Below are 109,958 nucleotides of genomic sequence, written 5' to 3' on the forward strand. Positions count from 1 at the left end.
TTATTTTATTTTCTTTTTGAATAAACTTGTTATATTTTTTTTCTATACTAAGTCCGCACAATTTATTTGAGTGTTAACTTTTCGTAATCGTTAAATTCTGTCGTGCTTGTCGAATTTGTGAATTTCCTTGAAGCCTCGTATAAAATAATTATAACACCCTTTTCCATAGACCCTGCCCCTCTACCGTTAGGCGAGCTAGTCGGCCCGTGGCGAATAAGGCAAACGTTTGTCGCGTTCCTTTGGCGTTTAGCGAACTGATACGTGAAAGACCGTATCTGGCGTCCAATTTCGAGTTCTTGATACGGCCTTCGCTTCGCCGCGGCTCGCGCAAAACGCCCTTCATCCCTGTTCCTTCGAGCGCGAGTATCTCATTTCGTACTTGTGTTTTTGACGACGTTTTCGCTCCCTCACCTCCTCTCTAACACCCGAGGAGGAGTATAAAATAATTACGTCGCAAATCATATACGTACGTATATAGTATATGTATGTATACATCATAATAAAATCGAGTTGCGTGAATTATTCCTTTTGGAAGATATACAGGGTGTCAGGAAATTTTTCCAAGTCCCGAAGTGTGAAGGTAGATTGGCTCAAATTAAGAAGGAAGGTCCTATACTATTTTGCGATATTTGCAATAAATAACGAAAAATTAATTAAAGAAGATCGGCCAATGCGCGTGGCTAGAAATGCGTGGCGGTGAAGGCGATCTCACTGTAACATAATGACGGCGAGCGGCGAAGCGGTGTTTGGAGAGGGCAAAAGCCCTCACCGCGCGCCTACATATTCATCGCTCCTCCCCACGCGCATTGGCCGATCTTCTTTAATTAATTTTAATTATTGCAAATATCGCAAAATAGTATAGGACCTTCCTTCTTAATTTGAGCCAATCTACCTTCACACTTCGGGACTGCGAAAAATTTCCTGACATCCTGTATAGAAAAGCATGTAGCTCATATGATGATACAATCTGTTGTGAAATTGTGTTCAAGCATGCGATAAAAGACACACACGTCTATGTTATACTTTTATCTATACGCTCAAATGCGCTAAGATACGCGTGCGAGATGATAGAGCAGTAAAAATACACATGTTGTCCAATTTCAACATATTGAACACAATACAAAGTGTTCTTTCTAAGTTGCTCTATACATAAATCATACATAAATATTAGTATCGGTAATGACAGAACTAAAATTATCGATATTATCGATATTTTTGTCGATAATACTGAAAATTTTAGTTCCGTTTAGATGAGGCCGCTAACCCGTCGGAGTTCGGCCGCGGCTCCAGCATCCTCTTAACAGCATAGACACATCTTACATCTTCTCACTGTGTATAATAATAGCGATATTGTAACGTTTCCATCGAATTATTTTCTCCATCACTGTCCCTATCATCGATGTGCTGTTGTAAAAAGCATCTTGTAAAGCATTTTGTATGAACTTGATTTGGATGAATATAAAAAATTTTGCTGTTTAACATAGCACACTTATATATTTGAAAAGCAGAAGATACCATGCCAATATCGTAAAATTGGTAAATCCCTAACAATCTCTTCACACTCAAATGAAAGGAATTGTTATTCATAACAATGTTGAAGACGAAATCCATCCGTCCATCACGTAAGATTCAACAATTATCACGTACATCTATATCTAATGATATATTATTAAATTGTATTTTACAGTATTGGAGACAATTACTAGCGTTATTACACGGCATAGATACACGAATAGACGAATCAATATCGCGCGATTATTGCTTGTTCCATAAACTTTTATCTCTACCATTCTGTTAAATACTGTTGGAGAGGAGACATCTACTTTCCTACAATATTTCCTGAAAATTCCTATATTATTTTCATATGGAAATGCGGAAAATGAATCTGAACAATCAAAACGTCTAACATCGTTGATAAAATGAAGAAGACCATGGACATTGTAAGTATTGAATGTTAGATTATAAAGATATTTTCACATCTATAAATAAATTTTTGTAACGCAAGTTCTGCAAAGCTTAAGTGTTGTCTTGGCGATGAATTGGAGATTAAGACTCTTATTACAGCGTGTAAAAATAAAAAATGTTTGTACAATCGTTAATCTAATACACCGTACATTACAACTGGGCCTGTATAAAGTAAGAATTGACGAAATTCTGTCGCTTTTATTTGGAACATGTATCAAGAAATCTGGAACGTCTTGCAAAATCCGATGAACAATATTTTCTAAGATTATTCAGTTTTGTAGATATAATATGGATAGATTTTCCTGACAACTTCCATTGATCCATGCAGACAAGAGTTTTTTCATTACACCCAAGCATACAAAGTGTACTCAAAAAGAACTTGCAAAATCATACCTATTGGAAGCATTGATAATAGGTTTTTATCCTCTTTATGATGATCCTCGTTTAAACACCTGATATATTCTTCATTTGTGCGAAGAGAATGATTAGTACCATTGAAAACGTAACGAGCTTCGTGATATCCCAGAGACTTTACATTTGAAACAAGACTGGCAAGACACATGACTATGATGATTTAGAATAAAAGTTCGACCAGATGCATCAGCTATGAAACATTTTAATCGTATTTGTATTTTAATACCATGAAAATTAATACTTTTATTAGACATGATTTTTCTAACATCCGCAATGAATTTTTCCACAAAAATATTGGGATCGCATGCTTTGTGCAAATCTTTATAAACTCTAACTACTATTAGCTTTGCGTGTTTTATATTTGCAATTCTACATTGGATGGGCCAGATCTGAATGCTACCAGATTTATCTAAACTACATCCGTCTACATTGAAATCTAACTCCAATTGATTAATGGTGCAAAAGATTTGGAAATGTGTGTAAAATTTTGAATAATCTTTGTTTCCAGAAAATGAATATATTCTCCTGGTTCGATATGGTACAGGATAGCACGTATACGTGGTGTGAAAAGCCTGAGAAAAGCCTTAAGGCTGGGAATGTGACCAGGTCCCAAGGTGAAATAACCTGACAAAATGGTAACAGATCTGTGTAGGTTAAGGAGAGAATTGTTGCGACAGTTCGATCACTAAGATTGATCGAGGAGAAAATAGGGGGAGGAAGAGCGAGAGGAGAGAGGAGATGAGAGTCGGGAGCTGCTTCGTGGGGTGAAGAAGGAAAGGGCGATAATGGAGGAAAATCAGGCGAATGGTCGGGTTCCGTGTCGTACACGGGAGAGTAACTGGGAGCAAGAGTTCCAGGAGACAGATACGGGGAGTAATTGGGAGGAGAGGTTTGAGGGGGGAGATACGAGGAGTCTCGCGTATCTTCTTGGATGTTACTCAAGAAAATTCGGGTGATAGGAAGATTCGTGTTTAATTCGTTTAAGTCTAATGTAAAAGAAGGGTCAGCCGCAGCCCAAGCCAGTAGTCTGCGCGTTCGGCGATTGCGACGGTATCGGAGTCGCTTTGCCTTGGCTTTAGTGGATTTCCTCGAAGCGGGTTCTACTAGAGAAGCAATTGTAATAAGTAAAGAGAAGAAAAAGGAGGGAGGTCGTAAACAAAGAAAAGACTTATTATTTGTTTTAGAGAACGCGATTGCGGTTAGCGCTGGTGGTGGTTGTTGCTGGGCTCTTGGCGTCGAGGATGACAGGATACTTGCACTGTTAGTTGATGATCGAGAATGTATGCTCGGATCACGGAAACGCGTAATGATCACTGTATCTTTCTGTATTGATTTATTGGTTTTACTGATTGACTGACTCTGTCGACTTATTGACTCACTGCTTTTAAAGGTTTTCTAATAATGCTGATTGTGTTTTAGAAAAATAGTGACTGTGAGGTTGCCGAAAAAAATACTGAGTGACTGATTGTTTGAATAAATGATCAACTGATCAACTGATTAACTGGTTATCTGACAACTCAGAACTGACAACTGGTTAAGAATTAAGAATACTTAAGAATGCTGATTTGTTCGAAGTTCGCGCTTATATATCTGTTAGGAACGGGTTCCGGAAGGTCGGGACGATGAGGTGAGACGTAATCGACCCGAGTTCTCTGAGAATGTTTTATTTTACTACCTCTGTTAACGCGTGTGTCCGCGATAGTCGCCCACCATTTACTGGCTCCCTCCCGGCGCGACGCCAGTGCCCGCTATCCAGGCCCAGTAATGTGCGCGTGCCGGGGGCCGAACATGCCCTAACATCTCCCTCTCCATGAGACTAGTCTTCGGTGTATGACTTGACCTTCGGGTTCAATACAAGACTTCGGGGCTGAATCCTCGCGCGGGAAGGTCTAGCGGGAGTCTCTTCGATGATTGGAGGGCTATCTCCATCTTGGTTCGTGATGTCCTCACTTGGTTGAGGCGGTTGCTCCTCTGGCTGGTTGTCGATTGTGGGGTTCGGGTCCGGATTTGCCGAATCGTAAAGCATCCAGTCGTTCTCCGAGGATGTGCTCTGGGCTGTATTAGTACTACCTCCCTTCCAAATGTGGTTAATATGGCGTTCGAAGGTTCTACCATCGTCGAGACGGATTAGATAACGGGATTTTGATAGAATGCCCGTGATGTCACCTTGCTCGCGTTTGTCGTTATTGAGGGCGACGACGACTCTATCTCCTAGTCTGAGGCTTCGTTAGCGAGCACCATGGTGTTGGTCGAAATATGTTTGCATCTTCTGTGAGCTTTCTTTGACTTTGGTTGGCGAGGCCGTATGTATAGTTTCCGATTTCGGCGATAACTTGGAGAATTGGGTGATGATGCGTCTACCGAAAAATAGTTCTGGCGATCTACCCTCTGGGGCCGAAGAGCAAGGAGTATACCGGTAACTGTAGAGGAAATCTTGTAGTTCTTTCTTCTAGTTAGAGAGGATTTTTGGAAATGGCTCTCTTGATTGTGTCTACCATTCTCTACGCTTGGCCGTTAGATTGAGGATGATTTACGGCAGAAAGAAGGTGAATGATGTGTAAATCTTTACAGAATCTGGAAAAAGAGCTTGCTGTGAATTGTGTGCCATGATCGCTGACCAGTACTTCTGGCGGGCCGTATCTTGAGAATGTTTCACAGCATAATTCTATCGTACGGTTAGCCGAGATAGAGGGAGTGATAGCCACGTCAATAAATTTTGAGTATGCGTCGACAAATATAAGGAGCGGGATCCGTTAGCGCACGGTGCGATAGCGCACCAACCCGATAGCACACGAAAAATGAACACAATTCCCGATAGCCCACGTCCCGATAGCACACAAAGTAAATCGCGCACAATCCCGATAGCACACCAATGAGAAAGTATACGCACAGATTGCACCCCCGCCCCCCAGCTCGTTGCAAACTCATGTGGAACTTTGTGTGCTATCGGGACGTGGGCTATCGGGAATTGTGTTCATTTTTCGTGTGCTATCGGGTTGGTGCGCTATCGGGTTGGTGCGCTAACGGGACCCTCCCAAATATAAGTAGGTATTGACCATCAATTGGTCCAGCGAAGTCTAAATGTAGACGTTCCAGTGGCCTAGTGGCGATTGGCCACGGACTGATCGGCACTTTAACAGGTAGTTTGCGTGATAATGCGCAAGCATCACAGTGTCGGACTAGGTTTTCAATATCTTCTGAGATTTTTGGCCAGTAAATAAACTCACGTGCTAGTTGCTTCATTCTTCGGATACCTGGGTGGCCTAGATGGAGTGATGACAGTACCTTAGGTTGCAATTCGCGCGGAATTACTACTCGGTCGCCTAAGAGTAAGGTGTGGTCTACGATGGAGAGATTGTCTCGGCGTTTCTTGAAATGCTCCACGATAGCTGAAGTGGAGGAAGAGGTCCAGTTGTTTTTAATAGCTTCCGTAACTTCCTGCAGATCCGAGTCAGCTAAGGTTGCTGATTTTAGCTTTGAACGAAGATCTTTCCCAAATTGGTCAATAGAGTAATTCTTGATTTGTTGTAGTTCTGATTCTACGGTCCGGACGCATGCTACCTGAATTTCTTCGAGATTGTCTTGGCGCAACTTTTCGATTAGTCGTGATAAAGCATCTGCTTGGCCGAAATCTTGAGTGCGTATATACTCTATTTGGAAATCATATCCTATGAGTCGGATGGCCCATCTTTTTAAGCGAGCTGCTGCCGAAGGTTTAAGACCTTTACCTTTTGTATTCTCGGTTTGTAATAACGATACTAGGGGTTTATGGTCTGTTTGTAGGATGAATTTTCTTCCCCAAAGAATTTATGTAGGCGCTCGACTGCCGTCATCAGGGCTAATGCTTCCTTTTCTAGTTGAGAATAGTTACGTTGCGCGTCCGTGAGGCTCTGCGACATATGATAAACAGTACGCTCATTGCCGTTTGTATCTCGTTGCAAGAGAACACCCAATACCAGTGGAACAAGCGTCGGCTGCTACAACTAGTGTCTTCTTGGGGTCAAAGTGTTCTAGCAAGAGAGGACTGAGCATGATCTCTTTAATCTGATGTATAGCTGCATCGTGTTGAGGTTCCCAACTCCAAGATCTGTTTTTCTTTGTGAGATCTTCGAGAGGTTGTTTGATTTGATGCAGGTGTGGGATAAATTTTCCGTAGTGGTTTACCATCCCGAGCAGTGATTGTACTTCTGAAACGCATGACGGTCTTGGCATAGAAACGATTGCCCGTGCAGATTCTGGGTCTGCGGCGATGCCATTCTTGTTCACAATGAGGCCTAGATACTTGATTTCTTGGAGCGCGAATTGGCATTTCTCGGGCTTTAGTTTCCAGCCTTCGTCTTCCAATCGTTGTAGAGTTAGAAAGAGACGAGTGTCGTGTTCAGAGCGAGTTGCGCCCATGACGATTACATCGTCGATGTAGTCGTGGACTCCTTTTAGGCCGGAAAGTGTACGGTCCATGGCTTGTTCAAAGGTGGTTGGTGCCGTTTTGATGCCGAACGGGAGACGTTTAAATCTGAAAAGACCCTTGGGAGTGGTAATTGTAGTGATGTCTCGGTGATCCTCTGCGATCTCGATTTGCATGAAAGCTTCGCTAAGGTCGAGGATACCAAAGAAACTATTATTATTGAATTTTGATATAGTGTCGTTTACATTAGGTAAAGGATATGTATCGCTTCTTAAAGACTGGTTTACACCGGTTGAGTAGTCCGCACGCAAACGAATTTTCCCGTCGCGCTTTTTGACTATGATAAGGGAGCTCCAGTCTGACGAAGATACTTGTTCGATGATATCCTGAGCTTCTAGGCGTGAGAGTTCGTCTTCCAGTAGTTTTTCCATGGCATACGAGATTGGACGATATGAATCCTGTACTGGATAGGCGTTTTCGACCAGTTTGAATTTCGCTTGGAAATGTTTGTGCGAACCCAAGCCGGGCGTGAATAATTTCGGGAATTTGTTGATAATATTTTTGTGATAGTCCGACAATTGCATCTTAGTTGGTAAGGAGTTAACATTCTTTAGTGCGGCGCACTGTAGGACAGGCGAGGAATCTAATTTTCGACAATCGTTCAATGACATATTCCAGAGGTTAAGACGTCAATGGCGTTAAGGCCGAAAAGGTTAAGGTTGTTGCGCGAGACGACGTCGATGTAGATTTCTCCTCTACGACCGGCCGCCACGATTGAGCACTTAAACCTTCCTATGGTTTCAAGGGTGCTGCCGCCTGCATGTTCCACTGTCATTTTTGAGTTGAGGTTTGGAGAACCTAAACGTATCCAAGTGTCTTCTCCAATGGTAGTTACATCTGAACCGCTGTCGTACTGTAAATGTACTGTTTTATCTAGTATTGATGTGGGGATGTAAATGCGACGATGTTTATTAATCGAGTTTATCGATTGCGCTTTTAGATTGTCACATTTTACATTATCGGCCTTACCAGCCGAAAAATTGACTTCCTTATCGGCAGAGCGGCAAACTTTTGCAATATGGCCCTTCTTTGAACATTTGTAGCAGACTGCGTCTCTGAAAGTACAGTTTGAGCGTAAATGTATGCCGCCACACCCATTGCATTTATTAGGAGGGTGTTTCGTGTTTTTTTTTTATTTCATATATACCGCCATAATTGTTGAAGAAGAGGGATCGGACGGATTTTCTAACGTTTTTAGGTTAGCGGATATATTTTGATAGGCCTCGAGTTCTGCCGTAATCTCTTTCAGTGTAGCGCTCTGTTTTTTTCCACTGCGCGTAGGACTATCTTCTTCAGATCATCGTTTTCTTGGGAAAAACAGAAAGATTGTAGGAGCAAGAGAACTTTGAGATTATCGTCGGAGAGATTTGTCCGGTCGAAATTCGACGCGAGGCGGTTAATTCGATCGATGTGTTCTCTAATCGGAATAGAATTGTCGTACCTGTGGTTTAGGATTTCGATCCGGCGGCGAGTAATAGAAATTTTGTCTTGAAAGAGGTTTTTCAAGATCTCGATAATCTCCTTCTGCGATTTCTTCGTAGGGTCGTCCGGTGCGACGTGATCTACGAGCCTGTCGAATTCAAGTTGTCCAAGCTTGTCGAGGATCAGGAGGATCAGCGAGTTTGCATTTCCGTGGGAAGGTTCGCTGCTTCTGTTACTACCGTATATTCGAGTCGTTATAGCCATTTCGCGAATGGTCGCGTTTCGTCGCTGGTGCCGAAGCAGTATTTCTCTAGGCGGGAACTTAGTTGGTTATACAGATCCGAATGGTTTGATGTAGAAGTGCTGGGTGTCGTGCTTACGTTAGCCTCCTTTGATTGCTCTTTATGCAGTTGTAGCTTTAGGAGGCTGTTAATTGCTTCTGTGAGAGCTTGTATTTCTGCCGACATGATTGCGGGGCGGTGTTTCACGATTTGTGCGCGACACACTAATTTCGGAAAGAGGTTCGGAAACGCAGCGCCAATTGTTAGGAACGGGTTCCGGAAGGTCGGGGCGATGAGGTGAGACGTAATCGACCCGAGTTCTCTGAGAATGTTTTATTTTACTACCTCTGTTAACGCGTGTGTCCGCGATAGTCGCCCGCCATTTACTGGCTCCCTCCCGGCACGACGCCAGCGCCCGCTATCCAGGCCCAGTAATATGCGCGTGCCGGAGGCCGAACATGCCCTAACAATATCGTTTTTGGATTACCCTCTCCTAGAGTGAGGAGCTAGGGAAGTTAACGAATAGAAACTCTCATTAGATTTCCATCGTCTCTTCCCTGCCCTTTCTTATGCGCGTTTAGAACAAGTGTAACAAATCAGAATTTTATTACATTCGTTCGCGAATAGGAGAGCATCTTCCAAAACGGGGAGACCTAGGATTCTCAGTATCGGAGGTGGCAGTAATTTATGTCTTGCAGGATGCGTCTGCTAAAGACAAGGGATGACTTTTACTACCCCCTTGAAATTAAGGTAGGTACGTGTGTCGCGTCGCGACATCCGGTCACTCGCGTTTTCATGAATAGTTTCTTTTATTTTCTATAGCTTCTTTAGATTTTATGAGTTTTCAAGTGATCGGAAAATATCAAATTCGGCTGACTGGCTGACGCCTTGATTGTGACCGGATGCTACTCTTTATGATTTTATAGTCCGTTAATATCTAGTTATCGTTTTTGGAGCACTTATTGAGAATCCTATTCCAATTTAACTGACATTAACGATTTTTTGGAAGTCATGCACGTGTGCGCCAGTTATGGGAAAGAAAAGAATCGTGAAGTCCCTTGGATGTAACACATCACTGGCATCAGAATCGCAGAAGGAATCTCATCATCTTCTAAATTAATATCACGCCGTAATTGCAAGTATCAATAACATTTGAAGAAGAACTATTACATTCGGTAAGACTAGGAACATCTTGAATATTACGATTATTATTATTCGACTCTGCATTTTTACGTTTTAAATGAGATTGTAAACGTAAATTTATATTTTATCTAACTTTGTACATGCCCTACTTTATTGCCTTGCGGGCAACTCGTACAACGATTTTTGCGATATATTTGATTTTAAGTTTCATATTTATGTTTTCTCGGTGATATATCACACTACTACAAGCGACGTAGCCACTCTGCTTACAATTAGTATATATAATATATTATAATATATATATTCTAGAATATCAGACTTCTAATCCTCTTGAAATATTCTTCGCTATTGATATCACTTCGCTTATTACTGCACGAAACTGCAACGACTGAACTGAGAATAGTGGACTTTCACGCCACGTGCATAATAACGGTAAGACCAATCGCGGACTTGAACAACATGACTCAGTTTATCAGAGAATAATATTTTGGAGGTATAATGTTTCGCCATTTTTGTTGGCGGGAAAAACCAATCGAAAAAACAGCTATATAATAATGATTTTCGATTTGCAATGTAACGATGCACCCCTTGCACCCCTTTAAAAAGCATCGTTTTCCCGGCATGCGATCCACCGGAAGCTGCCGCCCGGTAGAACACCCGCCGGGCATAGGCAGGGGCGCGGTGCGCCCACCTTTTTTTTCAGACAAAGACACAAACGGCTTTAAGCCGTTAGGCTAAAATCAGCCGAACACCGCCGAGCGTAACCGATGTGGCCCGAGCCGCCGGCCGACGAAAACCCGTGTTCGGTGCACGCCGCGCGCCGACGCGGGCAATTAGCCGGTATAAAAAGGCCACATTTCGGCACCTAAGCACCCTTTTTCCGATTCCGCTCACGCAAGTGAAACGACTCCGAAACATAGACCGCTCCTAAGAAATAGCTAACACTCAAGATCCGGAGGTAGAGAGAACTCTTCCTCCATCGAGCACTCTCGATTCTTGATACGGCTCATTCCGTCTAATCACTCTCCGGTCGAAAGAAAGGACCAGAGCGAACTCCGGTTCGATCGAGGAATCTCGAAATCTCGGTCAGAATATCCAACCGCCTAACGCCGTTGCATAATAACCACGAGGTAGAGAGGAGAGCTACCTCGGACGAGACGTTCTCGTCGGCACGGCGTTCCTGGAAACATCCTATCTCGAACTAGGAATTGTCCGCACATTTCCGAGAACAACACGCTTACAATCCGCGTAAAAAACAGAGCTAGACCGATCGCCCAGACGCGCGACAAAAACGAGACACGCGCTGCGTCAAACGATCATTGACCGCGCTAAATTGTAAACACACGCGGTATACGAGCATTATAGCGTACGAGCCTGTTTCGAGATATATCGAAGCGTGGCTTAACTCTGCAACATCTCGCGTACAAACTCCGTTTGCAGGCGAACGAACAAACGAGTCTTTCGCACCCGCATATTATCGCGATAAACTTCATTACATTCACGCGACACAAGTACGCACACACACGCAACTCGCTGCGCTTACACGCATACATACCCGCCTTTTTTTTTTTTTTTTTTTTTGACGCAGGGGAAATCTCCAAGGAGATACCCAATGCCCGCGGGGACGAAACATTGGGTTATGTGGGTTTTAGGGGCGCTTAAGCCCCTACCGACATTGGGTCTCAATGACCCTTCGGGGACAAACTGTCCCCTGGGCAAAGCCGGGTGCCCTGGTACACTCTTAGCGAGTGATCCTCCCCGCCGGCCCTCCCGAGGGTTGGACCCTCGGTACTGTCACAGCGGATCGTAGGATCACCCGAGCCCCTCCACCACGACAAGGTGGTGTACCCCGGAGGGGATACATACCCGCCTGCGACGCGCCGCGTGTACACCCACGCTTGCGACTCGTTGCGCTCCCCGCAAACACACAACACACATACACACCCACACACTGTAACACGCAATAAACTTTCATTCTTTTCTTTATTCATACACGCTCTCGTTTATTTCCGACCGCCTACCGAATTCTGATCCCGACTCCGACTATTCGACGGCAAGTCGCGCGGAAGTTGTCCGTGACAGCAAAAATAAGTGTACGATAAAATTATTGCATGTTAAATATTCCTATGTGAAACGATATAAGTTGTTGCATAAAATATTCCTATTCTATTAAGTTACAATATATTTTGTAGCGCTTATGTTCAGGCGTGTTCGTATTTCGCTCGTGGAAGGATTCACAGAGGTTGCCGAGATTCTCGTAATTAATCGAGGCGATGTAAACAGAATAATTGGTTTATTATGTACACTATATACAGTTATCTTTGGATTGATTTTGGTGGCCCTTAGAAAGGCCGTTTTGTATGCGGAGTTATAGCCGCTCTCTATACGTTATATGCGGCCACGCTTTAGTGACTTTCAGGGACCCTAGACAGTTGTTCTTGGCGTCTAATTGGTCCGTCTGTGTGGCCGTGCTGTGACTGAGTGTTTCCAAATCGGAGTCGGATTGAGTGCTCTGCTCGACGGTGTGAACGGTGCCGACTTGTGTCCCCCTGTGGACACGGCTTAATGGGACCGTCTGTGAGGCTTGGTCTGTTCGTGAACACGGCGACGGCGGCAGCGGTGAGACTGCTACTGGAACGCTCCAAGGTCCAGTTGGTGAAGTGTATCTTCGAATTCGCACGTCCCAGACTTCGAGCAGGTACCGTGGTGGACGAGTAAATCTCGGTGATTCCAGGTCTATCTTCTCCAGTTTCCAGGGCAGAAGTTGGAACGAGACCTTCCTCTCTCCTGCTGACTGGTTGGTGCAGGGTGCCCTGGGCGCCTCTTTCCACGGTGATCTGACCGGCCCTGGTGATCGGAGCGTCGAGAGTGGCCGTGGAATATGACTCCTCCGCCGTGAAATGATGTGAGAGCGCGAAGCTCTACCACGATTAATTCCCGAGGAGGTATTATCTCCTCGTGCAAAAATCACAAGTCTTGGCTGTCGATATAGAGAGCTATGTTGCTGTGCTATTCTCAAGCCGTGACTCGGTGTTCTGTCGTCTCGTGCGGTATATAGCGAGGCTGCCGAATTCCACTTATGCGAAACGGTTTGCCCCTGCGGCCATCTGTCGGCTTGCCGCGTACCGAATCGCCTTAGGGATCGCACTGCCGTACGCGTAGCGCGCGTACGGCGTGCGGTTCAGTAGGCGCCGAATGTGTGGTGGATCGTAGCCGCCACATATTTAAATTACCAAATTTGTATATTATGTATATCACTTGTTATGAATGTTTAAAATATTGAAAAATAACAATCTATCGAGTTTAATTTTAATTATCAGAGAGTTCAATGAATCAGAATCGTTCATATCCGCATATGACATATTCGTATCATGTCAAGAACGTGAGAACGTGATTTGTGTGATTTTGAAAACTTATTGTAATTTTCAGCAAGAATATGCGAGCGACATTTTTCTTCGGACTGCATAGAAAGGAAGTGGACAAAGCGTAAATGTTAAAAAGAAGGGGATTTAGGATAAAACCTTGAGGGAAACCTTGCGGGAGAAAAAGGGTATCTGAAATATCTCCATTTATGCAGAAATACACTTTGCGAAGAGAAATAAGATTATATATGAACTAACATATCTTAGGAGGGAGACCTTATTCAATCAGATCGTTGAGGAGGAGTTTGGGAACAACATTATCGAAGGCTTCTTTAATGTCGAGGAATAAACCCGTCATGAATTGGCGGAGAGCAAAACCAGTGAAAATTTCAGTAGTTAGAATGCCAAGATTATCTTGGCAAGATTTCCTTTTTCTAAAACCAAACTGGGTGGAGGGAAGAAGATCATTAGATTCAATCCACCAATCTAAGAGGTTTAGAATCAATTTTTCAAGAGTTTTTAAAAGGTAAGATGTAAGAGAAATGGGTCTGAATTTACCGGGAACAGTTTTAGGTATAAGGAAAACTAGAGATTGAGACCAGGGGAAGAGACCTTCAAAAGGCCATTAAGAATAGAGTGAAAATCGAGATAAGGCGGAAGGAACGAAGAAATAATGTAATAATCGAATTGGTCTAAGCCAGGAGAGGATTTAATTTTAAGTTTTTTGATAATTGCCTTAAGTTCTTCTAAACTGAAAGGATTATTGAAGATCATACAGTTAGAATTTTTAGTCTTCAATGGTTGAAAAGGATGATCCTCAACCGAAGGAAAACAAATGTCGGACATAAGAGAAATTCCAGGAGGAATTTCGTAATTAGAATAAATTAGAGGAGAAAGCGGGTTGAGATGACGGTTTTTGAACGTATAATGAGGTTCCAAATATAAGCGATAGGAGTACGAGGAGAGAGAGATTGACAAAAATTCTTTCAATCTTTTTCTTTTTCAGTTTTAAAAGTTAGCAATCACTTCTGATCTCTTAAATTCAAGAAAATTGGTAAAAAATGGATTTCTTTTATAAGTAGAGGCTGCTTTTCTTCTGTTTTGAAGAGCTTCATTGGAAATCTCTACCAGGGAGCGGAGAGAGAAGTGAGACGATGTGTCTTGATAGGAATTTTAGAAGTCTGCCTGTTTTTTGGGAGATTGGATCTAAGAAAAGAAGTGAAAGGTCATATTTTTCGAACGCAGAAAGATTTGGATTAGATAGTTGAGATTAGAGATCCTAATAATTTGATTGAAGGGGTTTAATACAAACTTTCCTTTCTTGAGTAGAGAGTTTGATTTTATGAGAGAAGAAAGTTTTGGTGTTAAAGTGATAATTTAGGAACAGTAGTTAGAAAATGATCGCTAAAGAAATTGTCGGAGTAAGTAGAACTGTTGGCAATAGAAAGAAGAGAGGAGGAAACAAAGATAAGATCAATTACCGATTTGTTTTGACCAAGACGGGAAATAAAAGTTTGCGAACCATCATTGATGCAAGTGAAAGAAACTTCAAGAGAGGAATTGAGATCTGAACCGACCTTATCAGAAAAATCGTTACCCCACTTCGAGTGATGAGCATTAAAATTACCCAGTAAAATAGCTACTTTGAACGTGTTATAAAATCTAAACAACGAAGTCTATTGCTGATCAATGATGAATGATTGAGGAAATTTGTAGATGGAGAGGAGCAAAAAATGACCATCACCATAAGAAATAGAGATTCCTAAGGATTCGATTTTGGGATCAGGGATAAGATGTCCAAGGAAGGTAAAAGGAATGGATTTTCTGATGGCAATTAAAAGATCACCTTAATTTTGATTACCAGAGGCCTTCCTAAAGATATGGAAATCATGTAGGTTAAAATAAGAATCAGGTTTAAGCCAAGTTTCAGAAAGCGCGAAGATGTCATGATTGGAGGAAAGATCTTTAAGTGAGTCGATTTTATTAGATACTGATTGGCAATTCCACTGTAAAATCCGTAAATAAGATGAATCTGTTAAGATTCGATTGAGAGCATGAAGAAGAGTGATTCATGGCTGGGAATCAAGAATATTGGAGAGCAGAACGAAGAGCAAAGAGAATTGATTAAGGATTTTAAAAGCGTATGTTCTTGTACTCCAAGAGCTGAAATTAAAGGCATGAATTTATTAAAGAGAAAGTTGATGGAGAATAAAAATTACCTAAAAAAAGGTAAAAAAATCAAGGTTGTTATTGGAGGATGCAAAGGAAAAATGGAGGAGAAGTAGAGTTAGAAGGAGAGGGAGAAGGATAAAAATTGTTAGCGCCACTAGGAGACAAAGGACCTTTTGTTAGCAGGAACATAACCTATCCATATAATCCTAATCCTACCATTGGGAGAGATGAAGAGAGAGGGAGAGGGATTTTAGGAGAGGAAGAGTTTTTAATTTTGTTAGCTGAGGAAGTGGCTGAGGGGGGAGAAAACGGATAGGGAGGATGAAGACAAAGATGAATCAGAAATTGAATTGGAGCAATCAGCATTAATTGGGATGGAGTTATTATAAATAGAATTATTGAGATTAAGAGATCCCTCTAAAAAAACCTTACAAAGGTAAAAAAAAGTACGCCAAGTACATAAAAAAATATTCCATCTTGTATGCAACAGAACGTTTAATAAAAAAATATTGCTAAAAATAATTTATAAAAATTTTCCCTCAAAAAATATATATAATTTTCCTAAAAAGAAAATCAAAACTAAATATGAAATCAATAATTAACTAGCCAAGTACATTGAAGCAATTGATAGGATTTGTAATTTGAAATAAATTTATCACAAATTCTATCTTGCATTTATGTATTATAGATTCTCGACAAAATGAAAATGATTTTCAAAATAAGTTCAATACTTTGTATGATATATAAAAATACATTATTATGTGTGATCCAAATAAAGTTTTGTACAAAATATGAAATAGCACTAATATATTGCGGGTTTTATATTAGATTACAAATAGTAAGTCATGAAACTATTTAACACTTACTGCAATAACATCGACTGTATTAATCGCCAATTTTGAATTTAAAAGAGAGAAACTAATTGATTTGTTTTAAGATCATAAGTTTTACTAAGTAGACCTGGAATTAAAGGATTTAAGAAAAGCTACATACAAAAATTTTACCCGAGTTGTATTACAATTTACACATTTTTATTATTATGAAATATTTAATTTTGAAATTAATCATAAGCTTTGCCAAGTAAATTCGGAACTAAAAAAATTAAGAACAAACCGACTTACAAAAACTTGGCGTGCTCGGATCGTATTAATCTATAATTGAAATTAATTACATGTATATAATTCGCAAACTTTGTAAAATTATGTATATTTGTAAATTTGTAAAATTATGTGTATTATAATTTGACTCGATTATAGTGTATTATAATTTGACTCGTAAGTGTTAAATAGTATCATGACTTACTATTTGTAATCTAATATAAAACCCACAATATATTAGTACTATTTCATATTTTGTACAAATATTTATTTGGATCACACATAATAATGTATTTTTATATATCATACAAAGTATTGAACTTATTTTAAAAATGAAAAAAAATATAAATACACAAGTGGTTGTAAGATATAAATCAAATGTTAAAAATCAATAGGCAGAAAAAACCACAGTGCAAAGATAACAGTACGCAAAAACAAAAAATAATGACAACTAATAATGTCACAATCAAAATTATATTAAAAGAAGGACAAACGTTTCGATCCGGTTCTGGATCATTTTCAATGTCTCGCAGATTACAATAAGATAAGTATCAAACAAAAAAATCTCACAAAGGTGATGTCAAAATCAAGGAAGAACAGATGGTCATATCAATGTATTACAAAGAAGCGGGAAACGCAAAAATCGCAGAAAGAGTGTTGACATTATAAACCGCACGCAATATTATAAATTTACAAATAAAATTCGAAAATAAATCCCGCAATAACAACGGAATGATATGCCGCTCGTCTATGTTATAGAAGCGCAGAGAATGTGGTTGCAAAAAAGGTAAACAGGCAATCACGTGAAAGAAGCGTGTGTGCAATGAACCTCCTGCGTGATGTAGAGGAAAGGCTCAGATATGTGGTTCCAAATGTTAAATGGTAAAATCGAAAGTCCAGAAAAGAATAGCAATAATAAATATCCTGTAAAAATAAAACAAAGGCCGAGCTGTTGCGATGTGAGTGCGTGTTCGCACTCACATCGCAAAAAAACCGAGATCACACACAACACCAAGCAAGGAAAGATTAGCGTCAAAAAGCAAAAGAAGAATAAAAATAGCGCAAATAAAAGAATAAAATATAGTTACCTAACGGTAGAAAGTAATAAATAGGAAAGTCGGAAAAAAGCAAAAATACAGGAACTCGGAAAGAGCGAACTGACTTCGACGACATGTCTATGGTAACTGAGGCTGACGTGGCAATACGGAGGGATACAAAAACCGAAAGCGAAACGAACTCAAGACAATAACAGGAAGATTGCAACACTGGAAAGAGAATTTGAATACGATAGGTCTCTAAGGAAGAGAAAATTTATTAATAATTGGAAAATAAGATTTGTCAAGGAGATCCGTATCCGTCTGGACATTAATGCCATTTTTTTGACACGCAATATGCATCATTTCAGAAAATAATCTTCTTCTATAGGAAGGCTCTTCATCCAAAATCAAGACATTATTCCAATCAAACTCATGACCTGAAAGTCTGTGAGAAGAAATTACCGATAATGAGTCTGAGCGTGTATTAATATTGGCCTTGTGTTCTTTGATCCTCGTAATTAATTGTCTACCAGTTTGACCTACATAAGACGCTGAACAGTCATTGCATTCAATTTTGTAAACAAGGTTCAAATGACATAATTTAGGTAAAGGATCCTTATGCAATTTAATGAAATTATTTAATTTATTACGCACAGCAAAGGCTACTGATTTATCCAGACTATTGATGACAGGAAGGAATTTATCGGAAATGCCTGAAATATAGGGAATGATGAAAAAGGAATGTGAAGGGGAAGGGGGAGGGAGGAATTGGAAGGACAGCCGTTAGGAAAAGAGTTTTGAGAAATAAGCGTTCGTAATCTCCGGATGATAGAGTTGAAAATAAATTTAAAAGGATAACCGTTAGACAAAAGGATGTTAATAACCAACCTAACCAACAAAAAATTTTTTTCATGGTGTTGAGGATGAGATAGATAGAACACTCTGTCAGTTAAGCCAATGATAACTCCCCTCTTATGTGAGATCGGATGTTGAGAGGAAAAATTGAGGAATTTCCCTGAAAACGTAGGTTTACGATACCAGTCAAATTCAATAAAATTATTGTTAATGGTAATTGAAACATCCAAAAAATTAAGAGTATTCTCATCCGCAATTTCAATAGTAAACTGTAAACGTTTATGGAATGAATTAAACACATGGAGGATATTTTTACAGGAGGCGGAGGGAGCTGCTACTGCTATGTCATCCACATATAAAATAAGAAGGGAGATGTAACGAAAGACAGGAGATCGCTCTCTGCTCAAGATCCTGCATTACAATATCAGCTAATATTGGGGATAGGGGGGAGCCCATGGGGGTGCCAAAAACTTGCCTGTAAATAATGTCATTGAATTTAAAATATGTAGAATTTAGAACAAGATTAATCGCAAATATACATAGACATGTCGTCGAAGTCAGTTCGCTCTTTCCGAGTTCCTGTATTTTTGCTTTTTTCCGACTTTCCTATTTATTACTTTCTACCGTTAGGTAACTATATTTTATTCTTTTATTTGCGCTATTTTTATTCTTCTTTTGCTTTTTGACGCTAATCAATTCATCTTTCCTTTTACTTAGTGTTGTGTGTGATCTCGGTTTTTTTGCGATGTGAGTGCGTGTTGCTCCGTCTTAGTTTTATTTTTACAGGATATTTATTATTGCTATTCTTTTCTGGACTTTCGATTTTACAATTTAACATTTGGAGCCACATATCTGAGCCTTTCCTCTACATCACGCAGGAGGTTCATTGCACACGCTTCTTTCACGTGATTGCCTGTTTACCTTTTTTGCAACCACGTTCTCTGCGCTTCTATAACATAGGTGAGCGGCATGTCATTCCGTTGTTATTGCGAGATTTATTTTCTAATTTTATTTGTAAATTTATAATATTGCGTGCGGTTTATAATGTCACCACTCTTTCTGCGATTTTTGCGTTTCCCGCTTCTTTGTAATACATTGATATGACCATCTGTTCTTCCTTGATTTTGACATCACCTTTGTGAGATTTTTTTGTTTGATACTTATCTTATTGTAATCTGCGAGACATTGAAAATGATCCAGAACCGGATCGAAACGTTTGTCCTTCCTTTAATTTTGATTGTGACATTATTAGTTGTCATTATTTTTTGTTTTTTGCGTACTGTTATCTTTGCGCTGTGGTTTTTTCTGCCTATTGATTTTTAACATTTGATTTATTTTAAAAATATATTTCATTTTGTCGAGAATCTATAATGCATAAATGCAAGATAGAATTTGTGATAAATTTATTTCAAATTACAAATCCTATCAATTGCTTTAATGTACTTGGCTAGTTAATTATTGATTTCATATTTAGTTTTGATTTTCTTTTTAGGAAAATTATATATACTTTTTGAGGGAAAATTTTTATAAATTATTTTTAGCGATATTTTTTTATTAATCGTTTTGTTGCATACAAGGTGGAATATTTTTTACGTACTTCTTTACCTTTGTAAAGCTTTCTAGAGGGATTTCACACCTTTTTGTAAAATTTATATCTTTTCTGCAAAAAATATACATATATGCATTTTTAGCATTTCGAGGCCAATTACACTTTTGTATTACTAAATCATTTATTAATTGCCATTCGGTACTTTTAATACGTACAATGTTTGTGTAATGTCCATCGATTATATTCTTACCTTCATGAAAAATTCCACTAATAACTTTATACGTATTCGCACCAATACGTATTTTTTCCGTAGGTATTAAATTATTTTGTCCCTTTTAGTTCCTGTATATTATATTATTATATATTACAAGTCAAAATTATTATTGATTTAATTAAGTTTTTATCATTACATATTTACTACCCATACAGCACAGAAACTTTTCAGAATTATCTCAAAAATATTTCATGTAATAGATTGAAACATGTCATAAATATTGCAAAATGTTTCTGCAACAATTCTGAGACAGCTCAGGAATAGCAAAATGTTCGCGATTCTTGCACTTGAAACCTTATAGAAAAGTTGCTGAAAGGTTAAAATAATAAATCTGCAACCTTTATGAAATATTCCAAAAAGGTTACTGAATTGATTGAAACCTTTTTGAAGTATTGTTGAAAACTAATTAAAATAATTTTGAAAGTTTTTTGTAATATTGCAAACATATTACAAAACTCTTATTGAAATAAATTTAAAATATTTCAGAAATAATATTTAAATTTATTATATTCATTGCGCAAATATTAAAAAAATTACAATAAAAATTATATACAAAATATACCTAACGTTTTACGTTTTAATTTAGTATTTGCAATGTAATTAATATATATAATATGTACAATAAATGTAAACATGATTTCTGAAATATGTTTAATGAAAAGAATGCATATAATAGCTAAATCTAATAATATTCATATATTTTCTCTATTCATTTCTCTAGAAAGTGTAATGTTGATTATTTTGATAAAAAAAAATTATGCGACAAAGAGTTATCTTAATATTTTCCTCTTTTCTTCCAAGTAGTGTTGTTGAAAAGAGATGATTATATAGATATATAATTCTCATTGCGACCAACACTTGTATTTGGAAGAAAAGAAACAATATGCATAAGATAGCTCTTTGTTGCAGTTTTTTGTCAACTGATTAGCTTCTCATTAAAAGGTCGAATGTTATATCTCTAGGTATATATACATCAATTGATATAGGAATTGTAAATATATGTAATTTGTTCTTATAATAAAGTATTTTAGTTTTAGGATATAGAAGAAACATATAATAAGCAATAAACAATACATTTTTATAATTTGTAACGCGGTCGCCTTTCTCGACGCTCCGGATCGGCTCGTCGTTTAGTCAGGATTCGAGAGAAGGGGAGAATCAAGCTTGTGCGAACAATGCGGGAAACAATCTTTATTATTACGAATATTTACAGTATGTACAAGTAGTATGTTTGTGTGCGTGGTGTGTGTGTGTGTGTGTGTGTGTGTGTGTGTGTGTGTTGGTGCGGTTGAGCGTGTTCGTATCGTAGTGTGTCTGGAATTCTAGTTGTGATTAAATCTAGGCGGTAAGCTATGTACAAGGCAGAACGCAAGCGTGCGCGGACGATTAAAGCTAGGCGGGAAGCTATGTACAAGGCAGAACGCAAACGCGGGCGGAATATCGCAACGGTCGGTGGCGCAACTTAAACTACTGTACAAAGCGGAAGAGCTGAGTGTCACGTCAGCCCTGGAATCCGAAGACACCCGGTCGAATCGAGAGACACCTCGATAGTGGATCCGAGAAATACCTCGGTCAGGAAGTCGGAGACACCCGGTTGAATCGAGAGACACCTCGATAGCGGATCCGAGAAACACCTCGGTCAGGAAGTCGGAGACACCCGGCTGAATCGAGAGACACCTCGATAGCGGATCCGAGAAACACCTCGGTCAGGAAGCCGGAGACACCCGGCTGGATCGAGAGACACCTCGATAGCGGATCCGAGAAACATCTCGGTCAAGAAGCCGGAGACACCCGGCTGGATCGAGAGATACCTCGATAGCGGATCCAAGAAACACCTCGGTCAGGAAGCCGGAGACACCCGGCTGAATCGAGAGACACCTCGATGCGGACTGGTAGTGGATTCGAAAGACACCTCGATTTAATGATCTGGTCGGAGCGTTCGTTAGGATCGCAGGACGGGATCTGGTCTCGATGAGCCGGCTCGGCCGGCTTTTATACCCGGTCGGCTGCATTCCGATGTCCCCCTTCCAGGTAGCTGCCTAGGTAAGGCGAGTGCGTGTGAGAGAGGCAGCAAATGGTCGGGCGAAGTAGGGAGCGAGTATCCATGCGAGTGAGCGAGACAATAAGCGCCAGGCAATACGAGTGAGCGAGAAAACGAGCGTATGAATGAGATAGCAAGCGTACGAGTATGCGAGCGAGTGAGAAAGCGGTGAGGAGTGAGAGAAAAGGCAACAAGCATTAGAAATAAGAACAGATTATAATTATTTATTTGGCGTAGTTGCGGTGCCTTACTGCATCGTTACAAATTTTTATTATATTTTTATTTGAGTAGTATATTGTAGTATTTTAATATTATAGTTTAATAACTATAATAAGTTATATAAATATAAAATAAAAGTTATTTATTGTTCTAATAACTCAGTTCCAATAATTATTAAGCAAATTATAAACTTTCTAATTAAGCGAAAACTAAACTTTCTTATAACTATATTAATTCTAACTTTCTTCTCAAACACAAAATCAATTTTTTTCTAAATTCAAAAAATTAACTTTTTTCAACACAAAATAAACTTTTTTCTAAATTAAAAAAAGTCTTTTACTATATAAAATAAACATTATACAAAATAACATTTGAATTTCTATTTATATAATATTATTTGTTGTTCAGGTAACACATAACATAAACTTTTCGAACACAAAATAAAGTTTTTTCTAAATTAAAAAACAAAGTTAAAAACAAAACACTTATTCCGATGTTTGTTCTTTTTGTTTTCGTTGTAATCGTTCCCTGAATATATGTAACAATTAATTAGTACTTTAATATGTAAAATAAACAATCTCACTTCTCATTAATATTTACTTACTCATCTCTGTCATCTCGTAATTTGCCCTGGATGAATCATTTAGAGATTACTTCGATAATTTGTTTGTCATCCGTTTCGAACTTTGCATGGACACATTCTAAATAAACAAGGAAATTTATTTTATTAATATTGAGATTACCATGTTCAAAATTATATTATTGAAAATATGCATGTACTTACAATATACAATATAATTAAATAATTATTTCATTTATTTTAAAAACGAGAAACTAATAGTTTAAATATTAACTTACTTTTTATGCATTTGGTTAACAATAAATCTTTAAAAAGCTCTTTCTTCATTCTTTTCCCATTTCAGCAATATAGCGTTGAAAGATGATTACTAATAAAATTTTGGAGAATAACAATTATCATGTCATGATACGTTTTTCCACCTAACTGTCTCATAAAGTTAACCTGCATACAAATTAAAAATAATAGCCACATTATTAATTATATTAAATTTTAAACAAAGTAATTGTCTGGATTTTAATGAGAAAAAGAATAAAATTAATTGATGTAATAAATTAAAAGTATCTCAACGTATATTTAAAATTACATAATACGAAGACTTTTTGATATTGCATACGTAATCATTTTCGAGACTAACAATAGAAAGAACTAATATAATAAATTAATAATTAAACTTATAATTAATAATTTATAACAAATTTATTAAAAGTAGATACTGTAATTAATAGTAAGTAGTCAAGTATAGTATATGATTTTTCAGAATTATACTCTGTTTCAGCGTAGAATCTATTTTACTTCAAAACATACTTCTGAAAATGAACAAGTCCAAAAAAGTAACAATAAATATGTTTAAATATTAATTTCCTTCTAAATTGACGAATTTTAATTTCAATTAGTTTCCTTGATGAAAAACTGCACATTTTAACATAATATATTTAACATAATACAGTTTCTACAAAGATTAAAAGATTTCATTAAAAAATTCGTAAAAAGCGATTTTTAAGTTTATAAAAAGCGATTTTCAAGAAGATTCTGAAGAATCACTTTATTTGACTAACAACATTTCTTGCAACACTCAATAAAATTATATAATTAGTTCTTCGTATTCTTAGTCAATTTCAAAATAGTTACGTATATACTAACCAAAACATCATGTTTTTATTTTGTGTAATCTTAAATATTCGTTGACTTATATTATGGTGTGAACAGGCCAATAAATTTTCTTCGTCTAATGATTTATGATCTTACCGTTTTATTGAAGAAATTAACGTCTTGGAGTTGAAACTCTAAATTTTTCATATCATCAATGGTAGTCAAAGGCAAGCTTATAAAGTCATTCAAATCCACATATTCATTTTTTATGTCATTTATGCTCTGTAGCCTTTCTTCAAGTGTGATTAACCTTCCATCAATACGCTCTAATTTAGAATCTATTTTATTGCATTTACGCAATATTTCTTTCTTAAACTCTAAAATATTAATTATATTAATACAAATCAAAATCAATCAATACAATAAAATATAAAAATGACAATTTTGTATTATTAGTGATAAGGTTTTTTTATGTACATGCCCATATCGTTTGAAATTGTCGAATTACAAATGTCGAAATTCAATGTCCTTGATTCAATAGGTTTTTTCTTCTGCACAAATTCTGTATTATCAGAACAAATCACAGTAGTATTAAATGACAAAGATGATAACGAAACAGAGTTACAATTTTCTTTCTGTTGACGACTTGCTTTATTTGACAATGTCGAATATGTTCTATTTGGATTTTTTTCTTGGAAATAATCAGAAGATTTTTTCACAGAGAATGAAGCTGGCTTTTTTGGCGGTGGAGGTAGTGTTACGTCCGGTGGACTCCACGATTCTTTTCTTTCCTCGAAACGATTTCGTGGAAGAAAGAAATCAAGGATCGACTTGCATTCGGAATGCAAAGCGATTCTTCTTAGGAATAAAGATAGCGCTTAGAAGAACGCAACCTAACCCGCGGGTATCGCCATTAAAACTTTAACAAATCTAATACTGAGAATGGCCAGTCGAGATAGCGTTAACGAAACTCTAAATAAATTCGTGAATAATAAGATGAAAAGTTGTTATGAGAAATTCTAACTGTCCCGTATCTATTGGTACGGCTTTATGTTCGAAGCCTCTCTATCTAAAGAATTTTAAAATAAAGATCTGGTTCTCGGGAAGATTGTCAAAATCTAAACATACAGCAATATTCTTGAAATTGATAGTGCACGTGCGCTCGTTCGACAGGCCACCCTCAAGCGTTCTCCAAATCGCCAAATCATCAAGCGATAAGATAAGCTCACTCCCACTCTCTACTAGATGGAGCTAAATCTCGAGCCAAAGGGCTTAACCAATTAAAATCTGAAGAGACCCCTCTCCTCCTAAAAATCAAGCTCCTTGACTTTAGGAAGGGAATAATAGAAATTATTTTATTCGCCTAAAAAGATTCCCCACCATCCAGAAGGGAGGAGGAGTAAAAACCTTAAAACTCGCGAGCCGAAGACGCGGACACACACACACACACACACACACACACACACACACAGTTCATTTTTAAAAATATTACGCCAGCTCTTTCGTGCAGTGCAGAGTATTTTTCTAAATTCCGACGTCCAGTATCCATCAGTGAACGAACTCTCCCTGCTAAATTTCACGAATCATTTTCGATAAGCAAGTGAAGTGAGTGAGGTGAACACGATGGACCAACTGAGCATTCCATTCATCATCAACCAGCAACCATCCACCAGCGCTTCCAGCTCCGGCCGGATTAAATTTTTTTTTCAACACCTTTCAACGCTCACTATAATTAGTAAGTCCAATTTCACTTTAACCTCTTCCCCCTCTCGTGTTAGCCAACTGTCATTGGGAATGATCCTTGACCGATTATTCTCTAATCGATAGAAAATAAATTTCGACAATTTAATAATCGTCTCTTTCCTCTTCCTTATCATCTTCCTCATCTCTCCCTGTTCGTCTAGAATCTCCACAAGGCGGTTCACAAACGATTTCTCGTTTGTCTAGAATCTCCTCAAGGCGGTTCACGAATGATTTCTAATCCGGCTTAAATCTCCGAAGACTGATTCCCGATCGAACTCTCCTAAATTTGAAACTTTTCTTAAAAAGAACATTTGAAACTTACGTTATTTCCTTTCAAATTTTTTGTTCTCCTCTCTTAACTATCCCTTCACTTATATTACTTCATCATCAATAATCAACAATTAAGAACAGTTTAAATTTAAGGATATACACGGGCTACTATCCCGTCTAAGATTCAAGTATCTTTTCCCAATGACAACGGTAATATAGTTAACGGCAATTAGTTAGCGACACCTCTTAACGATATTTTAAACACCCACATTCACCGTCGAATTATTATTAGTGCCGGGCCACGGTAAACGCCGAGCGCAGTTGCGGCGCCGGAATCGTTGGAATAAGGCGCTCAAAAAGAAATTGACCAAGAGAACCATACCCCTTGTTGCGAACCAAACTCCGAATAATAGTATAGAAACAGAAAATTTAACGGACTCCCCATCTACGTCACACAACAACAGTAATAATAGTAGCAATAGAAATAATATTACCAATCATAGCAATAATAGTAACAATAGTAACAATATTAGCGATATTAGCAATAATAGCGACAATAGTAATAATAGTTTATGAAATCTCGACTTACTCGACACTCCCCCACCTCCTAGTTACTCTCCAGTCTCCTCTCCCGAACCCCCTCGTTCCCCCTCACCTCCTGTCCGGGAGCGTACCCCTCCCATACCTGTCATCACCCTTGATTCAGATCCTCCTTCCCCTTCCACCTCCTCAGAGTTTTCTGAATTCGGCGAGGCTCTGGAAGATTTTGCGAGAGATCTTCCCGACCTTCAAGAGGATTCCCACGACTTCGACTTCCCTCCCGATTCCCCGTCGCAACATCCTAACAATCCTGAAACTCCTGAACCTCCCCCTCCTCACCCTTTAAGTTATTTCTTATCTCAGTTTCCCCTCCTCGATTTCCCCATTCCCGAAGGATCTTTCCGCGTGGGTCCCGGTCCTGTGGACCACGAGGAGTTCCTTCGCTATCTAACTACTGCCCCCTCCGATACTATAATTCCTTGGTATCTCCCTGGCTCCCACCTTCCACTAGGAGTTCCTATCCAAGCTCTGTGGAAGAAATTCCTTCCGTCCACTATCCAATTTGAAAATCCTTGACCCTTTGTCTCCTCCCCCCCCTCTTTTTTCTTCCCCACCTATAATACACATGTTTAGATAGGAAATTTTAATATAAAAAGAAACAAATTTGTAATAATCTCCAGCCAGGATTAATTACTTAAGGTTAGATTTCCCACTTTTTATCCTGGCTGACGTCCTCCGAACCTATGTAACACCCGCGGAAATTCCCTCACATATACAATACAACACACATAAAATTTTCAACTATATCTTGTATTTTTAAGAAAGACTTTTATGTAACCCTGTAAATATGTTTCATATCGCTCAAACAACTGATTAATGAATAAATGGTAATTTACGATAAAATCTTCATTTAATTTTGCTACCCGTTCTCATTCCCTCAATCTCGAAATCCCGAAATCGCACAGGGTCCCGTCCCGAGTAAAAGAGATTCGATTCTCTTACCGAAAAGGGACCGACGAGCGTAATGACCTAGGACACTCACAGAGTTAAAGGGACCATTCTGGTCACTGACCTGTGCCAGGCCCCTGACAGTGCGCTCGACCCGATCTGTACACACCCCCGCAAAGTGTGTCACCGGGTAAGTAGGTTGCGTCCTTCCAGATGGCTCGATCTTTCGAGGGTCTGGACGTAACATACTGATAAATTTTGGGGGCTCGTCCGGGATTGAAATGTGCGATCTTGGAAACCGGAACTCGAAGTAAAGTCAATAAAGACGAAATAGAAGATCTTTATAAAATAGTATTAGAGCGATATAGTAAACCGAAAAATACTCGATCTATTTCTACTCCCTTACACACATCTACCCCTAAAGCGACATCTAAACAAGTCCAATTTATTGAGGAAAATTCTTCCAATTTAACTGAAAATACGCTAATTGCCGATTCGCCTGAGCCGTCTTCCAACGATTCCGAATCTACCGCCGCAAACGCTAGTATAAGTAAAATAGTTGATAGTAATAATTTTGAAAATTATCCTGAAAACCCTATAATCATGGCGCAACAAAATCCTTTCGCCACACTGAAATATGCGGTTGACGCTCTCCCCTTCTTCGATGGCAGCAACATTCCGCTTAACTATTTTATTGAGGGCTGCGAAGAAGCAAAATCGATGCTTCCTAAGGAAGCCGAACCGCAGTTTACTAAAATTTTAAGAACTCGAATAGTAGGCGAAGCACGCAGAACAATTCAAGACCAAGATTTTGATAAAGTATCACAACTAACTGCCTATTTAAAACGTATTTATGGGCCGGTAAAAACCGTCTATCAACTCCAAGGAGAACTAGGCTGTATTTATCAGAAAAATGACGAGGATGTAGTTACTTACGCTAACCGCGTCAAGATCCTAGGGAAACAGATATTAGAGGCGTATAGAGGACCCGGAAATACATTGCCGGACCAAACTACTAAGACATCGTTGGAAAAAGACATGAGTAAATGTTTTATAAGGGGACTTAAGCCCGAAATCGAACAAAGAATAGCGAGGGATTTAGATGTACAAGAAACGGTCGCCGACGCCTTAAGGATAGAAAGAGAACTGCGGGTAATGATAGACTTGCGACAGGGACAGAGCAGTAACTCAAACAGAACAAAAATATTAGCTACTAATCGATTGCGGGAAACATGCCAAATCTGCCTCAAAGAGGGGCATGTAACAAGCAATTATCACAAACAACAATTGTCGAAAACTCTCTCAATTTTCACTACAAAATCACCATCCGATCTAGGCATAGAAATATTAATATGTCAGATTTGTAAAAAACGAGGGCACAGTGCTGACAAATGTCGGTTTCGCGATCCTCAAGCTCGACAAACGATAAACGTAATACAGGAAAAAGCTGTCACCTGTCAATTATGTTCAAAACCAAGACATAATGCAAAAACCTGTCGACAAAATATTAATAGTCAACCCAATAAAGTCTCTGTAATCTGCCAGTGGTGTGATAAGCCAGGGCATTCCGCCAATAATTGCTGGAAGAAACAAAATGAACAGAGAAACCTCGAAAATAAACCGAGAATTACTTGCCAAACTTGCGACAAATTCGGACACACCTCTAAAGAATGTCGTTCTAAAATTAATCAACAAGCGACACCTAAGGACGATTTATTCTGTCGATATTGCAAAGACCGAGGTCATCTTCTCGATGATTGCCAATTACGTATCGCGAGTAACCCGACAAAAACAGTTACGTCACGTCCACGTCGAATCCACGTATTTTACGTGGCTTATGTGGATGCAGATTTATCCACGAATTTTCTACGTGGATACAACTTTCTTTTTTTATCATTACATCGAGATACTTTATTCTCGAAATATCAATGTAGATTCCATGTGGATATTTCTATTGAAATTATGATTGATCAATCAACATGTTTATATATTATATGAGATAAATATATTAATAATATATTGCTTTATAGAAAAAGGAAACATTGTATATATTGATTTTATCAATTAGAGACAGAGTGAGATTTTAAATTATATATATTTTATTACTATGCCAAAAATATAAATATTACAATGCTATTTCAACGCTTTGAATATGTTATTGAATATATTATAACGCTATAGAGTACAGCAGTGATATGTTACAATGTTTCAGAATGGGGCATTGGAAAACAAACACTCATATTTGTAACTATCCAATTATTTTCTGTGTCTTTTTTAGGAAAAGGTAGTAATACAACTTTTTTTTAATATCATTTAAACACCATCTATGTAAGGATCAAAGATTGTTAACAATATATATGTAAAGAGAATATACTCTCTTTAAATTAGCGCGCCTAGTATGCTCTGCACGCGCTTCTATGACACCTGTTAGATGTCTCGTCGAGTATAGAAGTAATCGACAGCGAGGTAGAGAGAAGGATAGGGAGATATAGACAGATAGAAGAATTATAAGAAAGGGCACGTGCTAGGATAAGTTATATGAAGATAATTAATTGTTACAAACAGTATAGTAGATTAAAGCAGGGTTGTGAAAGAGAGACGAATAATTGACCTTAATTGTCGTTTCTCTTATTTACAGGTAACTTGTAAATTTTGTACTTATAGTGTAAATAGTAATATCAGTTATAATATAAATCTCTTATTTACAGAGAAACTAATTTGGTTTATTTATTCCGACGATCATAACTTCTGATATAAAGAAACATTAGAAAACGACAACTTTCGTCACAAAATGAAATTAAAATTTGAGTTTAGAGCGGTGGCTTCCCCAAAGGATAGTAAAACTACAGTGGTAGCCATAACCTCAATTGTTACAGAACAAGGAGAAAAATATGCTATACCAGATGAACTCATCTATGCAGATTTTCATGAGGAATTAAAAAATACGGAGGCTTTCAAAAAGATAAGAGAGTCATTAGGAAAAAGGCATGACGAGTTGAAAATATGGATAACACTGTCAGAAAAATTGCAAAAAATATATTTGGATGATGAAGGAAATATCCAGTTTGGAGGAAAATATTTAAAACAAATATTTCAAGAGAATATTAAAGAACACTCAGACTTGACAAAGATACTGGAAAAATTAATTGAAAAATCAGAAAAGAAAGAAGAGAAAAAAAACTTAAAACATATTGTAGATAAATTTGTACTAGAAAAATTTAAGTATAAAACATCTAATGTTAGACAATGGTTAGACACATTTGAGAAAGAATGTGCAAGATTTAAAATAGAAAAAGATGAAACCAAAATCGAATTATTGAGATTATTTTTGGATGGGACGTGCCAAGACTGGTACACTTCTACAGTAATAAAAGGAGAGCATGAAAACGATTGGCATGGATGGAAACAGGTATTAATAGAAACCTTTTCAGGAAAAGGATGGAGTAGCAGAACATATGCTCATTATTTTAAGTACAAAGAAGGTTCACTAGTACAATATGCGATAAAGAAAGAACGACTTTTATTAGAAATAAATAAGGACATGGACGCTGATACAATGATAGATAGAATTGCATTTGGTTTGCCAGAATTTATTAGAGAGAAAATTGACAGGGATGAAATGAAAAATACAAAAGATGTAATTAATGAATTACAAAAGCTCGAAGGAATAACAGAAAAGAAAAAAATATTTAAAAAAGAAGGTAAACCAGAACACAAAGCTAGAAATGAAGAAAAAAAACCATGCAAGACATGTGAGGATATGGGTAAAGGTGTAAGATACCATTCAGAAGAGAAATGCTGGTTTAAGCTAGAAGAAAAAGAAAAACCCAAAGCTATAGGAAGCAATTCAGTAATAGAAGTAGATCTAAGTACAAAAAAACAAAAAAACGAATAGTCACACCATTGATCAAACTTAAGATGCTAGTTGAGAATAAGATAGAGATAATGGGAACATATGATCCAGGTTCTCAGGTCTCCTTAATAAACTCGAAGTGGATAAAGATAAGAGATAATAAAGAAGATGTAAACAAAATACTCTTAAAGTCTGTCAATGGTGTGAATCATACAAATGGATTGGTAAGAATAAGAATAAAAATATTTAATATAGAAAAAGAAGTAGACGTATACATAGTCGAAAGAGAAGATTTCGAAGATTTCATAATAGGATTAGATTTAATTCCCATGTTCAAGTTGAGGTTGAATGAAGATTTAGAAGTTTCTCAGAAAATAGAAAAAGAGATAGAAAAACCAAAGATAATTTTAAGTGAAATAAAGAGTGAAGCTATAAATTGTTCGGTTAATTTTAATGAACATGTGGAAACAGACGAATTCCAAACAAAGATAGAACATTTAAATAAAAATAAAAAGATTAAGATAGAAAAATTAATAGATAACAACAAATCAGTGTTTGCAAAAGACAAATACGATATTGGAACTGTTAATGAGTATGAAGCTAGAATTGATTTAATAGTGGAGAAACACTGCAGTAAAAGACCATATAGATGTAATATAAATGACAAAAAAGAAATAGAAAAACAAATAGCCAAACTACTAGAGAAGAATTTAATCGAAGAATCTTATAGTCCTTTTGCTGCACCTGTCACGCTAGCATATAAGAAAAACGAAGGAAAGACACGTATGTGCATAGACTTCAGAGACTTAAACAAAAACGTTGTTCCCCAAGCACAACCATTTCCTTTAATAGATGATATAATAATAAGAGCCAGAAACTGTAAATATTTCACGACTCTGGACATAAACTCAGCTTTTTGGTCAATACCATTAAGAATTGAAGATAGAAGAAAAACGGGATTTGTAACGCAAGATGGTCACTTTCAGTGGACATGTCTACCGTTTGGCTTAAAAACATCTCCAGCTATATTTCAACGAATTCTGAGTAACATACTGAGAAAACATGGACTAATCGAATTCTCAGTAAACTATATAGACGATATCCTAATTCACTCACCGACGTTTGAAGAACATCTAGATCACATTGAAAAAGTATTAGATGCAATAAAAAAAGAAGGATTTAGGTTAAAATTTAAGAAATGTACGTTTGCTGCTAGTTCAGTTAGATATTTAGGACATGTAATAGGAGAAAACACAGTTACACCATTAAAAGATAACATAACATCAATAAAAAATTTTCCATCTCCTACCACGCAAAAGCAGATCAGACAATTTCTGGGAAAAATAAACTTTTACCATGAATATATAGAAAAGAACTCAATATTATTAGATCCACTGCATCAACTATTAAGGAAGAATGTAAAATTTATATGGACAGAGGATTGCGAAAAAGCTTTCGGAAAGATAAAAGAAATGCTATGTGCCCAACCAGTGTTAGAGATATTCGACAAAGACCTTCCAATTAAAATATATACAGATGCATCACTTGAAGGCATAGGCGCAATATTAAAACAAACACAAGATGATGGAAAAGAAAAACCGGTGGCCTACTTCTCAAAGAAACTTAATGAAACACAAAAAAAAAAAAAGCAATATATCTTGAATGTTTAGCTATAAAAGAGGCAATAAAGTACTGGCAACACTGGTTGATAGGGAGATACTTCGAAATACACTCGGATCACAAACCACTAGAAAATATGAATATAAGAGCACGAACAGACGAAGAATTAGGCGATCTAACCCACTACCTATCTCAATACGATTTTAAAATTATATACATCCCAGGGAAAGATAATACAGAAGCGGACTGCTTAAGCAGAAACCCTGTGCTAGAATCAAATATAGAAGAAGAAGAAGACTTATTGAAAACGGTAAATCTTATTGAGATAGATGAAATAAAATTAGATCAGAGGAATAACACATTATTACAACATAAGAAAGAAAAATTAATAAAGAAGAATGGAATATATTATAAAAAAGTAAGAAAAAGAGAAAAAATCATATTATCTGAAAAGTTCAGTATTGAGTTAATTAAGAAAATACACAAGGAATGGTGTCACACAGGGATAACACAAACAAGAATGAAAGTAGACCCATATTATACTGCTAAAAATTTAATGGAGAATATAAAAAAAATATGTAAAGAATGTGACATTTGTATTAAGAATAAATCAAGAGGACAACACAAATTCGGCTCAATGTCACAATTAGGACCAGCAACTGAAGCTTTCGAAATTATGTCCATAGATACAATTGGAGGATTTGGAAGCACCAGATCGACAAAAAAATATATACATTTACTCGTCGATCATTTCACGAGATATGCGTTTATTTTAACATCAAAAACTCAAAACGCCAATGATTTTATAAAATTAGTCCAAACTGTGCTAGAAATAGAAAAGATCGGAACAATCTTAACGGATCAATACCCTGGAATAAATTCAAGAGAATTTAAAAATTATTTAAAAAAAAAAGAAGTGCAATTAATTTTTACTGCAATAAATGCACCATTTTCTAACGGTTTGAATGAAAGACTAAATCAGACGCTAGTAAACAAAATAAGATGTAAAATAAACGAAGAGGAGAAGAAGAGAGCATGGACATCGATAGCAAGAGAATGTGTGAACAAGTATAACAGACTAGAACATACAATCACAGGATTTACACCAGAATATCTATTACATGGCACAGACACCAGCAACATACCAGAAGAATTAAGAAGAAAGAAAAACGGAAAAGACTGGATAAAAGATAAGAAGTTAGCACTGGAACGAACACTGAGATCACACAAGTATAATAAAAGTATATTTGACAGAAATAGAAAACACCATGAATTCAACGTGGGAGATATGGTATTCATAGAGAATGGGAACAAACTCAATAGGAAAAAGCTAGAAGAACTAAGAATCGGACCATTCACAATAGAGAAAAAAATTTCAAACTCAATTTATAAAATAAAAACTGAAAAAAGAAATCAAAATACAAGTCTGTTCCATGTGACAAAATTGATTCCAATGTTAGAAGATGAGGATGATTGAAAATTTGTGCGATTTTCATCTCGAAGAGGGGTGATGTAAAGAGAATATACTCTCTTTAAATTAGCGCGCCTAGTATGCTCTGCACGCGCTTCTATGACACCTGTTAGATGTCTCGTCGAGTATAGAAGTAATCGACAGCGAGGTAGAGAGAAGGATAGGGAGATATAGACAGATAGAAGAATTATAAGAAAGGGCACGTGCTAGGATAAGTTATATGAAGATAATTAATTGTTACAAACAGTATAGTAGATTAAAGCAGGGTTGTGAAAGAGAGACGAATAATTGACCTTAATTGTCGTTTCTCTTATTTACAGGTAACTTGTAAATTTTGTACTTATAGTGTAAATAGTAATATCAGTTATAATATAAATCTCTTATTTACAGAGAAACTAATTTGGTTTATTTATTCCGACGATCATAACTTCTGATATAAAGAAACATTAGATATATATTTATACAACTAGAAGGAAACGGATAAGAAAAAAGATCTGATTTTTCTTTAAATTTTCTGCCAATCAAATAGGTTTCTTCACCCTTTATAATATTCTCTATTTTAATAACTTCATTAGCTTTTGTAAGACAATATGCATCAGCAGATTTTAAAGAGAATTTTTTATCTGACGTTCGAACTTTGTTATATTGCTCTCCTTGACAATTTAGAGTTGGAACCCTATGATGAGGTTGTTCAAATGATAATTCATTTCTAGAATAAGAAAGATGAAATGAAGAAATGGCTGCCTTTTCTATTACACGGCAAACTATTTGAGAAAGTGTTTTCCCTGGTGCATGTAGGAAATTCTTCATTTGTCCCAAAAAGCTCTCAAATTTAGAAACTGAGGACGAGGAGGGGGAGGCGCTATCTCCCCCTCCAACCCCCTCCGCCACAGTCACGGACTCCTCCAGTCAGGAGGAGCCTGCGTCGGAGGGCACCCGCGAGGGGGGCTATCATGGGGAGATAAGACTAAGGGGGAGGCATAGTATAGCCTCCCCCCATGACCCCCCCATCTGATTACCCCCTATATACGCGAGCAGAAAAAGGGATGGCGAGGAGGAGGGCAGGGGGATTAACCCCCCCTTCCCCTCCTCACAGCACCACAGCTCGGTGCTGGAAGATGCGAGGGAGCCACAGCTCCCTCAAGTCCGCATAAACGGAGTAGGAGTACAGGGGGGAGATTCAAACTCCCCCCCACTAGGAACGCACGGGGCCACCTTAGGGTGGCGCCCAAGTGCGATTCCCTCTAGGCCTGGTCGCCGAAGGCGGGGGCCCAAGGCGACCAGTAAATAGGCCTACGAGGAAGGTGGGTGGACGGCGTGGCCCCGTCTGCCCACAATGAGGAAGGAAAGCGGGGAGCGGCCAACAAAGCCCTCCCCGGGAAGGAGGCCCGGCAGTAGCACCCAAGTCTGCCGGGCCCTAAGCGCGGAGGGGAGACACAGTCGGGGATGCCGATGTAATGCAACGGCAGTTCCGGGTTCCCGCCTGCCCCTCCAACGCGCGGAAGGCCACCCCAGTGGTTTTAGCGGGTAAACTGGCGGGCCAACACTTGGCGCTGCCGGGAGTCCCGCATAACCCTCGCTCCTCCCCCGGGGACGAGGGTATGCATCAAGCATTTCCACTGGGTTACCAAAAAAAAAAAAAAAGGTATAACAGATGAAAAGATTCTAAAGGAAACTGTGTCACAGGTTTAAGCTGAAGTTTTGTAATCAAAGGACTTATTCCTTTGTGATACTCTTTGTGAATTTGTTCACAAACAGATTCGTCTGTTCGCAAAGATGCTTCCTGAAGAGGATATGTCATTCGAAACCATACACCTTTGACAGTACACCTATAAGATAAAATATTAATATTAAACAAAATATTCAAGACTATAAATTAATTTTAAAATTCATTAACAATTATTTTTTTCATATTTGCATTTTATATTTGCAAGAGCAAATAATTATAATACATTAATTATAATGTAAGAACAAATATTTATAATACATTATAATACATTAATTATAATGTAAGAACAAATATTTTTAATAATTTGAAAAAACAAAAATGAGCACGATATAAATATAAATGTTATTTTAAAAATTTATTTACATAAGTTTTTTAAAGTTTATGATTTTATTTATACACTGAATTATAGAAGAATACTACAAAAACTTTTGTGCGTGTGAATTCTAAAGGCGCGTTTAGAGAGTGACAGAAAAGCAGGAAACAGAAAAGCAGAAGACAATGAAACTCGTGCTGGTAGTAAACAGTGTGTAAGCAGTATATTAAAAAGGCAAAAAGTAGAAACTATGGTTACCAGCGCGAGTTCTGATTGGCTTTTACTTTTCTGCTTTCTGATGCTCTTGTGCCAAGGGCTGAAAATGTGCTCTTAGAGATATAATAATAAATACAGGGTCTGTCCCAAAAGTAATGAGACTGGTTCGATAAAAATCGATTTATTGAACATTTTTGCAAATACACTTAATTGTCTTCAAAATAGGCCCCTTGAGCATTGACACACCGCTTCCAGCGGTTCTGCCACTGTTCGAAGCATTTTTTAAAGTCCTCCACCGGAATGTCCTTTAAGACTCGTGTCACAGTCGCTTGAATCTCAGGAACGGACTCAAAACGTTGACCTTTCAGAACCCTCTTCATTTTTGGAAACAAAAAGAAGTGGTGACAGATCAGGGCTGTACGGGGGATGCGGCAGCGTTGCCACATTTTTCTTCGCCAGGAAATCCTTCATCAACAGCGCCGTGTGAGCAGGAGCGTTGTCGTGATGAAGCCGCCAGCGATCGACAATGTCCGGACGGGCTCGGGCGACTCTTTTCACCAACCGCTCGAGCACTGTTTTGTAGAAAATAGCGTTGACGGTCGTCTCGGCCGGTACAAATTCTTTATGCACAATTTCCTTTGAGGAAAAAAAGACAATGAGCATGGTTTTGATTTTTGACTTGCTCATTCGGGCCTTTTTCGGTCGAGGGGACTCTGTCGTGTGCCACTCAGAGCTTTGTCTCTTGCTCTCAGGATCGTACTGGAAAACCCAGGTTTCATCACCAGTGATCACAAAGTCCATCAAATCACTCTCACTTTCCACAGAATCACAAAGATCGTCACAAATTGTCACACGAAGGTTCTTTTGTTCCTCAGTCAACACTTTCGGAACCAATTTTGCACAAACTTTTCGCATGTGTAAATCCTCGGAAATGATTCGATGCACATCACTTTTCGGAAGTCCTACCTCATCAGCAATTAATCTCACACTTGCCCTTCTGTCAGAGTCCAGAACAGCCTTCACACGCTTCACATTTTCGTCAGTTTTTGATGTCGACGGCCGACCGGAGCGTTCCTCATCTTCCACGTGTTCCCGACCATCTTTGAACCTTTGACGCCTTGTGCCACCTAAAAACTTGAGCACGGGACAGAGTATCATCTCCGTAAGCATCTGTCAACATTTTGAATGTGTCCGTAGCGGATTTGTCGAGTTTGACGCAAAATTTGATGGCGTAACGTTGCTCCAAATTTCTCTGCATCTTGAATCGTGACGCGACACACTAACAGTCTTCAGCTCGAGATCCTGACCCTCCCAGAGCTCGGTGACGACTGAGCCAGGTCTCATTTTATTCCTAAGACTCCCCACCACCAATCCCACCCGGTTAGCGTGCGCTTCGGTGCGTTGGGGTGACTACAGAAAATCAGTCTCATTACTTTTGGGACAGATCCTGTATATATTATTTATATAATCACAGATAGAATAAATTATAAAAATGAAAACGATTGTTAACAATGAACTATTCATTATTTAATGAGCATAAATATACGCGAATATTTTTTTAGAATAATCCATTTTTAATAAACTTACCTCTCACAAGCAAATTTATGGCCATGTTGGTTGACACATTTTAGCCATGCTCTAGCAGGTGCATCAGCAATTATGTTCCTGATTTTTAATTTGTAACAGTTTTCATCAATGTTGAAACCATTCCTCATTTTTAAAGTTTCATTGATAAAATCTTCTAAGTAAGCATCAAGGTCTAATGGACATTTCGTTTCTCCGCACCATATAGCGATAATAAAAACTTCGTTTCTACTAGCTATACAGCCAGCAATAGGCCACAAACATCGCCGTATACTACCATAGGGCGAGAAACCACCAAAAAATACATCAATTTCAATTACACCAGACATTGTTTTCAAAATCTCTTTGGACAATACAGTTTTAAGGCCAGAGAGAATACCATAATACCAAAATTGTCCACCGTTTTCTAATTCTCTGATTAATAATAGTGTATTTCTTGGTGTCCTTAAAAGTGTTTGTGCACACATAGGAAAAGATTTGTGGTTATATTTCTTTAAAATTTTTAAAAGATGAGACAGTGCATTTAGTGTTACATTTCTTTTGACAGCCCATGCTCCAAGATCTTGAACTAATTTAAAATCAAGATTTCTAGATTCATCATGTAAAATTTTTTTAATATTTGCTTTTTCTTCGTATAGTGCACATGTACCGCTAGTAGAAACAGTAACATTATTGAAGGAAAAGTTACTTTGATTTTGAGATCCAAAACTGCTTTGAAATTCTTTATGGTTAAAAATCGAAACATTATCCATCTTGTATTTGCTTCCTTTTTCTTTAAATGTAGAACATATTTGTAAGGTATTTGTACTTTCTATATGAGAATGTGTTTCTTTATTGTCTTGTTGTATGATTTGAGCATAATTATTTCTGTGATCATGACCTGCAGAAATAAGAAATATAATTATATTTATATGTAAATAAGTTAACATAATTGTCAATATTAATAATATTAGAGGATCACAAATTATTAGAATATTTATGGGCATACCATTAAAATATTCATTATTGCTTATTAAATCATCATATAAAGTAATATCTATGTCATGATCTTCAACGTCTTCAGATTGGGATTGTTGCACATTACAATATTTTTTTTTTGAAATCATAATAAGCACTCTTTTCAGCAATATATTCAAAATATTCTTCTTGTGCTAAGATATTTAAAGTTTGATCAGATTTTCTCTTCAGCCTCTTCCACTCTGTATTCCATAACTTCTATAAATTACAACATGCAATATTAATATTGCGCATATAATAAGTATTTCCAATAAAAAGCACATATAGCTTTCAAACAATATATAATTAGTTAAATTATAAACAAACCTGATTAGACATTGAAACGGAGGAATTTCAGAAATATCGCATAAAGTATACACTTATATACACTTATATACACTATATACACTTATATACATACATATACATTATATACACTTATATACAAATAAAACTTGGGAAAATTATATTATGTTTGGTTTTAACGTTTTATTAACACTCAATTATTTTATAAGAAAAAAATAATTTGCACTTGTTTATCGTTATTCAAAATATATTATTATTTTGCAATTATTTCGTGTAGGTTGGTTGCGTCTAATCTTGAGCGTGCAAGTTTAGTTATCTGATGTCGTAATTTGTAGAGAGATTGGGCAGAGATGGCATAAACCCCCGTATTACACTATAGATTGCGAACTCGATTGTGGTTGGGATTAACCAATTAGAGCAAAGCAATTTGCCAACCGACTACTCTGATTGGTCAATTCTAATCGAGCCCGTAACCTATAGTGTAATACGGGCTTAATATAATCTAACTTAACCCTGAATTGTCTCTCTTAACAATGGGTATCGGTTAATTGCGTAGTAGTAGAGCCTTTTCTCTGTGCAGCTTTTCTAGTGCGATATTGTGCAATTTATATTGATCATAGCATAAGCTATATCCAAAATAATTGCTGTTAATAATTTTGTTTTTATAATTTTTATTATCTGTTAATATGAGTGCAATAAATGTACAAATAGCGGATAAGCCGGTAAGTTGATAAAGAGAAATGATTATATTTTAGAAGAAAGAGAGAGAAAGGAATAATTATATTTTATTGTAGTATGCTGTACTCGAATTACCTGTACATGATCAATTCGAGTCCAATATTTATGCAGTACCAGCCTGTACTGCGTGGTTAGAGAATATAACTATACAAATAAGTGTGAAAGATGACAAATAAGCCACATTTGCAGCTATATGCAAGTGGCCTCCTGATGAATCTAAATTAAGCGACTATTTAGAAAAAAAGAAGAAACCAACTGACACTTGGATCGTATTCAAAAATGTTAAAATTTTGAAGTTTTGCATTAAGTATTATATTTTGTATATATTATTATATTCAATGTTATGTGTGTGTCATAATTTTTATGAATAATCTGACTTTCTAAATAATCTGTTGGTTTTCTAAATAATCTGCTTTCTCTTTCTTTATCTTTTTTTCTTATTAATACATCACAAGCCACATTTGCAATTCTTTGTATACTTCTATCACTAACTTTGTAAAAATTCTTTCTCATATTTTTGATTCTTTAATTCTAGCTTAACGAAAATTTATGATGCTTCTTAATCAATTTAATGGTGTTAAATATAAAGCTTCTTTTGTTATAAATATTTAAAAAAACAGGTCTTTTACTATATGTAATACTCATATATTCAATTGCAAGACAATATGTTGGTTTATTTTTATCTTTAAAATCTTTCTTTTTGTCTTTAAAATACATTTCTCTACTTCCTTGCTTCATTGCATGTAAAGAATCTGTAAGACAAGCTAAAGAAGAAGTGGAAAAAGCTTTAAATATCTCAGATCTATCACAGTCTGATAAGGAGAAAAGTGGAAAACGTCAACGATTTGTTACACAAAGATATACTCCTCCTTTGAACCAAACATCACGACAAAAAAATTATATAAATGTTGATGATTCGGACAGTGATTTTGAGTTGACAGCACCAGTTGTAAGAAACTTGAAAATAAGAGGTTGGTTTTTATTTATTATATATTATATACATATTTTAATTTAATTAAATTTTATTAGATGTATTATCACTATCCATTTATAAATTTCAAATAATATATTTTAATTAAAATATAAAATACGATATATGCATATTTATGAAATTGCTTTTTGTAGAGACTGTATTGCAGTGTTTAAAACATTGATTCTTCGACTTTTCTTTAATATATTTGTTTAAATATGCTAATTTATTGTGTTGTATGTAATTCTTTTTATTTCTTACACTCAAAAAAAATATCATTTGTAATATTAATATTGTATCCATATACATGTGTCTATATGGGTTTCCTGTTGTATTCATTTGAGATTAACTGTCACAATGGTTGTCTGCAAGAATTGCTGAATTTGTTTTATTTTATGCGCAATCAAAAACACAGTTTCTAATAATATATAGTATATAAAATTATTATTTTTGACTTTTTATAATTTTTTTACTTTTTTAGCTAATAATAACAACATTAAGACGTTACAATTTAGTAATGAGGATAGTGACGGAAATTTCAGTGATAATTATGCAACACAAAGTAAGGCATTTATTTGGTTGTTGAACATTAGAGCAATGTTCACTCTGACTCCATATGTTAAATATCTTTTTTTTTAATATTGTACTTGCACTGTTAACAAATTTAATTACTTTGTTTTAGTTTTACCTATATTAGATAACTCTAATTCAAAGATAGAAATATCACAGATACTCGCAGGAGTAGTTGCAATAGTAAAAATCATATTACAACTAGATAGATACAATCGTAAAAATATAAAGCAAATATAATGCAATATAAAGCAAACGAAGATACTTATTTGTTTGTTGATTATATAAGATATCAATAATTATAATCATTCTAATCTATATGTCTTTTCAATATTATATTTGTATATATATATTGAATTAATAGTTTGCATTTTTAATAAATTTAATTGTTAAGGTTTTATAACTTTTTCAGCAATTTTGTTAACAAATAAGTATCTTACTTTGTGTTTCCTTTATATTCATATTACTATCACATCTAATTGTAACATGATTTTTACTATTGTATCTGCAACTATCCCTAAATGTCTGTGATATATTTCTGTCTTTGAATTACAGTTTTTTGATGTAGGTTATAAAATTAAAACGAAATAAATTTGTTAAGTGCAAGTAGATACTAATATTAAAAAAAAAGATATTTAACATGTGGAGTTAATTTATGTCATTTTTCATGCTGCCATTGTTTTTACTACACATGTATTAATTTTTACTTAGATGTCTCCTGCTTTTCTAAGTTCCATGAACCCCAAACATCAAATGCTATAAATCTAACTTATTCATCTATTGATGAAATTATTAAGGAGAGCTTAGGTCCTGTAGTCATAGAAAAAAGTCTACAAAAGAAGTATAAAAAGGATCAAGTGCAAAAGAATTTAAACACGAACAATCAGGGCAACGAACAATCAAGAAAACAAACAAAGGATAAAGCGAGTGAACATGAATGTGAAAATGAAGCCGACCAAAATTCTCATATATTTATACAAACGCAAGGTAAGATTACTTTTAGATGTTCTTATATAAATAATTATTTTATACAATTATATACAAAATTATATAGTATTATATACAATTATTTTTAAATAATTATTTTCTAAACAGTTCATATTATAATTATTGAAAAGCATTTTGTATTTATTCTGATTGTCTCACTTTTTTACAGATACATGCAAGTCACATGTAAACGATCTTCATAAAAAATCACCAGAATAATGGTAAGGTGCATTTTTGCAATATATTTGTTATCAGGAAACTTTTTCTTTTTTTATATTTAGTAATTGCCTTCCTATCTTCTCTTTATCCTCTATTTATTTCTATTTATCAACTCAAAACTCTAAGATCTTCTTCTATACAGGGTGAGCCATTTTAATTAACGCACGCAATTATTTCGGAAACAAAGCATTTTAGAGAAAAATGTTTCAGACAAAAGTTTTATGGTTTCGAGGGGGCCATAAGATGGTATCATTGGTTTGACCTTGAAGAGTTATTTGAAGGTCACATGAAGGTCACCTTCAATTTCTTAAATGGAACCTACTATTTGTCATTGCATATTCTTGTAGCTTATCTCGAGAGCTTTCCAAAACACTATAATTAAGTACCTTTTCGTTAAGTACTTTTTGAGTTATGAGGGTTGAAATAATTTCTTAATTTTACATAAACCGTAAAATATCTTGTAAAATATTCATTTTTCGATTATCTTATCTTAATACTTTTATGTACAAAATAATGAGAGGAATAAATTGGTGTAAAGAAAACACATAGTTGTTTTTAAGAAAAAATATGGAATTGTTAATTGCAAATTATATATTTTTTCTTCAAAACAACTATGTGTTTTCTTTACACCAGTTGATTCCTCTCATTATTTTGTACGTAAAAGTATTAAGGTAAGATAATCGAAAAATGAATATTTTACAAGATATTTTACGGTTTATGTAAAATTAAGAAATTATTTCAAGCCTCATAACTCAAAAAGTACTTAACGAAAATGTACTTAATTATAGTGTTTTGGAAAGATCTCGAGATAAGCTACAAGAATATGCAATGATAAATAGTAGGTTCCATTTAAAAAATTGAAGGTGACCTTCATGTGACCTTCAAATAACTCTTCAAGGTCAAACCAATGATACCATCTTATGGACCCCTCGAAACCATAAAACTTTTGTCTGAAACATTTTTCTCTAAAATGCTTTGTTTCCGAAATAATTGCGTGCGTTAATTAAAATGGCTCACCCTGTATATCTAACAAATCAATTTCTTTATTGAATTTTTACCAATAATTTTATCCTTTTAACATGAGATGGAGCTCAAATTATTGAATATCCTTTCATTACAATCACTCTTATTATCAATAATTTATTTTATTTATCTTTTACTTATTATTTATTAAAATCTGAGATAAAATTTTATTTAATAAATAATATATGTTGTAAGTTAATGAACTTGATTTTTAACGTTTATATTTTGAAAATATAGGAAAGAAATTTAAAATTTTTTATTAACTTTTTAAATTTAATTTATAATTTTTTACAAAATAGCCAATTTCAATGAAAGAACTATAATGGCTGCCATAAGTGATTTACGAAATCGCATTGATAAGCTTCATGTTACCATTATAAAAATTTATACTGCAACATGTCATCCTGAGGAAACATTCGAGAATTCTATTGGGATTCCAACTCTTCCATTGACTTCTATGGAGACATTTAACGAATGAGAAAATTTTTTATTGGATGAAGAGAAAAAATTAATAATGGTAAAATAATATATTTACCTCTTTTCTTATTATAAAAATTATAGAGTGGCCACCATTTGATATTATATATTTTTTTGTGTTATAGATTAGATTGTTAGTAGAACATGGCAGAGAAGATTTGAAAGGCTCTGTATACTGCCTTATGCGCAAGCTAATGACAAATAAAGTTGCAATAAATTTTAATTTAAAAGGAACAAATAGAGAAGGAGCAAAAATTCATAAAAAAAAATTCCTAAATACAATATCTTATAATCTTGTCATTGGTGAGATTTATATGATATATAATATATGATGTATAATATTAAAAGATAATTAGCAACATATTTTACACGTATAATATTCGTTTGTAATGCAATGAATCGAGCATGCATATTTTCGTATTATTAATATGTATATCAAATTCGCACGCGTACTGACTATATAAATTAATATCATATATATATTAATTTATATAGTCGAGTACGAATTTAATATTTATATAATCTAACATATATTTGCATTAGAATATTCAGTCAGTATAATATTTTTTTACTTGCAGCTGCTCTGAGAAGGCATTCACAGGAAAGAAAAGATAGGGGGCTTCACTTTTTATATAATAAAGAGATTGCGGACTCCCATATTGCAAACTGGTTAAAAGACGCAAAAAAGCGTCTTGAGAATGAAGAGAAGAAGAATAAGCAACCAGAGGAAGAATTGGACGATGAAAATGAAAATGAATAGAAAACTTGGACTACAAATTTGTTATATTCTTTTTTTTTATTATATGTTGTATATCGATATTATGTTGCATATGATATGATATTGTGATATATATGTTCCTATATTTTATATTATAGAATTTATAGTTTATATATATATATATATATATATATATATATATATTATATAGCTGTATAACAAATAATGTTTAAAATAAAGTTTTTTAATTTAAAATGAATATCACAAAATTTATTGGATTAAAAAATAAGACTTCATGTGGATATTACGAGGATATGTCTCGAAAGTTCGTGAAATTTTTACATGGATTCCACATTAAATTGATAATCGTATCCACGTGGATTCTAGTACCGTTCTTGAGCGGATTATCCACTCGAACATCCACGTGGATTCAACGATATTAATCCACATGGTAATAACGTGGATTTCACGTACTGTTTTTGTCGGGAACAACCGTCGCAAGGAAAATAGTCAGGGAAACTACAAGGGCCCCTCGACGTCGGATGTGCAGCAGGGGGCCGGGCAGACCTCACACCCGTCACAATTTCAAGCGGCCAAGTAGGAAGTAATAACATAAATATACAGCCTGTGACAGTAAATCTCAACAAGCAAAGCCTAGTGCCCACTGTCCGGGTTAACGTTAAAAATATGCCGACTTCCATAACTCTTATGTTAGATACAGGATCTGGACCTAATGTTATCAAAGAAAATTTCGCACCTGAGGGACTTAATATCAATTACGGTAATATATTAAAATTAAATGGTATAAACGATTATCCTGTTTACACCCTCGGTGAAATCGTATTAACTCTTTTTGAACTACCAGTCATCTTTCATATTGTATCTAACGATTTCCCAATTCCGCAATCTGGAATATTAGGCAATGAATTTTTTAAACAAACTTTTTCAAAAATAGATTATGCGGAGGAATGCCTGATTGCATCTGGAATTAACATACCTTTCTTTACGCCGGAGATGATCGTAGTGGCTCCACGATCTGAGTCATTATTTTATGTGAGGATAAAAAATCCAGAAATAAAAGTAGGATATATACCCAGATTAGAATTAACGCACGGAATTTATCTAGGGGACACCATTGTCGAAAATACATCCGGAAAAGCGTATTTAAACATCATAAGCACCCTAGACGAAGAAACGGAAGTGCAAGTTCCGATCTTGCGCTTAAAACCGTTAAATGAAGTGCTTGACGACCATGAATCTACATTGGAAGACCGAAACGACTTAGGAAAATCAGTCCGTATAGAGGAAGAAATTAAACATAAGGAATTTAACAAAATGACTGAGGAGCTCAATTACAAGGGCGAGATGGAAATTGGTCAAAAATAAAAATAAAAATGAAATTAGCATCAAGGAATCTCAAAACAAAACTAATAAAGAAATACTAAATCGAGAAAAAAATGAAATCAAGAATAAGAATAAAAATAAAATAAAAATAAAAAAGGAGAAAGAAGCAGAAATTGCAAGTTTCAAAAATGGAGCGGAATTTGAACATGAAAACTATCAACATAATCCTACTATTGATAGAATAAAGAATGAAAATAAAGAAGAGATATTAAACCAAAGGGAAAACAAAAAAGAAATTAAAAATAAAAACAACCATGAAGAAAAAAATAGGGAAATAAATTCAAAAATCCTAGAAGAGGCAAATTACCAGACCTCTCCAGGGGAAATTAATTCTAGGATTTCGGAGGAAAATTTCCAAACCTCGACAGAAAATCCTAGCTCCGTCAATTGTGAGGAGGGAAGTTACCAAACCTCGTTACACAATTCGACACCTTCTTATTTTAAAAAGGGGAGCAATTCCTTATCCCCCTAAGATATCGCATTCCCGGAATTTGAATTGTTTTCAAAAAATAACGATAATGAATGAGAAATTTCTCTAAAAAATCTCCTCAATAAAGTTCAAACGCTGACTCGAAAAAATAAAAAGTTAAAAATTAAAGGTCTCAAAAAACACAGACCGTCTTCAAAAATTTCCACGTCTTTGTTAAACAAATCTCAAGAGATCGTAAATAAATTTATGCAAAAATGTAAATCAAAACATGAAGGAAGTCAACAAATTAATGTTGCAACTTCTAAGTGTTTGGTGGTCACTGAAAGAAAAATGAAGGATCGACTCGTTGAAATAATAGAATCTCTACGATTAGAACATCTAAATGGAACGGAGAGAGACAACATAATAAAGTTAATAACGAATAGTCAGGATCGATTTCACATTCCCAGAGAAAAATTGACTGCGACAAACGTATTACTACATCAAATTCCGACCACAGACGACCATCCAATAAATACCCGACAGTATCGTTTCCCACAAATACACAAAGAAGAAATAAATAGACAGGTAGAAGAATTACTAGAAGGAGGAATCGTGAAACACTCACAATCACCTTACAATACGCCTATATGGATTGTGCCAAAAAAGGAAGATTCAAAGGGTAATAAACGATGAAGAATGGTCTTAGACTTTCACGCTTTAAATGAAAAAACTATAGGAGATGCATATCCTTTTCCGAATATCGTCGATATATTGGATCAATTAGGAGGAGCTCGTTATTTTTCAGTATGCGACTTAGCATCCGGTTTTCACCAAATAAAAATGGATTCTGCGGATAGTCATAAAACAGCATTTACAACGCCTTTTGGACATTATGAATTCGAGCGAATGCCTTTCGGTCTTAAAAACGCTCCAGCGACCTTTCAACGCCTGATGGATTTAGTGTTGACTGGATTACAAGGTGAAGAATTATTTGTTTATATGGATGATATCGTTATTTACGCATCTTCAATTGGAAGAACACGAAAGGAAATACAATGCATTAATTGAATGCCTTCGCGAGGCTAATCTAAAATTACAACCTGATAAATGTGAGTTTCTGAAATCTGAAGTAACATATCTAGGACATGTAATCAGCAGAGATGGAGTAAAACCGGATCCGAAAAAGTTAGAAGCAGTACAACACTTTCCAAGACCGAAAACGCCAAGAAATATTAAACAATTTTTTGGATTTGCCGGATATTATAGAAGATTTATACCAAACTTTTCTAAATTAGCGAAACCATTAACATTGTTATTAAAGAATGATGTACGATTCGAGTGGACGGCCACTCAAGAGGAGTCATTTGAAACTTTAAAACAAAAATTGTGTGAAGAACCAGTATTACAATATCCAGATTTCTCTAAACCATTTATTTTAACCACTGACGCTTCTGGCATAGCTGTAGGAGGAATCCTATCACAAGGACAAGTAAACAAAGATAGACCGATAGCTTATGCCTCACGAACTCTGACCGACAACGAATTAAAATACGATACCTACGAAAAAGAAGCACTTGCAATAGTATATTGCGTTAAGCATTTCCGACCATACTTGTACGGAAGAAAATTCACTTTAGTCACAGATCATAAACCACTAATGTGGTTTAAAAACGCTCAAGATGCAAATATGCGGATATTAAGATGGAGATTGAAATTGGCCGAATATGATTATGAAGTAGTATACAAGGCAGGAAAAACAAATGTAAATGCAGATGCATTATCCAGGAATCCCGCAAATATTGATGAATTTGATTGCAAAATTATAAGAAATAAAAAACTTTTAAACCCTGACAACCCCGAAGATGCACAAATAATATCTGAAATGTTAGAAGAACTTGAAGAAGACGAAGAAGAAGAAGAAAGCGACTATTTTCATTTGCATCTCTCCGATACCTCCGATACCTCCGAGCGAAGATAATGAAGAAATAATAACGGAAGATAATCCTGATTCGCTTCCATTTACTTTAGAAGAATTAAATGAACCGGTTGAGGCACAGCTAACAGAGAAGGCATTGATACATGATCCTCCTAAACAGAACAGAATATTAACAAGAAGTCAGACAGCTAAATTCAAAAATGATACCGAAAAAACTAATGAACGAAATGATCCTCCTGATAAAAATTATAAAACAATAAATGAATCAAGCACAGAAGAAGAAAAGAAGAAGGAAGAGGAAAGGGAAGAAGAAGAAGATACGGAAGAAGAAGATACGGAAGAAGATGACATTAATAAAAATCTAAAATCCAGGAAAATAAAACCCTTTATAATCAGAGATAAATTCTTAAAAAATAATATTGTCGACTCATGTGAATTACTATTTTTACGAAAAGACAACATTGCATATTTTGTTGATACTGAGGGAAATCCTCTGGATTCTGGATCTAAAAAATTATTTGAGCGAAACGAATTACCACATCTAAATTCTCTTGTCTTGGGTAAAGCTAACGCCATAAAATATAAGAACTATTACCACGTGGCACTGCCTCTCAGCGAAGGACAACGAGAAGGTCCTACAGTAACTCTCAACCAAATCGTTACAGTATTAAACGATTTATGGAATCTACTTGAAACATTGAAATTAGAAACACTCATCATAGCAAAGACTGATTACGTTAACAATGTCCTGTGGGATAATATTAAGATACAGCTTCGATTAATACTCCTCGACACACCCACTAAAATAATAATATGTAATGGATCAATTAAATATCCTCCTAAAGATTTACGCCCTGTTATAATCGGCGAGACGCACTGTCCACCAGCAGGAGGACATCGTGGCGTTACTAAAACATACCATAGAATAAAACATAATTATTATTGGGAAAATTTAAAATCCGACGTCCAAAAATATATACAACAATGTTTACAATGTCAATTAAAGAAATTAGTCCGAGTGAAAACTAAACAACCTATGATAATCACTGACACTCCAGGATCTGCCTTCGATAAAGTAGCAATGGATATCGTTGGTCCTTTACCAAAGACCGAGAGAGGCAACGAATATATATTAACGTTGCAAGATCAATTAACAAAATTTTGCATGGGAATACCATTGCCAAACCAGACATCTGAAACAATTGCAGAAGTATTCGTAGACCGTTTTGTTTGCGTACTTGGATCCCCCAAAGCTATATTAACAGATCAAGGCAGAAATTTTATTAGCGACCTAATGAAGAAAATAGCTAAATTATTTAAAATTCGTAAATTCCGTACTACCGCCTTTCATCCACAATCAAACGGATCTTTAGAAAGGTCACATCACGCGCTAGGAGAATATCTTAAACAATATGCTAATGAACAAAAGCAATGGGACCGATGGATAGGACTTGCAATGTTTAATTATAACACAAACGTGCATGAAGCTACAAAACACACTCCATACGAGTTAGTATTTGGAAAAATAGCAAGAGTTCCTTCAAGTGAACTTCCAGCATCCGAAGATAGATTAGCAAATTACGATGAATACCTGGTAGACCTTGTAACACAGCTACACAACATTCAAGGGAATGCAAGAGAAAATGTAATCAGCGCCAAGCATAGATCAAAGAAATATTATGACAGAAAAATCAATCCTCAAACCTTTAAACCTGGAGATCAGGTATTTTTACTAAAGGGCCCGAAACCGAGAAAATTCGGCGATCATTACACAGGCCCTCATGAAGTTTTAGAAATTTTAAATAAAAATAATGTAAGGATAAAAATAAAAAAGAACAGCCGAATAGTACATCCAAGTCGGTTACGAATTTCTTATATTAAACCTATTAATAAATCATCAAACCATCAAGAGGATAAACAATAATAATAATAATAATACTAATAATAATAATAATAATAATAAACCCTTACAAAAAGGGGAGGGGGAAAAAGAAGAAAAGAAAATATATATATATATATATATATATATACAGGGTGAGCCATTTTAATTAACGCACGCAATTATTTCGGAAACAAAGCATTTTAGAGAAAAATGTTTCAGACAAAAGTTTTATGGTTTCGAGGGGGCCATAAGATGGTATCATTGATTTGACACTGAAGAGTCACTTGAAGGTCACGTGAAGGTCACTTCAATTTTTTTAAATGGAACACCCTATATATTTTTGCACACTCTTGTAGCTTATCTCGAGAGCTTTCCAAAACACTATAATTAAGTACCTTTTCGTTAAGTACTTTTTGAGTTATGAGGCTTGAAATAATTTCTTAATTTTACATAAACCGTAAAATATCTTGTAAAATATTCATTTTTCGATTATCTTACCTTAATACTTTTACGTACAAAATAATGAGAGGAATCAATTGGTGTAAAGAAAATACATAGTTATTTTTAAGAAAAAATATGTAATTGTTAATTGCAAATTACATATTTTTTCTTTGAAACAACTATATGTTTTCTTTACACCAATTAATTCCTCTCATTATTTTGTACGTAAAAGTATTAAGATAAGATAATCGAGAAATGAATATTTTACAAGATATTTTACGGTTTATGTAAAATTAAGAAATTATTTCAAGCCTCATAACTCAAAAAGTACTTAACGAAAAGGTACTTAATTATAGTGCTTTGGAAAGCTCTCGAGATAAGCTACAAGAGTGTGTAAAAATATATAGGGTGTTCCATTTAAAAAAATTGAAGTGACCTTCACGTGACCTTCAAGTGACTTCAGTGTCAAATCAATGATACCATCTTATGGCCCCCTCGAAACCATAAAACTTTTGTCTGAAACATTTTTCTCTAAAATGCTTTGTTTCCGAAATAATTGCGTGCGTTAATTAAAATGGCTCACCCTGTATACAGGGCGATCCTGAAAAACGTTATGTCTTTAAAATGACGTATTCCTGACACCATTCTAAGACAATTTTTCCTTTACCAAAATTTGATTTGAAGCGTAGTTTTTGAATTATGAGCAAAAATAGTTAGTAAATCACGCGTCGGGTACAGAAGGCAGGCAGGAGCGGCGCGGCGTGCCGCGAGCGCGGGCGCAGCTGACCGCCCGACGGGTGATTATCACCGCATGAGTCGCTAACTATTTTATCTTATAACATAAAATTATGCTTTAAATAAAATTTTGGTAAAGAAGAAAATGTCTTAGAATTACGTCAGAAATACGTGTTCCTTAAAATAACGTTATTTTAATAATGAAAAGTTGTTCCGGATCGCCGGCCGTCCGACGTTGCAATCAGCTGATTGCTACACGCGATGTGTGTATGGCGGAGTGTGTGCGTAAGAGAGAGAGAGAAAGAGAGAGAGAGGGAGGGTAGGAGGGACAGACATTCATACACACGCACGCACTTTTTTTCTCGCTCTCTTTCTCTCTTTTACGCAACACTCATACACTCTCTCATTCAGTCTCTCACTCACACTCTCTCGGTCACTCACTCACTCACTCACCTGCTTACTCACTTGCTCACTCACCTTGTAGCAGCGTAGCGAATCTTCATGCTATGTATTGTTGTTATCTGCTGCACGGTTATGATTGCTAGAGATGCGCGACACATCGAAATTTTTTCGATTATTAGTCTCACACTCGATTGACACAATACAGATTACACGATAACGAGTTTACTGTTTATTCACTCACTATTGATTTATCGATACCAAAAATTACTTTCAAAGAAACGCGAATGCAAACAGCACATGACTCGACGCGAAGCGACGGACCGCGGAGACTGCGCGACCACAAGAGTTATGTTGCCAGAAACGCGACACGCGACATCTAACAAACGACTTGCGCGTGGCGCGTGATTGACGCGAGATAAGACGAACGATCGGCTAAAACCTTCGCATTGCGAATGCGGTAGAAAACATGACACGTATAATGACATACTTAAAAAATTAATTATTTATTATAAATAATAACTATTTCTAATTATAATAAATAATTATTATTTTAAAAAGCATGTGTTGTACGTTATTACGTTTTCGAAATTATTGCATTCACGATGCGAAGATTTAAGTCAATCGCAAGAATAATGTAATTTTAATTCTTGCGATTGACTTAAATCTTCGCATCGTGAATCCAATAATTTCGAAAACGTAATAACGTACAACACATGCTTTTTAAAATAATAATTATTTATTATAATTAGAAATAGTTATTATTTATAATAAATAATTAATTTTTTAAGTATGTCATTATACGTGTCATGTTTTCTACCGCATTCGCAATGCGAAGGTTTTAGCCGATCGTTCGTCTTATCTCGCGTCAATCACGCGCCACGCGCAAGTCGTTTGTTAGATGTCGCGTGTCGCGTTTCTGGCAACATAACTCTTGTGGTCGCGCAGTCTCCGCGGTCCGTTGCTTCGCGTCGAGTCATGTGCTGTTTGCATTCGCGTTTCTTTGAAAGTAATTTTTGGTATCGATAAATCAATAGTGAGTGAATAAACAGTTAACTCGTTATCGTGTAATCTGTATTGTGTCAATCGAGTGTGAGATTAATAATCGAAAAAATTTCGATGTGTCGCGCATCTCTAGCAATCATAACCGTGCAGCAGATAACAACAATACATAGCATGAAGATTCGCTACGCTGCTACAAGGTGAGTGAGCAAGTGAGTAAGCAGGTGAGTGAGTGAGTGAGTGACCGAGAGAGTGTGAGTGAGAGACTGAATGAGAGAGTGTATGAGTGTTGCGTAAAAGAGAGAAAGAGAGCGAGAAAAAAGTGCGTGCGTGTGTATGAATGTCTGTCCCTCCTACCCTCCCTCTCTCTCACTCTTTCTCTCTCTCTCTTACGCACACACTCCGCCATACACACATCGCGTGTAGCAATCAGCTGATTGGAACGTCGGACGGCCGGCGATCCGGAACAACTTTTCATTATTAAAATAACGTTTTTTTAAGGAACACGTATTTCTGACGTAATTCTAAGACATTTTCTTCTTTACCAAAATTTTATTTAAAGCATAATTTTATGTTATAAGATAAAATAGTTAGCGACTCATGCGGTGATAATCACCCGTCGGGCGGTCAGCTGCGCCCGCGCTCGCGGCACGCCGCGCCGCTCCTGCCTGCCTTCTGTACCCGACGCGTGATTTACTAACTATTTTTGCTCATAATTCAAAAACTACGCTTCAAATCAAATTTTGGTAAAGGAAAAATTGTCTTAGAATGGTGTCAGGAATACGTCATTTTAAAGACATAACGTTTTTCAGGATCGCCCTGTATATACAGGGTGATTCATATAAAGTGACCGATGTGAATATTAGCTAAAGTTGAAGAGCTATGAAAATATTTTTATACCAAAAGATGTTTGACACAGAGGGGGACATCGTATGGTACAAACGATATTTTTATAGATAAAAGCATTAAGGAGATTTCAAGATCAACTTAATTTTTTTAAATGGAACTCCCTATTTTTTATTACATATTCTTGTAACTCATCTCGAGAGCTTTCTAAAACACTATAATTAAGTACCTTTTCGTTAAGTACTTTTTGAGTTATGAGGCTTGAAATAATTTCTTAATTTTACATAAACCGTAAAATATCTTGTAAAATATTCATTTTTCGATTATCTTACCTTAATACTTTTACGTACAAAATAATGAGAGGAATCAATTGGTGTAAAGAAAATACATAGTTATTTTTAAGAAAAAATATGTAATTGTTAATTGCAAATTACATATTTTTTCTTTGAAACAACTATATGTTTTCTTTACACCAATTAATTCCTCTCATTATTTTGTACGTAAAAGTATTAAGATAAGATAATCGAAAAATGAATATTTTACAAGATATTTTACGGTTTATGTAAAATTAAGAAATGATTTCAAGCCTCATAACTCGGAAAGTACTTAATGAAAACTAACTTAATTATAGTGTTTTAGAAAGCTCTCGAGATGAGCTACAAGAATATGTAATAAAAAATAGGGGGTTCCATTTTAAAAAATTAAGTTGATCTTGAAATCTCCTTAATGCCTTCATCTATAAAAATATCGTTTGTACCATACGATGTCCCCCTCTGTGTCAAACATCTTTTGGTATAAAAATTTTTTCATAGTTCTTCAACTTTAGCTAATATTCACATCGGCCACTTTATATGAATCATCCTGTATATACGTATACATGTAATATCCTTTTGTTAGGTAGTAACTAAATAATAAATATAATAATTAATCGACGTAAATGAACGATAAATAGATAGGTTAATTATATTATTATATATATAAGAAAAATTTGCAGATGGATCCCAGGGGAATAGCTACGTTAACATTCTTACTCGTGAATTTACAATTCACCCATGGAATAATAGGCTACGATTGTGGTTCAGCGTCCGCTAATCTCACCACCCTATCATTACTAAACATCGAAGAATGTGATATTCCCCAGCAAAGCGTGAATTCAAGCCGAATTTATATTCAACTACTTCAAATTAACGAATTTGACTCTGTGAAAGTAATACAATGTAAAATTGAAGTCGACCGATTAATTAAGAAATGCGGGATGTTTTCTCACACCATGGATGTCTTTAACGGCAAATATTCGTTCATACAAGAAACCACTCGTGAAGCATGCCGCCGTATGCACACTTATGGAACTTATGAATTGCCAGGAACTTACATAACTGGGTTAAAATCAAATCAAACCCTGACGTCCTATAATATTAGCCGGTTACGTCGATTCGGAAGGATCGTGCTCCGGAGGAGCGTATTCCGACCCATATGGAACATGGGCGGACGTCATTGTACTGGGCAGTATTAAAATTACTCTCCAAGATTATACAGGGTGAGTCAAAAGTATGTTTTAAAAATTTGTGAGCGTGTTCCTGGATAAAAAGGAAGAACAAATGTTCATATGAACATATGGTCGCAAATGCTTTGTTGTCGAGATAATGGACATAAATCAGCAGTATCAAATAATGCTTTATTTGAACGTTTACAATTTTGTTATTGTTTGTTTTTTTTCGTTCAAATAAAGCATTATTTGATACTGCTGATTTATGTCCATTATCTCGACAACAAAGCATTTGCGACCATATGTTCATATGAACATTTGTTCTTCCTTTTTATCCAGGAACACGCTCACAAATTTTTAAAACATACTTTTGACTCACCCTGTATATACAGGGTGTTTCATTTTAATCCGACCAGTCGAATATCTCGAAAACCAAGCCCGGGAGAGAAAAATATTTCAGACAAAAGTTGTTTGGTTTCGAGGGGCCATAAGATGGTGACAATGATTTGACCTTGAACAGTCATTTGAAGGTCACATAAAGGTCACCTTAAATTTCTTAAATGGAATACCCTATATATTTTTGCACATTCTTGTAGCTGACATCGAGAGCTTTCCAAAACACTATAATTAAGTACCTTTTCGTTAAGTACTTTTTGAGTTATGAGGCTTGAAATAATTTCTTAATTCTACATAAACCGTAAAATATCTAGTAAAATATTCATTTTTCGATTATCTTACCTTAATACTTTTACGTACAAAATAATGAGAGGAATCAATTGGTGTAAAGAAAACACATAGTTGTTTTGAAGAAAAAATATGTAATTTGCAATTAACAATTCCATATTTTTTCTTAAAAACAACTATGTGTTTTTTTTACACCAATTGATTCCTCTCATTATTTTGTACATAAAAGTATTAAGGTAAGATAGTAATTAGCACTAGGAGAATTCTAACGCAGGGATCTCAGGGGGGTGAGGGGCGAGGGGATCTCAGCGGCGCGGGGGAATGACGTCACGCAGGATGGAGGGGGGATGACGTCACGCGGGACGGAGGGAATTTCGAGGGCGCGGGGGCTGCGGGGCGGGGGACGCACGTATAAACAAAAATGGCGGTATTCCTATGAAGAAGATTTTGGGTCTCTCTCTATTCCTCCCTCTCTCTCGCTCTCTCTCTTTATCCCTTTATATTTCTATCCCTCTCTCTCTCTCCCTCTCCATCCCTCTATCCCTCTATCTATCTCTTTATCCCTTTTATCTCTCTTTCTCTCTGTATTATCGCAAGTATACAATATTAGTCATAAACTTATATTTTGAGATATTTCGGGGTCCGACGTTTTCGAGCAATCTGTGAATCATAGCGAGATAACAACACATTTTTGAGATATTATACAATATTACCAGTTAACAAACAATATAAATAGAAGTATTCTTTGAAGGATTGGGTGGATGGAAATGCGTGCGAAGAAATTACGTCATGATTTTGTTACAATTAAAAATATATATATAATTTATTTAAATGTGTGTGTTTAATAAAAAGTATACAATATAAAAAAATAATAATAATAATATATAAAATAGACCGTCGGGCTATGTTGGGGAAGCCGTTTCTGAAAACAGAAGAAAACATACGCATTTCATTAGTTTAAATTATTTTAATAATTTATTTTAAAATACTTTTGATATATAATAAATTAAGATACTTACAATGTTATCCATCATCTATTTTAATTTGTGCAAATAGGGCACATGTTGCAGGCCAATATTTGATTCAAAGATCTTCTGCACTCTTTGCATGACATATTTTCCAAATGAACATAAGCTATGGTTCTATGTTCTCGAACAGCACTAGTTTCTTCATACTGATCCGGTGCTTCTAGAAAGCATTCGATACAAAATTTTAATCCATTTTCCATGTAGTAATATGAAATGCAACATATCTTTGTTGCTTGATTGTATGTCATTATTTCAGATATGCTTAAATCTCGCTGTTTCTTTTGTAACCGTTCATCAAGAATATCGACACTATTGTCACTATCATAATCACTGTCCTTCGCCAAGGGTTCTATATCAGATCCATCATCTTCCATCTCTCTCCTCTCTCTCTCCTCTCTCTCTATCTCCATCCGCTCCGCCACAACTGGATCCATCCAATAATCGTAATCATCATCCGTATCGTCGTCGATGATAATTACGTTTTCTTCAGCCATTGCACAAGACTAACGAAACACAGAAGAGCAACGAAAGAAATGATACTCTAGTGCAGCAGACCACCGAAACACAGAAGAGCAACGAAAGAAATGATACTCTAGTGCAGCAGAGTCCTCTTCATTATATTTTTTTAACATACACAATATAAATAGAAGTATTCTTTGAAGGATTGGGCGGATGGAAATACGTAGATAACAACACATTTTTGAGATATTTCGGGGTCCGACGTTTTCGAGCAATCTGTGAATCATAGCGAGATAACAACACATTTTCAACCCTAGGTTCAGTTACAAAAATTTTTTTCTTTTGTGCCTTCAACAATCTCTGAAAGTTTGTTGGTTGAATATAAGAAGGATCGAAGCGCATCAGATCATAGTACGTGATTTGAAAGCGCATCGACACGACGGTATAGCAAAAGTATAGTCAAAAATTATAGTGTTCTGTCAGAAAGTAATGTTCTGTCAGTGTTGTGTGATAATATAAAAATGGAAGACGAAGATCACGCGTTGTCATCTGACAGTGATTGCATTAGTGACTGCAGTGAGAACTCCACGGAATTCAGAGAGAAAATAGTGTCTGTTGCGGAAATTAATGCTTTAAACGCACGTAGTACAAAATTTTGTATCATATACTTTTATTATTCCACGGGTGGTGCTTTAGCTGTATGTCCTTCGTGTATGATTGCATTGCAAGGCGTGGATAGCCAAATGATGTATGCTGTTCGAAAGCATAAAATTGAGACACTTGATGCGATGGATGGCCGATTCTGTTCAAGTTGTAGCGAGCCGTTGTATATAAGATTTCCGTGCAATATGTGCCCAATTTGCACTCTGTGAAGAAATGGAAAACGTCGAGCAGACTGAATGCGACCTGGTGGAGCGGTCCCGCCAAATTGCCACCTTGGGCGAATATTTTGCATGGCTACAACGATGCAACGAGTACATCGAGTTGTTGGAAGAGCAAAGTCGGATCAAACGACCGCGATTATCGATCGGGAATCGACAATCGCTGATTGCTCGAATCGCGCGACTCGAAGGTGCAAAGACTCGATTGCAGAGACAGTTTATGCCCAGTGGTGGTAATTACAGTGGCGACAATAACGCGGGTGCCGGATGTAGCGCGCATCAAAATGAACTTGTGTGGCGCGAGATTGATACCGCGTTCGATAACCGTATTCTAACCGGTGCTGTGATTAACGCAAACCATATCGAACCTCGTCAATTTCTCGAGGACGCCAAAGACATCGTGCTCGAGCAAGTGCAAGACGTTATAAGAAGATACAACAGTGTAAAATTGAACACTATATTCAACGGTGAATTTGTGTCGGGTGATAAGCGTGCGAATAAAAGTATCAATACGAGAAACTGTGAACTCTTTCGCACGTCTGATTTACACGAGTGGTACGAGCGCAGCGTTATCGAGCCCACTCTAGCATTGCTAGAAGAATTTCAGGAACGCGATAGTGGCTGGGCATTGTCGCGAATACAGAATTTAACTGTAAATATAAATAAGTATAATCCTATGCGCGCGGGATGTTATATTAAATTGCCGCGAGAAATTATGATGAAGAGAGCTGTAATTAATGTACAATCTAGAGACAATGCGTGTTTCGCGTGGGCAGTGGTGGCCGCTCTATACCCCGCTGAAAGAGACACAAATCGGGAATCTTCATATCCCCACTATACGACGGTGTTAAATGTACAAAATATTGAGTTTCCGATGACGTTGAACCAACTAAAAAAGTTTGAACATATAAACAATATCTCCATCAACGTGTACAGCATCGAGAAAGAAAACAGCATTGTCCCGATACGTCTTTCGGAGCAGAAACGGGATAAACACGTCAACCTGTTGTATGTGGAAGACGGTAACAGCGTCGGACATTTCGCATGGATCAAGAACTTATCCCGGCTCGTGAGCTCGCAACTGAGCAAACACAACGGCCGAAGATATATCTGTGATCGGTATGTATAATTTGAATAATTTATGTAATTATAAAATATAATGCATTGCATAAATCTTTAATTTAAATATTCTTTTACAGATGCTTGCACTATTTCGGATCGGAGGACAAGTTGCAGTCACATACGGTAGACTGCGGAAAAATAAACGACTGCGCTATCCGATTGCCGAGCGATAAGGACAAGTGGCTCGAGTTCAACAACTACACGAGGAAAGAGCGGCTTCCATTTGTGATCTATGCCGATTTGGAATGTGCGTTGACAAAGACTGACGAAGAAAAAAATTATCAGCATCATAAGGTATTTAGTATAGCGTATTATATGCATTGTTCGTTCGACGACTCGTTATCCGCGTACCATTCTCGCCGCAGTATTGATTGTATCGCGTGGTTCGCCGAAGAACTTAAAAATTTAGCGTTACGTGTAAAGACTATTTTAATGACTACAAATGTCTCCATGGTAAATTTAACATCGGACGAGTGGGAAAAATTTCACAGCGCAACGCATTGCCATATTTGCGAAAAACCGTTTACGCAAGAAGACGATACACGCGTACGCGATCATTGTCATTTGACCGAACGATATAGGGGTCCCGCGCACTCAAATTGCAATCTAAATTACAAAGAATCATTATATATTCCGATAGTCTTCCACAATTTATCAGGTTACGACGCGCATTTCATTATCGAGGATATAGCCACAGCGTTCGAAGGGGAAATCGAATTACTTCCAATAACCAAGGAAAAATATATATCGTTTACAAAAACTGTTAAAGTTGCACAAGACAATTGGAAAAATTATATAAAATTAAGTTTTATCGATTCGTACAAATTTCTTACGGCAAGTCTCGACAAATTGGCATCTTATCTAGACAAAGACAAATTCAAAATTTTAAAATCAGAATTTCAAAATTTATCTGCAGAAAATTTCAGTTTATTAACACGGAAAGGCGTCTTTCCGTACGAATACGTCGACTCTGTAGATAGGTTGCAAGATACGTGTTTACCACCGCGCGAATCGTTTTACAGTTCTTTGACCGGTGAAACTATATCCGAGAGCGATTACGCGCACGCCGAGAACATCTGGACGCGATTCTCCATTCGAACGCTAGACGAGTATAGCGATTTGTACCTGAAAATCGACGTCTTGTTATTAGCCGATATTTTTGAAAACTTTCGCGATAGTTGCATCAAAAGTTACGGACTCGACCCCGCGTATTATTATACTCTTCCCGGATACACGTGGGATGCCATGTTAAAGCATACAAAGATTACATTCGAATTGCTTACCGACATCGACATGGTCATGTTTATCGAACGCGGTATACGCGGTGGTCTGAGTCAGTGTTCCAACAGATACGCGCGCGCTAATAACAAGTACATGCAACAATCGTACGATCCATCGAAACCATCGTCGTACTTGATGTATTTCGATGTAAATAATTTGTACGGATGGGCAATGTGTCAACCGTTGCCCTATGCCGATTTTCGATGGGTCGACGACGTGTCGAATTTTGACGTAGCATCGATCGCGTTAGATTCGCCTACGGGTTATATCCTCGAAGTCGATCTCGAGTATCCGCAACATCTTCACGATACGCACATTGACCTACCGTTTTGCCCGACACGCGACAAGCCGCCCGGCAAGCGGCAAGACAAACTCCTCGCAACGCTATACGATAAGAAGCGTTACGTGATACACTACCGTAACCTACAGCAATGTACGCGACACGACCTTCGCGTTACAAAAATACATCGCATATTACAATTTACACAATCTCCGTGGCTTCGCAGTTATATCGAATTAAATACACAGTTTAGAACACTCGCGAAAAATGATTTTGAAAAAAATTTATATAAACTGATGAATAACGCGGTATTTGGTAAGACGATGGAAAATGTGCGTAATCGTGTCGATGTAAAATTATTAACAAAGTGGGACGGACGATACGGAGCAGAAGCAATGATAGCGAAACCAAATTTTCATAGTAGAAGCGTCTTTTCGGAAAATTTGGTTGCCATAGAATTACGCAAACTTGAAGTGAAATTTTATAAACCAATCTATGTCGGCATGTGCATACTCGACATTTCTAAAACGTGCTTGTACGAATTTCATCATGAGTACATGTCACCGCTATATCGTGATAAATGCCGGGTAATGTACACCGACACAGACAGTCTTATATACCACATTGAGTGCGAAGATGTCTATGAAAATATGAAACATGATATCGCTAGTTTCGATACGAGCGATTATCCAATTGATAACGCGTACGGTATACCGCTCGTGAATAAAAAAGTACCGGGTTTAATGAAAGATGAAAATAACGGCGCGATAATGACCGAATTCGTCGGGCTTAGAGCAAAAATGTATGCGATGAGAGTGGACGGGAAAAAGGATACGAAGAAGGTTAAAGGTGTCAAAAGTAACGTTGTTGCGAGAACGATAACATTCGACGATTACACGCGGTGTCTGAATGACGAAATAGAAATGACACGACAGCAATCTTGCATAAGATCGAAATTGCACAAAGTGTATACCGTCCGCGAGACGAAAATTGCTCTGAGTCCGTACGATGACAAGCGGTATATCGTACCTGATTCGACCGACACATTACCATGGGAACATTATAGGATACCCTTATAATATAATATATATAATGTAATGTAATATAGTATGTGATATAATGTCAGATATTATTTTTGTATATGTATCTCATATGTATATGTATTTCATATATTGTATTATATACGATTATTGGAAAGGATGTATTAATAAAGATTTTTGTATTTTTATATATTTCATGTATATTTTTTATATGTTGTACATATTTTTTCTTAAATTTAAAAATAAATACAATTTGTATGAATTAAATCACATTGTCCTTATGTATCCAAGAATTGTGCGAATTGTCAAATCCCAACCATTTCACGTAAATCTCGTTACCCCTCCTACGCAGTATTTTCTCCACGAGATACACGTCCGGATAATTCGCGCGATGCAACTCGTACTCGTAGAACGCTCCAGCAATAGATTTTTTGCGATAATCCTCCAGTAGATAGCTTACGGGATTAGTATGTTGTACTTTTGCAATTTTAAACACTTCGGTTGTCCAATTTGGCGTGTAACCTTTCTCGAAAACTGTCTTGTACTTGCTAACGCGTACCGAGTCACCTACTTTGAATTTCGCCGGACCCGCGATATTTACATGGTTGTACACAGTAGCCAAGAGTCTTTCAGCGATCGCGGGAGTAACGTCGACGGGTCGCATACCGATTGTTCGATGCTTGCGCGCGTTGTAATCCGATACGAGTCGCGGCAACGCGCTGATCCACTTGTAAGATCCGTTCAGCGTAAACATCTTCCACATGTCGTTTTTCAGCGTGCGATTGAATCGCTCAACGATCGGTGCCTTCAATACCGAATATGTAGAATAGTGATTGATGTCATGTTTCCGCATGAGCCGTTGCACGTCAGCGTTATAAAATTCCTTCCCCATATCAGTCTGTAAGTTTTTCGGACATCTTTTGCTATCTCGAATTATCTCGGCGATAGCGTCAGCTGTCTCGCTTCCACCTTTACTCTTGAGTGGTATGGCCCACGCGTGCTTGCTCAACGCATCTATGACTGTGAGTATGTAGTGGTAACCTCTGTTGAAACGAGAGTACGGACGCATCTCGACAATGTCAGCTTGCCACAGGTCATCGTATCCCCGCACTATAACGTGTCTTCGGGGAAAATTTTTTCTCGCCGGCGCGTGCAATTCGTTCACCAACTGCCGTTTCTCTAAACTATGTTGTTTCTTCACTTCCTCGGTTATTCCCGATCGCCGATCCATCGTTGTTTCGATTCGTCGATCAAACGATGTGTGCCTCGAGTATCACCGTGCGTTTTATCATTCGTTGCTAGACGTTCCTGGCCCGTTCGATAGCCGTTCAAAGCTGTTCGATAGCCGTTCATAGCCGTTCGATAGCCGTTCATAGCTGTTCGATAGCCATTCATAGCTGTTCGATAGCCGTTCCCAACCCGTTCGATAAACCTTTGTAGATGCTCATAGCTGTTCGATAACCGTTCTAGCTGTTCGATAGCCGTTCCCAACCCGTTCGATAAACCTTTGTAGATGTTTAATAATTGTACAATAGCCGTTCCTAAACCGTTCACTACAGCCGCTCATTACAGGTTGATAGCCGTTTCTGAATTAGTGTTAATCGCACGCCGAAGCTCGTTTATCGCAGTCTGCAAAGCTCGCACATCCTTCTCGAACGCAGTCAGCTTCTCGTCTGATTCTTTCTGCTGATTCTTCAACGTTTTAACGCATTGTTCCACGTACAGTTTGTTGACTGCATCGGTATCAGCCTCAGGTTGCGCTACACGGCGAATCTTGCGCGACCTCGCGTCATAGTACGTAGCGACGCGACACAGAGCGTTTTGACGCAAGTAACTTGTCACCGATTTACCCCAATGATCGCTAGTTCTAATTGCTTCATTTCTCTGTTCGAATAATCCAAATTTGTTGATGGGCATTTTTTTCTCGATGCGAGTGACGTCGATCGACTGATTAGTTTCGTCGAGACACCGTTTAATTTATAATAAGGCCGACTTCGCGAAGTTCCTCTATAATCGACAGGATCTCGTTGTCGTGAGCGTTGTGGCCAGCTCGGCGCGAAGTCGGCCTTATTATAAATTAAACGGTGTCTCGACGAAACTAATCAGTCGATCGACGTCACTCGCATCGAGAAAAAAATGCCCATCAACAAATTTGGATTATTCGAACAGAGAAATGAAGCAATTAGAACTAGCGATCATTGGGGTAAATCGGTGACAAGTTACTTGCGTCAAAACGCTCTGTGTCGCGTCGCTACGTACTATGACGCGAGGTCGCGCAAGATTCGCCGTGTAGCGCAACCTGAGGCTGATACCGATGCAGTCAACAAACTGTACGTGGAACAATGCGTTAAAACGTTGAAGAATCAGCAGAAAGAATCAGACGAGAAGCTGACTGCGTTCGAGAAGGATGTGCGAGCTTTGCAGACTGCGATAAACGAGCTTCGGCGTGCGATTAACACTAATTCAGAAACGGCTATCAACCTGTAATGAGCGGCTGTAGTGAACGGTTTAGGAACGGCTATTGTACAATTATTAAACATCTACAAAGGTTTATCGAACGGGTTGGGAACGGCTATCGAACAGCTAGAACGGTTATCGAACAGCTATGAGCATCTACAAAGGTTTATCGAACGGGTTGGGAACGGCTATCGAACAGCTATGAATGGCTATCGAACAGCTATGAACGGCTATCGAACGGCTATGAACGGCTATCGAACAGCTTTGAACGGCTATCGAACGGGCCAGGAACGTCTAGCAACGAATGATAAAACGCACGGTGATACTCGAGGCACACATCGTTTGATCGACGAATCGAAACAACGATGGATCGGCGATCGGGAATAACCGAGGAAGTGAAGAAACAACATAGTTTAGAGAAACGGCAGTTGGTGAACGAATTGCACGCGCCGGCGAGAAAAAATTTTCCCCGAAGACACGTTATAGTGCGGGGATACGATGACCTGTGGCAAGCTGACATTGTCGAGATGCGTCCGTACTCTCGTTTCAACAGAGGTTACCACTACATACTCACAGTCATAGATGCGTTGAGCAAGCACGCGTGGGCCATACCACTCAAGAGTAAAGGTGGAAGCGAGACAGCTGACGCTATCGCCGAGATAATTCGAGATAGCAAAAGATGTCCGAAAAACTTACAGACTGATATGGGGAAGGAATTTTATAACGCTGACGTGCAACGGCTCATGCGGAAACATGACATCAATCACTATTCTACATATTCGGTATTGAAGGCACCGATCGTTGAGCGATTCAATCGCACGCTGAAAAACGACATGTGGAAGATGTTTACGCTGAACGGATCTTACAAGTGGATCAGCGCGTTGCCGCGACTCGTATCGGATTACAACGCGCGCAAGCATCGAACAATCGGTATGCGACCCGTCGACGTTACTCCCGCGATCGCTGAAAGACTCTTGGCTACTGTGTACAACCATGTAAATATCGCGGGTCCGGCGAAATTCAAAGTAGGTGACTCGGTACGCGTTAGCAAGTACAAGACAGTTTTCGAGAAAGGTTACACGCCAAATTGGACAACCGAAGTGTTTAAAATTGCAAAAGTACAACATACTAATCCCGTAAGCTATCTACTGGAGGATTATCGCAAAAAATCTATTGCTGGAGCGTTCTACGAGTACGAGTTGCATCGCGCGAATTATCCGGACGTGTATCTCGTGGAGAAAATACTGCGTAGGAGGGGTAACGAGATTTACGTGAAATGGTTGGGATTTGACAATTCGCACAATTCTTGGATACATAAGGACAATGTGATTTAATTCATACAAATTGTATTTATTTTTAAATTTAAGAAAAAATATGTACAACATATAAAAAATATACATGAAATATATAAAAATACAAAAATCTTTATTAATACATCCTTTCCAATAATCGTATATAATACAATATATGAAATACATATACATATGAGATACATATACAAAAATAATATCTGACATTATATCACATACTATATTACATTACATTATATATATTATATTATAAGGGTATCCTATAATGTTCCCATGGTAATGTGTCGGTCGAATCAGGTACGATATACCGCTTGTCATCGTACGGACTCAGAGCAATTTTCGTCTCGCGGACGGTATACACTTTGTGCAATTTCGATCTTATGCAAGATTGCTGTCGTGTCATTTCTATTTCGTCATTCAGACACCGCGTGTAATCGTCGAATGTTATCGTTCTCGCAACAACGTTACTTTTGACACCTTTAACCTTCTTCGTATCCTTTTTCCCGTCCACTCTCATCGCATACATTTTTGCTCTAAGCCCGACGAATTCGGTCATTATCGCGCCGTTATTTTCATCTTTCATTAAACCCGGTACTTTTTTATTCACGAGCGGTATACCGTACGCGTTATCAATTGGATAATCGCTCGTATCGAAACTAGCGATATCATGTTTCATATTTTCATAGACATCTTCGCACTCAATGTGGTATATAAGACTGTCTGTGTCGGTGTACATTACCCGGCATTTATCACGATATAGCGGTGACATGTACTCATGATGAAATTCGTACAAGCACGTTTTAGAAATGTCGAGTATGCACATGCCGACATAGATTGGTTTATAAAATTTCACTTCAAGTTTGCGTAATTCTATGGCAACCAAATTTTCCGAAAAGACGCTTCTACTATGAAAATTTGGTTTCGCTATCATTGCTTCTGCTCCGTATCGTCCGTCCCACTTTGTTAATAATTTTACATCGACACGATTACGCACATTTTCCATCGTCTTACCAAATACCGCGTTATTCATCAGTTTATATAAATTTTTTTCAAAATCATTTTTCGCGAGTGTTCTAAACTGTGTATTTAATTCGATATAACTGCGAAGCCACGGAGATTGTGTAAATTGTAATATGCGATGTATTTTTGTAACGCGAAGGTCGTGTCGCGTACATTGCTGTAGGTTACGGTAGTGTATCACGTAACGCTTCTTATCGTATAGCGTTGCGAGGAGTTTGTCTTGCCGCTTGCCGGGCGGCTTGTCGCGTGTCGGGCAAAACGGTAGGTCAATGTGCGTATCGTGAAGATGTTGCGGATACTCGAGATCGACTTCGAGGATATAACCCGTAGGCGAATCTAACGCGATCGATGCTACGTCAAAATTCGACACGTCGTCGACCCATCGAAAATCGGCATAGGGCAACGGTTGACACATTGCCCATCCGTACAAATTATTTACATCGAAATACATCAAGTACGACGATGGTTTCGATGGATCGTACGATTGTTGCATGTACTTGTTATTAGCGCGCGCGTATCTGTTGGAACACTGACTCAGACCACCGCGTATACCGCGTTCGATAAACATGACCATGTCGATGTCGGTAAGCAATTCGAATGTAATCTTTGTATGCTTTAACATGGCATCCCACGTGTATCCGGGAAGAGTATAATAATACGCGGGGTCGAGTCCGTAACTTTTGATGCAACTATCGCGAAAGTTTTCAAAAATATCGGCTAATAACAAGACGTCGATTTTCAGGTACAAATCGCTATACTCGTCTAGCGTTCGAATGGAGAATCGCGTCCAGATGTTCTCGGCGTGCGCGTAATCGCTCTCGGATATAGTTTCACCGGTCAAAGAACTGTAAAACGATTCGCGCGGTGGTAAACACGTATCTTGCAACCTATCTACAGAGTCGACGTATTCGTACGGAAAGACGCCTTTCCGTGTTAATAAACTGAAATTTTCTGCAGATAAATTTTGAAATTCTGATTTTAAAATTTTGAATTTGTCTTTGTCTAGATAAGATGCCAATTTGTCGAGACTTGCCGTAAGAAATTTGTACGAATCGATAAAACTTAATTTTATATAATTTTTCCAATTGTCTTGTGCAACTTTAACAGTTTTTGTAAACGATATATATTTTTCCTTGGTTATTGGAAGTAATTCGATTTCCCCTTCGAACGCTGTGGCTATATCCTCGATAATGAAATGCGCGTCGTAACCTGATAAATTGTGGAAGACTATCGGAATATATAATGATTCTTTGTAATTTAGATTGCAATTTGAGTGCGCGGGACCCCTATATCGTTCGGTCAAATGACAATGATCGCGTACGCGTGTATCGTCTTCTTGCGTAAACGGTTTTTCGCAAATATGGCAATGCGTTGCGCTGTGAAATTTTTCCCACTCGTCCGATGTTAAATTTACCATGGAGACATTTGTAGTCATTAAAATAGTCTTTACACGTAACGCTAAATTTTTAAGTTCTTCGGCGAACCACGCGATACAATCAATACTGCGGCGAGAATGGTACGCGGATAACGAGTCGTCGAACGAACAATGCATATAATACGCTATACTAAATACCTTATGATGCTGATAATTTTTTTCTTCGTCAGTCTTTGTCAACGCACATTCCAAATCGGCATAGATCACAAATGGAAGCCGCTCTTTCCTCGTGTAGTTGTTGAACTCGAGCCACTTGTCCTTATCGCTCGGCAATCGGATAGCGCAGTCGTTTATTTTTCCGCAGTCTACCGTATGTGACTGCAACTTGTCCTCCGATCCGAAATAGTGCAAGCATCTGTAAAAGAATATTTAAATTAAAGATTTATGCAATGCATTATATTTTATAATTACATAAATTATTCAAATTATACATACCGATCACAGATATATCTTCGGCCGTTGTGTTTGCTCAGTTGCGAGCTCACGAGCCGGGATAAGTTCTTGATCCATGCGAAATGTCCGACGCTGTTACCGTCTTCCACATACAACAGGTTGACGTGTTTATCCCGTTTCTGCTCCGAAAGACGTATCGGGACAATGCTGTTTTCTTTCTCGATGCTGTACACGTTGATGGAGATATTGTTTATATGTTCAAACTTTTTTAGTTGGTTCAACGTCATCGGAAACTCAATATTTTGTACATTTAACACCGTCGTATAGTGGGGATATGAAGATTCCCGATTTGTGTCTCTTTCAGCGGGGTATAGAGCGGCCACCACTGCCCACGCGAAACACGCATTGTCTCTAGATTGTACATTAATTACAGCTCTCTTCATCATAATTTCTCGCGGCAATTTAATATAACATCCCGCGCGCATAGGATTATACTTATTTATATTTACAGTTAAATTCTGTATTCGCGACAATGCCCAGCCACTATCGCGTTCCTGAAATTCTTCTAGCAATGCTAGAGTGGGCTCGATAACGCTGCGCTCGTACCACTCGTGTAAATCAGACGTGCGAAAGAGTTTACAGTTTCTCGTATTGATACTTTTATTCGCACGCTTATCACCCGACACAAATTCACCGTTGAATATAGTGTTCAATTTTACACTGTTGTATCTTCTTATAACGTCTTGCACTTGCTCGAGCACGATGTCTTTGGCGTCCTCGAGAAATTGACGAGGTTCGATATGGTTTGCGTTAATCACAGCACCGGTTAGAATACGGTTATCGAACGCGGTATCAATCTCGCGCCACACAAGTTCATTTTGATGCGCGCTACATCCGGCACCCGCGTTATTGTCGCCACTGTAATTACCACCACTGGGCATAAACTGTCTCTGCAATCGAGTCTTTGCACCTTCGAGTCGCGCGATTCGAGCAATCAGCGATTGTCGATTCCCGATCGATAATCGCGGTCGTTTGATCCGACTTTGCTCTTCCAACAACTCGATGTACTCGTTGCATCGTTGTAGCCATGCAAAATATTCGCCCAAGGTGGCAATTTGGCGGGACCGCTCCACCAGGTCGCATTCAGTCTGCTCGACGTTTTCCATTTCTTCACAGAGTGCAAATTGGGCACATATTGCACGGAAATCTTATATACAACGGCTCGCTACAACTTGAACAGAATCGGCCATCCATCGCATCAAGTGTCTCAATTTTATGCTTTCGAACAGCATACATCATTTGGCTATCCACGCCTTGCAATGCAATCATACACGAAGGACATACAGCTAAAGCACCACCCGTGGAATAATAAAAGTATATGATACAAAATTTTGTACTACGTGCGTTTAAAGCATTAATTTCCGCAACAGACACTATTTTCTCTCTGAATTCCGTGGAGTTCTCACTGCAGTCACTAATGCAATCACTGTCAGATGACAACGCGTGATCTTCGTCTTCCATTTTTATATTATCACACAACACTGACAGAACATTACTTTCTGACAGAACACTATAATTTTTGACTATACTTTTGCTATACCGTCGTGTCGATGCGCTTTCAAATCACGTACTATGATCTGATGCGCTTCGATCCTTCTTATATTCAACCAACAAACTTTCAGAGATTGTTGAAGGCACAAAAGAAAAAAATTTTTGTAACTGAACCTAGGGTTGAAAATGTGTTGTTATCTCGCTATGATTCACAGATTGCTCGAAAACGTCGGACCCCGAAATATCTCAAAAATGTGTTGTTATCTACGTATTTCCATCCGCCCAATCCTTCAAAGAATACTTCTATTTATATTGTGTATGTTAAAAAAATATAATGAAGAGGACTCTGCTGCACTAGAGTATCATTTCTTTCGTTGCTCTTCTGTGTTTCGGTGGTCTGCTGCACTAGAGTATCATTTCTTTCGTTGCTCTTCTGTGTTTCGTTAGTCTTGTGCAATGGCTGAAGAAAACGTAATTATCATCGACGACGATACGGATGATGATTACGATTATTGGATGGATCCAGTTGTGGCGGAGCGGATGGAGATAGAGAGAGAGGAGAGAGAGAGGAGAGAGATGGAAGATGATGGATCTGATATAGAACCCTTGGCGAAGGACAGTGATTATGATAGTGACAATAGTGTCGATATTCTTGATGAACGGTTACAAAAGAAACAGCGAGATTTAAGCATATCTGAAATAATGACATACAATCAAGCAACAAAGATATGTTGCATTTCATATTACTACATGGAAAATGGATTAAAATTTTATATCGAATGCTTTCTAGAAGCACCGGATCAGTATGAAGAAACTAGTGCTGTTCGAGAACATAGAACCATAGCTTATGTTCATTTGGAAAATATGTCATGCAAAGAGTGCAGAAGATCTTTGAATCAAATATTGGCCTGCAACATGTGCCCTATTTGCACAAATTAAAATAGATGATGGATAACATTGTAAGTATCTTAATTTATTATATATCAAAAGTATTTTAAAATAAATTATTAAAATAATTTAAACTAATGAAATGCGTATGTTTTCTTCTGTTTTCAGAAACGGCTTCCCCAACATAGCCCGACGGTCTATTTTATATATTATTATTATTATTTTTTTATATTGTATACTTTTTATTAAACACACACATTTAAATAAATTATATATATATTTTTAATTGTAACAAAATCATGACGTAATTTCTTCGCACGCATTTCCATCCACCCAATCCTTCAAAGAATACTTCTATTTATATTGTTTGTTAACTGGTAATATTGTATAATATCTCAAAAATGTGTTGTTATCTCGCTATGATTCACAGATTGCTCGAAAACGTCGGACCCCGAAATATCTCAAAATATAAGTTTATGACTAATATTGTATACTTGCGATAATACAGAGAGAAAGAGAGATAAAAGGGATAAAGAGATAGATAGAGGGATAGAGGGATGGAGAGGGAGAGAGAGAGAGGGATAGAAATATAAAGGGATAAAGAGAGAGAGCGAGAGAGAGGGAGGAATAGAGAGAGACCCAAAATCTTCTTCATAGGAATACCGCCATTTTTGTTTATACGTGCGTCCCCCGCCCCGCAGCCCCCGCGCCCTCGAAATTCCCTCCGTCCCGCGTGACGTCATCCCCCCTCCATCCTGCGTGACGTCATTCCCCCGCGCCGCTGAGATCCCCTCGCCCCTCACCCCCCTGAGATCCCTGCGTTAGAATTCTCCTAGTGCTAACTACTTAAGATAATCGAAAAGTGAATATTTTACAAGATATTTTACGGTTTATGTAAAATTAAGAAATTATTTCAACCCTCATAACTCAAAAAGTACTTAACGAAAAGGTACTTAATGATAGTGTTTTGGAAAGCTCTCGAGATAAGCTACAAGAGTGTGCAAAAATATATAGGGTGTTCCATTTAAAAAAATTGAAGTGACCTTCACGTGACCTTCAAATGACTCTTCAAGGTCAAACCAATGATACCATCTTATGGCCCCCTCGAAACCAAACAACTTTTGTTTGAAATATTTTTCTCTCCCGGGCTTGGTTTTCGAGATATTCGACTGGTCGTATTAAAATGAAACACCCTGTATATATATATATATATATACAGGGTGATATATATATATATATATATATATATTGACATACACATATTTTATATACTTATCACTCATGTTATTATCACGACTACTTAGCTACGTTTATACATATATATATATATATATATATATATATATATATATATATATCTAGTACCATAACACACATCTCTTACATTAATTCATAAGGTAATATACACTAACACCGTAGAATATTAGCGCATTGTATTAATCCATTTAACGTAAAAATAATTATAAAAAAAAAGCATACCTCTAACGAACTAATCTATGTAGGAAAATTTACGCAATACACTTACATTAAGTATTAGATCAGCAAATTTATTTTTCTTCCTCTCTTCCTTCCCCCTCTCCCTCATTGTATCTATACGCTATTTCCTTATAATTTGTACATTGTACTGCTCTAAATTTATACACACATATATATATATATATATATATATATATATATATATATATATTATATTCCTCAACAAAATGTCAGTTAAGATAATAATAGTAATAATGATAATAATAATGATACTAATAGTAATAGTAATAATAATAATAATCACATGGTTTCCACCTTTTAATAAAACACTGGAGGAAATACCTTTTCGATAATACCATTGACATTATCGCTCTTTATAGAAAATGGAAATCGAATCCATCGACACCACACATTTACGCTCAGAACATCAAGAAGTAAGAGTTGTATGCGTGGAATCGCCGTTACTCTTCTGGGTACAACTCCGAAATGACGAAAAAACCTACGAGAAACTACAAAATAGATTACAAATTAAAATGGCCGCTAATAAGAAACTCATAACAAATATACAAGAAGATCAAGCTGTCAGCGTAATGCACAATAAGCTCTGGCATAGAGGTATAATAACTAGAGTCAGCAGAATAATAGGAGCAGCCGAAATCTTTCTAAAGGACATTGGCCGGAAAATATGTCTGGCTCACAATGAACTGTACGAACTTGACGATGAGTTCAGAAAATTACCATGGCGTGCCATCGCTTGTGCTTTAGCTCACACAGGATCAGAACCCCCCACTCCCACCTGGCCAGAAGTTAATAAAAATCTTGCTCTCATAGTCGCTGAGGATAATAAAGGATGGATAAACATAGTACAACCTCTTTGGAAAGGAGCTGCTTTAGTTAATTTTCGACTACAATCTATAAATTTCGATGCGTCATACGATTTTAAAGAAGCACTAATTAAATTAGGAATAGCTCGTCACAGCAAGAACATTATGGAGCATGTTTCCCCCGCAGTGTAAAAAAAGGGGGGGAGAGAAAAAAAAATAAATTAATTAAAAAAATATATATATAATAATAATAAAAATATATATATAATGAATATATACACAAAATATATATACAATAAGTAAAACATGTAGGATAACATCTATATAGCGCAAACGCTATTTATTCTAATTTCTTTTATATATATACAACAAGAGTCACCCTTGAACACTTGACAATCGCTTACAGCGTAGAAATGCCGGGACATCATTACTTATCCGTTGAAAATCAGGAAGAAGACGATGAACTGATCGACGGCGTAAAACCAAGCGATCACCCTACAGCTACCTATTTGAACTTCGATGTATTGTTTCACTCGAAGGCGAAATTTATCAACGTATTTCAGACTGCTATAAAATCTGCAGTTCATGTTTCTTTAAAGTTCCGGAAGATTATCAGCAAGAATACGCTGTAGTGGCACCACATAATCTAGTACATAGAGCGTCAGTAGAAAATCAAACCAGATGCACACAATGCTATAAGATAATAATAAAAATTAGACCAGTTGAAGAGTGCAGAGGATGCATCGAAAAATACTTGAACACTGATAAAGCATATCCCCAGATAGCCAAATGTCCTGATTTTGGAATCATGTTGTCGACAACCGTTGCAACAACTAATTTTGAAAAACTAGGGACAAGGTGAGACAGCATTATGCTTGTCGGGTTGAGCTCACATGATTTCTAATTCTAAGAACAGCAAATTGATGGCAACATGTTAACACCAATATCTTGTCTGCAAATAGGAGATTTGATAGCAATATGACGACAACTTGTTGTCGTCAATTTGTCATCTGCGATTGGCAGCACACTGATAACAACATTGGTGGCAATTTTTTAAGGATTTTTATCTGTTCAAAAAACACAGCTAACAATAACATACATATCAATGTTATAATTTTTTATTCAATAATGTAACTGGTATGACAGTCATCTTGTACACTGTGACGTCCCGCCATCTTAAAATTACTAGATTTAGTTACAATTCGCTTACCCATCTTATTTCTTTGCTATATCCATGGAATAAGAATGAATATTCAATTCTATTATTCGTAATTCAATTTTACTCACTATTATCAATTATATTACTATTAATTTTAATTCTAATATATGCGCATACGAATTCTAACGCTTAAAATATCAATTATAATATTTGCTTACCGTTTTATTCTACACGGTTATTTAGCCCGCTACTTAAATAAGTAATCCCTCAATTAATGTATAATGAGGACTTTATATACGCGCTAAAATTCGAATTTAGATTTTAACAAACGCGACCGAAAATATATAATTTAAGCAATAACAAGTAAGGTATTTCAAAGGAACTGTTGAATTGATCTTAAATATGAATAAATACAAATATATTTAAACACTTTGAAATGCTTTATTTAAAATTCATTATGGGATCATAACCAGTGGAAATAACTTTCTCTATATGCTACAACTTAAAATTAATCTATTCTAACTTGAGCCGTAAATTTCTGAACCTTTTCTAAAATATAAAGGAAGTTATACATATAAAATGATTCCGTAATCCTAACACCGCTAATGATAGATATTAAATTAAGAGCGCATAGTTTTGACACGTGAGGTGGTCTAAGAGGAAGTCATAAACATATCGGACATTGATTTCTTGGAGATGTCAACCGACACTTCCGATAATAGTCGCGTACTACTCTTTGATCACCGCCGCGCTTCTATGAAAAGGATATCTATGTCAAAACAATTGATAAGTAATTCAGTAGTGCTTCCGAGAACGACGTGATCCGATGTAGAGATCACCTTACTCGAGGATTCCTACAGCTAAAGATCATGCAAGAAACAACGAAATCGCTAGTATATAAACCCCGGATTCTAGGCGCGAGCGGTTCATTCTATCATTAATAATTAGTCAGTATAGCAGACTCGCTGTTAGTTGTGATCACTTTGCCGTTATTCTTTATTATTCTTTAACTCATTATAACTAAAATTTAATACTTTGTACAATCTGCTATATCGTTCAGTAAAATTCAAATAAAGAAGTTATACTTGTGCAAATTCACTGTATCAATCCTTGGAGATTCCCAGACCTTGCTTAGACGAAAGCGATCGAGACCAACCGAAATCGACATCTGAGTGGTAAGTACCAGATTTTTGTCCCATTTTATGCTTGTCTTCGTGTGATAATATTCACCTTCCTTGCATTCACAACATTTCCTGAAACAAAACATCGAGGATTAAATAAACAAGCATACTGTCAAGCACTAGCACGTCGCTGGCAGTATTCCTCCCTCTTATTCCAGCACAACTTGTTTTAACTTGTTATTCTATTCTGATAAGCGTCAAAGCAAAAATTAATTAGAACTCCAAAATCGCCCTCATCAATTGGGCGTCGCAGCATCCCTTCTCTGAAGATTCCTTCATCTCCAGGCATCCTCTGCCATGCCGGAGAACTCCTCACTCTCCAATTTTTATTCTTAAAAATTCATTACCACTTTTTACCCCAAAACCAGATTTCCATCGTCTCCGGGCATCCACTGTCATGCCGGAGGCATCCGACATCCTGAACCAATTCGCTTAATCGACGCTTCATTGAAAATACCAACGATATTTGGATTTGCATAAATTTCTAACGTCGCTACTAGGATAAAACGTCTTTCCACACATAGGTATAGCATCTTCGCGGTGCTGTGCACAGATTTTATTATCCATTCACCCATTCTTCCGTCGCTGCCGGGCATCCACTGTCATGCCGGAAGCATCCTAAGTTCCCTACCCTTATACGCAATTTCCGCTATCATAACTTTATTCTGCCCTCAAGTTCCATCGTCCCCGGGCATCCACGGTCATGCCGGAGACATCCACATATCCTTATGAATTACTCCTTCATTGACGTTTTAGCTAAAACAAAATTACAAGAATAAACGTACTATGTCCTAATGTGCGTTGACGCTGATTCAGTTAATAATAATAATAAGAGCAAATAAAATACCACTTTCCTCAACCAATACTATATTCTACCTACCAGAAAAAATATATATTAACATTAATATTATCTCTTTAAATGGTAACCCCATCGTCAGAATTCAAAAGAAAAAGGCATAGAGCAGGAAAAATAACCCGTGAATATCGTGACGCTTCTCGATTCCGTCGGATCAAGAGATTAGAATTAAACTCAAAGTATATCCTTGTCAAATCAGAAACAAGGGTCTTCCTTCCAGAAAGTTTTATCTCCGCTTTAAAGGCTAAGGCTAAATTCCTCTTTTACTTACCGGAAAATTTTACTTCACAGAAATTTCTTCGAATAGTTACCTCAAACGTAGAATTTGACTCTTTCTATAATTACTATTTGGAAATTATAAAAAATAAAGATACGATTGAAAACCCTTCATCAAATTCAATAGATCTGATAACTCAATTAAAATCCCAACTTCCGGAGAATCAGTGTGAAATAGAGAGTTACTTACAGACTCTCCAATGAAGCCTTCTTGCAACGATAAAGATTTTTTCGCCTTAACAGATGAGGAGCAAACTCGAATTCTCGATATACTCTTGGAATTCATAGATCAATATATCGCAGGTAATATCGATATCGATCAGCTAATGGATTTGATAGAAAATATCGAAATCCCATTTTAATAGATACCCTTTGCATATACAAATATATATATTTCAATAGTCATCCAATTATAGAGTTTCGCGGCTCCCTTACATTTTTCCGTAATCGATAAGTCAGATCCTCGCTCTCGGCATCCCCAAGGTATAGCCGGTGTAAGCAGGTTGCCTTGAAAACAAAGAGAGCGCACTTTTCTCTGGAACTGAGGCATCTAGGGGAAAAGTTGGTCACTGAGACGTGACAACACTTAACAACAGAAATGCCACACAAATGCTTCAAGACAGGTAAAGGTATGTACATATCATCAATATATATTTATAAATTTTGCATAATAAATACAGAGAGAATGCATATGTTCCAATATGAATAAATTCGTGTGTTGAGGTATTTCTATTGTTGAATGTACATACATAAATAATACCAGTTACATTATTAAGTAAAAAAGTATAATATTGATGATATCGTGTTACTGCGTTAGCTTGTATTTAATGGATATATTTACAATTTTAATTTTAAAAATTTTATCTCTTTTTTAATGCATTTTAAAACATTTTATTTTTAAATTATCCTTTTTTTACAAATAATATAAGTTTTACAAAATAGTTGTAAATAAGTGGTACAACAAGTTTTCTTTAAATTATATGTGTTTGTTTTTATATGTGTTTTAAATTATAAACTTTTTTTATGTATCTTTCAACAATTGATAATTATTAAAAATTTTTATTTGCAGCAGCATATTATATACGAAAAAGTATACTTTAACTTAATCTTCTACTTTAATTTAATCTACTACTTACTTTATACTTTAACATAATTAAGGCAATTTAATCACAGCAGTATTATCAATATGTAAAGATATACTCTTAAGAAAAATATATTCTTATATTCTTACATGAAATAAACTCTTTAACTTAAACAACATACAAGAAAAAAATACTGATTGTTACATAATTTATCAAAAAAAAAATAAAAATTAAATATCTTCAATACATGTGACTAAGATCCGATTGCACCAACATTATTTTGGATTTAAGCGAGACTTAAACATGTGTCTATCTTTATCTCTCTTTCTAAATAAATAAATAAATAAAGACAAACATATATTTATGTCTCACTTAAAACCAAAATAATGTTGATGCAATCGGGCCTAAAGAACTTAGTAATAATCTTTGTATCACTTTCTTAAAAATCGCTGAACATATAAAAATGCAGCTGCGCAAAAAAACTTCAAATTAAATTATTATTTAATTGCTTTCTGGATTGCCATCATTCACATCGTCAATTTCATTGTCATTATGTGTATTGTCTTCTACTTCGCCAAATAAGTTAGTATCTGCTTCACGTCGCAATCTCTGACGTTGTCCTCTTTCTCTTTCATTCATTCTTTTCATTACATTGCGATTTCTTTGTTTTCCGAAGCGTACTGCCTCTCCCACTTCTCGAAAAAATTCATCTCGTAATGGTTTTTTAAAATGTGCATTTCTGCATACAGCATCTGTAAATTAAAGATAACATTAATTCGCAATTTATTATATAAAATAAGGTATTATATATATACATCTTAGACAAGAATTTTTTTCTAATATTGAGTCCGTATGTGTGCGCGCGTAATAAAATGTATCCTTATAAAAATTAATCATTGCAAGCAATTAAATCGCAATTTATTTGTATAATTTAGTACTATACATGTGTTTTGGAAAATACCCAGCTCCCGAATATGCGCTCCTCTCAGCGATCGCGCGTCTTTCCCCACTCGATCACAATGCCTCGAAAATCAGGTGATCGATTTCTGCGAATCGAGATTCTCCACGTTTTTTCTCCCCAAGCCGTCTGCCGAAACAGTATCGGAATCCGCGGGGAGATCTCTCGATCGCCTGCTCACTTCTCGGAAATCCACCGAAAGAGCCTCACGATTTCGACAATAGTATCGCGATATAGTTAATAAAAAAAAAACCAAAAATATCCAATCAAATTGTGTTTTACTTAACCGCCGAGCTTTATGAGAAAGCTGTACCAGCATCCCTGGGAACGCTATCGCTCATCGTCAAGTACATCGACCAGTTCAGAGCTGTTCCCGAAACATTAATTTTGGTCCTTTGAGCCGGATCGGCGTTAAGACGAACTTTTGAAGCATAACCGCCATCGTGACCGCTATAAGATAACGACCGTGACTCAACAACCACAACAACATGAGTTCGTTTGAAAAGCTCATGTACAAACAATCGCAAACGATCAATTTAATCTCGAGATCGCTGCCCAATTTCAAAAAGTTGGGACACTCCAAGATGACTCGTGCCGCATCAGAAAACCGAATCTCGATCCTGAAGGGACTGTTTGCCGACTTCCAGGACCTCAACGCCGAGCTCTACTGCCTCGCGGACGAAAAAACTCGAGCCAGCCATCCCTACTGCGTGGATGACAGCTTCTCCACCTGCGAAGCCATCTATAACGAAACTCTCGACTTCATGCATGAGGTAATCGCCGGACTTGCGCCTCACGCTCGGACGTCGGAGTCCGAGGCTTCGATCACCGGACCGTTAACGCGAACCGTCTCACATCTTCCGTGTCTAGAGTTGCCGACCTTTGATGGGTCATTCGTAGCTTGGGAGACGTTTCGCGATCGTTTCACGTCCATGATTATCGATGATCAAGGTCTTTCAAATGTCGAGCGTATGCATTATCTTTGTTCTGTTCTCTCCGGCGAGGCTAGCCAAGCCATTAGCCATTTAAATGTAACGGAAGCAAACTTTCCCGTCGCATGGGACATTATTTCGTCGCGATATGAAAATAAACGGCGTTTAGTTAATACGCACTTGCATACATTGTTCTCTTTAACGCAAATCGCGTGCGAGAATTCCAAGAGCTTACAGAATTTACGCAATCAAACGAACATGTCGATTCAGGCGCTGAAAAACCTCGGACGTCCCGTTGACCACTGGGACGATATTCTTGTTCATCTCGTATCGAAAAAATTAGATAAAGCATCAAGAAAAGCTTGGGAACTAAAATTAAGCGACACGGTCGAAGCCCCGTCATATTCCGAACTTAATACGTTCCTGGAATCTCGCATACGAGCTCTCGACGCGATGCTCCCGACGAATTCGGGAGGACCATCCGATGTAAACGCGAAGTCCTCCAAATCGAAAAGTGTCTCGTCACATTCAGCGACTGCCTCTAAATTCGTTTGTCCTATTTGCAAAAAGAATCATCTTTTGTATCGATGCACGTCTATTCTCGCGAATACTCCCGCGCAGCGCCATGAATTTATTAAGACTCACAAGCGATGTTTTAATTGTCTCGCCGCCACGCATCTCACGAAAGAGTGTAAAAGTGAGCATCGATGCCGTAAATGTTCGCAAAAACATCATACGCTCCTGCACTTGTCGAGCGACACGAAGTCACCTTGCGACGAACCGTCAACCGCTAGCGCGTCAACCGTAAGCGCGGCGACCAAAACAAATTCGGAGACAGAAATACAATCGCATATTATTTCCAATGTCGTTTTCTCGAAAACAGCTGTGTTACTCGCTACCGCGCGCGTTCGTGTATATTCGCAGCAAGGTCGCTTCGCTCATGCTCGGGCCTTGATCGATCAAGGCTCAGCTGCCACCCTGATCTCCGAAAATCTCGCGCAACTATTACGACTGCCGCGAATTAAACAAAATATCTGCGTAACCGGAATTGGGGAAGCGCAGTCGTACGCGCGCCACACCGCTTGCATTCGCGTAAGTCTCGCGAATCGGGCTGAACCCGCGTACCCGACGACCGCTATTGTTCTCCACTCGCTCACGAGATACGCACCACAATGCGTTTCTCGCACGAAAAATCGGGCGCATGTAGCCGATTTCACTTTAGCCGATAGCGATCTTATGAGTGCTGAGTCAATCGATATTATTATCGGTGCCGACCTATATGGCTCGTTCATTTTAGAAGGAATTCGAAAGGGCACACGAAATGAACCCATTGCGCAAAATACTGTCCTGGGCTGGATTCTTTCCGGTCCGATATCCAGCTCTTCCTCACCCACTTCCGTGCATACTCATCACGGTGCTATCCATTCCAATCTCGATTTAACTCTTCGTCGCTTCTGGGAAATAGAGGATTTGCCGCCGACGATTCATTTGAATAGCAAAGAAAGATAATGCGAAAGTCACTTTCTCGCCACGCACGCGCGAAATGAACACGGGCGATACATCGTCAGGTTACCGTTTAAAGGCAATTCTCATCACAATTTCGGTGATTCTCGATCCGCTGCTGTAGCCAGTCTCCGACGGCTGGAGCGGCGTCTTCAATCCGACGTTAATCAAGCTTCAGCTTATTCTGAATTTTTAACGGAATATCGAACTCTCGACCATATGGAAAAGGTCTCCGATCCTGACGCCTCCGTGTCGCGCGAACGTTATTACATTCCACATCACGCGGTGTTTCGTGAAAGCAGTACAACTTCCCGACTTCGCGTCGTGTTTAACGCCTCCAGTAAGGCGTCGACTGGCAAATCGCTGAACGATTATTTGTTGGCCGGACCGAAACTGCAAACCGATCTCGCTGCTGTCATACTTAAGTGGCGCTTGTTTAGATACGTCTTCACAGCCGATATAGCCAAAATGTATCGGCAAATCTTAGTCGATCGGCGTGATCTGGACTATCAGCGTATCCTGTGGAGAACTTCTTCCTTCGATCCGATCGAGGAATATCGTCTCGTCACCGTAACCTACGGAACAATTTGCGCCCCCTTTCTCGCCCTGCGAGTTTTACGTCAACTTGCCGTTGACGAGGGCTCAAATTTTTCATTAGCTCTCCCAGTGTTGCAACATCAAATTTATGTTGACGACTGTATCTTCGGCGCCGACGATCGAATTCTGACACGGCAAACCCGCGATCAACTTCTCAAAAAAGGAGGTTTTCATCTGCGAAAGTGGGCGAGTAATTGCTCGACGCTGCTCGCGGACATCGATCCTTCCGATCACGGTCTAGCCTACAGTAAAGAATTACACGCGGACGAATCTCTTAAAATCCTGGGTATTTCCTGGCATCCTGAACGTGATGCCTTTCATTTTAACATCTCCTTAACTACCGCCCCCGGTAAAACTAAGCGGGAGATTTTATCTACCATAGCCAAATTATTCGATCCGCTCGGCTGGGTTACCCCCGTAATAATTACCGCCAAAATTCTATTACAAAAGTTATGGTCGCTGAAGAGTGATTGGGATGAGGCCGTCCCGACTCATATCTTTCAAACTTGGTCTGAATTTCACGCTCAGCTTCCAAAGCTCGAGGCGCTAACCATTCCACGATGGACGGAATACGGCCTTCATGTCATCCACACCGAACTACATGGTTTCGCCGATGCCTCCATGGCCGCGTACGCGGCAGCCGTTTACCTTCGCGTGGTTCCCCTTAACGGCCCACCCGTCGTATCACTCCTTGTGGCGAAATCAAAAGTGGCGCCGCTTAAAACGATAAGTGTGCCACGCCTTGAGCTATGCGCCGCGTTGCTGTTAGCGCGCCTCGTAACATTTGCTCGGTCGACCCTCGAAATTCCGTCCCTGAATTGTTATTGCTGGACCGACTCAACGATCACTCTCGCTTGGCTCAGTCAATCACCGTCGCGATGGAAAACCTTCGTCGCGAATCGTGTGTCAAAAATCCAAGAGTTAATTGCGGACGTAACCTGGCGACACGTTTCGACGACGGATAACCCCGCCGATTGTGCCTCTCGAGGTATCTCTCCGAACGACATCTTGACTCATCAACTCTGGTGGTCTGGGCCGTCCTGGTTGTCACAGAACGCAACCTCTTGGCCGCGGTCTTCTCATCCAATGGATGTTGCTCCTCCTGAGGAGAAAATCTCACTTCATTCAAACCCCGCTAACGTGTCGGAAACGTGGAGTCTTCAATCTCGCTTTTCCTCGTGGCCGAAATTATTACGCGTAACTGCCTTCGTCATGAGATTTGTCTCTCGTCTTCGAGGTCGGAAATTAATCTCAACTGACCTCTCCAACACAATTTCAAAACCTTCGCTCATTCTGCTATCGAGCGAGATTCAGGCAGCACGAGTTTTTTGGGTTAAACGCCTACAAGCTGCCACATTTCCGCTGGATCTTTCGAGCTTGGAGAAGTCGACATCAGTCTCAAGGTCAAGCCAGCTCTCTTCGCTCAGCCCGTATCTCGACAAGGACGGCATAATTCGAGTGCGAGGGCGGCTCGATAAATCCGATTTACCCGAAACTGCAAAACATCCGATTATCTTGAAATCCCATCCGCTAGTCACATCCATCATCTCCGATATTCATCTCCGAAATCATCACGCCGGACCTCAATTAACGCTTGCTTTGCTTCGCCAAGAATTCTGGCTTTTGCACGCGCGAGCTGCAGTGCGTTCAGTTCTATATCAATGTGTAAAATGTACGCGCGAAAAAGCTATTGTTCCGGACCAACTTATGGGCGAGCTTCCGAAATATCGAGTGAATGCCGTCTCTCGAGCTTTTGTGCATACGGGCGTCGATTACGCGGGTCCGATGTGGGTTCGACTGGCTTCGGGTCGAGGACACAAATCGCAGAAAGCCTATATCGCCGTGTGTATGACCACGAAGGCCCTTCATCTAGAGCTAGTTTCCGACTATTCAGCGAGCGCGTTTATTGCCGCTTATAACCGATTTGTTTCTCGCCGCGGCTTACCTTCCGCGATTTATTCCGATAACGGTACGACATTTCAAGGTGCCGACCGAGAACTTACTTCTTCTTACCGAACCGCCGTGACACATCCTGACTTCGTAAATCGAATCGCAACCGAAAGAGTGTCATGGCATTACATACCCCCCGCTGCTCCTCACTTCGGAGGGCTGTGGGAAGCCGCGGTACGGAGCGTAAAACATCATTTCAAGAGATGCGTCGGATCACATACACTGACTTTCGAAGAAATGAGCACCTTGTTATGCCGTATCGAAGCGTGCCTAAACTCTCGACCGATCGCCGCCGTTTCTGATAATCTTGACGATTATCGAGCATTAACTCCGGGGCATTTTTTAATCGGCACCGCTCTAGTAGCTTCCCCCGAACCCAGCGTGCTTGATATCAGCGAAAGTCGCCTTTCTCGCTGGCAAGTTGTGCAACGCCTCTGCGAGGGGTTTTGGAAGTCATGGAGACACGATTACTACCTACACACCCTACAACAACGACCGAAATGGCGAATTCTCCAGAAGCTCGCAAAAGAGGGTCAACTCGTGCTCTTACACGATCCTAACGCCCCTCCTAGTCATTGGGCTCTCGGGCGCATTATTCGCTGTCATCCCGGCGACGATGACATAGTTCGCGTCGTAACAGTCAAAACCGCCAAGGCCGAATATAAACGACCAATATCGAAAATCTCCTTTCTTCCAATTAATATAAATGAAGAAACAGACAAGAACTCGGCCATGGTGGGCGGCGCTCTCGATTAAAAAAAAAAAAAACGAAGAGGGAAAATTTTCTCGCCTCATACGCAGTCCAACTAGCGCCTACATCAAGTCGCGGTTACCGTTCTCGGTATATTGTATATATATTGTATATATTGTATATTTTGTCTACATTGTCTATTGTATGTGTCTTTATATTGCGCCTGTCTTGCGTCTACTGTAAGGATTTCGAATGTAACCATTCGAGGCGGGCGGTATGTTTTGGAAAATACCCAGCTCCCGAATATGCGCTCCTCTCAGCGATCGCGCGTCTTTCCCCACTCGATCACAATGCCTCGAAAATCAGGTGATCGATTTCTGCGAATCGAGATTCTCCACGTTTTTTCTCCCCAAGCCGTCTGCCGAAACAGTATCGGAATCCGCGGGGAGATCTCTCGCTCGCCTGCTCACTTCTCGGAAGTCCACCGAAAGAGCCTCACGATTTCGACAATAGTATCGCGATATAGTTAATAAAAAAAAAACCAAAAAAAATCCAATCAAATTGTGTTTTACTTAACCGCCGAGCTTTATGAGAAAGTTGTACCAGCATCCCTGGGAACGCTATCGCTCATCGTCAAGTACATCGACCAGTTCAGAGCTGTTCCCGAAACAACATGCAATATGTAACACTAACAATAACTCGAAAAAACTTACCATAAATTGCTTTAATTATTTTTGTTTCAAATAATGGGCGATTTCCGCGCTCTCCCCAAGCCGAGTAATATTGAATCGCATCATCTGTTATTGCCTCTCTCATGCAATGTTTTATTGCATCGTGTAAGGTAAAGCCGCCTACAAAATGTAAATATTCGACCTAAAATAGAATGTAATTAAATAAAAATTTTATATGATAATTTTTGAGCGATATGGGTTAATCTGACCTGGGTTATAATCCACTCAATTATAGCCAATCACAGTCATTTCATTCTTCTAAGGAATAATTAAGTAGATTATAACCCAAGTTGGATTAACCCATATTTTTCGAAAAGATGTTATTCATTTTGTTTGTTATTATTTTAGAATTAATATTTTCGTTTTGTTATTATTCCATACTTATAAATTTGTGAAGAACTTACCGCATTTTCGTATTTTTCTTCTGATATGTTATTGAAATCTTCCACTTGTTGGACTGATTGTAGAGGAAATACAGATGGCTTAGGAGGCATAATATTATTTATTCATTTGCGCAATAATTTGTCTAGTTTTTCGTTTATAGTTCTACAAACATAATGTAATTATTTGACATTTATTTTATAAATTTATTAATTATTATTAAATACATGCTTATTTTATAATTTATAAAATATATACAGGGTGAGCCATTTTAATTAACGCACGCAATTATTTCGGAAACAAAGCATTTTAGAGAAAAATGTTTCAGACAAAAGTTTTATGGTTTCGAGGGGGCCATAAGATGGTATCATTGGTTTGACCTTGAAGAGTTATTTGAAGGTCACATGAAGGTCACCTTCAATTTCTTAAATGGAACCTACTATTTGTCATTGCATATTCTTGTAGCTTATCTTGAGAGCTTTCCAAAACACTATAAGTACCTTTTCGTTAAGTACTTTTTGAGTTATGAGGCTTGAAATAATTTCTTAATTCTACATAAACCGCAAAATATCTTGTAAAATATTCATTTTTCGATTATCTTACCTTAATACTTTTACGTACAAAATAATGAGAGGAATCAATTGGTGTAAAGAAAACACATAGTTGTTTTTAAGAAAAAATATGGAATTGTTAATTGCAAATTACATATTTTTTCTTCGAAACAACTATGTGTTTTCTTTACACCAATTGATTCCTCTCATTATTTTGTACATAAAACTATTAAGGTAAGGTAATCGAAAAATGAATATTTTACAAGATATTTTACGGTTTATGTAAAATTAAGAAATTATTTCAAGCCTCATAACTCAAAAAGTACTTAACGAAAATGTACTTAATTATAGTGTTTTGGAAAGCTCTCGAGATGAGCTACAAGAATGTACAAAAATATATAGGATGTTCCATTTAAAAAAATTGAAGTGACCTTCACGTGACCTTCAAATGACTCTTCAAGGTCAAACCAATGATACCATCTTATGGCCCCCTCGAAACCATACAACTTTTGTCTAAAACATTTTTCTCTATCTTGCTTATTTTTCGAGTTATTTGGCTGCCTAAGTTAAAATGGGTCACCCTGTATAGAGCGCAGTTATGATCACATAGTATTATTTCATTGGACACACACGCGCACACACACACATACACACATGTATATATGTATATATATTTACCGTTTTTATTGTCCTGTTCGCTGTGTATTCAATATGAAGTTTATATGTTTTCGAGGTCTCTTTTGAATTATTTTTTTAACCCTTGTGTCCATTCTGACAACAATATATTGATATATATAGCAACTATTTAATTAATTTAATTAATGTCTAAACTTAAAAAAGTAGAATTTATCCTAGAAAATACTGTAAAACGTATAAACTGCACGTAGAAAAACGAAAGCAATGTTAAATTTATTTTAAATTCTAGATGCAACAAACACCATAAAAAGATGCCTCCATAAATAGCCAACATACGTATATAAATATATAATACAAATGCAGCATGAAGAAAATGTTAGAAAATTAAACATAGAAACTCAAATTATAAAGAACGAAAGAAAGAAGAAAGAAAACATGAAAAATGATAGATATTACGATTATAGGAGAATCGAAACAATATATTTTCCAGCGATAGGCTCATCAGTCTCAATAATACTAGAATCTGAATCCTCACCATCGTTAATTGCCCAGTATAGTGTCAAATAGCATTTAGCTTTCACTTCATTAATAGAAATAATATTAAAATTATTACACAATGCGGAACATTTAAACACATCGATTAAAGAAGAGGAGATACCAACATCATAAAAATCTTCGACGATTTCAAATTTTTTTATGACAAAATAAGGTAAATTTTCCTTTTCTAAAATATTATTAGGTGCGCAACTAAGTTCCCGCTGTTTGTCAATAGATTGCGTCACCAATAAGTGTTGGTCGATTTCGACATATCCAAAACGTCATGAACCAAGCTTAGACATATGGTAAACAAACCGTTTTGACACAGTAGTGATTTTGTTTTGGCGTCATATACTTTTGGTTGTGTGAAAATGTCTGATTTTGTGCTAAATAATCGTCATTTGCGGGAAGTGTTGATTTTCTTCTTTCATTCGAAGAAAACGGCGGCTGAAGCGCATCGAGAGCTCCACAAAGTTTACAGAGATGCTGCTCTAAGTGAAACAACGTGCCGTGATTGGTTCCGTCGCTCCAAAGACGGTGATTTCGATGTTGACGACCGTCCGCGTGAAGGAAGGCCAAAAACCTTCGAAGACGCTGAATTGGAGGCATTGCTCGATGAGGATCCATGCCAAACGCAACAAGAGCTTTCATCAGCATTAGGAGTTACCCGCCAAGCCATTTCCAAGCGATTGCATGCGTTGGGAATGATTCAAAGCAAGGAACTTGGGTTCCTTATGATTTGAAGCCAAGGGACGTTGAGCGTCGTTTTTTCGCCTGTGAACAACTGCTCCAGCGGCAAAAAAGGAAGGGTTTTCTTCATCGCATCGTGACGAGTGATGAAAAATGGATTCATTACAGCAACCCAAAGAAAAGAAAGTCATGGGGACTGCCCGGTCATGCTTCTACGTCGTCGGCTCGGCCGAATATTCACGCTGCGAAAGTTATGCTGTGTATTTGGTGGGACCAGGTCGGTGTTATTTATTATGAGCTGTTGAAACCGAACGAAACCATCACTGGAGAACGGTATCGACTTCAATTGATGCGATTGAGCCGAACACTGCGCGAAAAACGGCCACAATACGAGCAGAGGCACGAAAAAGTGATTCTACAGCATGACAACGCTCGGCCTCACGTTGCCAAACCCGTTAAAACCTACCTGGAAACGCTCAAATGGGAAGTCCTACCCCACCCACCATATTCCCCAGATATTGCGCCGTCCGATTATTACTTGTTCCGTTCGATGGCACATGGTCTGGCTGATCAGCAGTTCCGCTCATATGAAGACATCAAAAAATGGCTTGATTCGTGGATAGCCTCAAAAGATGAACACTTTTACCGTAACGGTATTCGAGCTCTGCCAGAAAGATGGGAAAAAGTTGTAGCTAGCGATGGGCAATACTTTGAATGATTCATTTGTAACCATTTTTTCACAATAAAGTTGCATTTTCATAAAAAAAACAGCGAGAACTTAGTTGCGCACCTAATATGTATAATGCACACTGATGAATCACGAAGAACACAACACCTATCACTCAAAGAATCGACATTTATATAGATGTACTTACTCTGCAGCTTCTTATATTGAGAAATATCCACTAAAAGTTTCAAAGGCAATGGTCCTTCGTTATGTTTTCCAAAAAATTTGATTTTATCATCAGTAACTGGTTCAAGTTTTTCTCGTATTTCCCTCTCAGTTTGTCTGTAGAAAAATTGTTGGAGAGGACGATGAGGTTTTCTATAATATTTTCTAAAAAACGAAATATTATTTTCGTAAGGAAAAGCTGAGAAAGAATCAAGAGGACCTAGCCGTTCTACGTCTTTTGTTAAATGTAGCAATACATGAACATTGTACGAGAGAAAAGTATGTTCATAAAAATCAAGACATTTTTTCACAAACGTTTCAAGGGCAAGTTTTGCAAAAAGTAGCAATGTTTGTGAAATTGCTGAGCGACACAGTGCACGTATCGCCGCATGCAAAAGTAAAAAGTGCATATAACCATGTTGTTCCATAATATTTAGTAAAACTATTGATCCAGTATATAAGACAAATTGGCGACCTTCAGTAGCTTTATAATCCTTATAATCAGCTAATGATCTTGGTTTTCTCGCAAATTCTCGTGGGCAATACGAAGTAAGATGTTGAAGTCTTTTTGAAATCAAATTTTGATTGCGACCAGATAATTTCATTTTTTTCCCGTACTTTCCAGTAACCCATGCAATCAATAACTTTTTGACAACACCTATACAAATCAAATGCATATATTCAATGGGTACTTGTGAAACCATACCCATTGATAAACGATTTAGTGGACTCGGTCCTTTGTGATGATCTTCGTCAATGAACTGAGCATATTCATCATCCGTTCGTAAATGATGATTTGTACCTATAAAGACCATTTGATCCTTGTATCGAGTACCAACAACTTTACATTTGGAACACGGATTACTGGAGGTATGTCCAAAATGATTTAATATCCAAGAACGTGCAGGTGCATCTGCAATAAAAGCTCGCAACATTATTGGAATTTGTTTCTGAAGAAAGAAAACACCGTTATCAATAACTTGTAGTACATCTTCAATGAACTGATTAAGAAAAAGATCAATACTATATGGTTTTTTTGGTCCTTTGTATATTCCTACAACTTCAGGTGTGGAACTAGCAATGTTAGCTACAGAACATTGAATCGGCCAAATTTGCATATTGCCCGATTTGTTCAATCTGACTCCGTCAGTACTCTAATCTACTTGAAGTACATCTGGAATCAAGTTTGGTAATGTTTTTTGTAAAATTCTAATAAGAGCCTTTGCAAATCCTATATGCAAGTATTCCCCAGGTTCAATTTTAGTTATGCTAGGACCTTTGCGCAGAGTCTGTAATAATGTTCGTGAATCTTTCGGGAGATATGAGAAACATGGTAGTGAACGTAATGTTTTTAAAATAATATTGCCTTGTGTATGTGTAAGATTTCCTTGTATAAAAGCTTCTGCAAGAGATTCTTGAAACACATGAGAAGTATTTATTTCTGCATTGAAATTACAATCACTTTCAGGTGAAATGTTTTTTTTTTGGAATAGAAATTATAATTATCAACATTCATTGCAACATCAGAAAAAAATTGACTGCATTGTTTATTGACAATAGAAGAAAGTTGACTACATTCGTCAGTAACAACAGAAGAAAGTTGACTGCACTGTTGATGAACATTAGACATTTGATCGATACAAGAATTGTGCAATGCTGGAGATACACTGGGACTATAATTATCAATCAGAGCATTTTGTGAATTATCTACTGGCATATTATTATCGTCTTGATCATTATTCTGTTGCAACAAGTTCAATATCCGTCTACGTTGACGTAGTAATAATTTATACATTGGCTTCCGACCACGTAACATTTTAATATTTCGAGTTTTAGAAGATTTCATTTTAATGTTAAAAACACAGATTATTAAACTTTTCAATTATCAAGTGGCAAAAGAAAAATTAATAATTAAATAATTCAAAAAATTGTAAAACGGTAAACTTATACGTCACAGTGTTGATTTAAAAAAATGTTTTTATAAAAAATGTAGGATTCAAAGTTCTATTGTCACCTGTAACACAAAGAATATAAAAATAATAAAAAATTAGCAAAAAGCAATGTATAATGTATAAAAAATGATTGAATAATTAAAATGTAATACAGGATGACTCACATAAAGTATTACAAGCTAATGATTTTAAAAATATGAAAAAATGTTTCAAACAAAAGATAAAAATTATGATTATTAAGATTATTTCGAAGTCACATATCTCAGGAACCAAACGACACCGTTGCAAAATTCGAAACATGTACTTAGAGTGTACCCTCTACAACATTAAAGTCAAAGTCATCAGCGAAGTGTTAATTAATGTAAACATTTACCTAATTTTTATTTAATTTATATTTTTCTAACTTAATAATAATTTTATATATTTATATATTTAATATTATTTTTTATATTTTTTATATTATTGTATATATTACTTTATCAAAATATTGGCCTTATAATTCAAAGTGTTCTTGCAATGAAAAAATATTTTATTATAGTGATTTGGACCCTCTACATAAGCTAGAAGAATATGTAATGAAAAATGGAATGTTCTATTTAAGGAATTGAAAGTGACCTTTACGTAAACTTCAAATAACTATTTAAAGTCAAACTAATGACACCATCTTATGTCGAAACCAACTTTTATCTGTTTCTGTAAAACTCATATTTTTCCATACTTTTTTCTCATCCTATATAATTAAATGAAGACAAGTAAAAATATAAGTATATGTAAGAAATTTAGTGTGAATTGCGTACACAGCCGTAATTATTTCCGGCTTTCTAATTGGTTGATCTCTCTGCGCAAATCTGCGTAGAAGGAATGCGCGGTACTTTTAAATCAGCATGTTGTCGCCAAGCAATAGATTATAACAAGAGGGAACATTTTTACCGATCCGCGAGTGTGTTGTTGTTGATCACGAACCGTGAGCGAATTTGGACGCTTGAATTTTCCTTTCGTGCTAAATTAAATATCAATCTTAATGTAGTAGTTTAAAAGTTGCTTTTTCACTTAATAAAAATTGTCATTAAGTGTTTTCTTAAGTGTGTGTGTTATTCAAATATTTGTATATCAGAGATCCATTCTCTGATTGCTTTTAAAAACCTGACATCGAATTATCGAAGCGGTTTCGCGAGAAGCTCTCTTACAGCACTTAAATTCTTCAGAAGTGGGATAACGTGCGTTTCCTTTCACGTGCTTGAGGCGTACGAAGAGCCCTTCGCTTTTAGTTGAAGGAGATATTTAGTGTTTAGCTCTATTCCTTTTCTACGAAATCGCGCAGCTTATAAATTTCATTGCTGTCGATAAAATCGAAATTTGGAATTTTCAAGAGCAAGCAAACACATCGATATCTTATTCGAAGCATCTATGAGATTCCTGCCCAAAAGCTTATCAGAAGATTTATGCTAAAAGGCTTATCTCTTTTCTGCCATTTAAAACTATTTTAAAAAATACATATATATATATATATATATATATATATATTACATTTGTTTACTGTGGTTGCTAAGGACCATTTTGGGTTTTTCCGAAGATCTTCTTTTTTTAAAAAAAGAAGAAGATATATCAGCCATTTTCAGGAGTCTGACCGGCCATTTGTCTCCTTTGAACAAACATGGATAGAAGATTGGCACTAGAGAAACTTTCTTTCAAGGAATTGCAAATGGAAGTCCGGAAATTTGGTCTCAAGCTAACCCATTCAAGAGAAGGATGTATTGATTTATTAATGAATTTATTTGAATCTACCAATCAAGATTCTACAACGGGTCTTCAAGTAACTCCTTTTCCTGATACAATTTCGGATTTTACGGTTCAACAGGAGTCCACTTCTTCAAGTCATCAGGTAACGTCTCATTCTGTTCCAAATATGAATTTTCCTGAACACCATATTGTTCAATCTGAAGAAACTCCTCGTATTCCTGTTTCCCAACCCTTTTCTACCTCTAATGAAACTCCGAAATCTGTGCAATCTGAACCAATTTCTCATTTATGTACTCTGCTTTCTGAGCAAATGAAACAGCATCAGCAGATGATGCAACTTCTAACATCATTGGTCACATCACGCTCTACCCAACAAGTTCAAGTTAGTTCTCCTCCTTTAGCTTCACATCGTTCTAATACGGGAGGATCTGATCATACCACATCAACAAAAATATCTGTGAATACAGTTAATTTGTTAGCTTCTCAGTTACCCGAATTTAGCGGTAAGGAGGATGATGATATCGAACTTTGGATACAAAAGGTAGAGCGAGTGGCGCATATTCATGGGGCTTCCCAGGACATGATGCTGTTGGCTTCTTCTAGTAAATTGGTAAAATCAGCTCGAAAGTGGTTTGAGCTGGGAACAGGTACGATGAATGGTTAAGTTTCAAGAATGCACTTTTGAGGCAATTTAAAAGAAAAATCCCTTATCAAATCATTATAAAGAAAATTTATAAGCTAGAAAATGGAATTTTTCTCAAGAGTCCTTTCACGATTATGAAGCCCTAGAAAAATTGTCTTTAATGCAAAGTCTTAAATTGTCAGACAGTGACTCTATTCACTTTTTAATTGATGGAATAAATAATGCTGCAATTCGTGGTGCTGCGGCTGTTTTGCGAGCTAACTCTCTTGATGAATTTCTAGATGAGATGCATAAAGTCACACTTTCTTTTGGAACCCTCTTTAAGAAAGAATTTAGTTCTCACTCTAAGTCTGATAAAACACGAAATTCTTCAGGAGTCTCTTCACCGAAAGGAGATAAATCCGAAAAGGACCCAAAAGATGCTAAAGAGAATTACTGCGTCTACTGTCGCACTCGAGGACACATCAAAGCAAATTGTTTCAAGTTGAAGAGGAAAGAGCAACAACAATCTTCTTCTTCATCCTCTGCTCCAGTTGCTGCAGTTGATCCTGTTGTACCAACTTCTTCAAACGAAAATTCATCTGAGGAAGTGTCATCTCCAGTGGCTATTGTATCTATTAAAGATAGTGGTAGAAGGTTAGATTTAAAAGATTCTATCATTAAGGTTAATTTATTAAACAATGTTCCCCGTTCCTTTCTTGCATTAGTTGATACTGGAAGTCCAGTTTCTTTCATTAGTTTGTCGGCTTGTAAAAAAATAAATATTCAAACAAATGATTTAATTAAAAGTTCTGTTAATTATCATTCAATTTCTGGAGATAAGATTCATATACTTGGAAATTTTAAAACTTTGATTTGTTTAGAATCTTTACCACATTTTAGAGGAAATGTAACTTTAAATGTTTTAGAGAAGGAAATAACTCAGACAGAAATAATTCTTGGTCGAGATTTTATTTCCGAAAATAATATCATGTTGTTTTATCATCCGACTAATAAGATATTAGAAAAAAGATTGAACATGTTTAATGAAATGGCCTTTGCAGCGGATATAGAATATGTTTCGCAAACACACAAGAATTCTTTGTATTCGGATTTAAAAACGGATTTTGGCCTTGATACAGATCAAAAGGTTATTAATATTTTGAATGAGATTCATGATATGAATGTTGACAAAATTAATGACGATTATTGTGTTAAGGTTGCGTTAAAAGATAATTCAACTTACGCCTATGCCCCGCGACGCTTTGCTTGGACAGAACGACTTCAAATTCGAGACATTACGGATGATTTATTAGCTCGAGATATTATAAAACCGAGTACCTCTCCTTATTGTGCACGCGTTGTACCCGTTCGGAAGAAGAATGGTACATTACGTCTTTGCGTAGATTTACGTCCACTTAATGACCGTGTGATTAAACAAAAATATCCTTTTCCTTTAATCGAGGATTGTCTGGCTCGTCTTTCTGAAAAGAATGTCTTTACATTACTTGATTTGAAAGATGGTTTCCACCATATTAAAATACATCCAGATCACACTAAATATTTTTCTTTTGCAACTCCTGATGGACAATTCGAATACAAGCGCTTACCTTTTGGGTTTTGTGAAGCTCCGGCTGAATTTCAACGCAGAATTGTCCAAGTTTTACAACCTTTAATTCGAGAAGATAAAGTAATAGTCTATATTGATGATATCCTAATTCCATCTTTTTCCATTGATGAAAACCTAGTTGCTTTACGGGAAGTATTAATTTTATTGAAAAGATATTCTTTCCAACTTAATTTTTCCAAGTGTTTATTCTTGAGAAATACTATTGAATATCTTGGTTATATTCTTTCTCCTTCGGGTATCACAATGAGCACTCGACATACTGAAGCTATTAAAAACTTTCCGCAACCTACAAAAAAAGTTCAATTACAACAGTTTTTAGGATTGACAAATTATTTTAGAAAATTTATTAAAAATTATGCTTCAATTGCTAAACCATTGCATAATTTATTAAAAAAGACCTCAGAGTTTAATTTTAATAAAAAATGTTATCAAGCTTTTATTTCTTTAAAGAAAGCATTAACTTCTTACCCTGTTCTACGCCTTTATAATCCAAATGCAGAAACTCAATTGCATACAGATGCAAGCTCTTTGGCTCTTGCAGCGATTCTCTTACAAAAACAGAGTACTGATCAATGGGCTCCGGTAGCATATTATAGTCAATCGACTAATGATGCAGAGTCTCGATATCATAGTTTTGAACTTGAGATGTTGGCAGTAGTTAAATCTATAGAGAGATTTCATATTTACTTATATGGAATCCAATTTACCGTAATTACTGATTGTCATGCTCTTGTTTATGCTATAAATAAGGCTCACCTTAATCCGCGAATAGCCCGATGGACTCTCAGACTTCAATCTTATTCGTTTTCAGTTTCTCATCGTCCAGGAACTAAAATGGCTCATGTAGATGCTCTCAGCAGAATTGTAGCTTCTATTTCACTTTTGCCTCTAGAACGAGAATTGGAATTCCGTCAATTAAAAGATTCTTTTATAAAAGAAATTGCCTTGGATCTGGAAACTTCAGAAGATAATAAAGCAAAAGAAAAGTTTGAAATAATTGATGGACTAGTCTTTAAGAAGGGGCCAGACAAATCTCGATTTTACATCCCTGATTCAATGGTAAACAATATTATAAGAGTTTACCATGACAACATGGCCCATTGTGGCACAGAGAAAACCGTACAGGGAATTTTAGAAAATTATTGGTTTCCTTCCTTACGTAAACGAGTTAATCTATATATAGAAAACTGTATTACTTGTTTGTTAGCAAACTTATCTTCAAATTCTCGAGAAGGAGAAATGCAATTGACCGAAAGTCCGTCCATTCCATTTAATATTATTCATATCGATCATTTTGGTCCCATCAATGAGTCCGAATCAGGTTGCAAACACATTTTTGTAGTTATTGATTCTTTTACTAGATTTATTTGGTTATTTGCTGTTAAGAATTTAAGTTCCAAAGAAGTTATTAAATATTTATCACTCCTATTTTCAATGTTTGGAAACCCCATGAAAATAGTTTCTGATAGAGGGACGGCATTTACTTCTCAAGAATTTGAAAACTTTCTAAAAGAAAAGAAAATTGTACATAGATTAGTTGCTGTAGCCGCACCTTGGGCTAATGGTTTAGTTGAAAGGGTGAACCGATTTCTTAAATCTTCTCTTGGAAAACTTGTGAACTGTAGATGAACTCCAACTTGTGAACTGTAGATGAACTCCAAGACTGGCACAGCAATTTAGAGACGGTTCAATACGTCTTGAATAATACTTTTCATTCTTCTTTAAAATCTTCCCCGTCAAAACTTCTTTTGGGATTCGATCAGCGAAATCATGAAGATGCTTCGCTTGTTGAATGCTTGAAGAAGATAGCCAGATCACATTTAAATCCTGATGAAGATAGAGAATCTTGTCGAGAAATAGCTTTAGACACAATAAATAAAATTAAAAATTATAACAAAATTTACTATGATAAAAGACATTTAAAACCTTCTACTTATAAAAAAGGAGATTATGTTCTCATTAAAGATGTAGTAAAACCAGGAGAGAGTAAGAAACTTAAGCAAAAATATAAAGGTCCTTACCTTGTGGCGAAGGTCTTAAACAAAAACAGATATGTTGTGACGGACATTCCTGGGTTCAACCTTTCATCAAGATCATATAATTCTATTCTTTCATCTGATAGACTTAAACCTTAGGTCAAACCTGTGAAAAGTGTTAACTCAGATTAGAATGTATCTTTTGTGCAAAATGGAATGAATCTTAAACTTGTTTAAATTTCTTCTAAGTTAAGCCAACAAAGTAAATGTAATTCTAATGTTTTACTTACTTTTAGGTTTAATGGTGTATACTCTTTTGTTGTAAAACTAAAATGTTCGTATAACGTCACATATAGATTTAAATTTAATTTTGGATTTATAATTTTCTTTGTATTAAAACTTTCACTGTAAAACTCTTTTCACTCTACTCTATGTAAAATAAACCTTCGGGTCGAACGTTCATTCAGAATGGCCGAACTGTAAGAAATTTAGTGTGAATTGCGTACACAGCCGTAATTATTTCCGGCTTTCTAATTGGTTGATCTCTCTGCGCAAATCTGCGCAGAAGGAATGCGCGGTACTTTTAAATCAGCATGTTGTCGCCAAGCAACAGATTATAACAAGAGGGAACATTTTTACCGATCCGCGAGTGTGTTGTTGTTGATCACGAACCGTGAGCGAGTTTGGACGCTTGAATTTTCCTTTCGTGCTAAATTAAATATCAATCTTAATGTAGTAGTTTAAAAGTTGCTTTTTCACTTAATAAAAATTGTCATTAAGTGTTTTCTTAAGTGTGTGTGTTATTCAAATATTTGTATATCAGAGATCCATTCTCTGATTGGTTTTAAAAACCTGACATCGAATTATCGAAGCGGTTTCGCGAGAAGCTCTCTTACATATATAAGAGTAATAATAACGTTAGAGATTATCATATGTAATAGCAAAGCTATTGTAATAAATATTTATAAGAATACACATCTGCACATATAAAATATTATATGAAAATGCTTTGTCAACTATTTCTGTGATGTTAAAACTCAAACATCTGAGGAATTTAAATATATATATATATATATATATATATATATATATATATATTACTGTTTATATAGAAAAAAATGTGAAGAGTAATATAAGAAGTAGTAATAAAAAATTATAATTACAAAAACTTACACGTTACAGTATATTGTATTTTCTTCTGCAAAAGTATAAATGCTATCTATGCTTTATAAACACTTTTCTTCTAAAATCTAGTGCTCGAAGTTTTGTTTATTATCTGTAACACAGAAAAATACAAATACAATAGAAAATTGGCAAAGAACAATAGCAATTTATAATGCATGATATGTGAAGAAATAAATAATTAAAATCTAATATAAAATAACATATCATAATAAGGCAAGAAACTATAAATATAAGAGATAAATACATATGACTTATGTAATAGCAAAGCCACATGAAATATAAGCATATATTTACTGTTAGCATGTAACGTATAAAATGTTTATGAAAATACTTCAACTAAATCATGAGAAGTTAAAAACACATGAGAGGTTATAAAACATTGAATATATATGTACTGTCGAAAGAAACAAATAATTAATAATTAAGTAAATTGTAATATAATAAGAAAACTAACTTACATTACAGTATAGTTGCCTCTTCTCAATAAGACACTCATATATGCTCATTATATAATGCAGAGCAATATAACGGCCTACAATGGCCAAAGCCGAGAACAATCGATCGGTGATCGATGATAATTCACTACAGCACGTAAAAGAAAGTATAGATACTTCAAGCGATCTACTTTGAAGTTTCGCACACCGATAGAAAATATAGAAAAAAATACTTTTTTTGAAAATAAGCTGAAAAATCACTTTATCGGAAACACACGTGAACACGTATTATTCAATGCATACCATATACCATTGAGGATTGCGCATCAGTGTAGCGATCGGCAATATGGGCCTGTTTCTTGCGCATGCGTGGTTAAAACAACGGCTATCGTTGGCGCATGTAACAGGCGCGAGATTCTTGACGGGACCAGCGAGATATAAAGCTAAGTTATAGATAAAATATATATATATGTATATATATATTTTTTTAATATGTTAGTACATTAAATAAATAAATTATATATATATATATATATAAAATTTATTTAATGTATTAACGTATTTAATAACATTTAATGTATTAGCATAATAACAATTAATCCAACTTAGAGCTTCTGCCCATTGAATGCGGAAACGCTTGCCACGCAGCAAAAGGAGATGCGGTGGTCAATCATTTTATCACTTTTCTATAAAAGCGAAAGATATTGATTGTCGCATCTTTTCTTTTATTGCTCGATTTTGCCAAGTTTTTCGTGCTTATACGTCATTATACATATATTACGCACCACTGCTTAATCATCGTAATTAAAAATAAATATTTTGTTTGTATATTAAATCTATAGTCTTTTTTTATTAAAAATTTAATTGTTTTAAACGTATGTACCTAAAGTACAATTTTATAATATGTATGCTTTGTTGACAACAATGATTAAAAAACTTAATAACTTATATAGGAATTATGTATGACAATGAATGAGAATCATTATATTTGTGTTGTTGCCATCATGATGTTATAGAAAAAATAACCTCATTAGTTGTTGTCATGTTGCTGATAACATAACGTTTCAGTTCGCTGATTATTTGCACTCAAAATTTTGTCAACTAATTGCGTAATATATAAATACTCATGTTACTGTATTTAATATTGCGGATCTATTCTCATGTTAGCGAACGTACAGCAAACGTATAACAACATATGCAATGCATTAGTTTGTTTAATATGATTAATCACTCTTGGCTACCTGGGTCTTAGCGAAGGAAGGGGAGCGCCTGTCTTCGCCCGATGGGAAGAAACATAACAGTGAAAAGAGAAACCTTTTCCCCTTTTTCCCTATCGCACTTTCACCATCAAATCCTTTCTGACCATAACCACATGCCCTTGTTTGTCTCTATATTATTTTCTCCTTCCCCCCCCAAAATATATATATATATATAAAAAATAAAAATAAAAAAAAATAAAATTTATTTTATAATAATAAGAAAAGAAAAATAATACTAGAAATATAATCAAAAAACAAGAATATAAGATTTATATATAATTTCGCATTTCCAAGTATTTACAGTTAATTCTTGAATAATTAACCATCAACTGCAGCGTAAAATGGCAGAAAGACAATGGCTCTCCTGGAACCCCGACACGCATGGAGAAGAAATTCATAGATCTACCAGCGGAACAAGACCACAAGACCATTCCGGAACACCAGATTACCTATTGGAACTCAGGTGTGTCAGGCAATCAGAAAACTACATCTTCCAACACCTCACAAACCATCAAAAAATTTGCACCCACTGCTACCTTATAGTGCCAGGAAGCCACCGACGTAAGTACATAATGGTGTTGCCACACATGCTAATTCATAGAGATTTTGCTGAACCTCTAAGAAATTGCACGCAATGCAATCAAACCATGATGAGAATCAGACCTGCAAATGAATGTGGAAACTGTATTGAAACATTTTGGAAGACTGACGAGACTAACCTGAATCGAGGGTGGGGAATACCAGTCTTTCCCTTAAGGAGAGAAGAGTAAGATCAAAAGACAAAGAAGGAGCCTTGTCTCTTTCTCTCTCATACGCACATCTGGTATCGACTCTGAAAAAGAAAATGTCCATATCTCTTTCTTGTCCTTACTATCCTTTCTCCGCTCCAGTCTTTTCTTTCACGCGACTATATAACTGCGTTAAAATATCAATTACCAATTATTTTTATTAAACTATCCTTATATTCTTCTTATGTTAAGTCGCCTTTATATAATATTTAATCATATTATATTTTAATCATTACAAAAAAAAAACATAAAAAGAAATCCTGTGCAAGAAGGACGAAAGAATAAAAGGAAGGGGTTATGGAGGTCGCCTTTTCTTTCCTCCTTCTTTAAAAATTATAATACACTTATACTGTACTCTTACACATTACTTTAAGTATATAATAATACGTATAAATTTCTTTTTTTCGTTTCTCAGAAAGAAAATAATCTAATATTTTTATTATTTGCAAATGTCGTGTACCCCCAACATTTGTCTAAGGCGGGGGGTGTTATGTCCGGTGGATTCCACGATTCTTTTCTTTCCTCGAAACGATTTCGTGAAAGAAAGAAATCAAGGATCGACTTGCATTCGGAATGCAAAGCGATTCTTCTTAGGAATAAAGATAGCGCTTAGAAGAACGCAACCTAACCCGCGGGTATCGCCATTAAAACTTTAACAAATCTAATACTGAGAATGGCCAGTCGAGATAGCGTTAACGAAACTCTAAATAAATTCGTGAATAATAAGATGAAAAGTTGTTATGAGAAATTCTAACTGTCCCGTATCTATTGGTACGGCTTTATGTTCGAAGCCTCTCTATCTAAAGAATTTTAAAATAAAGATCTGGTTCTCGGGAAGATTGTCAAAATCTAAACATACAGCAATATTCTTGAAATTGATAGTGCACGTGCGCTCGTTCGACAGGCCACCCTCAAGCATTCTCCGAATCGCCAAATCATCAAGCGATAAGATAATCAGCTCACTCCCACTCTGTACTGGATGGAGCTAAGTCTCGAGCCAAAGCGCTTAACCAATTAAAATCTTAAGAGACCCTTCTCCTAAAAATCAAGCTCCTTGACTTTAGGAAGGGAGTAATAGAAATTATTTTATTCGCCTAAAAAGATTCCCCACCATCCAGAAGGGAGGAGTAAAAACCTTAAAACTCGCGAGCCGAAGACGCGGACACACACACACACACACACACACAGTTCATTTTTAAAAATATTACGCCAGCTCCTCCGTGCAGTGCAGAGTATTTTTCTAAATTCCGACGTCCAGTATCCATCAGTGAACGAACTATCCCTGCTAAATTTCACGAATCATTTTCGATAAGCAAGTGAAGTGAGTGAAGTGAACACGTTGGACCAACTGAGCATTCCATTCATCATCATCCAGCAACCATCCACCAGCGCTTCCAGCTCCGGCCGGATTAAATTTTTTTTTCAACACCTTTCAACGCTCACTATAATTAGTAAGTCCAATTTCACTTTAACCTCTTCCCCCTCTCGTGTTAGCCAACTGTCATTGGGAATGATCCTTGACCGATTATTCTCTAATCGATAGAAAATAAATTTCGACAATTTAATAATCGTCTCTTTCCTCTTCCTAATTATCTTCCTCATCTCTCCCTGTTCGTCTAGAATCTCCTCAAGGCGGTTCACGAACGATTTCTCGTTCGTCTAGAATCTCCACAAGGCGGTTCACGAATAATTCCCTGTTCGTCTAGAATCTCCACAAGGCGGTTCACGAACGATTTTTCGTTTGTCTAGAATCTCCACAAGGCGGTTCACGAACGATCTCCTGTTCGTCTAGAATCTCCACAAGGCGGTTCACAAACGATCTCCTGTTCGTCTAGAATCTCCACAAGGCGGTTCACAAACGATTTCTCGTTTGTCTAGAATCTCCTCAAGGCGGTTCACGAACGATTTCTAATCCGGCTCAAATCTCCGAAGACTGACTCCCGATCGAACTCTTCTAAATTTGAAACTTTTCTTTAAAAAAACATTTGGAACTTACGTTATTTCCTTTCAAATTTTTTGTTCTCCTCTCTTAACTATCCCTTCACTTATATTACTTCATCATCAGTAATCAACAATTAAGAACAGTTTAAATTTAAGGATATACACGGGCTACTATCTCGTCTAAGATTCAAGTATCTTTTCCCAATGACAACGGTAATATAGTTAACGGCAATTAGTTAGCGACACCTCTTAACGATATTTTAAACACCCACATTCACCGTCGAATTATTATTAGTGCCGGGCCACGGTAAACGCCGAGCGCAGTTGCGGCGCCGGAATCGTTGGAATAAGGCGCTCAAAAAGAAATTGACCAAGAGAACCACACCCCTTGTTGCGAACCAAACTCCGAATAATAGTATAGAAACAGAAAATTTAACGGACTCCCCATCTACGTCACACAACAATAGTAATAATAGTAGCAATAGAAATAATATTACCAATCATAGCAATAATAGTAACAATAGTAACAATATTAGCGATATTAGCAATAATAGCGACAATAGTAATAATAGTTTACGAAATCTCCACTTACTCGACACTCCCCCACCTCTTAGTTACTCTCCAGTCTCCTCTCCTGAACCCCCTCGTTCCCCCTCACCTCCTGTCCGAGAGCGTACCCCTCCCATACTTGTCATCACCCCTGATTCAGACCCTCCTTCCCCTTCCACCTCCTCGGAGTTTTCTGGTTCCCACGACTTCGACTTCCCTCCCGATTCCCCGTCGCAACATCCTAACAGTCCTGAAACTCCTGAACCTCCCCCTCCTCACCCTTTAAGTTATTTCTTATCTCAGTTTCCCCTCCTCGATTTCCCCATTCCCGAAGGATCTTTCCGCGTGGGTCCCGGTCCTGTGAACCACGAGGAGTTCCTTCGCTATCTAACTACTGCCCCCTCCGATACTATAATTCCTTGGTATCTCCCTGGCTCCCACCTTCCACTAGGAGTTCCTATCCAAGCTCTGTGGAAGAAATTCCTTCCGTCCACTATCCAATTTGAAAATCCTTGACCCTTTGTCTCCTCCCCCCTCTTTTTTCTTCCCCACCTATAATACACATGTTTAGATAGGAAATTTTTATATAAAAAGAAACAAATTTGTAATAATCTCCAGCCAGGATTAATTACTTAAGGTTAGATTTCCCACTTTTTATCCTGGCTGACGTCCTCCGAACCTATGTAACACCCGCGGAAATTCCCTCACATATACAACACACATAAAATTTTCAATTATATCTTGTGTTTTTAAGAAAGACTTTTATGTAACACTGTAAATATGTTTCATATCGCTCAAACAACTGATTAATGAATAAATGGTAATTTACGATAAAATCTTCATTTAATTTTGCTACCCGTTCTCATTCCCTTAATCTCGAAATCGCACAGGATCCCGTCCCGAGTAAAAGAGATTCGATTCTCTTACCGAAAAGGGACCGACGAGCGTAACGGCCTAGGACACTCACAGAGTTAAAGGGACCATTCTGGTCACTGACCAGTGCCAGGCCCCTGACAGTGCGCTCGACCCGATCTGTACACACCCCGCAAAGTGTGTCACCGGGTAAGTAGGTTGCGTCCTTCCAGATGGCCCGACCTTTCGAGGGTAGCATACAGCGTGAATCTTCTTCATATTCGTCATCAGAATCGACCATTTTTTTGGCCCTATTTTGGCAATTTTGTTTATTATTTTCGGCATCAGATGGATCTATGTCAGATATCTTTTCTGCCAGCTTTACTTTGGATATTCCACTCTCGTATGAATCTTAAGCATTAAAGAAGCAATAAAATGTAATGTAATAAACTTTCATATAGCTGAATATATTAATATACAGGGTGACCCATTTTAACTTAGGCAGCCAAATAACTCGAAAAATAAGCAAGATAGAGAAAAATGTTTTAGACAAAAGTTGTATGGTTTCGAGGGGGCCATAAGATGGTATCATTGGTTTGACCTTGAAGAGTCATTTGAAGGTCACGTGAAGGTCACTTCAATTTTTTTAAATGGAACATCCTGTATATTTTTGTACATTCTTGTAGCTCATCTCGAGAGCTTTCCAAAACACTATAATTAAGTACATTTTCGTTAAGTACTTTTTGAGTTATGAGGCTTGAAATAATTTCTTAATTTTACATAAACCGTAAAATATCTTGTAAAATATTCATTTTTCGATTATCTTACCTTAATACTTTTATGTACAAAATAATGAGAGGAATCAATTGGTGTAAAGAAAACACATAGTTGTTTTTAAGAAAAAATATGGAATTGTTAATTGCAAATTACATATTTTTTCTTCGAAACAACTATGTGTTTTCTTTACACCAATTGATTCCTCTCATTATTTTGTACATAAAACTATTAAGGTAAGGTAATCGAAAAATGAATATTTTACAAGATATTTTACGGTTTATGTAAAATTAAGAAATTATTTCAAGCCTCATAACTCAAAAAGTACTTAACGAAAATGTACTTAATTATAGTGTTTTGGAAAGCTCTCGAGATGAGCTACAAGAATGTACAAAAATATATAGGATGTTCCATTTAAAAAAATTGAAGTGACCTTCACGTGACCTTCAAATGACTCTTCAAGGTCAAACCAATGATACCATCTTATGGCCCCCTCGAAACCATACAACTTTTGTCTAAAACATTTTTCTCTATCTTGCTTATTTTTCGAGTTATTTGGCTGCCTAAGTTAAAATGGGTCACCCTGTATAATATATCAATACACAAATACAGTCACATTGTAAAAATACGAATTGAATCTTAACATGTAATAAAAGTAATTGATATAATTAAATTAAAACTAATTGACATAATTTCCTCCGAATGGGTCTCCACCTTGGCGTGGTGGAGGGGCTTATGGTCGCATCCGGGCCCATCCGTTAAGGGGTGGAGCCGGGTGCGACCAACGAAGAGGGACCCTTCAAGCCAAGGTGTTAATGAAACCGTGCCGACGGCTGCGTGGCGCAGGGGGTGCTGCGTCTCGAACGGTTCCCCTGGATACCGGGCGACCTCCGGGGTATTTAGCCAAGCCCCAGCCATTCGCGGCTCTGGTTGGGTGATATCGCGCATCCGCGGTTCTCGTGGGAACAAAATGGACATGATTATTACAAACAAACAAACGAACAAGACAAAAGACAACATCATGGATAAAGTCCTCCAGGGAGTGGCTTCCTTAGGGACCGAACGACCGGAGGAATGCAACTCAGGGGCACCTAAAACCCGAGTGAGATATAGCGGAGCTGCAAGGAGACGCTACAAGAAACAGCTTCAGAGGGAGGGAAAGGCTACTAAAGCCCAAATCCCTCCCGCTGAAGCTGATTCTAGTCCTAGGCCCAGTAGCGGTGGAGCCCCGACTGTGGCGCTTAAATGCGTCCGGCCGGGGAATAACACCCCTAGCCCCAACGATACTCGCCAGGGCAAACGACCCAAGATCAATGATCAAGGGTCATATGCCCAAGCGACCAAAGGGCTTATCAGATTAGCCCTCATTTTGGAGAGCTTTCCTGATAAGAAGCTAGGAGCCGTGGACTGTGGATTGATCAGAAAAATGATTAGAGGGCGTATCCTCGAGTTAACCGAGGGTACAAAAGCCCCTACATTCTCCGGCTCCTGGGAGAGAGACGGAGCCTTTGTTTTTGTGTGCGACGACGAGCAGTCGGGGGACTGGCTAAAAAGCCTATCCTCCGAACTGAAGGTGGGAGGAAACTCCCTACGTGTAGTGCCGGTCGACGAGCTGCCTAGGCGTCATCGAGTGGTGGTACACGTAGAGGAGCCAGACTTGTCTGCTGAGGAAGCCTTGAGGCTCCTCGGCAGACAAAATGCAGGACTGGCGACCGGAGATTGGATCGTCACCAGGGGGAACGTGAGTAGGGATGCCACGAGCACCCACTTCGCCTGTCTGATTGGGGATCAATCTTTAAACGCCCTGAAGTCCTGCAATTTCAGGCCCAGCTGCAGTCTCGGACGGGCAACCGTTAGGCTGCTTGAAAAGGAGTGCGGCAGGAAGCCTGAATCTGTGGAGGGAATACCAGGGGAAACTGCCTAAATATGACGATCTCCACGGTACCCATTACCCAAATTAATTTGCATCACAGTAAAGGCGCCTCAGCTATCCTTGCCAGGAGCACTGCTGCGATGCACACACACCTTGCCATTATCCAGGAGCCTTGGCTGTGTTATCAATGTTATCAATGTTATCAAAGGTTTGGGCGGCTGTGGAACTATTTTCAGAGCCTGCTCGAACCGCAAACTAAGGACATGCATTGTAACAAAAGGCCTTAATATCACTTTTCTGCCTCAGCTTAGCAGCGAAGATCTAACTGTCGTCCAGACGAACATCAACCTGGAGGAGGGGAAGACAATGGACTTACTCATAGGGTCAGCATACATGCCCTACGATTCCTGCGATCCTCGATCTCAGGACAATGTCAAGAACCTGGTTGCCCATGCTGAGGAAGCAGGACTCGAACTCCTCCTGGGCTGCTGATGCTAACTCCCACCATGTTGGTTGGGGGAGCTCAAACATCAACCCGAGAGGGGAGAGCCTGCATGACTTCATCCTGGACAAGGGACTTATCATCCTAAACAGAGGTACGGAACCTACCTTCATGGACGCTAGAAGACAGGAGGTAATCGATATCACTATTTGTACCAAGGGCGTGTCTGAACTGATAAGAGACTGGAGGGTCTTAGATGAACCTTCAGGATCCGATCACAGACAGATACGCCTCACCCTTCGCCAGCAACCTACGATCTTGCGGTGGCGAAATCCTAGGAAAACGAATTGGGACGGTTTCAGGCTAGACTTGAAGAATAAACTAACTACCGTTCCGACCAGATTCCATACCAGGGATAACCTGTAAACTGCCGCGGCTTGCTTAAGTAACGCTATCTCGGATGCCTTTGAGGCAAACTGCCCCCTGAAACTTATACGGTCTCAGACCAAAGTCCCCTGGTGGAACAAAGAGCTGTCAAAGCTCAGATCCGAGACCAGGAGACTCTTTAACAGGGCAAGAAACTCTTGCTTGTCTTCGCACTGGGAAGCCTTTAGGAACGCCCAACGCAGGTATAGCAAGGAAATAGTCAGAAGTAAACGCAGCAGCTGGAGAGAGTTCTGCGCAAGCATCGAGAGCACTCCAGAGGTCTCCAGGCTAAACAGAATACTCAGCTCTGACAATCGCACCCAGTTGGGATGTCTCAAGCGTCCCGACACAGGTTACACAGTCAACCTCACTGAGTCTATCGAGCACCTTATGGAGACTCATTTCCCAGGTTTTCGAACGGTCAACAATCTTCCTACTGCCCGTGTGAAACCCAGGGAAGTTTTTAAACCTAGGGATTGGTCACTAGCGGTGAATATAGTCCATCCCAAAGGTGTTGAATGGGCTGTCAAAACCTTCAAGCCCTATAAATCACCTGGACCAGACGGGATTTATCCCGCCTGCTTACAAGAGGGTTTGAACCTTTTGATAGGCCCCCTAGTTAAAGTTCTTAGGGCTAGTATAGCCCTTAGACACGTGCCCCTTGTCTGGAGTGGCACCATAGTCACTTTTATACCTAAACCAGGCAAAAATGGCCATATCTTGGCCAAAGACTTCAGACCCATTAGCCTTACCTCCTTTGTTTTGAAGACACTGCAGAGACTGATAGACAGCCATAGTAGGACATATCCCCTTACTACCCGACCGCTGGCATTTTCTCAATACGCCTGTAGGGCGGGCAGATCCACGGATACTGTCCTTCATCACCTTGTGAGCAAGATTGAGACACAGCTGGCGACTGGAGGGTATGCCCTAGGATTATTTCTGGATATTGAGGGGGCATTTGATACCACCTCATATACACCGATCAAAGATGCCATGCACAGGCATCACATCCCCGAAACTCTGATCGATTGGACGCAAAGCATGCTATCGGACAGAGTTTTGACTGTTGACTATGGAGATAAAACTTTGAGTGGTCTCCCGGCCAGAGGTTGCCCGCTGGGCGGCGTTCTCTCTCCGCTCTTGTGGTGCCTGGTGGTAGACGAACTCCTGGTCAAATTACAAGAAGCGGGCCTCCTCGTTTGTGGCTATGCGGATGACGTGGCTGCAATCGTGAGAGGCAGCTTTCTCTCAACTCTTAAGGAGCTCATGGATAAAGCACTTAAGATTATTCAAAGCTGGTGTCAAGCCAAAGGTCTCACGGTTAATCCGTCTAAGACCGAGGCTGATTTTTACCAGAAAATACAAGCCCGAACCCATAGGGCCTTTGAGGCTCTGGGGCAAAGAGTTACCATACACTTCTTCGGTGAAGTACCTGGGGATCCATCTTGATCCCAAACTAAGCTGGAAATTTCACCTTGAAGTCAAACGTAAGAAATTTTACACCTCCATGTGGGCATGTAGAAGGGCTGTAGGTAAAACGTGGGGCATTAAACCCAATATTGCTCTCTGGATCTACAAAGCCATTCTACTGCCCCGTCTCACATATGCTGCGGTGGTCTGGTAGCCCAGGGTGGAGAAAGTGGGGGCCAGGAACCTACTCAGAAGCCTTCAGGGTTGTTACCTCAGAGCGGCGATGAGGGCCATGAGAACCACCCCTACAGAGGCGCTTGAGATTGCACTCTGTCTTCCACCCCTGGATCGCCTTATTATCAGCACAGCCAAACTTTCTGCCTACAGATTAAAGTGTCAGGGTGAGTGGAGAGGACAGCATCTTGGTCATACCAGGCTATCGTTTCTCCATGAATACCCATTCTCTCTGCTGCAGGATAGAATACCTAGGAAATCCTAGGTCTCTAAGTTCTTCAAAACCCAGATACCTTCTAGGGAAGATTGGAGTAAACCAGAACAAATCTGCCGGCCA

The 109,958-nt window shown here is 37.4% G+C and overlaps 8 protein-coding genes and 2 pseudogenes across 8 annotated transcripts; 7 read left to right on the forward strand and 3 right to left on the reverse strand.

Moving 5' to 3' along the window:
• Nucleotides 1-29,840: 29,840 nt before the first annotated feature.
• LOC145965384 (uncharacterized) lies at nt 29,841-31,370 on the forward strand. The gene is made up of 2 exons (XM_083088880.1): nt 29,841-30,104; nt 30,175-31,370. The coding sequence occupies exon 2, from the start codon at nt 30,258-30,260 to the stop codon at nt 31,359-31,361; it is 1,104 nt and encodes a 367-aa protein (XP_082945006.1). The 5' UTR covers nt 29,841-30,104; nt 30,175-30,257; the 3' UTR covers nt 31,362-31,370.
• Nucleotides 31,371-40,240: 8,870 nt separating this feature from the next.
• LOC145964848 (uncharacterized) lies at nt 40,241-45,298 on the forward strand (annotated as a pseudogene).
• Nucleotides 45,299-58,978: 13,680 nt separating this feature from the next.
• On the forward strand, nt 58,979-60,546 carry LOC145964850 (uncharacterized; the record flags this gene model as incomplete). The annotated part of the gene is made up of 2 exons (XM_083088011.1): nt 58,979-59,970; nt 60,051-60,546. Coding segments are annotated over exons 1-2 (1,395 nt in total), but the record flags the coding sequence as incomplete, so codon positions are not given.
• Nucleotides 60,547-60,554: 8 nt separating this feature from the next.
• On the forward strand, nt 60,555-62,613 carry LOC145964851 (uncharacterized). Its single transcript, XM_083088012.1, has one exon. The coding sequence runs from the start codon at nt 61,219-61,221 to the stop codon at nt 62,611-62,613; it is 1,395 nt and encodes a 464-aa protein (XP_082944138.1). The 5' UTR covers nt 60,555-61,218.
• Nucleotides 62,614-66,588: 3,975 nt separating this feature from the next.
• Nucleotides 66,589-68,647, reverse strand: LOC145964852 (uncharacterized). The gene has a single exon (XM_083088013.1). It carries the CDS (start codon nt 67,981-67,983, stop codon nt 66,589-66,591), a length of 1,395 nt encoding a protein of 464 aa, XP_082944139.1. The 5' UTR covers nt 67,984-68,647.
• Nucleotides 68,648-68,655: 8 nt separating this feature from the next.
• LOC145964853 (uncharacterized) lies at nt 68,656-69,808 on the reverse strand (the record flags this gene model as incomplete). The annotated part of the gene is made up of 2 exons (XM_083088015.1): nt 69,232-69,808; nt 68,656-69,151 (listed from the first exon to the last, which is right to left on the reverse strand). Coding segments are annotated over exons 1-2 (939 nt in total), but the record flags the coding sequence as incomplete, so codon positions are not given.
• Nucleotides 69,809-79,928: 10,120 nt separating this feature from the next.
• On the forward strand, nt 79,929-81,881 carry LOC145964854 (uncharacterized). The gene has a single exon (XM_083088016.1). The coding sequence runs from the start codon at nt 79,929-79,931 to the stop codon at nt 81,879-81,881; it is 1,953 nt and encodes a 650-aa protein (XP_082944142.1).
• A 213-nt stretch (nt 81,882-82,094) lies between these two features.
• On the forward strand, nt 82,095-85,178 carry LOC145964855 (uncharacterized). Its single transcript, XM_083088017.1, has one exon. It carries the CDS (start codon nt 82,095-82,097, stop codon nt 85,176-85,178), a length of 3,084 nt encoding a protein of 1,027 aa, XP_082944143.1.
• Nucleotides 85,179-87,870: 2,692 nt separating this feature from the next.
• On the reverse strand, nt 87,871-91,326 carry LOC145964856 (uncharacterized; annotated as a pseudogene).
• Nucleotides 91,327-106,203: 14,877 nt separating this feature from the next.
• Nucleotides 106,204-107,157, forward strand: LOC145964857 (uncharacterized). The gene has a single exon (XM_083088018.1). The coding sequence runs from the start codon at nt 106,204-106,206 to the stop codon at nt 107,155-107,157; it is 954 nt and encodes a 317-aa protein (XP_082944144.1).
• Nucleotides 107,158-109,958: the final 2,801 nt, after the last annotated feature.

This window comes from Camponotus vicinus, unplaced genomic scaffold (genome assembly GCF_025532165.1).
Source record: "Camponotus vicinus isolate PSW18456_S1 unplaced genomic scaffold, iyCamVici1.0 SCAF_14, whole genome shotgun sequence".
NCBI classification, from domain to species: Eukaryota; Metazoa; Arthropoda; class Insecta; order Hymenoptera; family Formicidae; genus Camponotus; species Camponotus vicinus.

Bases quoted from the DNA above. Each gene is read 5' to 3' on its own strand.
- LOC145964857 (XM_083088018.1), top strand. From the start codon at position 106,204: ATGGACATGATTATTACAAACAAACAAACGAACAAGACAAAAGACAAC.
- LOC145964852 (XM_083088013.1), bottom strand. From the start codon at position 67,983: ATGTTAAAGCATACAAAGATTACATTCGAATTGCTTACCGACATCGAC.
- LOC145964851 (XM_083088012.1), top strand. From the start codon at position 61,219: ATGTTAAAGCATACAAAGATTACATTCGAATTGCTTACCGACATCGAC.
- LOC145964854 (XM_083088016.1), top strand. From the start codon at position 79,929: ATGAGTTCGTTTGAAAAGCTCATGTACAAACAATCGCAAACGATCAAT.
- LOC145964855 (XM_083088017.1), top strand. From the start codon at position 82,095: ATGGAAAAGGTCTCCGATCCTGACGCCTCCGTGTCGCGCGAACGTTAT.
- LOC145965384 (XM_083088880.1), top strand. From the start codon at position 30,258: ATGAAATTAAAATTTGAGTTTAGAGCGGTGGCTTCCCCAAAGGATAGT.